Source organism: Megascapheus bottae, chromosome 19, assembly GCF_031878675.1.
Source record: "Megascapheus bottae isolate mThoBot1 chromosome 19, mThoBot2.hap1, whole genome shotgun sequence".
In the NCBI taxonomy this organism is placed as follows: Eukaryota; Metazoa; Chordata; class Mammalia; order Rodentia; family Geomyidae; genus Megascapheus; species Megascapheus bottae.
This window is the reverse complement of record NC_143527.1, coordinates 6,643,614-6,787,792: the sequence shown is the minus strand read 5'-3', so window position 1 is coordinate 6,787,792 and position 144,179 is coordinate 6,643,614. Positions and strand designations below refer to the sequence as shown.

General features: G+C 35.4%; 1 protein-coding gene and 1 pseudogene across 1 annotated transcript; one reads left to right on the top strand and one right to left on the bottom strand.

The window, feature by feature from the left end:
* Positions 1-31,762: 31,762 nt before the first annotated feature.
* Cdh19 (cadherin 19) lies at positions 31,763-80,945 on the bottom strand. Its single transcript, XM_090353552.1, has 12 exons — positions 80,856-80,945; positions 64,517-64,807; positions 60,883-61,177; positions 55,520-55,639; positions 54,566-54,730; positions 51,641-51,825; positions 50,618-50,871; positions 47,783-47,904; positions 44,680-44,801; positions 38,046-38,163; positions 35,844-36,095; positions 31,763-32,353 (listed from the first exon to the last, which is right to left on the bottom strand). Exons 2-12 carry the CDS (start codon positions 64,703-64,705, stop codon positions 31,830-31,832), a joined length of 2,346 nt encoding a protein of 781 aa, XP_090209678.1. The 5' UTR covers positions 64,706-64,807; positions 80,856-80,945; the 3' UTR covers positions 31,763-31,829.
* Positions 80,946-96,346: 15,401 nt separating this feature from the next.
* Positions 96,347-122,083, top strand: LOC150049583 (cyclin-D1-binding protein 1 pseudogene; annotated as a pseudogene).
* Positions 122,084-144,179: the final 22,096 nt, after the last annotated feature.

Sequence of the window (144,179 nt, the reverse complement as noted above, 5' to 3'; positions counted from 1 at the left end):
GCTGTAGGAGCTGTGTATTTTTCTGAGTCCGTGTCAGTACAGGAGCCTGGGTCTCTCCTGGAGGCCTGGATGTGAGCTGACAGGGAAGGGACATGAAACTACAGCTTCACCATGTCAACCTGCATGCAAACCAATCCCAGCACTATACTAGTTCTACACAGAGAAACTACATTCCCAGGCAAAGTATTCTAAAATGTTTACCTTTTTTACCATGAAAATCTCTCTCTCTCTCTCTCTCTCTCTCTCTCTCTCTCTCTCTCTCTCTCTCTCTCTCTCTCTCTCTCTCTCTCTCTCTCTCTCTCTCTCTCTCTCTCTCTCTCTCTCTCTCTCTCTCTCTCTCTCTCTCTCTCTCTCTCTCTCTCTCTCTCTCTCTCTCTCTCTCTCTCTCTCTCTCTCTCTCTCTCTCTCTCTCTCTCTCTCTCTCTCTCTCTCTCTCTCTCTCTCTCTCTCTCTCTCTCTCTCTCTCTCTCTCTCTGTTTAGGCTGTAATTTGTGGACATGCCACCTAGAGGAAGGGATAAAGAAAAACCAGTATAGCTATACTCGTGCATTTTCCAATTTTGGAAAATCACCAAGTATAAAGCAACAGGATTAGTAAGTTCACTGAAGATTCAATAAGTTTTAAAATGTTTTTTTTTTTCATTTTGTCACCTAGCAATCAGTTGCTCTCGGCAGCAAACAATATGAAAAATCACAGTATGCCTCAAAAATGCATGTAAGCATAATTGAATTGACATATTACTTAAGTTTGTGGTACTTTTGGAAGGATGCCAAAAACTTGGTTTATAAAGTTTAAGGAATCAAGAATAAATAATGTGATAAAATAAGCGGGGGAAGGGTGGGAGGGAAATGGGGACCATGTCATGAGAAAGGGTATCAATGTTTATGAAGTTGTAACCCTTCTATTAATCACAATAAAAATTATTTATAAAAAAAAGAAAGTTACAAATCCAAATTGCAACATTCACTAGGTTGGAGTTGGGGGGTGAGAGAGTGAAAGTGATTGAGAGGTGGGGAAGAGAGAAAGAGACCAAGATACAGAGATACACAATTTTCTGTATTCTGTATTGTTCTTAAAATACCACAGAGTTTAGCCTAGTGGTAGAGTGCTTGCCTAGCTTGCAAAAAGACCCAGGTTCTATTCATTGGTGCTACATACTTAGAAAAAAGCCAGAAATGGTACAGTGGCTCAAGTGGTGGACCTATAGCCTTGAGAAAGTCCAAGGACAGTGCTCAGGCCCTGAGGTCAAGTCCAGGACTGGCAAAAAAAAAATAACAAGAGCTGACCACAAATGTGAATAACTATCGATAACATTGCATATGTTCTGGAGAATATTTACTCCAGCAAGTTTTGAAGCTATAAAAAACAATGAACAATATGTATGTCAAAATTTCAAATGGTAATTTAAAAGTCACAGTGTTCTCAAGGTGAGTTGTAAATAGTAAGGAGAGGAAGAACTATGATATTGTACCTTTCAGATAAGGAAATGCTATATCTATATACACATATCACCACATAATATTGAGGAAAAAAATAGATATGCAGTTAAAAGTAAGCAATTAATTTTACAATCATTTAAGTATATTATAGACATTAAAAACACTAAATAAATAGCACAACTTTTGTTTTTGGGTATCATAATTACACATAGAAAACAGTAATTCAAAACAAATCATACAGTATGTTGACATTACATTCAGTTATCTATTCTTTAAAGAGAGGAAAATGTAAAAATAGAAGTACTCATTTATTGACATTGGTGTGTATGAAAATATTTAAAATATCATTTGATTTTATTATTTTAATTTTTATTGTTATTTTCATATTGATGTACCAAGGGATTACAGGTTCATAAGTCATGTAAAAGGTGAATTATTATTTTGATATGCATTCTTATGACTATCAGACAAGTAATTATTTTGTTGTTATATGAAAGAAAGATTGATATAAATGTTTATGACTGATTCAAACACCCTGCAATTGAAACTTTTCATTGGATATATGCAGAAGTTAACTTTGTTTCACATTTTCAAATTAATTTTTAATATTCAGAATTAACCGAAAAATAAAATTCTGAGTGACGATACCAGTTCCTTTGGATAGAGGAAAACATTCACAACTACCACCAACAAAAAAAGTGTTGTCTATCTAACCTTGGGATATAAAACAATAAATGCATAAGTGCTCTCTTTATATGAAAGTTATAGACCGCATTAAAACATATCTTGCAGCATTATCAGTATTTGAAATCACATGATCAAAGTAAGTTATCAATAGCAGAACAGGTAACAGTCTGGTTTTAGTGTTTTATTAACTACTCCTCATCATCTTTATCTGCAATGTACAGTTCTTTTACCATGATTCAGGTCAACATGTGTTGATTTCTTGTGTTTATCTAGGTGTTTTCTTTCACAGGAAACACAGCCTAGCAAGCTACCCAGAATTGAACTTGACAGCAACTAGTCCATCAGAAAATGCTTCTCTTCTTTGCCTGCGTACTTTCTGTATTTGTATTTCTCTTCAGCTATATTCAGCCTTATTGAGAAGAGAGCCTTAACTGTGAGTGACTCTGCTGTATTAGCTGAGCTATTTCTGTTGAAGTGAAATCTGGTTCCATCCTTTATGAGCTGCCATTGTGTGCTCTCTTAGATGAAATAACATTAGGGGACCATGACACTGTCAAGATATAGGAAAACAGAAATCTCATTTGTGTATTTTGTTTTTCCTGGCTCTCTGGAAGACTTTTTGATATTTTCTGGACAGCAATCTATTTGTCTCAGGGCCAGGATAAAACTGTTTGGTCTGATAAATGGCCACTCTCAAAAGCAGAATGGAGCGTAGATTGCTACCCACTTTGACTAATGATTCTGTCTTTATGAAAGCTGAAGAACCTTCTCGTTTATTTTTATTGTTTGTTTATAACTGGCTCAGAAGAGTTCAAGCAGGAGAAAAAAGTGTGCCTCATGAGAAACAGCAAAATCAAAAACAGATCATGCCTCAATGTAATAAACTTTGAGGATCTTTGATCAGATGAAGTTATGTGAGACCCAGGTCTCACATGGAAGCTGCCAGAGCGATGGAAGTGAAAACTGTGTGGTTTATATCCGCTGTGCATGCATACCTGATTGACTTTAATGTATGCATTAGGCAGATTATTTTATGAATGGACTGATAACAAAATAGAACAGTGATAATAGTATTGTGTAAAAAAAAACCTATCTGAATGTAGACTTGTGATTTTCTTAACATCTTTGTACTTGTACAAAGAGGTCTCAGTCTAACATATCGACTTATGCCCTAACCTCTCTCCTCCCCTCCGGTTACCAAGTTCCATTTTCATGTACGTTCATTGAATATTGTGACTGCATTTGCCCTAACTTCTCTCTCTATTCATCTGCCCCCACTACCTTAGACCTCTGCCCTTGACAAAATCAAATTTCAGCTTCCTAGTATTCATTTTGTGAAACTGAGTTCACATTTTGTGAAACTGAGTGAATCGAATGCGAACCTCCCAGGATATCGCATACTACAGAAAGTGTGTGTATATGTATATGAATATAATCATCTATATGCTTTTTATGTGTTTATAATTTAGATATAACTGCATCACAGATATGAGAGAAAACCTGCACTTTCTGTCTTCAAGAGTCTGACTTACTTAACATGATTTTGTATTCTTTCTCTCCAAATGTTGTCTCATTCTTTGTGATGGATGGATGCATGCAGGACAGAACAGTCAAAAAGTGTGGGACTCTGAACTTGACTTCTGCAGCTACGCACGTACCTTCTGCTTCCTGCCAAACTTGGGCTTTATTTTCAGGCACACATGAGGATATCCATGTGAAAACCTTGTGCAAATAAAGTAGCAAATTTCTTTCTCCACTATTGCTGCATGACTACATTTCCTTGTGTTTCCTAAATTACATCGGTCACAAACATCGTTAAAGGAGTGTAAGTTCTATCTCAAGCAGAAATGCCATCAAAACAGCCAAATGAGGCAGGATCAAACAACGACCAACACGTTTATGGCATATGAAATCAACCAGAATTCCTAACAAGTTGACATTTTCTACTCACTGAACAGGAACTGGTAAAAGACTCTTTGGCACAGAGGATCTGCACTCAAGTTCAAACACCAAACCGAAGTCTAACAGCCTGGTTGGTCTCAGATGCATCAAAATTGAACTGTAGTCTTAATCTAACCTTTTGAAATTGCATTCCCTAGACCATCTTTATATGGGGGAGGCATAAATTTGGATCTTCAAGAGAAAATATTATCTTTCTGGGATTAACGTCACAAATTAAGTTAATGTAACTCAATGTAAATTTCATCTTTTGAAGGTATGTACCTTGATGAATAACACTAAACTTTGCCTATACATAATACATTCCAGGTATAAAAATTATACAAAATCTTGCCAATTTATAAAGAGCTTTTCAGCTTTCCATTTGTTTACTGTGTGGGATGCAATCAAAGAGGTGTATTTGAGAAGCTAGTGTGAATAATTGCCTAGTACTTTTCTTACAATTAGCAAAATAACTTTATTGGTCTGAAGGAGAAGATGTAGTATGGTAGAAAATGAAGAGACATAAATATACAATTAATGTCAGGAAGAACAGGAACAAAATTCTGGGGAAAAATATAAAGGAAAAGGAGTTGCACCATTTTGTCTTGCTTTATCATAACTTAAAATGTGTTATTGTGTATATAAATAAGCATAGAACTATGACTATCACAGGCAAACCTAAGCTCTGTTTATTTCAGTGGGATGAAGGCACCTATTTTGAGAAGAAAGTTACAACTTCAGGAGGATGCTTTCTTATGCAGAGTATCAGAAAGGACGTAAACACACTGACACACAGAGATAATTACACAAACATATGTACATCAACCTCAGTTCAGAAGAACTGCAGAACTTCAATTCAAAACAATAAAATATATGGAAAAATGGTACAGAAATAAAAATAAGTCTTTGTATTTCAACTTCCGTTTCATACTCTTGGAACTAAATGGATAACAAAATATCTGTCCATAATTTTCCTGTCTTGGAACTGCATTTGGTAGGCTAAATCTAACTTAAATGTGATCTAGATGGATGGTATATAACTTATTCAATTTTACATTGTTGTAAAAGGTTAAAGGAACTTACATTGAATGAAAATACTAAATATTAATTTTTCAAGATTATTCAGAATGGGATACATTCTTGATTCAATGTATTGTGTTATTTTCTAAAGAAAACTATGATAACTGGCATATTGCTTTAAGAAAAAAAAGATGTAAAAGTCCATCACTACGGGCTATTTCCATAGATTAGTAAAATGGGTAATGTCTTTCTTACTCAGTAACAATTCTGTATTTATATAAATTGAAATGCTGAGTGTGGTGATTCAGTCCTCTGGATGCTAAGGAGGAAAGCTGTGAATTCAAGGTCAGCATGGATTATATAGAAAAATGCTACCATAAATAAAACATTAAAAAACAAAACTAAGTGTCTATAAGTTTATTGTTTCATTCACGCTCAGTCTTTTTTTTTTTGAATGACTTCAAAAGTCTTTAACATGAGAACAAACCACAAACACACTGAATATGTTATCTTTTGGAACCCATGAAACTATTCTTTCCACCATAGAGTAAAGTGAAATAAGCAAGAAAGATGTAAAGATAAGAATAGCCAGGTGCCAATGATTCTTCCTTGCAACTTTTGGTATTCATAAAGCTGTGATCTAGAGGAGCAAATTTGGAAGCCCTACTGGGCAAAAGTTCTGTGAACTTCCATCTCTCCAATAACCAACAAAACGCTGGGCTGGAAATATGGCTAAAATACAGCAAATTCAGCAGAGTGCAAGTGCAGAATTCTGAGTGAAAACCATTTTATTAGAAAAAAAAGATATAGGAGAAATAATTTTTCAATATGTAAAGACAAAGAAAGAATGAAAGAGAGAGAGAGAGGAAGGAAGGAAGGAAAGAAGGAAGGAAGGAAGGAAGGAAGGAAGGAAGGAAGGAAGGAAGGAAGGAAGGAAGGAAAGAAGGAATACTGAGAAGTATGTATTTGCAATTTTTCCATTAGGCTCTTGGTTTTTGCCTTGGATGGCTAGACAGTGCATGAAACCTCATTCAACTAGCATTGATTGAGATGGTCTAAGTAATCTTTTGCCCAGACTGGCCTAGAAACTTGGTCCTCCACTTCTCAGTCTCATGGGTTATTTGTATTACAGACTGTTGCTACATTTAAAATTTTATGTGCAGCAGTTACTAGTGACTAGTCATTCACAGAGTATCAGAGTGAGAAGTCAGAGTCCTCACTCTCTATTAGTGAAACAGCGGGAGAAAAGGGTGATTTGATTTCATTATAGAGAGAAAAAGTTCAATAGGAGAGAAAGGTACAGGATAGGATAGTAATGGAATACAAATATATTAAAGGCCCTTATGTTACAAAAATGTTGTCTTTTAGTAAATCATGTGATATTGACTTATTGATGTGAAATAAAAATTGACATTAAGGCACTGACTTACCTTGATACTGAAAAAAATTAAAATTACACGTTGTTGGTTCTATGTGGTTTTATACTCAGCATTAAAAGAGAATTACTGAAATGGTTGTTTACAGTTAAAGATTTCCAAAATTTTTAGTGCCTTGGCAAATAATTTTGAAGGAAAAGGACAATTGTAAGTTGGCAGTGTTTATATCCTGAATTATTTAACACTTTTTATTAGAAATCCTTAACTCACACAACCAGAATTTGTCACAAACAGTGGAAAGGGATTTGTGCCTATTTAGAGGATATTTCCAAAGTATGGCTCAAGTAAAGCTTTGTACAAAACATATAGCAAATACATTTTAAAGTTACTTTGTTGTCCTTTTTTTCAGTTGAATTTTCAACAAATCTAATTACTTTAGGGAGTATTCTACCAAATTTCCTTGAAAAGAAGGAAAAATGGCAGTAAGATATGAAAATGAATTGATGTCTTCTTTTCTTCTAATTTTTTTCCGGTGTTGACTGTCATTTCCTGCATTCCTACTCAGTTTCACCTCAAAAGTAATTTTAGTATTTTCACGTGGAGTCACAAATCTTTATAATATTTAAATGATTATTAACATGAATGTGTTCTTTTATTTTGTCTCCTCTATTATTCCTTATTTTTCAAATATCATCTTGTATTTTAATCATACACATATTTGGTTTCGGTATGACATATTTGTACATACATTTGATGTATTCTGATTATATTTTCTCCATTTCACTCTAATCCTTTTTAAATTCCCCAAATCTGATCTTTCTTTTTTTAAAAAAAATTTATTGTCGAAGTAATGCATAGAGGGGTCAGAGTTACGTTCCTCAGGTCGCGGGTGCATTACTTCTCACACACTGATACCCCTTCTCATGTTTTTGTGCCAGTTCCCTCCCTCCACCCCTCCCAAGATCTCCTTTTTGTGAAAAATACTCTGTCACTGGATAAATTTAAAATGCTTAGTCCTTATAAACAGAAAAAATGGAAGTTACTATAACAATATATGGTTTTCGTGGTCAAATTACAATCACCAGGTACTAGGAGATTTCCATATCTACCAAATGGCTTGATATATTTGAATCACTAAAGGATGGCAGCTTTCATTACTAGTTTCGTTTTAACTCTAAAAATGCTAAGGAAGAGAGAAGCGTGAACTTGCTCAAGGAATCATGGATGAAAATTGTTGAACTGGTTGTGCATTCAGGAGTCAGGATCCATACTGTGCCCAGTTCCTGTCATAATAAAGTGCTTTATAGGCAGGAAGCATGATGCGTGCTCACTTTGCATTTTGTGGAGTACACTTTATGAAATTAAAGCTGTCATTTGCATGCATAAAAGGTTTGTATGGGAGAAATGCATAAAGATCAACACCTTGCTTTAAGTAAAGCAAATTCTTACATTTACTTGTTCAGATGAAAAGATAATGATTAAAATAATAATTAATAATAATACAAAAATGTGCATTGATTTTAGTTTTATGGGCCATAATTAAAATTCTGGTTTAACTAACTGTATGTAACTCATATTGTGCACAGGTTAAGGGTTTCCTAACTCAAACCATTAACTATTTTTGATATTTTTATTATAATTAATAAAAGAGTTACATGATATTTGCCAGATAGAAGATGCATTAATTCACATACATTAATAGCCTTTCACATGTCTTGGTCCCCATTACCCTCCCCCACAACCCCCCATCTTGTTTTCCCCGCTTCCCTATTCAATTTCAAATAACCAAATCCAATTATATCCGATATATCAGATAACAAAATGAGATACTGTAACAATATGAGATAACCAAGGGACAGCAAAAGAGCTGAGAGATAACATAGTACCTTAAGGACAGCAGTCATTCATTATATGGCTTTTGTTTCTATATCCTAGAGGTCCTTTTAATTAGCTTCATACTATATGGCCTTATGTAACAAGGTTTTGCTGTATTGCAAATCTCTACTAGGAGAGCCCAAGGTTTCTACTGATTATGACAAATGAGGGAAACCATTGAGCCTAAGTTCCTTTGAGTCAGGCTTACTTCACTTAATATGATATTTTCTAAGTCTTTCCATTTCCTAACAAATGGGGCGATGTTGTTCTTTCTGACAGCAGCATAGAATTCCATTGTGTATAAATACCACATCTTGTTGATCCACTCATCAACTGAGGGACATCTAGGTTGGTTCCATATCTTTGCTATGGTGAATAGTGCTGCAATGAACATTGTTGTGCTAGTGGATTTCATCCAGAAACAAGGACATAGTAAACCGTTAACTTTTATGTGCTTGTGAAGGAGGGGGCAGAAGTGAAATAACTGAGATTTGAACTCAAGACCTCATACCTAGGGATTCTCCTCCTTGAGCCAATTTTAGCTCACTGTGAGCCATATTCATATCCTTTCAGTCATGTCCAATGATGACAGTGACACTGTCCCAGCAAGATGTGAATTTACTATATTGAAGAAGATAAAAATTTAAACCACAGCTTCATTGATATTTCTACTCCCTAATATGTTTTCAGTAAATATCTATAGCACTTATACACTTGACTCATGCAAAACACAAAGATGTGGGCTGTTTATGTGACCCATACTGAACCCAGCATCTCCTCTTGTCATCAGTTTCATTGGCACATTGACATTTATGTCCAACTGTTTGGAAATGCTTCTTCTTGAATATCACTGATGCTACTTCTCCTCACCCCTCTGACTGTCACCTGTGCGTGCTGTTTTCTCTGTCCAAAGTTCATTTGTAAATGTAGAATTTGATTTCTAACTTCCTGTCCTTATTACTGTTATTCATCCATTGTCTAGTCACTGTCTCCCAGTATTTGACATATTTCTTCTCTAATCAAACTTCATATTCCTTTGGGGATCAAAAGTATTCATTTTCTACTATAAGTATAAGCTTGAAATGTGCCACCATAAGTAACTTCCTTCCTGGCAAAAGGTTAGCTATTTGGGGTTTCTAAATACTTTCAAAGTGAAGTATTGTCATTTTTTTCTCTGAGAGATGGCAAAATAATAATTCTCTCTGTGTCTCTTCATATAGGACGTTTGTGTCACAGCTGGAGCAATCATTCTAAAAAATAAATATAATAATGTAAATTCCTCCTACCATACTGCAACTTTGAAATCACAGTGAATGAAGTTGTGATTGAATGAAATTCTCTTCCAGCTGAAAGAAAATTCATAGTCCAATAGAAGAAAAGCAGAAAATAAAAAGAAATTTTAAGATTGTAATAAGATATAATAACAGTTTATATGTATACACATATTGTGCATTATATATTACGCACTAGACCTTATGTTACACTTTATGTTTTATGTGTATATAAGTATAGATGCATGTATATATGTGTACATAAACACATATATAAATGTGTATGGGTATTATATTTACATGCATGGAGAGACAGAGACAGAACTGATTTATTCAACTAGGGATTAGAAAGCCCAGAATTTGAAGTCTAGGGAATTGCTTGAAATTCAGGTAAGAAATATTGTTGTATTCTTGAGCCCAAATTCCTTCTTTTACAAATAAACTGTTTGTTCTTATAACCTTCAAATAATTGGTTGAGCACCACTCACAGTACCGATGTAAATAGCTTTATTACATGACTATGCTTTAAAAATTAATAACATCTAAAATATATAATAGGTACCTTCAGGATTTTATATGACAAGAAATAAAATAAAAATGGTGTCAAATACCATCCAGCATAGCTAGAAATAGGAAAATAAAAAATTAAAGGGTAGAAATAATATAAATATATTAATTTTTATATTTTTACATTAGAAATATTTATTTTCTCTACCAGTTACTCAAAAGTCGCTGGAGTAATAATATCTGACTTTAAACAGATACAATAAAATCAATGTTATGTGTAAAGGAGGAAAACTATGATGAAATCCTGATGAAATAAAACATGGTTAGGATGGAAGCTGTCCATACATTAGCTAACTCAGCTTATTTTTGTACCTTGCATAAAGTTCCAGAGAGTTTATAATACACTTAATTATTTCTGTCCATAGTAATTAAGTGGTGGGATTGGAAGGGAGGACCTATGATGGGACAAAACAAGTTTCATACTGTCCAGAAGAAATAAACAGAAACAATTAAGCAGGGCTGGACAGTAGCAAGCCTGAGGCACATCTGGAGGACAAAATGCTCAGAGTTGCAGATTTGATTGAGTTGTAGTCAGCTCTGTGTTGCTTGCTTCAGATAATTGTCTTCACCAAACGTATAAACTTAAGGAAATCAAAGAAATGTCTACCAGTAGAGAAAACTTTTAGGATGGATTGCTCTAGCAGTGGGTCACAGAGTTGTAAGACAAAATTGAAAGATGCATAGACTAATTTAAACTTTCCAGTAGCTCTATTTCATCATAAAAATTAGGTGAAAATGACTGTGAAGAGTACTTTCTTAAAACATTATATCTAGCATATTATCAATTTAACTTGAAACAAACACGAAGCAATTGGTATGATACTATACTTTGATTATAGTCTCAATAAGCTTCTAAATTATAAGTATATTGCATTTTATAAAACATTTACGTATTTTAAGGAACTGCCATACTGCTTTCCATAGTAGTTGAACGAATTTGCACTCCCACCAACAGTGTAGTAATGATCCCTCCTGGCCACATCCCCTCCAGCATCTGTTGTTAGATTTCTTGATTCTGGCCATTCTAACTGGAGTGAGGTGGAATCTTAGAATTGTTTTAATTTGCATTTCTTTTATGACAAGAGATGTTGAGCATTTCTTCATGTATCTATAGGCCATTATTATTTCTTCTTCAGAGAAGACTCTTTTTAAATCTTTGGCCCATCTTTTAATGGGATGCTTGTTTCTTTGGAGATTAGCTTGTGAATGATTCAATTTTTTGAGCTGTTGATATATTTTAGATATGAGGCCTTTGTCTGTTGTATGGTTAGTGAAGATCTTCTCCCACTCTGTAGGCTTTCTATTTAATTTGCTAGCTATGTCCTTTGCCATACAGAAGCTCTGCAGTTTAATGCAGTCCCACTTATCCAGACTTTCTCTGATTTGTTGTGTTTCTTGGTCCTTATTAAGAAAGTTTCGACCTGTGCCAAGGAGACCTAGTGTGTCTCCTATTCCTTCTTGTAAAGTTTTCAGTGTATCTGCTTTTACCTCAAGATCTTTGATCCATTTGGAGTTAATCCTGGTGCAGTGTGACAAAGAAGGATCCAACTTTATTTGTCTGCAGGTACTTAACCAGTTCTGCCAGCACCACTTGTTGAAGGGGCTGTCTTTCGTCCATTCGAAGTTTTTGGCTTCCTTATCAAAGATTAGGTGGCCATAGGTCTGTGGGTTAATATCTGGGTCCTCAGTTCTATTCCATTGGTCTTCAGGCCTGTTCTTGTGCCAGTACCAAGCTGTTTTGATCACTGTAGCTCTGTAATAGAGTCTAAAGTTTGGTAGAGCTATCCTACGACCCAGCAATTCCACTACTTTGCATTTACCCAATTGTCCAGAAACAAGGACATACTAAATCCACTAGCACCATGATGTTAACTGCAGCACTATTACCATAGCAAAGATATGGAACCAACCCAGATGTCCCTCAGTTGATGAGTGGATCAACAAGATGTGGTATTTATACACAATGGAATTTTAAGCTGCTGTGAGAAAGAATGACATTGCCCCATTTGTAAGGAAATGGAAAGACTTAGAAAAAATTATATTAGGTGAAGTAAGCCTGACTCAAAGAAACATCGGCTCAATAGTTTCCCTCATTTGTCATAATCAGTAGAAACCTTGGCCTCTTCGAGCAGAGATTTACAGTAGAACAAAACCTAGATACATAAGGCCATATAGTATGATGTTAAAAGAAAGGACCTACAGGATATAGAAACAAAAGCCATATAATGAGTGATTGTTGTCCTTAATGTACTATGTTATCTCTCATTTCTTTTGCTGTCCCTTGCTTATGTCATATTGTTAGAGTATTTCACCTTGTTATCTGATATATTTTATATTTGCTTATTTGGTTATTTGGGATAGCATAGGGAAGGGGGGAAATCAAGATGGGGGTTAGGAGGAGAAAATAGGGATGAAGACATAAGAAAGGGTATCATTGTGAAATAATGCACTTCTATCTGGTGATTATAATGTAACCCTTCTATTAATTACAATGAAAATATATGGAAAAAAACTTTACATATTTTGTACGTAAGCATCTTAGTAAATATTTATCTTTGTCATCCAGACTATCTTTGTTTCAAATGCTTAATTAAATCATTCTGGAAGCTGTCATATTGAACAGACCAAGTTTGTTTTTTTTCCCAAAATATTTGAATTAATAAATGAAACTAATTAAGATGAACATCATAGTCTGTGAATGGAACAAGAATGTATAAGACCATTTTTATTTCAATTTTGAAGTTACATTGGGAAATGGACAAATTTGTTCTAATTGTTAGAATAAAGTTTTGAGGGGAACTGGGTCACTAGATGCAGAACTAAAATGCAGTTCTGGAAAAGATAGCTTCTTTTCACAATTTTGCAAGACATCCATGCATGACCAGCCATTACAACCATTTGTTCATTTACAAATAATTGCTAGTGACAAGACTATGAAAAGAGTTGATCATAGTTTAAAGAGTGAAAGTTTTGCGCAACTTAGAGTATACTCGTGAACAAGAAAATTTATAGTTAAAATATGATTTTAAATAAGCATCATTATATACAAATACTAACATATATCATAAAACATATAAATGGGCTGGGCGATGGTAGCTCACACCTGTAATCCTACCTGTTCAGCAGGGTGAGATCTGAAGATCACAGTTCAAAGGGAGCCTGGGCATGAAAATCCATGAGACTCTTATCTTCAATAAACCCAAATAAATCAGAAGTGGCTCTGTGATTCAACTGGTAATGCGATAACTTTGAGCTGAAAAGCTCAAGGACAATGCCCAGGACTGGCAAAATTTTAAATTATAAAAGCTTGAAAAGGGAATTAAGGGAGAACTGAGGAAGTGGAAAAACTTCCAATGTTCCTGGATTGGGAAGCTTGACATCCCGAAAATGGAAATCCTTCCAAGGGCTATCTGCACATTCAATACATCAATATCCCAATTCCATTCCTTAGTAAAATAGAGGAAACAATCCAAAAATTCATATGGAATAAAAAGTAGTCAAATAGCAAAAACAATCTTTAGCAGAAAGAACAGAGCTGGAGGAATATCAATACCAACCTTCAGACTATTACTATAGTAATAAAAACAGTTCAGTACTAGCACAAGAACAGGTCTGAGGACCAAGGGAACAGAACTGAGGACCGAGAAATGAACTCACAGGCTTATGGCCAACTAATCTTTGATAAGAGGGCCAAAATCACTACCTGGAAGAAAGACAGCCTCTTCAACGAATGGTGCAGGGAGAACTGGCTAAACACCTGTAGAAAACTAAAGTTGGATCCTTGTCTGTCACCCTGCACCAGAATCAACTCCAAATGGGTCAAAGACCTTGAGGTAAAACACATACCCTGAAAATTTTACAGAAACAAATAGGAGAAATACTTAGGCTCCTTGCAGAGGTCAAAACTTTCTTAATAAAGACCCAGAAACACAACAAATCAAAGAAGTTTTGGATGAATGTATTAAACTGAAGAGTTTCTGTATGCCAAAGGACAGAGTAGGTGGATTTGTCATAGAGCAGTAACAAGTGCAGAAAATAATACGATAAACCACTGCTTAATTACCCAGCATATTCTACTCTTCTTGAAGCAGAAAGCATTGCTAGGAAGTTTCTTCTGTTTTGATTTGGCTTGGCTATGGAAAGCTTTGAAGGGCAATGAAGCAAGTGGAGTTGGAAGGCAGGGGAGGAGCCTTCAGTCCTCTCCCTCCAGGCGCTCAAGCAGAAGCCCGATTTCCAGTGTGGAATCTGCACACTTACCCTGCTGTTTCTCAGAAAATTTCTGCATCCATTGGCATAGGAAGCTGACATTGTCCTGGTATTTTTGAAAAGTAATGATTTTCCTTATTCGAACACTGAATTTGAAAGCTAGCAATGGTCTCTAGACATAAAGTTTTCTGGTACATTAAAGAATATTCAAGATCTTTTGTTTTTAGTTCTCAAATTTCTGATTTCTTACTTTATTCATTGTTTATTCTTCCTCTTGACGTATGTGTTCATGTGTGGTTTAAATTTTAATGTCACTGGGTTTTGAACTCAGGGCGTTATGCTATGAAAGTCTTCTTCCAATTAAACCAAGCTTCCAGCTCTGAATTTTTAAAAAGCTTATCAGCATAATGCATTATTTTTCTAAGTGTTTAAATTTTCTCTTCATTAATTAAGCCAAAATGATGTGTTTTCCTTGGCAAATTTTAAAGAGTTAAGTTTGAGGTGTGATGAATTCAGATCAAATCAGAAATAATACCATTAATAAAACAATTATGCCGAACTGAAGATAAAAATGTAACCAATTGGTGTTCATATATACTGTGAAGTGCCACTAAGGGATCCTGCAAATGAAGTGATTCGTATTTAATCACTTTTCTAAATTTACATTTTTATGAATTTAGAAGTTTCTAGAAAAAATTCATATGGATGGAGGCGATCCTTTAAAATTATTACAAAAATGATATTTTCCCTAATAATTCTAATACTTGGTAGACTAATTCACACTTGACTGTGTTTCAAAATAAAATCGCCCATAAGGTACAGTAGTTACAGCCTGATAAATTGATTTCTTGAATGAGTTTCCATAATTCTTTAGTAAAGCATTAAAACCAGTTCACTGTTAAATTATATAAGAAGAAAATGATCTACAGGCTTTGTGTTAAAGAAATGACAGGGTTGTCCACTACTTACAGAAGATCTGAGAAGCACTGTATATGATAATCACGCCACAGAAAATGCCCATTCAAAGAAATAGCTGCATTGGGAGGAATTATGGATGAAATGTGGAGTTATGTGCTAAAAATCCAGGTTACTTCAAAGTCAGATACTCTTAACTGAGCTGAGTGAAAGCAGAGCCATTTGATGGGTGAGACATAAAGAACATTGCCTTTAAGACATATAAAGTCCAGAAAATAGGAATGTAAGTGCCATGTTCATCAATTGGTCATTCGGTTGAATGGTCTACCAATCCACTGAATTCTGAATGATTAAACATTGCTATACTTTCTCAGAACAAGAGCTGGAAAACTGGCCAATAAGTCAGGTACCTCATTTTGTATTTAAAGTTTTACTGTGAACTATCAATGCCTATTATCTTTTGTATTGCCCATGGATATTTCATGCTTCAGAAGCAGAATTGAGTAACTTCAATACAGATCCACATGGGCCGCAAATTGGAAATACTTACTGTGTACCTCAAAGATTTCTTTTTTATGGCCACTGACCTGCAACTCATCAGAGCCACAGATATTTTTAGTCAGAAAACAGTAATGAAAATCAGATCAAAGAATACACTCTTTCTCATAAGAATTGTGGACATTTTATGCTTGGGTCTTTTATTGCTTTTGGTTCTATGTTAAAAGATTATTTTACACAACTTTATCCAGTGGCAGGGTTATCAGTACTGTTGTTCTGACCAAATATCTGAGAGAAACAACTCAAGGATGAATTCTTGTCTCGGAGAGTTCATTGTTGCGGCACTTGCTCCAAGGCAAAGCATAATGGATCGAGAAGTACATGATGCTGGTGTTTCTAAATGTGACAATAGGGAGGAAGCAGAAGGCAAGGCAGAGGCTGGGGACCCCATGTAACTTTCAAAGGCATTATTCCTGTGATGTACCTCTTCCTGTTAAGTCTGCCTTTGAAAATTTCCCCAGATCTCCCACAAGAGCACTGCAGGTGGGTATCAAGCCTTCATACCAAACTGTTGGTTTTATTTTATGTTGTTGGTTTAAATTTGTTGTGATTTTATATTTTGTTTTTGCAGAGTTGGGAATTGAACCCAGTCTTGTGCATGCTCAACAACGTCATGTTCATTGAACTTCCATCCATAACTTCAGATATGATTTAAATATATTGGAAAATACATTTGTTTACAATCATGAACACAGTGATGGCTCAGTGTAGGATGTAATTCCAGTATTGAGGATGATTACATAGCTCCAGCTTAAATATATGATAAGAAGAAAGAAAAAATGATTTCCCATAGGAAAAATATTCTGTAGAAATTTCATTTTTAATTAACTCAATATAGTCTACCTTATACTAATATGTGGATACATGATGTTGTAAAATAGATTAAATTTTACATGACATAAAGTATATATCCATCAAGTTTATTTTAATAAAGTTTTCTATATCCTGAACTTGAATCAGCACTTAAAAATTAATAAATATAACCCACCATGTTGAGTTAAAGATGGGAAAGCCCATCATACCAATTGGTCAAAGAGGTATTTGGCAAAAATAAACTCCCTTTCAAGCCAAAGACCCTTAACATACTAAGAATATCGATACAATGCATGAACAAAAATAAAAAACAAAAACAATCAAACTTTAGAAACATTGTGCATATGATACAAACTGGATACTCTGTTGTACAAACTCATGCAGCCGAGTGCTTTAGTCCTCTCTTACTGAATAGCTTACTGGAATGCTCATTTGTTTTATAGTTTATAAACAATCAAGATAGATACAAGTTAGGAAGGAAAAGCACAGTTATTTGTTGATGGAAGAATTGCCTATGGGAAAACTAATAAGAAAAATCATCAGATCTAGTAAAATTTTCAGTACAAAATATGTTCAAATATTTGTTGTAATGCTTAAGATTGATGTAATTGAAACAACGATGTCTGTTAATATAGGTTTGGAAATAGAGTTTGGGGGATAAGAAGGAAAAAGTAGCAGGGCCTGATGAAGGTATATTGTTATACATGTAGGAATATCAAAACAAATCTGATTGATGCTAACTAACATCTATGATAATCAAATTAGCAAGGATTCTTCAGAGATCAATAAAATAGAATTGGAATTCTAATATTAAATCTCACTGCAAATATTATACCATTTAGAAAAGTATTCGTCCATATTTAAAGAAAATAAGGCGAAATTAATCATTTACTTAAGTATATAAGATTTCTAGAAGAGGCCGGGAGTTTGGCCTAGTGGTAGAGTGCTTGCCTAGAATGCACGAAACCCGGGTTCAATTCCTCGGTACCACATACTTAGAAAAAAGCCAGAAATGGTGCTGAGGCTCAAGTGGTAGAGCTCTAGCCTTGAGAAAATCCAAGGACAGTGCACAGGCCCTGAGCTCAAGCCCAGGACTGGCCAAAAAAAAAAAAAAAAGATTTCTGGAAGAAAATGTCAGAAATACAAATATATAAAGTGAGTTTTAAATGTGACACCAAAGTACAAGACCCATGAAAGCACTTAATGAATTACATTTCAGATTATATTTATATATATATATATGTGTGTGTGTGTGTGTGTGTTTCTATACGTGTATATACATATATACACATCCAGAGGAATTTATCAAGATGCACAGTATTCATAACCTGACATATGGAATTGTAGCCTCTTTATATAATCAGATAATAGTCATTTAAAAAATCTGCTGCTCAAAAGTTGCTGTTAATAGAATGAACAGAAAAGGTGCAAAATGCCACAGCACAAAATATCTGATAATCATATTTGATAAAGAATTTACCATCCAAGGAAAGACCGAAATAGAACTTAAAACTCAGAAATATAGCAAACCATGGAATAAAACATCAAGACTGATATCCTCACCAAAGTTACAACATATAAAAATGTTCACCACTGCTCATTACTGAGCAGCGCACATTGAAATAAGGAGTCGCTCATTAACAAATAAGATCAAGAGCACAGCCCACTCACAGCTGCGGGATTTGAGATGGGGCACTCACTTGGGAAAAGGATTCTGTATCTTCTTCTCTCATCATATCGTAGAGTCATTATGCATGCTTCTGGGAACTATCCATCATCGCATTTTAAAATGTACATCCGTGAAAAACTTGTGTGGAATGTTCGTTTCAGTGTTACTCACATTCACTAAAATTATAAGATACACTCCAACTCATAATTTTAAACTATGGCACAGCCATGGAATGAAATAACAAAATCAATAAATTGTCAAGTCATGAGAAAATATAAAGGCACTTTACATGCAAATTTATGGGGGAAAAGTCAATTTAATAAGTTTATTGTCAGATGAAAAATCTATGAAATTCTAGAAAAGAGGAAACTATGAAGAAAGTAAAATTAGCAATGGCTGCTAGGATTTTAGTGGAGAATCAGAGTGAAGTAGGTCAAACATGAGAAAAATGTAAGGAAATGGACATATTTTTGCCCACGACTGTATCATTGAGGCTACTTAATCCTGGATGGCTAACATCCTCACAACGTTCACAGTATGAACTTTTGTAAAGAGAAATAAAAAAGATATTGAAGCCATTAGGAAATAATAGAATGGAATGCAGAATGTCGAAAACCAAATGACCGGTTTTAGAGATGTATGAAATTATTGAGGGAGCAAATAACCCCCTAGGTAACTGTTAAATGTATATTTGTGAACATGATGAGAGATATTGTGAACCCCAAAATCTAGGTGTACATTTTTTATCCAAAATGGCTCCTTGTAGTGATCCTAATATTCCATCAGATGCATTCTGGAACTGAATAATGAAGTAAATGGAGACAGATACTAGAAACCAGTAATCTCACAGTGGGACTAGAGTTCAGAGAAAAACAAGTGTACCAGGATAGAATGGTCCCTGCATTTCAATAGGAAACAACATTGTGTACCTCTGTGTTTAATGCACAGAGATTATTCACAGAAATCTAAATAGACATATGCATGGAGTCATGGATAAACACATACACACTGTTTTTTCTCTCTCTGTTATCTATGCAAATATTCCTACTGCTCAAATATTAGTTTCTATTATGCATCAGTAATCCATTCCAATGCTTTGGAAAAATAGCAAATTCCTTGTGTGGGGCAATAACTAAGCAACATGAACCTGGAGTATCTTGCAGTGTGAGAAATAAGAAATTAAACACACACAGACACTCATAGATATATTTATATACAGAGAGAGACAGAGAGGGAATGAGAAGGGTCAGAGAGAGAGAGAGAGAGTTTAGTTTTATGACAATGGAACACAAGCTAGAAAAATTTGAACACACTAAAATATTATTGGTTTTAACTAAAAAATTCATGACTTTATACTGGTTTTACAAGTGTTTAATAAACAAGTGAGGGAAACGTAGTTCCCCTTCTAAAAGAATTCTAAAAATATTTCCTGGTATTATATTGTCAAGGAAGGGGAGAATAATTTTCCTCACTTTAGTTCCTTACTTCTGAAGGCTGACACATAGAAAGGAAAATAAAAAGAAGAAAAAGAAAGAATGATTTTTACAGTGGATGGCACTAACTAAAGCTCTCTCAGCCAGGAAATGGAAGTAGCACTAAGTAATGTTGCTTGTATAGACATCTCATCCAGTGTGAAGAAAATGGCATTTTTCTCAGTCCAATCCCTGCAGGACTTTTCCCTCATCCCAATCATTAGAAAATGATCAAATGGGCCGGGAGTTTGGCCTAGAGGTTAAAGTGCTTGCCTAGCATGCATGAAGACCAGGGTTCAATTCCTCGGTACCACATACATAGAAAAAAGCCGGAAGTGGTGGTGCTGAGGCTCAAGTGGTAGAGCTCTAGCCTTGAGAAACTCCAAGCTCAATGCTCAGGCCCTGAGCTCAAGCCCAGGACTGGTGGAAAAAAAAAAGAAAGAAAATGATCAAATGTCAGCCCAGGAATAGTCTACAAAATGCCTTGACAGGTACCCTTGAGAACTGACAAGGTTATCAAAAGTAATAAAATTCTGTGAAACCAACCACAAAAATGATCCTAGGGGAAACTTGAAACCTAAAATTAAAACAAAAACAAAGTAGGAAAACTTTAAGCAATCTTGAATAAAGTGTAGATTTGTGACAAATAATAATGTATCACCATTGATTCATTACTCATCAGACATAAGCTACTCTAATATAAAATATAAACACTAGGGACATCAGTTTGTCATAATAACAACTATGCACTCTCCATGATTTTTTTTTCTGTAAAGCTAAAATTACTCTTGAAGACACACTGACATTGGGCAGGCATTAAGAATTTGAGAAACATATTTTGTTTGGAGTTGTTTTATGAATCAAATAACTCCTGTGTTAACTGAAAATATTGGCCCCCCGAAAGCTACTCAGTGTGGGGTCCCTTTCCTGCAGTAATGAGGCTACCGACCAAACTGAAATACTATAAACCTGCAAATGGCAGGCTGACTGAGTGTGCTCAGTCCTCCATCCATAGAACTGAACCGAAGGAGTGGGAGGAAAACAACAAAACAAAACAAAAAACAGCATGCATGTAAGATCACCACAAAGGCCTCTCCTCAGAGGTCTCAACCTAGTGCAGAGCTTATCTTCTCGTATAGGCCTTCCTCATCTACACTTCTACTCTACCCTCGCAGACTGTGATTGGCCAGCATAATGATTCTTCTTTCATTTTCCAAATACTTTTATATTTATCTTTGTGAACCTCCCTTAGTTGTCTTACTTTGTTACATACACATGTCCTGCTTAGAAGATTGTCTTTTAGTAAGAGACATTGTGCTATTTTCATTAGTGTTCCTATGAATTATGCAAGCGCTTGTTACATAACGAGTAATTTTTGAACACTTCTTGGTTAGCTAGACATGTATTGGTTAAATATTTATACCAGATTTATGTGAATTGATGATTTTCATTATTTATGATGTAACTTTAATTTACTGGGGAACACATGGGTGGCACCTACAGCCACACACATTACAACACATATAGTGTTGGGAAAATGCCATGGAAATGTGTGTGTGTGTGTGTGTGTGTGTGTGTGTGTCTGTAACTCACAACTTTGTCCTAAAATATGGAACATAATAGGAATTACATTAACAACATTTTTAAAATGTTGGCATTCAAGTCAAATTAGAGATGCAAACAATTACTTACCAAAATGATTCCAAAGTGAATTCTTACTTATTTCAATTTTTGGTAGTTAAGTGGCACACTGAATATTATTCTATAAAGAATTTTAATGTCTGTTTAACTGTATGAGCATTAACTTCTAAAGTGTTTCATTCTGTATTGTCTCAAAGAACAAATATATATATATGTATATATTATCCTTTATTTTCATTATCATATAAAACGATGTTTATTGGCATGAACTTCAGTTAAATTTCTAATACCACCTTCATACATGGATATGTATTTGATGTCATTTACCCTATGTCTCCCTGTCCTGCCACTCTTCTCTACTTCCCCTTTCCCGTAATTAAATCACATCATATCTGTCCATGTCTATCTGTATCTATCTCTCTCTTTACATATCTATAAAATGAGCAACACATGCAGTATTTGACTTTATAAATATCCTCAATTCATTGAAGGCTCTACATGACAAATCCATAACCAACATCAAACTAAGCAAGAAAAAAAAACTAAATTAATTTGTGCTAAGGTCAGGGATGAATACAGGTGGCCATTTTGTCAAACTTGTTTAAGATAGTAGTAGAATCCTAGCAATATATAAGAGCAATATGGTAAGAGAAAGAAAGAACTAGATTCAGAGTTAACATATCCCTTTTTAAAAATGATACCATCCTGTACTTAAAAGACTCTAAAGATTCCACACCAGAAAAATGTCTACATCTGATAAATAATTTGGCAATGTAGCAGCCTACAAAATAAATATCAGTAGATTTGTATACATTGACAATAAATAATCTGAGAAAGAAGTAAGGAAAGTAACTACATCCATAATAATCTCAAACAAGTTAACTAGTTACAAATATAACCATAGAAATGAAAAAGTATCTACAATGATGCTTTCCTAGATTCTTACATTACCAGTGCAACACAGAGTAGGCAGGTTATTTTGAAATCCATTATTGTAATTCTGATTTTCTCCAGTGGGATTTAATGTCTTCAGGAGAAGGCTAAATGTATATACATTTACAAGGATATGTATGCATGTTGGACCATTTTTATATGAATTAAGGAACTGCTTGGTAAAAAAAGCATATGGAGTTCCTTTACAAAGGAAATGCTGTTGAGACTCAGGATTCTCGTGGGAACTATGGCCAGGCCTAGCAGAGTTAATACGTCTAGGCATTCTCCCTTTCAGGAAAGTGATTGGGGGGTCATAATGGAATAGGGTGATTAAATTAATGTTCTCTGCTATATGAAACATCAGTGACTGTGGTTAGGAAAGGGAAATGTGGGTCCAGAATCTACTACAGGGAGTCATATAAATGCCACAAAAAGTAGCAGGAAGTTTTTACAACTGTGTAATATATGGCAAAACAAGAGCAGGCGCAGAACAGACGAATCTGCCCCCAGGATGCTGTTAACAGTTCAAATCCCAAAATTTCTCCAGCTTTGTGCAATCTAGTTTTTCCTATAAGCGAGTATCCATTTAAGCAGGAGGGAATGATTTACAAGGGCAGAATCCTTCTGCAATCTGGAACATTAGCTAATTTATGAGGATTCACTCACAGATGCCTGAGCTATTCTTCTCTGTGCCAGTTATGTCTACATATTTAATTAATTAATTCATTCATTCATGATTATTAATGTTAAAAACAAAAAGAAAGCCACTGGAAATGGTCAGAAATTTGGTATGCTAGTATAGTATAGAGTTTACTCTGGGCTGGAACTACTGTAATTGCATATTCAACAATATTCTCTTTCTCTAAGGTGGCAATGGTAACATTTGTCTTGGCATAAAGTGCAGGTGCCATTGTCTTCCATCTAAGCAAAAGTGGATAGAAAGCACCACTTGCTGGGACACATGTGACAAGAGAATTTTCTATTTTTTTGTGTTTTGCCAAATCCTGACTTAACTCTAGTTCAGTAATTGGAAGAAGAAAAAAAAGCACATTCTAATTTCTTAGGTAGACTCAAATAAATGATTCAATAAAACATATCCCCATGTTGTAAATTTCTCTTTAAATATATCACCAAGAACAGGTTTTAGATTGCTTTACACCATGCACAAGAAAAAGAAATAGAGATCGGTGATTCAACCTTATGTACAGCCAGGAAAATATGTGTACGGAAGCAGCCATTTGTTTATTTGCTTTCACTTTTGCTCATTTTGGGTTTATTATTGCTGAAGTTTGCATGGCAGGTTTATTTTGTTACTTTATTATATTGCAGTAGCTGCACTAATGGTACAATTTGCCGACGCAGCCTGAGTATCATGTGTCTTGTTCACTGCCATGCCTTTGACTCTCACCTAGGTGAGAGAGATTGGAAACGTAAAATTGTAAGTAAAAACAAATCCACTCATATTGCTTTAAGCTGTCTACATTAAAAATCTATATAGTAGTTGAATACCTATTTTTGAAGGTGGAAATAAAATCAGTCATGATAAAGACAACCTCAATGTGTCTCCCAATCATCTATTAGATTTCCACTTTTGTTAGTTTTCAGTAACTCCGTCCCTGCTGGATAAAACACAAGGTCCTATTCTCCTTACCTTGTGGATGGTTTTGTCCCCACTCCCTCAATCCTAACCATTGGATACATGACAGCCTGGACTAGGAGGAAACTATTACTACAATAATCCCATTGAAAGCACGTGTATATGAGTGAGAGCATGAGTACATCTCTTACCAGGTCTGGAAATTAGTCAGAACATGTTTAGTCACGAAAACAATTGGCTATTAGACAGACTTGCACACAGGAACCAATGGTATACATAGATAGGATCTGCAGATTTGTTGGCCTAGCTTGCAAGCTAGGAAATCAGGAAATTTAAAGTGGGGAGTCAGTGAGTCTCTAGGTTCTATGACGTGGGGACAGGCAGTGAAATAAGTTCCCAGGGTCTGAAGCCCTGGGAACCAGGATTACCAAGAGCTCAAGACAGAGAAAGATGAATTGTATCCTAGCTGAAGAAGAGAAAAGAAAGAATTTGGCCTTCACCACCTTGTTGCTATGCCTGGCCCTCAGAGAGCTGGATTGATGAAGGTGATGAAGGTGGATTGCCTTTGACAAGACATGGGCCCATGGCTGGTAGAGCACACACCACAGACATTCAAAACCAGATGTCATTTCCCTATCTGGGCATTCCCTGACCCAGTTAGTTTGTCACATCAATCCAGCAGCACCATCTGCTTTGTGGCTCCCTTGTTTAATGTGGACGAATTCAAGAATTTTCACAACTCCCCAAGGGGAGATGGGAAGACCATGGGGCCATCTTTACTCCAGTTATGTTTTTTTTATTAGACAAGCCCATTGCCAGGGACCATTTGGCTGGAATACCCTCCAGTTCTCCAGGAAAATTCAGGGCTAGGCCAACTCCCTTTACTCAATATTTTTGTGCACATAATTTTTCACAAAAGGCAATGGAGAATTGGCATGAATTTTTATACTTTTTCCTGAGTTTCTTTTATTTTTTTCTTTAGCACATAAAGCATTTAAATTTTGCAGCTGAAACTTTCTTGATTAGCTTGAGGGCAAAACGTTCCTTTTCTGGTCATTGTGTTTTAAAAAAAACATTAATCTGATAATCATGAAACTATCAAACTGTGAAACAGGAAATATTGTTTTAACAGTGTGCTGCAATGATAAATTACTATGAATAAATTAGTAAAGTTAAGCACTAAATAAATATAGCAAAATTTAATTGCTGATACTTTAAAACATTTTCAAATAATTATGTGAAATCCTCTCAATGTAAACTTACTATTTCAAATACAGCTATGTGGAAATTTTCAGGAGAGATGAAAATAGATAATTAGCCTTACATGGAAAGCTTCTGAACTAACAGAGGTCATGTGAGATAAGACTGAAAAAAGTGAGGGGTGTCGTTTAGGCTGGACAATTCCCTGGAATGCATTTGAGTCTGTCTATCTCAGATATGAGAAAGAAATAACGAAAACATACTTTTAGAGAAACATATGTCAATATCCCCTGAAATAAAGACAAAAAAAAAGGAAAAAGTCAAGGAAGTAGATTTAATTTTTGTTTTCACAGAGATGATAAGAATAACCTCTTTTGTAATTTAATTTTTGTATTTTTCTTTAAGATCCACTATTAGCTCTCACTTTAAATTTTCTACAATTGATGTTTAATATAGAAATGGTGATTACTTTCTCCAGTAGTTAAAAATGAGTGAAACAGGCTGTACTTTATGAGTGACTAACTTTTTAAATGTTTATATCCAGGAAGCATTGCTACAAAAAATTTATTACTACTATTTAGTTCAATAAAGCAGTTTCTTTCAACAAATTCCACAAAAAAAATACTTTCCAACAGAATACTCTGCACTCCATGTATAACTTGAACAGTGATTACTTTTCCTCTGATAATAACAGAAAAATAACCTGGGAGGATCAAAGTTTGAGGAAAATAAGTAATAACAATCTAATTATTCTCTCAAATCAATTCAGTATTGTGTATCTTCTTATTTTTATTCTAATACTTGATTACCTAGGTAAGTCCTTATGTAAAAGCAATAATGTAATATTTATTGCAGCAATAATTGTAGGTGAAATGTCAGATATTTGCTAAATTATATCTATAGATGTATAACTATTTCATAATAGTTATGACTAGGTGTTCCTAACGTCTCCACTGTACTTATGAATGTATCAAAGGAAATGATTTGAAATGACTTTCCGAAAGTTATGCAGTAAAATCTACTAGTAACTGAAAAATAATTTAAATAAATTTCATAGTTTATGTATGCTCTTTAGTATACAGATTAAGTAACATTAAGGAAATGTTTAACATTATTGCACATGAATATTGTATGCATAGGGTTTTTAAGTAATAAGACATTCCATTAATCTGTACCATCACATACTCTTACAAATGTTGCTTTTTTCAAGCCCACTTTACTGACCTATAAGTCAAATCACTGAGCATTATGGAAAACAGAGTATATCATACTTTGAATTGAGAAAATTATAAACATAAGTTAATGTGTGCAAACTATTCTAATATGCTTTAGAAAATTTAAGAACATTTTACCAAAAATGCACAAATGACGGTTGTTTTTATTTTATGTAAGGATTATTTGGTAACCTGGAAATTTAAATTATTATTAAAACTCTATAGAATATAAATGAATTTGTAGTAGTTATCCAGTTTATTATTTACTTCCAATTTGAATAAATACTTCTGAAAATGTTGGTTTCTTAACATTTCAATCTTATTTTTATTAATTTTTAAATTGTATTTTATTGTCAGGTATTGTATAGCAGGGTTACAGTCATATTTGTCAGATAGTAGATACATTACTTTTTGAACATTTATACACCTTCTTATGTTTTTCTCCCACTGACCCCCAACCCTTTCCCAATCATCTTGATTTTCCCCTTCCCTTTCCTATTTCAAATAAACAAATGAACATATATCAATATACCAGGCACCAAAGTCAGATACAGTTTGGACCAATATGAGACAATTTTCATCTATTTTAGTTATTTTCAAATAGTGAAACAAGTATCTTCTCCTATTTCCCCCCTGAATGTATTCACTGTCTTATGAATATAACTGTAACCGCTCTATACATCACTCCAAAATAAAATAAAATTTAAAAAATTCCTAGATGTCAGGAAGCTGAGACCTGAGGATTTCAATTCCAAATCAGAAAAAAAGTTTTCATTTTTAGCAAAGGTATCCATCAGCCTGGGCTCTGGTGGATCGTGCCTGTAATCTTAGCTATTCACTGAGCTGAGATCTGAAAATCTAAAATCTAGACAAGCAAGGACAGGAAAGCCTATGAGACTCAGATCTCCAAGCCACCACCAAAAATGCCAGATGTGATCCTATGACTCAAGTGGTACAGGGTGTCTGAAGTTCAGGCTCGAGGACTAGCAAAAGAAAAAAAGGAGGCCGGGAGTTTGGCCTAGTGGTTAAAGTGCTTGCCTAGCATGCATGAAGACCCTGGTTCGATTCCTCGGTACCACATACATAGAAAAAAGCCAGAAGTGGTGCTGAGGCTCAAGTGGTAGAGCTCTAGCCTTGAGAAAGTCCAAGGACAGTGCTCAGGCCCTGCGCTCAAGCCCAGGACTGGCAAAAAAAAAAAAAAAAAAAGGAAAGAGGAAGGAGGTAGGGAGGTAGGAGAGACAGAGGAAGGAAGGAAGGAAGGAAGGAAGGAAGGAAGGAAGGAAGGAAGGAAGGAAGGAAGGAAGGAAGGAAGGAAGGAAGGAAAAAAGGAAAGAGGGAGGGAGGGAGGGAAGGAGGGAGGGAGGGAAGGGAAGGAAATGAAGAAAGAAGGAAAGAGAGAGAGAAAGAGAGAAACAGAGACAGAGACACCTAGAGACCTTACCTTCCACTCCTGCTAGAGTACATCTACAAGTCTACATGCACTGACTTGGTGGCTTCTGGGGTGGGCTTTGTGGTGGGAAGGCAGAGAGGAAGGAGAACAGGGAGCCTCCTGTACACACCCTGCATCCACTGAAATTCCTAGGAATTCAGTGATGATTGTGCCTTTGTGGGCTTTCAGGCCTCAGGGCAAGTTCATGGGATGGGATTGTCAGAAACCCTGGTGGGGCTTGCAGCCTCTACTGCTCTTGACCTGTGGGATATATTCTTGGGATATCTGGTGTGATCTTCCTCTCAGCTTCTTCCCTCTGCAAAGTGTCTATAGCTGCCATCTGCTAGGAAGTGGAATGACATAGCTTAGGCTGGTCCAAGGCCAGGGATCGTATGTGATCAGCTAGGCCTGCCTCTTCCCTGTCACTCCGGATGGAATCACCCCACAGTCCTCAGAGCCCTCTACATTTAAAACTAGCAAAAATTCTCACAAACCACAGGGTGACACCTATGGCCAAGATATTAGAGTCTCTCACTTCCCAAGGAAGCACAATTCTGAAAGGTGAAGAGCTATGCTGACATTTTTTTTTAATTTCATGAAGGGCCACATAATATTTTCCTCACTTAATTTACCTAGATCTCTTCCCTTCCATGCTTGCTATTTAATGCTGATGTATAGAATAAGCAGGAAGCTCACAGTTGTTGCTTGCAGTTTTTGATCAGCATCATACACCATGCACTGTATTAGTTATTAAATTGTCCTTTTCAGTGTGAAAAGTGTGATTCATTATTTTTTCACATTTCTCATATTTCATATAAACTTATTTGTCTGAGATTTCCACTGTGATCTTTCACCTTTTGTTTTGACTGAGTGACATAAGGGTTTCCTACGTATCAGGTATATTAGCCGTGAGGCCAGATAAGCTAACATGTCAAATTCATGTAATTCCTAGATGCATTCAGAAAAACAATTCTTACCAAATAACTACCCTGTATTAATTTTTTAATTACATTAATTCCATATTGGCATTTCTTGTTAATTTTTTATTATTTTTTTCATATATTTTTATTGTAATTAATAGAAGGGTTACATGATATCTGCCACATAGATGGTACATTAATTCCCATACATTGATACCCTTTCACATGTCTTGATCCCCATTTCCCTCCCCCCCACCCCCACCCCTCATCTTGTTTTCCCCCGTTCCCTATCCAATTTCAAATAACCAAATACAAATATATCTGATATATCAGGTAACAAAGTGAGATACTGTAACCATATGAGATAACCAAGGGACAGCAAAAGAGATGAGACTATAGACACATGAAGAAATGCTCAACATCTCTGGTCATAAAAGAAATGCAAATCAAAACAACTCTAAGATTTCACCTCACTCCAGTTAGAATGGCCAGGATCAAAAAACCTAACAACAACAGATGCTGGAGGGGATGTGGCCAGGAGGGATCACTGCTACACTGTTGGTGGGAGTGCAAACTCCTTCAACCACTATGGAAGGCAGTATGGCAGTGCCTCAAAAGACTAAACATAGAGCTCCCCTATGACCCAGCAATTCCACTACTTGGCATTTACTCAATCATCCAGAAACAAGGACATACTAAATCCACCAGCACAACAATGCTCATTGCAGCACTATTTACCATAGCAAAGATATGGAACCAACCTAGATGTCCCTCAGTTGATGAGTGGATCGGCAAGATGTGGTATTGTACACAATGGAATTCTATGCTGCTGTCAGAAAGAACGACATCGCCCCATTTGTTAGGAAATGGAAAGTCTTAGAAAAAAATCTTATTAAGTGAAGGAAGCCAGACTCAAAGGAACTTAGGCTCAATGGTTTCCCTCATTTGTCACAATCAGTAGAAACCTTGGGCTCTCCTAGCAGAGATTTGCAATAGAGCAAAAACTTGATACGAAAGGCCATATAGTAGGACGCTAAATGAAAGGATCTCTAGGATATAGAAACATAAGCCATATAATGAATGATTGTTGTTCTTAAGGCATTTCATGTTAATATACAATGAAAATCAAAAGGGACTCTCTACTAGTCCAAATTAAATAGATTTAGAGGCGTTATTATATTCAAATAAGCAATATTTATTTTTTACAAAAATGATTTTAGACAGATACAATGGAACATAATTAACCATCTCTTGCCACAGTAGATTTACATTACAAGAAAATTATAACAAGGAATACATGTACTAGTTTTACTGCATTGAATATACTGTATTAATTATAGAATCCCAAGGGGCTAAGAGAAGCAGTCAAATCAAGGGCAGGAGTGAGATGAGTGGCAGGAATAGTCTTGGTTAAAAAGGAAGTTCCAGATCATCATAGGTGAAAATAAGTGAGAAACAAAAAGTAGAAGGTTTAGAGAGGAGCATATTTCAGAATAGCGACATGGAGTTGTCAGAGGAAATTAACAGAGATGGAAGGAGGAAGAAAAGATGGCAGAAAGGAGAGGAGAGGAAAACACATGGTGTGTGAGTCAGGTTAATAGTTAAACTACACTTCAAAATTTCTTGAGGACATGGAAAACCCTCTGAGCAAGGTAAGAAAGGGTTTCCTGCACTAGAAATGTATGATGAGCTGCTATAATCATGGAGTGCTACTATTTCCTGAGACTTACATTTGTCATATACAACTTATTCTATTTATTTTGCATACCTTATTGATTACTATTCGTTCAATAGTACAAAATAGTAATCCTTGATGTCATTGAATTAATTAGCAAATGTATTTGTTTATTCATCTTGTTTAGTTTAATGCTGGGAGATCAAATTCACTCTTATGTGCATGCTGAACAAATGTTACAGGTACAGCCCTAACACCTGGACTTCATGTTACAGATTACAATGTGAGGTTCTTGATAAATGGCATCCATGCTTTATTTTATCTGTGAATTATAAAAATTTGACTGTGATGAGATGAAATAAAAGTAAGACGATTGTTAAAGCTTTTACCTCCAAACAGCCTTGCATTGACTTCTTTTATTATGTAATTAGAAAAGTAATTATTGTTCCTAATCTAATACTCAATTATAAAGACACCAAAAGTCACTCATATTCTAAGCTATTAGAAGGGAGAAAGAAGTTTGAGATTCCTACCATGTTATATTGGTTATGCATATGAAGTCTGTGTACTTGAGCACAATATTTAAGATAAATTGTAGTTCAAATTTAAACCCAGACTCCTGTCGCTCATCGTTAAGAGTAGAAGTAGAAATGACCATAACCTTTTCACACATCAAAGCTGGACTGTTCTGGCGGAAAAAAATGTGGACACGAGTTTTATGATTTTTATGTTGATATGAAGAGTACATTTGGAGCTTCCTATGAAAATACAGAAAAAGATCTAAGCACACTTTCCTTTCCTTTCTTGTATAAAATAGTAATGTGCAAATATAATACACGTTTGTAATATATAGTTCTGGCTTATTCAGATATATTTGATATTCACACAAATGTGAGATTAGTTTTGAAGAGTGGCCGCGGGAACGATTTTTTAAATGTGCAGTCGAACAATTCCTCGAATCGCCATCAGAAACCTGCTTGTGTACGCACAGTGAAATAGCTTTAAACACTGTGTGGCATTTCCCCCCACCACTCCAGGCTGGGAAGGCTCTTCTTGGTGCAGAATCAATGGGGAATCTACTACTGGTACACAAGGGCTCTTATGTTTGCAAAGGTTAGAGCCTCGGGTCATTTAACACCCAGATGGCCCTAAATCAGTGCCTGTCTCACACGATCCATGCGCGTGTTAGGAGAATGTGCTCAGGAGGGCAATCACGGGGGAGGCTTCCAGGGGGATAAGGGGGTCGGGGGCCCCTACGCCTCTCCAGGGGTAAGAACGGGGGTCGGGGCCCCTGCACCTCTCCTGGAGTAAGGACTGGGGTCGGGGACCCTGTGCTCTCCTGGGATGAACACGGGGGCGGGGGGTCCGGGAAGGGCGCCATCTTCTCTTGGAAATGTGGGTGCTGGCAGCTTCAGCTGTCTGGGCGCACGGTGGAGCCAAACATGACCGCCAACCTCTTGAACCGAGGCCCGGCCTCTTGGAGGAACTCGAAGTCCTCGTCCGGCTCGTGGAGGGCCGAGCCCAGGGAGCTGAGCGAGCCAGCCGGCGAGCCCGTGCCCTCGAAGGCGAAGGTCTGCAGGGCGTCGAAGGGCGGCGCGCAGGGGTCGGCGTCGGCTTCCCGCAGCTTCTCCTGGATGAACTTGCGGAGGACGGCGCTGTCCGGGCCACCCTGGAGCCCAGGGCCCGCACCTTCGGGGATCCGCAAGGAGCGCGGGCGGAGGCCCCAGCTCTGCGCCCTGGGCGCATGGCCCGCCTTCCTCGCCCGCCCCGTGCGGCCACCGCCGCTCAGCTGGGCCAGGTCGAAAGCCTGGGTGTCCTCCTCTCCGCCGCCCTCGTCGTCGTACTTGAAGATGTTCTCCCGGAACTCCTCGTCCTTCTCGGCAAACAGGCTCTGCTTTCTCCGCCGGCGGAGGGCCAGCAGCAGAAGGCCCACCCCTGTGGAGGAGAGCACGGGCGTGAGGATGGAGAGAAGATTCTCAGAGCTCCCCGCCCCGCCCCAGGCTGGTCCTCCACCCCGGGGTGACTCCCGGCCCAGGGTGGAAGCACTTAGACCCTTCCCCAAACAATGGAGGCTTTAGAAACTCCACAAAGGCACAGGGACTCTGCTAACCAGTCACCTTGAAATTCAAGAGCTGATGAGTTTCTTGTTTTCTCAGACGTTGAAAGAGAACCATTTGATTACATTTGGCAATCATAGTACCCAATGATCTGGATGAAAATAATGTCAGAAAGAAATGCACTACTAGCCCCCCATGGAAGCAGAAATCTTATACATATTTTCTAGGTTCGCACATATTGTCTGCAAAAGAAACAGGGAATGTTCACACACACACACACACACACACACACACAAACTTAACATGGATAACATGGATTTATTGATTGGATTCTTATGAAACCCATGCATTGTCGTGTCCTATTAAAGGTGTGAAAAATAGACCATCGAGAGCTTAAATCACAGCATCAAGAAGACTCTGCAGGGGGAAGTGAAAGCTCATAGTCAACATCAGAAAATTAATCCAGAGTCAGTGTTCTCTCAGGAATGTCAAGGTGTCGGATATTTGAATCGTCATACTGATTTGCGTAGAATCAATATTTATTGCCTAAGACAATTTTTAAAACAGGTAGACACGGAACAATTTCAGCACATTTTTAATTAAAATAATTGTGTGTGTGTGCGTGTGTGTTTGACTGTTTGGTGCATAGGACATAGCCCAATCTGTATTTCACCTTTTTGATCTTAGGAAGTTATTGAGTATTTTAAAATAAGATTTGAAACAGATGTGAAGTAGAATTAAAGTTTTTAAAAATGAACCATTGTGGATGTTTCATAAAACTATAAAAGACTCAAGCAATCTCAAGTAGATAAAGTAAGGAATCATTAGAACCGGAAGCGTAGAAAAGGACTCATAAAAGAGCCTTGTGAACACTTTCAAGCAAGGCATTGGATGCACTAGGGAAACTTGGCTAAAATCTAATACTTACAAAACTCTGAGGAGAAGTTAGAATAAAGAACAGATAAGTAGTAGTTAAAGAAACTGAATCAATATGAAGACAGCAACAGCAAATATCAGTGGTGGACGTAGATGAAGACTTCTTCAATTGCAGGTGAACAATGGTGTGCACAGAGGAAGAGGGGGTGTTGATCAGTGAGTTAGAAAGGAGGAACATATACTGGATTCTTTCTGCACACACATCAAGGTGACTGAGCACAATGAATTCTCTAGGGCAAAGTAGCTCCAATACCAAGAAGTGATCAACAACTGAAAGAATAAATTCTAATCATTCCAATTTCATCATCCCACAATGCACACAAGTATGTTTTACCCCCAAAGTCTGACTCCCTTATCTGTCAATTACAAATACAATAGATGCTAAATATAAATGATGAAACATGTAAAAATATCCTACAATAAATATATTCAAGCTGTGATCTTTATATAAAGTAAGATTATCATGTACAAATTCAGGTACTATACTTCATAAGATTGAATTAGGAAGAGAGCTATTAAATAACTATCCAACTTACAGTAGAGTATTTATAAAATCAGATAACACTACTATTGGTTGGTCCATACTTCTGCCTTATTTCTTTTCTTTTTTTCAGAGCAAGATTAATCTCAAGACTCTGAATTTAGGAGCCAAGGCCTTTCCATTGAGCTAAATCCCCAACACCTAGTCCATACTTCTTACACAACAAATATCTCTCATGGTTTTCAAATATGAAGCTGTTTTTGCATTTAGTTTAATTCTATTCCTAAAAGTAATTTTTCAATTGTCTCATGGTGACCAACATCATTTTACTGGCTTTTGTCTTTCCTACTTAAAGATATATCCCTCAATTAAGTTTTATGATTAAATATGAATAAATATAATTTCAAAAATTGATTCTGGGTTCAAAAATTGTTGCTGTTGGGTGGATAGAAGTGAAGGTATGGCTCAGTATCTTTAACAAATACTAGGACAGTGGAGGCCATTCAAGTTCCGAATGGCCTGTCAACTGGAGAGGTCAGCTTAAAATTTCAGAACAGTAGCTGACAAAGTGGCTGTCAACACTTAAACAGCATCAGATTTAAATGCAGAATGACAAGTGCACAAAATACAGTACATAAAGTATGTGTCTTGGTGTTAATAAACCATGTGTATTTTTCAAAAATTAAGATATTTCATAGTTCAATTGCCTCATCTGTAAAATGAGTATAACCTATGCTCCTGAAACAAGAACAATAAGTGAGGACAAAGATAGAGAAAGTTTACCGAGATTTCTTTTCTTTTTCAGGGCATTAATTGAAGAAGATTATGTTTTATGTTCTTCATGTCTAACATTTACACTATTATTTTTATGAAGTAAAATATCAAATTGACATGTTATGCAACATTATGTTTGGATATATATATAGATATATATATATTCCTTGTGGAATGAATATTCAAGTTACCCAATAGATCTACTGCTTTCATTAACCATAAATTAAATTCACCTGTAAATAAATGCCTATATTCCCATGCTCAATACAGCATGGCTCAAAATACCCAAGTTATGAAGTAAATCTAAGCATCTATTACTGCATAAAATTATATGTAAATCTGGTAGGTATATATAGTGGAATATTATTCATCCTTTAAAACTGAAAAGAATCCTACATCTCTGAAAATATAGATTATACTAGAAACCAGTCTGAATACTAGAGACTAATCTGTTAAGTAATGTGAGAGAGGAAAGAAAGAAAAATGCTCTACACTTCACTTTTATATCCAAAATTACCTTATTAAAGGGGAGAAAGGGGGTTCAAAAGTGTGGAGGTGGAGAGATCATAAGGTAAACCTTATGCTACTTCATAAGATTATTGTGGGAAGTAAACTGCAAACTACCTACAAAGACCTTATTATCCTATCTTTGGTACAGGAAACAATCCACAAAACCTCTTATGTCTTATATGAATTCCCATTGTCATGTATTTATCACAATGAATTAGGTACCAGAATTCATGAGCATTCTTTCTCGCTGATTTTCAGTTTTGAAAGAATCATAGCCAGGTGGCTCGCAGCTGTAATCTTAGGTACTCACAAGGCTGAGATCTGAGGATGAAGTTTCAAAGCCAGCCAGGGCATAAAAGGACCTGAGACTCTAATCTCCAATTAACCACTAGAAAACTGGAAGTGGTGCTGTCGCTCCAGGGGCTTGGGCAGTAGCCTTGAGCTGAAGAGCTCAGGGACAGCACCCAAGCCCAAAGTTCAAGTCCCATGACCCACAAAAAAAAAAAAAGAATTAGTTATCCATTCAATATGTTTTGCTGCTCCATTTGTTTAAAAATCATAGCACATTCAGGAGAACAAACATCTTTAGGCACACAGATTGTTGCTATACTGGGATTATCTCCTTTACACGTTCATCATCTTGGTCCACACACTTGGCATTACTTACCAAACATTACCACAGTGCAGAGCAAAATAGCAGTGATGACTTCTGCCCTGAATCCCAGTGAAAACAGAAGACCCTTCTCAGCGCAGTCCTGGGCACGTCCAGTAGCAGGGCAGTCACAGAGGGTGACCGTCAGGGTGTTTGTGCTCGTAAGTGGAGGAATCCCGTTGTCTGCAATGAGGACTGGCAAGTAGAAGACAGGGTCTTCTCGAAGGCTGAATCCAGATCTATCCGTTAAAACCACAGCTGTGTTATCTAAAACAAAAATCCGTGTGCATAATTTTTTTCAGCAATATAACATATTTTTTGTATTCTATGTCGTACAGAATATCATAGAGAGAAATGACCTTCGAAGGTGAAACAAAATATTTCTTTCTAAAATAAAACTAACCTACCCGCCCCGCCCCCAGTCATAACTGCATGACATGGTAAAAAATCTAACTGGGTGCTTAGATGGATTATTTGAATCAGTTCTAAAATGCCTTTGGTACATATAGAAATTTTGTTTGTAGAACACATGAAACAAATTTGCTAATAAACATGGCTAATGCAAGGGATACTAATTCTGAACTTAAGCTTGCTTTAAGTTTTATCTGGATAAATAACATTCAGCAGTGCTTTTTTCATGAAAAATATATTAATTCCACATCACTGGAAAAGTAAAAGATTTTCAGGTATATTATCACAAGATCTCAAATACTGTTCTCTAATTTTAAAGGTGCGATTTAAATAGTAGAAATGACGCTACCAGAAAATACCAGTATACTTTACATTATCCAGTCATTTTCTTCTTTATTATTATTTATTCATATTCTATTTAAAATGTGGAGACTTTTTATAGCTCTGTCTTCTCTTTCAGTCATATAGAGAGGCTATAAAAATATTGATGAACATGACCATAATGCAATTTAAGTGGAACGGCTCATCCATAAATCACAAAAATAATCCCAATGATCATTTTCTGTATAACTTCTTGTGACTCAGATTTGAATTGTTTTCTGATTTTGTTTGTCGGCTTAAGCATCTTTACTTTCCATCCCAGTATGTTTTGAAGCTATCAGACAAATCTTAGAAGACAGGAACATTGCTAGGATCCTCAAGGTTTTGAAATGCAGAAGGCATACTTATAACTTTCTGAAAGCCATCTTTTGAAGTTATGATGCTGTTGAAGTCCATAAAACTTCAAGTAAGTGTAACCATTAGGTAGATTTAAGAGAAATGAAAAACAATTCAATTTGGACATCTGTTTTATTAAATTATTCTTACCCCAATTCTAATCCAAACCTTTTATTTTTGTTGTTTGTTTGTGTTTTCCCCTTGGTTGTGAGGCTTGAAGTCTGGGCCTGCGATGCCACCACACCTGGCTCATATCTACATTCCTCTATGCCTTATGATAACTATTTTGTCCCAGAAACTTAGTCAAAATATATAGACTACAAGCACAAATATATGTCTTTAAACTTGATTTTCAGTTTTTTTTATCATGTGTACAGGTATGACCTCCACAGGGGTGTTTAGAATTCTAGGATATGGAAGTAAAAGTTTATTTTCATGATCGTTGTTCTTGATGTATTATGTGAAATTATTTCTCTTCTCCCCCACTTATGGTTTAACAAATGTTACCTGGCATATCGTGTATACTTTTGTTCATTTATTTGAAATAGGGAAGGGAAGGGGAAAAACAAGATGATTGGGAGGGAATGTGGGAAGGGAAAGCATGGGAAAAACATGAGAAGGGGTATCAATGTTAAACAAGTAATGTACGCACTACATACCAGTACTTCTAATCCCTCTATATGTTGCCCTGACAACAAAATACAATTAAAAATATAAAAACTAAATGAAGAGACATATGTGACAATACACTCTCACAAATGATCTCAAGATCATCAGGAGTTACGTGACAGACATTTGAGCAATTCATGGAATATTGACTAGAAATAAAATAAAATAAAAATCCATATTATATCCAAAAATATTTTTCTGAAACAAATCGGAATAGCTTTTCATAATTAACCCAACATCTTCTAGCTCAAAGCAATTTAGGAATGGAACAATATGACATACATTTTCCATTGCCCAGTCATTCTTTTCATGTAGTCATCAAGACTGTTATTGCAAAAGGAACACACATGCCGCAAATTATTCTTGAAATCAAACTCAAATTTATGAAGAAAAGATACGGTCAAGAGTGAATGTCATTACCTCGATTATCTACAAGTGTGAAACTTGAGTTGTTTGTGTCTTCTGTGGATAGGTTAAAGTAAAAATGGTGATCTTCTAGAGAATCATCTCTATCCACTGCACTGAGTATCTGAATTATCTAAAAAAAAAAAGTATAGACGGGTTTTTAATAAATTCACATGGTCACTGTTATTTATTGCTTTTGCTTTGATTAACATATGTATATGTTACTTTAATTAATTAATTTATTTATTTATTTTGGCAATCTGGGGCTTGAACTCTCCTCCTGGGCATTGTCTTTGAGCTCTTCAGTTCAAGGTTGGCGCTCTAACACTTGAGCCACAGCACCGCTTTCTGATTAAAATATTTGATTAAAATTTAACAAAAAGCATTGATGATATTGTGGAGAATAATGCCAAACTAATAGAAACATTACACTGTTTTCTAAGACCAGGACCTGTATGCTTATGACTATAGTCCTAGATGCTCAGGAGGCTGAGATCTGAAGGTCGAGGTTCCAACCAGCTCACGCAGGAGAGACTGTGAAACTCTTATCTCCAATTAATTGCCAAAAAACCAGAAATGGGGCTGTGGCTCAAGTGGTAGAACCCTAACCTTGAACTGAAGAGCTCAGGGACAGTGCCCAGGCCCAGAGTTCAAGCCCTACAATTGACATACATACATATATATATGCATATGTATTAGAATAATAATATATATGACTATTCTGTCAACAGAGGGTTATGATGTTACATGTCCATGGGCTCTTGTGCATGAATCAGAAATAAAAGCTTGCTCTGACCCTACTGTGCTTCATTTTTCTTATTCATCTGAATTTCAGTAATTTTGATTTGCTGTTCTTAGAGAGAAAATTTGTGCCAGTTATTGGCTTTCTAAAGTATTTCCTAAAGTAAGTAGTTTTTTTAATTGATTTTTTTCAGAAATAATGTATTAAAAGCTTTAGCAGGCAATGTGTATGACTTCATTTGACTCATAAAAATTATAGGAAAAGTCTTGCACATCAAGTTTGTTTCATTAGGTGTTTTAGATCACAAAAAATGAAAAGGAGTAAATTAAATGCATACGTGAATGAATCAGTTTTCAATTAGTTATTTTATTTTAAGGATTGAGTGTGTCAGTCAAGTCATTCATTCCTGTCAGAAAAAGAAGATACACTTGTCAAGATCACATTGAAAGAGTGTAACTCATTCTGGAAATTAAGTAAAATTGATTGTGGAAATTAGTGTTTTGAGTTTGGGAAACTTAAAGTGCCTTTAGCAATGGGGTACAGTAAAAGTCTCCTTAGCTTCAAGATGACAGATCCAATTTGATAACAGTTACAATTCAAAAAACATACATCCCTCCATCTGCATGAGCAATATGATGAAACTTGCTCAATCTGTATGGTATTTCTGTGCATTGTGCATACTCTTCCTCATAGTACATTTAGAAGTAAGTCATCATCATTCTGTTAGCTAAATAATGTGGGAGACATGTAGTTTACTTTCACTTCTGCTTAAAATAGGAAATGTCGATGGAATGTCCTATCAGTGTAAAACTTTTAGTTTAAATTACCGTGTGATTTTATGAAAACTAAAAGGGGGAGAGCTTAGAAGACTGCTATCCTGAATCCTAGCTTTGCCAGTTTACAAATTCTTTAATCTGAAAAGCTGGAGATAAGAACACTTTACTTTTAGGATTCATTTTTAGGATTATATCACTGAGCTCATCAGAGAGCTTCATGTATAAGGAATTCACATGTATGCTGAGATTTCTATGAAAACATCCTTCTGTTAAGATTTGCATAGAATAAGACCACATATTGGGTCTATATTTTCTGATGTAACATAGGCAAGAAATCATAAACAAAGCATGTACTAAGGAAATGTATTCATGATAATGGATTAATACAAAGAGGATTGGAAAAGAGTTGCATACAAAGCTTAAGTCCTAATTCCATCTCTAGCATCACCAAAGAAAGGAAAATAAAACCCATGAAAAATCACAGTTGTGCAGTGTAGCTCAACTCTCATTGTTTTTAATAGTAGTTTATATAGCAGTACAGCATTACTGCAGCAGTTTTTCTGTCCATAGCTTAGATGGCATCTTTCATCATTTTATTTTCCTTTGTGGTATATAAAGGTACTTTGTGCACTTTAGCAAGCCTTATTTTAACATCTCCCCCAAAAGATTGTATACCATTAGTGCAGTTGTATTTTATAGTTTTGAAAAATTGAATTTTCAGTTTTTTTAATCTGAACTGTTTCAGCAGCTTATAATATTTTAATAAATGTATCAATATAATATTAATATGTAGATATGTACATATATGTATAGTAGGTAAAATATAAAATACTAGCACGTAGATATATCTAAATAATATTACTGACTATATTTTAAATTCTTTTTTCCTATGTAATTTATTGCTTGTTTTGCTTTCATTCATCCCAGATTGTTGTGTTTTGTAACTTAGTATTTTGCAACAATGATACATTTGCAGAAAATTTCAAAAAGTGTATATTGATTCTCCTAAGCACTTCATTTAGCTAACCTGAGACTGAATCTCATGTGACTACTGCACACAATCAATGCCAGACTCAGCCAATAAAACAACAACAAAACAATATCCCAGTAACTTAATCATGTTTACTCTCAAAATTTTAACTTGTTATAAATAATGGACACACAGAGGCACCGGCGGGAATGAGCCTATCCATACAATATAGATTGTCTTTGTTTTTCCTATTCACTGGAAAGTCTACAAGACACTTTAAGTACTTTCACATCTCTTTAGAAGAGAGAAACTCCTTGGAAGTAAATTATAAGGTGTGGCTTGATTCTTAACAGCTAGGATTGTCAAGTAAATTACATTTAGTGAAGTTCTCTTGCCCTCATTTCCTCACATAACTTTATCCAGATGGAATCTTTAGAAGGGGGAATGGAAGAACAGAGTGCCATTGTTGCTTTTCACTCAAGGGATTTCTGTTTGTTCAGATTATTGCATAACTTGAAAACAATGATGAGTGGGAAACATCTCTTGGTCCTGCAATCATCGTTTTGCAATTTTTGTTTACTGTTGTTTTGCATGTCATATTCCCACAGTGTCTATACTTGAATTAAACTTACAGACATCTACTTCGTGATTTTCAGAATACTAATCTATCCCTGCAACACTCCGAAATTAACATTAGAAAACAGATGTTAATTATTATTTTCTCTAAAAACAAGTTGATCTTAAGAAATGTAGGCTACAGCAACAAAACAAGAGAGAAACAAAAAAAATTAGTGAGTAAAAGGAACAAAGCAATCTCATACCCTACTAAAAAGGGATAAAGAAAGTTAAAGAAAGCAAAACAATGACATATGTAAAGATTTATTTCAGCTCTCACTGGAAAGCTGTGAATATGCTTTGAAGCATATTTGATAATTCAACAAGAAGAACCAAATAGAAAAACTTTTATACTTTCGTCAACATGGTGGGGAATGAGAATAATATTTGTTTGGAAATTAAAAATTTTACCTTTATATTTTCCTAATAGTATAGCACAGTTAAGCAAATATCAATACCTCAAAATATATCTACCATTATATTATACCAACTAGTTTTTGCTGCCCATACTTATTGGCAAACTAGTTTATATTGATTATTTCTTGAAGAAAATACTCCTGCCAGGCTCGGTGGCTCACTTCTTTAGTCCTAGCTACTCAGGAGGCTGAGATCTGAGGATCAAGTTTCAAAACAAGCCTGGGTACAAAAGGACCTGAGACTCTTATCTCCAATTAATCTCTAGAAGTGGTGATTGGCCCAAGGGTAGGGTGCGAGCCTTGAGCTGAAGAGCTCAGGGACAGCGCCTAGGTCTAGTTCAAGCCCCATGACCCACACACACAAAAAAATAGAATATGCACTACAGGGAGTGGCACTGGGGTTCAAGAAGTAGAGCATTAGCCTTGAGTTGAAGAGTTCAGGGACAGAGCCCAAGCCCAGAGTTCAACAAGAAAACTCTCATCTGCAGTGAAACATAATTCTAAGACCTATGTCTGTTGAAATGTCTGTAAACCCTAAGATAGATGTAAGAATAATTTCACTCACTGTGGTTATTCTTTTTATTTTTTTAAAATCTTATATTTTATTCTCAACTAAACTGAAAATTACATTAGTAAAATTTAAAAGACATGGCTCATCAACATTTTTCACAATAAACTTCTAAGAAATTTCACCTAGTCATGTTATCTTAACCATTTGTAAATTCAAGTTGTAAAATCTGGATATTTTTGATTTGATATGAACATGAAATGGAATAAATAAATGTTACTTTTCTATGATGATTTATTCATTGTTATAGAATCTAATTACCTCAAATTGTGTTACTTCAAGACTCATTAATTTTGTTGCTCTATTAAGTTAGAAGCCAATTTGAAAAGCTACTATCATTTCTTTTTTATGACGCTTTTTTGGATAAATGACATTCAAAAACACCATTTGATTTGGTTAATATTCCTAAATTAAATAAAGTCTATCATTCTAAATTATATTTTATATACATTTTACATACTTAAAAAATCTACATACATAAAGAATCTGTCAAATATGCTTTATATAATACACTAAAAGCACATTAAAAATTTCTATCTCCTGTGATTACTAAAAATAAGTATTCTAATATCCAGTAATCTATTTCTAATTGCATATGAAAATATATATTCTGAGCAATGAATCATTAAGTGACTTTGTCTTTCAGAGAGCATCATAGACTTTATTCATGTGAAGCTAGATGCTAAAACATTTAATTCTTGAAGTATACTTGAAGAAAATCTTCCAATTTGAAAATAAAATCCACCTAATTCAACAAGGAACAATCCAAAGAACATGTGACACAAATAGTGACAATCTAGGAAACACCATGTCTTGATTCTTAAATGTGATTATTGAGATGAATCCACTTATGTACAAAGGAGACATATATAGATCACATCTTATAAACTGTTGAATGATTTATCTCATAAATAAATGTGATAGTGTGGGAGATTGTTGTTGATTTTCCCTTTAATTATCCAGAGAAACATCATAGGTAGCCATGTATTATTCTTGTAACTATACAGAGGAATTTATTGTAAAAGGGGCTGAATGTGCGAGATTCTAAGTTTGACCAGAATATATCAAATAAAGGAAATGAAGATCAGAAAGTTGTGGGTTCTTTGGCATTTAGAAATGTGAATAAAATTTTGTCTGCATATGTGGAGATTAAATCTGGTTTTCCTTCTTACTTTTTGAATGATGCCTGACAAGAATTATAACTTCACCCACATTTTTCCACATCATCTTTTGTGTCAGACTTTTAGCAGAACACAAAGTAATCTTAATCCCATTAAACTCCAAATAGGTCTTCCTTCCTCAGTAATGTTTAACCTCATGGCATAGAACCTAAGAATAATGATTTAACATAACCACAAGTTGAAGAACTCTGTGACAGACTGGAAGAAGGAAGTAAAAAACAAAGAGAGGCATACAATACAGTCTTGATGATATAATGGCAGAGAATGTCTCAAATCTAGACATAGTCATGGCTCTCTAAAGGCAGGAATCGTGGAGAATCCTAGGTAGAGGAACAGAAAAGAATCTCTTCTCTGTCATAGGGTAGTGAAAAATACCAGGACTAATAAACAAAGGAAGGACATTCAAAGATGTGTGAAAATGGAAAATAAATAAGAATTACTCAAGATATTTAAATCAGCAGATACACCAAAGCCAGGGAAGCATGAAATTATCTCTTTTAAGACCAAAGAGCAAAACAGCGCCAACCAAGATTGCCGTACAGGTAGTTTTCCTTTGAAGAAAACTGGAGACCTTCAAGACAACTGCAAATTTAAATAGTACCTGCAAGCTAAGACAGCTATAGCAAATATTAAAGTGATCCTTTAGAAAATAGTCTCAGCCATAAAGCTCAGGAAAGACTAAATTTACTACAGGAATGGATAAGTACGTGAGTTAGGAAAGTCAAACTCGGTCAACTCAATGATCGAACAAACGCTTAAATGAAACTGGGAAGGAAAAGAACAAAGAGTACTTGGATCAGAAAGATAATAAAACTAATACAATCACAGAAGTCAGCTCATACTTCTCAGTAACCATACTAGAGAGTAATGGTGCCTACCCTTGAGTCAAAAAGACATTTACTGGATAAATGGATTCTGAATAAAATACTAACGGCTGTTGTCTGCAAGAAACACATCTTACTAGCAAAAAAACACACGAAGGTAACATGATTGATAAACCGTTTTCAAAATAATGAGAAGTCGAATGTTGATGGCAACATTATATCACTAGGTACATATAAACCAAAATTTAGAAGAGATGAAAAGATCCCTACATATTAATAAACTGAAAGTCTATCACCTAACAAGCAGCACCACTGAAAACGTGTGTGTGTGTGTGCATGTGTGTGTGTGTGTGTGTGAAAACACAGAAATAGGCATAACTTCAATGCCTAACATGTGAATTATAAAACATATTTTTGTAAATAATTTGTGCAATATAAATATGATTGCATGACACACGTGAAGCATATACAATCACTTTTATATGGTGTATATTATGAATTCATAATTTATGACACATAACATATTGCTTAGACTTTGGTAACTTTTGATTTCTTACCTCACCAGAGCCTGCATTTTCACACATGTAAGTCTCATAGTATTGAGAAAATTCAGGAGCATGATCATTAATATTAACAACTTGTATATATACAGGAATTGAAGAAATCTGCTGTTCATTTTCTGCAAAACAAATTTACAGAATGAATAAAATACTTAATACTCTAGTACATTTCCTTAGAGGCTATTGGACATATTTTGAGTGTAAATTTCAGAGACTTCATGCCTACCTTATATAAAACAGAAACCACATTTACCTCAAAGTTTAGTCTGAGCTTAAAAAAACATCGTTAGTAGGATTATAAAAAAGCACAGAGATGTAGATAGAAGATAACCAATGAAATAAACTAAGAATAATTTCTAAAAACTCACCATAATTCCCCAGTCATCTTAGAAAGTAGAAGTTTTAGAAATGATTATGTGAAATCTCATTGAGGAGATTGGTTATTTTTGCTAGTGAATTTCAGACAGTCATAGTTTTCAGTTTTTGTCATTGTTGTTTGGTTATTTTCTCTAGCATGTTCACTACTGTAACAAAAAGTCTCTAGTTGAAGTCTCTATGGAATTTTTTCAATATATCAATGCAGTTCTGCTGTCTGAATGGTTCATGGACTCAATTGTGGAGAATATTTAGTGTCAATTATTTTCCCCTTCCCAAACTGGATTCTACTGATCGGATGTAAACTGTGAACATAATTTCTGGAGACCACAGGTTGTTTCTGGTATGGTGTGGTAGAGATTAAATGATTGACTATCTCTCTTGAAGAGTGTTATTATGTAAGGATCATATAGCTGAAAGTAAGCCCACAAAATTGTTTTATTCATCATTTCTGTTGATCATATAAATTGCAACTTAATAATCTTTTTAAAATAAAAAGCTACCATGTAATTAGTGGAACAGGTTATAACCTGTAATTATAATTACACTACCTGCCTACCCTTAGTGACATAGTGACATTTCTTTGACTATTTTCCATTTTCACTCAAAAAACTACAATGTTTTGGACCTAACTATAAAACTATATATTTAAAAACATATATTTTAATAATTATAATAAGTAATAATTCATATTATTGTGTTGTCTAGTTTAAGAAAGAAAATGCTAGACTTTACAAAATCTTCCAATATATAAGCATAGCGATTTCTATAAATTCAATAAACTTTGATGTTTTCAATAGCTAAAATTTCAATAGCTGATATTCATACCTTACAGAGAAACATTTTTCCAAAGATTGCCGTTCATCACTTAAACTAATATGAATTCTTTCTGAAGTAGTTTTGTAAACACAGACATTATAAGCTACTTGTTTTCAGAATTACTCAATGAATGAAGGCTGCCTGTGAAAGTAAACATCTTTATGTTTTCTTATCCTATTAGACTTGGCATTTCTTCTTTTACAAGAGGCCTTTGCTCCACTGTTATAAATTTTTTCACTCTTTACTGTTTAGCCAGAAAAAAATGGCATCCAGAACCAAGTCCTGATATGTTTCCCCAGACCTATTCATTATACTGCAAAGGCACACTGGCCAAAAAAGTGGGGGACAGCACAGATAGATGGAAACCATGAACAAATAAGATTGCTGGAATTCCATGGAAAATGAGTTACAAAAGCATGTTTCAGAAAATTACATGTTTAGTTGGAATGCTTCCTGGTTACATATTAAATCCCAGGAGAAAAATAATAGGAATCATGGACATCTTTTATTTTATCTCTATTAATTTTATTATAATTTATATGGGTGATTGGATAACTGATTCGTAATTTTAAATGTGATATCAGAATTATAAATTGGCTTGTTTTTAATAATTTTTTTTGCATCAAAATAAAAATACATATCTATTTTAGTCTTTAAATATAAACAGTCTTTAAAATTCAACTTCTAAAACATTAATTTGAATATGAATTACCATTATTTTGAAATGTACAACTAATTAACATGTCACTCCTATGCTTAAAATTATATGCCATAATTATTTCAAAATAATATGGCTTGCTTTAAATGTTAAAATTTAGAAGCATCACTCGGCACAGTGGTTCATGCCTGTAATCCTAGCTACTCAGGAGGCTAAGATTTGAGGATCACAGTTCAAAGCCACCTCGGGCATTAAAGAATGTGAGACTCATCTCTAGGAAGCTGGAAGTGGTGCCATGGCTCCAGGAGTAGGGACTGTAGCCTTGAGCTCAAGAGCCAAAAGACAGACCAAAATAATAAATATATAAAAACATCAATTTGATCATGATTGAATTAAGAATTTCATTTCTGATTTTATTATTTAACCATTATTTTCAAAGAAGTAGTAAAGAAACATATGAAATCATTTCAGGACTTGTCTTCGTTGAAAATGAGAAGCAATTCCCTTTAACTAAGTACTGGAAGTTGTGCCTATATATAATATTTTGGGGGATTTGTAACAGATAAAGTTCACAAGTTTTCCCTACCTTTTTACTTTAATTAATTTATTTAATTTAGTGCTAGCTCTGGGACTTGAATTCAGGGCCTGGTAACTATAATTCAGCATTTTTGCTGAAGGCTAGTTTTGTACCAGCTGAATCACAACTCCATGTCCAGCTTTTTTGAGTGTGATTCATAGGGGGTTAAGAGTTTTATGGACTTCCCAGCCTGGATTGGCTTTGAACTGTCATCCTTATATATCAGCCTTCTGAGTAGCTAGGACAACAAGTGTGTCTGGCCCTAGTTGCCTTTTAAATGACCTTCACCAGGTTTTTAAAGAACTCATTGAAAATGAATTCTAAATGTTTTTAATATTCATATTCAGCTTTATCTCTTTATATGACAATATAGTCCTGAAAATTACTTATATAAATATCTACATAATAAATAGGGTTTAAAATTCCAAGTCATTTTTGCATTAGGCTTTGTATTTTCCAATATTTAGTTTTTCTTTGAGTGTTCTAATCATGCATCAGAAAGAATGATATTGTACCATTGGTAAGCAAATGGAAAGACTTGGGAAAATTTGCATTAAGGAAAGTAAGGCAGAGCCAAAAATGTATAAGCGGCATGGTTTCCCTCAGAAGTCAGAAGATGGCTACTAATCTACAAGCAAACACACTGTTCATTTTCCTTCATGTTTACTTACCTGTTTCCATGGCTGTGACACTCACATTGTACCAAGCCACGTCCTCTCTGTCAAGAGGCTCAGTGGTGATGATGGTGCCACCATCATCTATAAAGAATATTTCACTGTTGTCAATTGAATATCTGTCCCCAAAGGAAAGAATTCTCTGTTATCCATTTCTCAAAGTAGCAATATTAAGAAGCCATATTACACAATTTTACAACAGAGTTAATGGGATACTAGTTGAGAGAGATGCTTTCATATGCTTAAGATCCAACTCAATAGAGATAATTTTTAAAAAACGGTTCTAAATTTTAAAGAGTTTGCCATTTTCATGTCCATAGGAAACACTAAATAGGCAAACTACTTGGTTAAAAATGTCAAGGATCACATGTAAAGAGAATTATGAATGTTATGATAAAAAATAAATATTGGTAAGCCTGTTTTACTACTTTTAATCAGAGAATCCTATTATCTCCTTCACTGCCTCTGAATTTTCTCCTAGACCTCGTGACTGCTAGCTAGTCAATTCCGCCATATTTTCTTGATTGTTGATACACAGATAATGTTTATTTTTGATTCTCTCTACCAGGCAAACTTGATAATAGATGATAAAAATGAATTCTCTCGACAAAATGGGTTGACCTTTAATTCTTTCAAGAGCTATATAATATTTTAGAAACTAAAATTATTTCAGATTTACTCTATTTTACTTTGGAAGTCTACATATTGATTACATATGTAATTCAGCATGTCTGGAAGGAACTCAAGTAATAAAACTTCCTCATGCAACTAGTCAGAAAAATGATCTCCAATCTACAATGAAAGAAGCCTTTGAAGTACTCAGCAAGTCTCATCTTGCAAAAATATTAATAATAAAAACTGAAGAAGAGTAGTATCTAGGGTTTAGTGACTACCTTTCATTTGCACACATATTCCTGAAAACTTTCATGAGACTTCAATGAGATTTGCCCTAATTATGTGGCAAAGATGAGAATATTATCATCTCAAATTGACAGGCTTCAAAATTATTATACTAATTTGCAGCTTGATGTTCAAGAGAATATTAAACTAAAAATTAAGGACACTCAAGTCTTAGAGGAGTTCAATTTTAAATAGATTCTGTTTCAAGCATTAAGTAGGATTTTATTGAAATATCCACTACCAGCTGTATTTTCCACTAAATAGATTGGCTGGAAAATAAAGATTTATAGTTGTTCTAAGAATAAATCTCTTTTTAATAATTCTATGACCTGAGATATAGCTCAGGTTTCACGCTAACAATCCCTTCCCTTTTCTTGGTCTGGCATGGGATTGCCAGTGCCATCTGGCTACCATGTCTCATCAGTCTCATCATCATTTCTCAGTATCTTCACCTTTCATGTCTGTAATACAACTGAAAGGATTTGGAGCATCATGCTATAAAATGTTTCTTTTGTACAAGAAAGTTATGTGCTACTGGCAAGAATATTCTGCGTCAACCGAATTATAGGCAAAATTTTGGAGAAATGTGAAAAAAATCTTGTATACAATATCTAGGTCACACACACACACACAAACACGTAAGATATATACCACAAACACGTATACATGTGCAGATATATACAATACACACGTATATGCATTTACAGATGTATATGCACATACAATACACGTATATATGTATACATGTGTGTAAATGCATATATTATACTTATCACATATATGCATACATCATATATATGATATGTATAAACAGGAACTACACTCCCCACATTGAAAGGCATTTTCTGATAAAAGATTGCAGTGGAAAATAGAGCCAGAAAATATAATTCAGCCGCATTTGAGTGTGTTGTCATATAGCTATAATCCAGCCAATTGGGATTCAGAGTTTGGAGAATTACAATTTAAAGACTGTTTATCTGGAGTTAGTGACAGTATGTCTCAAACAAACAAACTAACAACAAACAAGCAAACAAAAGAGGTAGCACTCTGTTTAGAGTGGGGTGGCATGTTTCTGTTGTCTAAGGCCCTGGGTTCCCCAGTAATTAATTCATGCCTACATAATAACATAAAACAACATAAAAAATGTTCTTGTGTGTGCAAGCCTAAAGTTCAAAGAGCAAAGGAGAAAGAAGTCTATTTTTTTTTGCCAGTCCTGAGCTTGGGCTCAGAGCCTGAGCACTGTCCTTGGGTTTTCTCAAGGCCAGAGCTCTACCACTTGAGCCACCACTTATGGCTTTTTCTCTATGTTTGTGGTACCAAAGAATCGAACCCGGATCTTTGTGTATGCTAGGCAAGCACTCTGCCACTAGGCCACACTCCTGGCCTCCAGAAGCCGACTTCTTAACTAATAGGAGACATAATGGGAATTTTTTGGATTGTGTGTTATGAAAAGCAAGTAAAAAAAATTGGTAAAAGAGAATACATTAATGGAATACGTAAATAATTTGCTTGTAGGCCAAATCAGACAACTGACACAATGAGAAAGAAAAGGTAAAATGATAAAAAAAAATAGTTTTAATAGAAAATATTTGATGTGACACACAAATACCATTCAAATCTAGTAGAATTCTATGATCTTACCCCTCTTTACTCCCAGAAATCTTCCTCAAGTTTTTCAGAATTATTTTGGTTATAAAGCATTTATGTGCATCAAAGATCTACCAACTTTGTTTCAGAAAGAACAAATGGGAGGGTTGTTGTTTTTTAATCATTTGCTTTTTCTTCCTCATTGTGTTTCTCTCCCGACCGTTTTGATCAAGAGTCCACTTCGCTGAAGTCCAGTCGGGATGCCTGCCACTGCAGTGTCACCGACGGGAGGAGTTGGTTTCACACTCCAGGCTTAGCTGTGGGAGCCCCGCGCGTGGGTTCTACCTGATAGGAGATTTCCTGTGATCTGGGTCTGTGGCTGACACTTCTCCAACCAAGGCTCCACCCGGGTTTTCCTCCAGGATCTGGAAGACGTAATGCGGGACCCGGAAGACGGGTGGCTCGTCCTCATCCTCCACTTGGATGGCCAGGAAGGTGGTGGAGGCGTCCGCGTGGAGGGGGAGCAGGTGCGCCTCCACGCCGGGGTTCCCCACCCGGACGCGGACTCCATAGTGGCTCTGCTGCTCAAAGTCCAGCTGCTGCAAGACAGGCATGGCAGTCAGGATACAGGGCTGAGGAATCAGAACTCATGAGGGACCGGGCTTGTCTCTCAGCAAGAAAATATATACATAGTTTTAAGTACTTGGTGTAATTAAAGAAGCTTTCTGAAAACAAGCTCCTTATCTCTGACCTAATTTCTCCCCAAGCAAAAAAAAAATTCAATCACACATTATATGGCTCTGGTTTTTATATCCTGGAGGTCCTTTCATTTAGCCTCATCCTATGTGGCCTTATGGATCTAGGTTTTGCTCTATTGTAAATCTCTGCTAGAAGAGCCCAAGGTTTCTACTGATTATGACAAATGAGGGAAACCATTGAGCCTATGTTCCTATGAATCTTAATGTTGAGTCTTAATACTATGTTATTTCTCATCTCTTTTGTTGTCCCTTGGTTATTCTCATATTGTCACAGTATCTTACCTTGTTATGTGGTATATTATATATACGTTTATTTGGTTATTTGAAATAGGGAAGGGAAGGGGGGAACACAAGATGATGGGAGGGGATAAGGGAGGGAAATGGGGACAAAGACATGAGAAAGGGTATCAGTGCTTGTGAAGTAATGCACCTTCTATATGGTGAATATAATGCAACCCTTTTATTAATTGCAATAAAAATATGTTAAAAACATAAGTCTAAAATTACTTATTAAAGTAAAATACTAACGAACTTCACAAAATAACACCAGGCTACTTATGATTAGATTTCGTATTGTTCTGCCAAGCGAATGACTTTGAATTAAGCTTACCCTTTTCAATATCACTATTCCCTCCTGGGTCTCGTCATTGGTGATGATGTCGAATGTCTGTGAATTATCATTCTCAATGCGGTAATGCATTTCTGCGTTCTCTCCTATGTCATCATCATAGGCAAGAATTTTTCCGATGGAAGTCCCAGTGGGTGCAGATTCAGAGACAGAGAGTCGGTACAAACCTTCAAACACAATTTTTTTTTCATGCTCAAGATAAACAGTTCCAAATTATAATATGATTTATACCTGAACTGCAAGAAGATTGATTCTATTCTTCTAGTCACTTATTTTGAACATAATGCCCTTTTTTTCTCTTACAAAGCATGTGCATGGTTTTGTGCTTCTGCATATTTGCATACAAATGAGTGTGTACTTTCTACTTTTACTCTGAAATCTAAACATTTCCCTCACATGCTTTCTGAATCTCTACCATCCTTTCTTCAACATGTCTTACCAATCTTATCAATAAGCCATGTAACCCCAAACTTTTGTTTATAAGCTAACCTATTGGACAAATTTGGTGTATTTTTTGCTTCTCAGACAATGATTCTTAATTAAATTTGATAAAAAAGATCAATAGATCAATACCTGATGTTAAAAACAAACCCATCTTTACAATAAAGTAAGAACTTTTGAGGACTGATATATATATATATGTATATATGTATATATATATATGGAAGGAAAACTAAACTACCTGACTAAACTAACTGAGTCCTAGTTACAAAAGTTTCATTTTGTGATGAGAGGTTATACACATTAGCTAAGTTTAAAATATAAAAGTAGAAAAACTAAAACTTTTAAAGTGAGGAGAGATAATGGTGGCAAATGCATTAACTAGTGAAAAAATAGAGATTATTGAACTTTTCCTTCTTTTTCCCCTGAAGGAATAGGTTAAACTTAATAAATGTCTATGCTATTATAAAAGTATTGCTTATATTGTTTTCTGAAGTGTAGAAAGTAATCACAAACATCTATATTACAAAGTATGAGACTTTCTAAGAGTTTAAAAAGTTTACAACAAAATATTTACAGAAGTGTTGGTTGGCTTTCAAAGCCACAGCAAGTTACCTCACAAAATGTATTTTAAGACTTTTGCAATATTTTTAAACAAGGGAGAAATATTGCTCATACCTTACTGCTTAATTTTCTTCCACTGTTGGAAAATAATGATCCCTTATTTAATTATGGAAATTAAAAATTACCAATTAATCTGGATAAAACAGTGACTTAATTAGAAACATGACAAAATACTCCACTGAACCATTATAAGTTTGTGTTAAATCACTGTCTTTCAATCGTAAATAAAAATAATTCTACATTCTTCTTGGTCTGTATAGTTTCCACACATTGATACAGATCTTCAAAAATACCTGTAATCCTAGCCACTCTGGAGGCTGAGATCTGAGGATCACAGTTCAAAGTTAGACCAGGCACTAAAGATGATGAGATTCTTATCTCCAATTAACCATAGGAAATGGGAAGTGGGGCTGTCGCTCAAGGAATAGGGTGGCAGCCTTGAGCTGAAGAGCTCAGGGACAGTGCCCACTCCCAGAGTTCAAGCCCACAAGACCCACCAAAAAAAATTAACACCTATCCTTTACCAAGCCCTGATACACTGGATGTGGGGGCCCAACAGTGAGCACTGTGAACAGCATGCCCCCAGAGAATCTTCTTGGAAATGTAGCAGACAAACCAGATTGGTGTAAGTATGAAGACAATACTGTGATAATATTTGGATAGAATTTGTTCAAGGAAGCCCTGATTCTAGGATAAGATCGGAAGTAAAGTAGTGAGCAAAGTTTCACAAAAACAAAAACTTGTGTATACTGGGAAGAGAGAAGATTAGCTTGGGTGGATTTTCCAGAAAGACAGGGCAGAATAGATGTAGATTAATTCCTAGATAGAACTGGGGGCTGGGGGAAGGGAGGGGACCGTAATCCTGGATAGTTTTGAAACACAGGATCAGTTAGCTTGCACTCAGGGTTTTGATCATTACTGTAAGGCTGGAAGGCATGGAATGAAAAGATCTGACAGGTATTTTTTAACAATATCACCAAATTTGAGATGAAATACAGAAAATGTTGTGTTATAGGGTGCAAGCATAGAAACTTGATTAGAGATTTTTGTCAATAACAAAATACAAGGAGACATGAAGAGGACAGTTAGAGGCAATATGGTAGAAACAAAGTTGAGACAAAGCAAAGCATCCAGGCCTGTGTAAAGAGCACAGACCCAACAAGCACTTAGGCAGATTGAGATTTTGGTATTAAAAAAAGAACTAAAGAAAAAAAAAGCTGCCCAAGTTATTGTTACAAAATTATTTTTTCCAGGTTCATCACATGATATGTGTGTATGGATGTATGTGCGAATGAAGCTTCTTTTATCTATAAGAATGGAAGAAAATTATTATCTTCGATCCTCATTTGTGGTATGCAGAATGATCCCACAAAGGCATCCCCACCATTATCCACCAAATGGCAAAGCTATATTTTCCTTGAGAGGAGGAAATAAAACTGCTGATGGAATGCAAACTCAGTCTACTCATTCGGAAATGAACCGACTTTGACCAAGAGTGAAAGAACAGGAAAATGGAATCTCCCCTATGCAATACAGAAGGAATACATCCCTGAAGGAAATCTCGGAGGAACAATAACAGATATGTTAATATAACAGAAGCTAGGATAACTGGCAATCCATTGTTACAGGAATAGTAGTAGCATGTCTTTTTTTTTCTTCATTTCAAATTGACTTTTCACGCTAATGAAAAAGCTACTCCTTATAATTACCACTTATCCTATTGTATTTATCATAATTCTTGTGGCAAAGCACTGCTTTTTTAATGTCATCATTGACAAATGTGAGTATAATCAAGCAACTTATATTCCCACTGCAACTAGACTTCAGATTGCTTGTACTTACTTTCTTTAAATATTGGTTTATTGTCATTAATATCTGAAAGTTTAATTAGTACACTTGTTGTCGCAGACAGGGATCCAGGCAGACCAAGCATGTCTTTGGCTTGAATAATCACCACGTATTCATCTTGTAGTTCTCTATCCATTGTGGAAGATATCCTTATGACTCCTTTAAATATGCAACAAAATTCCAATCATTATTTCCTCAATGACCACATTGTCAAAACACACACAGAAAATTTCAGTACTTTGGCACTTCTGATACTATTTAGCAATCAATATAAATTGTATGCTTTTATTTCTAAAGAGTATGTGCTTCTTAAAAAACATATATGCTTAGTCTACATTTTGAACACAAAAATATTTCAGAATATTTTTCAAATTAATCACATAACTATGCATGAATATATGCTACACATACACATACTATATAGTATAAAATATATATATATACTATATATACACATATATAATCTAAATATTTCAGGACATACTCAACTTCAACTGGTCAGTGCAAATTGTTGAAGCCATCGCTAAAGAGAATCAAAGTATAAAATGAATAAAAATTGGAAAATACTGAACTTTCTACAAGAAAGTTCATACATAGTCATAATTCAGTCTTATAATTTAATCCATTATGTTGCAGATATATCTATCTCCCTGTGGGTTTTTTTTTCTTCTCATATGATAGTTGAGGTCAAGTGTTTTTGTATGCATACAGTTCTTTCATATGCATACAGGTCTTTCAGATAACACCTTTCATCAATTTCTTGTGTCTTTTCTCCATACTTTTAAATTGACTTGTAGAAAACCCAATTGCCTCATTTTAGAAAAGCAGTTTAAAGACCACCAGTAATTAAATATTTAGTAATTAAATATTTAGCAATAACTGTGCACGTATTTATTTACTTATTGAAATGCCACCTGTTGAATTCCATCATGCTTTATTCAAAGATACCTGTGGTTGGCTCAATGGAAAAGTAGGCCTGGCCCTGAAGCAGGCTGTACAGGAGGCGGGCGTTATTGCCAGTGTCAGGATCATCTGCATCACTTGCAGTCACTCGGATGACGAATGATCCTGGGTAGCAAACACACATTGGCAGGAAATTAAATTCAATTAAATTAAAACCCTGATTTATCCAAAAAGGATTCCAGCTCACAAAGCACTCTTTATTTGACCTAATGACCTATCACCATCTTCTAAATTGCCTCTATTTATGAAATATGAACATGTGTATACTAACATTAATTTACTATATTACTCGTGAGGGACATTTACACAAGTGGAAATTTAAATTATTAATGATAGCTTTCTAGTAAGCTCATGAATCTTTAAAGCTATCAGTTATAGTGTTTTGGTTAAGTCATTTTCATAGTCACAGAACATATGAAAACCTCATTAAAGAGTCGCCAGATGTAATCTTGTGTCATCAAATACTCTAGTGGAAGCCAGCACTTTCTTTGTAAATTACTATTATAATTTGATTTTTCCTTTTTATGATACAGATGGAAAGATTACAATGTAACAGATGAATGATGAATTAGCTGCTGCTTTGCAGAAGGCTGAATGCTGCTCATTCACATCTTAAATTCAACAATGGAAACAAAACTTTGCCAAATGAGGCTTTCAAAGAATATTTTTTTTCACTGTGAGCATGGGAAGCATATCCACCTACACATATCCACATAAAAGTATGACGGGTTTTTAGGTGTCTATTAATTTAGATACCAGGCAGGCTAGAGGAAAGTCACCTGCAACACAGACATTGTGTAATTAAAGCCTACATTTAGCACTGACCACTAAAATGTATCATTGCATGTTCCAGTTTATTGTCTGAATGACACCATTCTAACAAAAGGTTCAAGATGGCTCATTTACTTTAGAATGTAATATTTTTTCAGTTTTAAATTCAGTGGTGTGAAGGTTAACAAGATTCCCTGCGCAGTGAGATGTAAATCACCTAACTAGGTTGCTACTTAAACTTGCAGAGTTGTTCATCCTAAATAAAGTTCGTTGAGATGTTGATTATTCAAATTTAAAGCACAATATTTAAAATGATTTTCTACACACTCCAAATCTGTGATTGGGACAAGTACGAAATATGTAAAAGTTGTTTAGAGGATTCGGTGATCGTATTACTATTTAAAATAGGTACATAAGTTCCTCTAATTAGCTTCACAATGAGACTGAGTTTTATAAACATTAAGGCTGTTGTTTAGGTGGGAATTACTGAATTGATCCATGGTTACTGCATTTATATTTGAAATACAATTACCATACAATCTAGAATCTCCAACTAAAATTCAGGACTCTGACATTTTCAGACTCGACACCTTAATTCTGGAAACTATTTTCTCAATTATTTTTGTTTTTCCAACCAAAACCCACTGAATACTAGGTCATTGTTGTTATCATTTTGTTTTATCATTTACACTGCTCCTTTTTAAAATATGAGATGGTAGAATTTATGTTAAACTAACCACATGTGTGAAAACAATGCATTCAGAAAAATGTAAGAACAATGTACTCACTCTTCTTCACCTTCTAAAGTATATGAACATTAGAAACCAATTTTATGATACATTGCTAACCCAATGTATTTTGATCAGTATTTCCCCTTTCATCTTTCTCATCTCTGAGTGGTTAAGGTAATTGTCTACTAATTTTTAACATGACGAATTTCAAGGAAAACCTTTTCAATCTCTTGAGAAATAAATGAAGTTATTTAAATAAGTATTCACTTAATAACGTTGATCATTCTAGTATAATATGATGTATTTATATTAAGTTGATGGTAAATATTATTAAGCTAAATTTTCTCTTTGTAAAGCAGTGAATTTGGCAATCTAGAAAAATTCTCTAATAATTATATAATTCAGTATAGTCAACTTCATTTTTATACGAATCTAAAATGCCTTTTTAAATTAATGGGAAATTATTTCCTCTTAAAAATATTTTTAAAAAAATCTGAAATTGATGATGAGTAAAATGGTTCATATAAATAAAAGAAATACTAGACAATTGCTAGTGTTGAAATGAGGTGTGTTTTCTACTATGAAAAAAATTATGCACGGTATTCATCAGGTAAAACACCAGTAAGTGGGGTAAGAAGTTAGTAGTGAACTTTCCTCCTTACAAAAACCTAAAATGAGGCCAGGAGTGTGACCTAGTGGTAGAGTGCTTGCCTAGCATGCACGAAGCCTTGAGTTTGATTCCTTGGCATCACATACCCAGAAAAAAAATCAAAAGTGGTGCTGTAGTTCAAGAGATAGAGCTCTAGCCCTGGGAAAGCCCAAGGACCAGGTCCAGGCTTAGAATTCAAGCCCCAGGACTGACAAAACATGTAGAAAAATCTAAACCAAATTTTAATAGGTTCTACATTTTATTTTACATACATAATAAATGATGTCATCACTAATTATGATTCACAACAGGTTAATTATAAATATTTATTTAATTATGCTGTTTCAGACAGAGATTTGACCTAATTTGTTAAAGTACCAAGGATATCTCTGAGCTGTAGAAAATACATTTCCCTGTGTAGATTTTAAGTTTACATGACGATAAGTGTTCAGTGCTTATATCAAATCCTTCTCTGCACAACTGTGTCTTTTTACTGATATAACCAACCAAAGAAGGTTGATTAAATCATTGGATAATATACTAACTTATTTTAAATATCTTCTTTGTTATTCTAGCAGTAAAAGACGTAATATATGTGGGTAATTTTGTATAGGAAAAATAAGAGGGAAAATTATTATCAAGAAAGTGAGAGTTACCTAGTTGGTATTATATTGTTTAGGCACTGCAAAAGTCCATAAAAAGGCTGTAGATTTTAATTGAAAATACTTTTAATGTATAGAGTGGTTACAATTATATTCGCCAGATAGAAGCTGCATTATGTCTCAAATATTGCTACCCCTTCTCATGTTTTTGTTCCCATTTCTCTCCCATCCCCCTTCCCCCTCCCCTCATTTTCCCCTTCTATTTCAAATAAACATATATATATATACATATAATATACCAGGTAACAAAGTCAGATACTATAACAATATGAGATTAACCAAAGGGCAGCACAAGAGAAGAGAGAAAAAGATAGTACATTAAAAACAGCAATTACTCATAATTAAGCTCTTGCTTCCATGTCCTGGAGGTCATTAAAATATTGAGAATGATGAGTCAGTACTTAGCAATGCACCTGCAGTCCTTCGGGGCAAGAATAACTGTCCACACAGTAAAACCATTCTATGATTCACATCGGTAGTGACGTTTTCCCCAACTACCATATCTCTTCTGCAGTGATTGCGTCCTTGTGGGCATCACGGAGCTCCCTCATTTGATCGAGCTCTTCCCAGGACCACTGTGTCTCCCGCTCTAATGCCACATATAGTTTTGCATAAAGGAGAGAAAATAACTTTGCTACCCAGAGTGGCAAGTGGGAGCATCCTATTTTATCCCCACTCCCCTTGAGAGCTCACCTTTGGAAGCAAATGCATTTCAGACATAAAGGCCATCAGCGATCCTTACACTATATTCAAACCCATGTATGAATAATACAGAAGTGTATACATGGACCAAAATATATCCTGGAAACTCATAAATAATAACAAATAGTGGAGCAAAAGTAATCAAATGAAGACACTCCAAAATGAAGCTGGCTGATGAGTGCCACTTTCTTTGCAATTTCTCTCATAAAATGTGCCCTGTTTCCCTAAGCAATTAATCACCATCATAAGCCACTTATGTTTATCAGCTGTATTCCATATCTTATCAGTAATTATCACAATTTACAGCTACTTCTCATTTGTTCATTTAATTTAATACTAAATGCTGGAATGCATATGCCATTGGTATTTTACAACTCCATTCTCATATGAAAAATATTTGGTACATATTATGACTAAAGTATGCTAGTTGGAACAAGGCAATGGATGAAGAGAGTAGAAATGAAAATAGAGGAACATAAGAACATGCAGAAGAAGCGGGGAGGAATTAGGAATTAGAGTAGGAGATCCGCAGGAAGAGGAAGGGCATTGGACTATTTCCTGACACAGCTAATGGATATGTTTTAAAGATTCTCATAATTAATGATAATTTGTTTCAATGCAGATTGCATACTTTGTAGTCTAGATAAAGACTGAACAATGTACAGTGGCACCTTGAAATTCTACCTGGAATTTTGAAGGCTAAAAAAAAAAAGGCAAATACATCAATACGAAATGTGAGAATCATTGGATAACAAATCAAGTATCTAAGTAATGCAGTCTTAGAGCATGCTAGCATAATTTAAGATGATATTGGTGCATAATATAGTTGTCTAGATTATGTATTCTGGAAATAAAGTGTCCTATCTGTTAAATTATCAGTTGTTATTTTTTTTACCAACTGGGAGGACTTTTGCATAACCATAACTCTCTACTACAAAAGCATGTCTGTTTTTCAAGATAGTAAATTCATATATCCTGCCAAATTACTCATATATATATATATGTAGTATAAATGATCAATGAAAACAGAATGAGAGTTGAAAAGAAACTTGAGAATTTTGTGTTCCATACCTTCCTTCCTTTTTCTCTTTCTTTTTCCTTTCCTCCTTCCTTCCTTCCTGCCTTCCTTCCTTCCTTCCTTCCTGCCTTCCTGCCTTCCTTCCTTCCTTCCTTCCTTCCTTCCTTCCTTCCTTCCTTCCTTCCTTCCTTCCTCCCTTCCTCCCTTTCTCTTTCTCTCTCCCTTCTTTCTTCCATCCTTCTCCCCTCTCTCTCCCTCTTCTTCCTTCTTTCTTGTGAAGGTAATGAATCTTGAACCCACAGCCTTTTGCTCCTGCTCACAATTTTCACTCACACCTGTTTCTCAATTACTTAAGCCACACTCCAGTCCAAATATTTTCTCCTTAACTGAAGATAGAATCGTCAGAACTCTTCCTCCCTGAGGCAGCTTCTAAACGTGATCCTTCTATTTCAGCTTCATGAGTAGAAAAGATTACAAGCGTGAGGCCCTGGGCCCATCTATTCTGTTGTTTTGATGCGCACAATAGATCTGATTATTATAGAATCCATTTCCCCAGTTTTTCATGTGGGGTTTGTAGAATTTTATCAGTGGTTAAAAAAAATCCAGATCTATGCTTTGATTTGTTTTCGAGTCTGAGAAAAAATTTAATAGCATTTAATTAATGTAATTTTACTACATCATCCACTTTTGCAAATACTTTGCTTAAATAGATTTGTAAGTGATTGCACAGACCTTAACCTGTATACAAATCGGCTCAAAATTTCAAAGATGTTGTCAAAGCTAATATATCTGTGATGTAAATGAACATGCAATACCTTCTGGAGACATCTCGGGTACAAGGGCCTCATAAGGTTCATCTAGGAATTTTGGTTCATTGTCATTGATATCCGACACTCTGATGACAAACTCAGACTCGGGTTCCACAGCCTTTCCAGTGGCGGTGTCTATTACCTGCGCTCTCAGCGTGTAGAGGGACCGTTCCTCCCTATCAAGCTTCTGCTTGGCATATATGTCACCTGTTCTTTCATCAATGATAAAAATGCTTCCTGCTCCAGCCCCCGAAAGCTTGTACTGGAAAGAGTTGTTGCCATTGTCTAAGTCAGACCTTAGCTGCAAATGCAAAGAGAGATGATTAGTTTCCAGGTTCCTTGCAAAAGCAAACAAACTGTTAATGATTTGGTTTTCCTGAGCCTTCATCATTCCCCATATTCATAAGCTCAGAAATGTCTGTCCAAGAGGAGTACAGGGAGTTAAATTCCAATAGGAAGAAACATGTAGGTTTTATCATTTTGAACAGGTAATTCTAATGAAGTTATATAGCAATAGAAAAACAATCATTCCTTAATGATACATCATTGTAATGATGTGCAGTATATTTCATTGTGGTGTTTCTTAGATACTGCAATCACATTTTCCAATACTTGTATTAGTTTGGGTCTTTGAAAAGAAAAGGTAGGAGAGAAAGCTATTCATATACTTAAACAGTGGGGTTCTGTATCTTGTCTAAAATTACATAGGAAACAAATATACATAGGAAAAAAATCAAGGAACATGATGTACAAATCATTATCTCAATAAACACAGGTATTATTACACACCTAAAATGAACAAATTGCCTTAAATAAATTGCTAAATAATCATAATATTAGATGATATGGCATATTGTTTAGAAAAAGAAAGACTGAAAAAATTATAACTTTCAAAACATCACATATTTCTGTATCAATTTATGCCTTGATCATAAGTCTATCTAATTCTGAATCAAATCTTGCTTATGAGAAACACTAAGGTTTAAACATTGATTTTTATCTAGAAAAGATATCCTCTTTATTTTCAGTGGATTCTATTTAATTCTCAATTTTATAGGCTTGTTTTATTCATTATTCATAGACTTCAGGAATTATCAGTTCAATTTATATAGATGTAAGTACATTTTCCATATGTAAGTTTTCACACTAAGCATTGTGGTTTCTATGCATCATTATGCTTATTTGAGTTAGTGTCTGATTTTTTTCATTCCTGTTTCATTAATATGCCCTTCAAATTCAGAGCTGCTCTGAAAATACCAAGTTAATTGTGATGCACAGTCCCAAACAACTTCCTAACATTTCTGATAGAACAAATTGTGTTATTATTCAAAAATAAATAAGTTTCTCTGTGATTGTGGGAGAAGTCTTGAAAATACCTGAACCAAATAAGATATCCTTTCAGTAAAATATTAAATATCAATGGCATATTATGAAACTCAGAAAAATAATGTTTGCATTTAATTTCACATTATAACTTTTTTAATTTAAATTTTTTTATAAAGGTGATGCACAAAACTGTTATTGTTACATAAGTCAGGTAATGAGTACGTCTTTTTGAACAGTGTCAACTCATCCCTCATTTTCTCCCACTTTTCTCTCTTCTGACTTCTATCCCCCCATGATGTAAAGTTCATTTCTAACATAATATCTAGTGAGTATCGCTGCTGAATAACTTCAGTTTGATAAGACTTAATTATGTAGTACATGAAGGAATTTTATAAGTAGGTAGGATTCTAAGAATTTTATTAAATTAAATATGCATTCAAGTCAGTAAAAAAGTGATCAATGAATGATTCACAGTTTCAAGTGATATCATATTTATGACATTTGAGAAGGTATTCAATAGTAGAATGAAATGTTCAACTTAGTAATAATAATTTGGAATAAACTCACTATAAATATATTTTAATACAATTTCAAAAGACCAATGAGCTGGATATTTTTAGTAAATGTTAAATATGTGAGAACAGAAAAACAAAATGATTACTTGTACTTTTTCTTCAGACTTCTTAAAGTTTAACAACTTTTGATTTCCTTCCCTTTGGTATGCATTTTGAAATTTGCCACTCTTGTACTCAAAACATGTTTTCACAGTTCAGCAGTTATCCATAGTCCAATGTCAATGTGATATTTATTTTCTTGTATTTACCAGTTATATTTGTATTTTTACAAATAGTCTATAAAATAGTTTTCTGGGTTACATCAGCAGCATTTTATCCTGTCTAATTAATTACAGGCATGTAAGCATCTTTTTATGCTTGTTTTCAAGCAGTTATTTAAATATCATGCTAGCCACATGAGCTAGTTTATAGGAAAAACATCTCTTGAAATCTTTCCCTCAATATTTTTATATAATAATAGAGTAGGTATTCATTTATGCCATTATGCATTTGATTTAACACCAGGCAAGACATAAAATGAAAGGAGTGATGTTATTTATAGGATGCAATTGTATATACCCACACATACAGAAATATTTTAAATTCTGTTTGCCTAAGATTCTAAGATAATCTCAGGCAAATGGGCTTGTGCATTTAGTGGCTGGGAGAAGAGGTGAATGGTCACCTCAACAGACACTTTCCAGAACTAATAGGAAAACAACAGTACTCTCCCATTGCTCTACTCTTCAGGCCCAATTAACTTACAACACAAGCTAAACCCATATCTGTACAGCAGTCTAGTCAAAAGCTCCACAGTGAGGTACCTGGTGTTTCAATTATCTGTTTTCGCAAATAACAATAAACCCTAAACCAGAAATAGAAGATGTTCTCTTGTATTAAGAAAAATAGAATTAGACACTGAAATTATTTTTTTCTTGTACTTCAACTTCACTAATCTACAGATATATATTGAAAGAACTCCTGGATATGGAAACAAGCAAACTCTCTTTATTTAAATTTTATTTTCTTGATGATTTTGCCTTCTTTTCCTTATGTATAGTGTATTCAAGTGGGGAGGATGGAAGCAGGGTACAGAACTCAAGGGAAGAAGTGTGACAAAATGCAGCAGTAGAGCTCATTGGACACCAAAGGGAGTGAACTATACAACTCATGAATGAAGATGGGAAGGAAGGACAGGGACAGAACCGGGGACCCATGACAATGTATGGAAGGAAATGGACTCATTACCTGACTCATGAAATTGTAATCCCTCTATAGATGACCTTTATAATAACAATGTTCTAATTGTCTTTTTAAAAGAGAGAAAAGTACTTAAAACAGGACACAACAAACCCTACGTTAAAAAAAAAGTGGGTAGCTTTCTGAAACATCAGCTGTAGAAGAACAGAGTATTAATCTGATGAGGGTAAACCATACGCTAGTTAGTGTAGCACAAAATAAAACTAGGCTAAATGCATTGGTGAATTATATTGACTGTAGTTTCTATGGCCCTTCACCCTAATAACATGATCAATATATAAACGATGGCAAGAAAGCCTCCATTTCCATACAGGAATCTAACATGAACACTGAAAATTTTAAGGTTTGAAAAGTTGTTTTCAAAATCCAAAATAATTAATTCTGTGTTGGAGGTTGATTATTTTACTCGTGAGTATCGAATTGATCAAACACCAAAGTTCGGCAGCAAATAGATTTGGGTGACAGTACAATAACTTATACCCCTTGGGGAAGATAAATACCTGTCCAACGTGAAGTGTCATGTTCATTTCTTCCTGTACAAAAAATTGACTCCACACCCAGCCACGCTTTACTCTCAAGTAAGATCCCATTTCCTCCACCTTCTGAGTCCTGGGGCTCTCCCAGGCTGTGAGACAAGTCCACAGGAGAGGAAAGCCCAACAGGAGAGTCAGCCCTGCATAGCTCTTCATTCTCTAGTCTCTGGGTGTCAGCTGGCACTCTGTCCAGGAGAGGGGATGTCACACCGATGAACCTATATTCCTTTAGACTCCTGTGTGCAATCTTTGATATTCCTAAAGCACAGAAAACAAAAGAAAAATGAGTTACAAAAAAGAACACTTTCTCACATAATTGCTAAAGACAAGTTGCAATTTTGGTAACAGCGATAAATGGAATAAAATATACATTTAATTTATGTTCCAATTCAGCTAGTAGATTACATTTTGTAGCTCAATAATAATTTCATGGGAATTAGTACAAATAACTACTCAGATACCATTTGCTTTAAACCACAATCATACATTTTTCTGAGGTTTTCAAAGTTATTTAATGTCCTGGATTTATAGCTGATATTGAAGGAGTTTTTTTTAATTATCAATTAATGTGCTTACTCTCGCTTGCCAATTCCTTGAAAACTCAAATCAACTGATTAAAATAGTCAACAGAACAAGAACAAAAACTCATTATTTCTCCTCTTTAAAGCAATAGAAATAAGCATACAATAGCAATTTCTTAATTTCTGCTATTTTATGTAGGCAATTAGACAAAAAGAATCAGCTTAAAGCATCAGAAATTTAGTAATCCCCTTGATTGGAGCTATAAAATACACTGGATTGTGTGCCCATGCAAGATTTTCATTCTTGCATAATTCGTGAAGCTACAGAAGTGCCTCTTTTCTTAACCAACGAGTAGAGATGTCTTAGATAAAAAATACAAAGCAATAGTGCCAGGTCAAAAGCTTATCATATGTTAGGTTGGACTATAAAGTATCCATCCATTCATAAGTGTTTACATTGTGAAAATAAAAATCTCATCCTACTGACATTAAGATTGAGAAGCTCTTATTGTACCAAGGAATGGAAATGGGTACTTGAATAGGTAGGAAGTGGGATCAAGTGGAGGGTCATAAATAAATGAAGAGCAGAAGAGGGAGAATGCAGTCAAAAATTCAATGTATCCCCTACACAATGATGAAAAGTGAGGAAAGGAGTGAGTTTGGAAGGATGGGAGAGACTAATGAAAGAGGTTGACACTGGTCAGGATGCATTGTGTTCATAAATTGCTTTATTGAATAGCAATGACTCTTTATGCAAGTGCTTGAAGATAATAAAATATTTTATGAAAAGAAAAGAGAGAGGGAATGGAAAAGATTGAGAACCACCCCTTCCCTCAGCTTCATCTAAACAATTGTCTGCATCACCACTGGTAATCCACCTCCTCTACATGTGTAACTATGTAAGTAAATTTCTACCATGTCTGCTTTGATCTTCCATAATACCAGACTTGGTTTCTTTCTTTGTCTCAACAATGAAAAACAAGTTGTTGAAACCTAAAAGAATGTTTAATATAATATTAATCATCAGGAAGACATTAGCAGCCCAGAAGTTTTTCTACAACATCTTGTTTTAAATATTCTGCACAAGACTTTGAATAATTCCTAGGAGGATTTTGAGGTCTTTCACCCTTGTTAGTAAGGGTTGTTAAAAACACTCATTAAAAAAGAACACAGAGATTCCAGGTGGCCTCTTTAGTTTCTTCAAGCCAGGGTATTTTTTTGCTAATGGTTTCTTTAAGGAAGGTCAGTGAAGAAATTCAGCTTGAGGCTATAATTCAGGAAGATATTCAGACTTTGGTTGAATATTTGAAATTCATAGACTGTCAAATGTTTAGATAATACTAAAATGCACACTTTCATAGCTGGTAAATAATTGCCCTTGCTACATGTACAATTTTCTGTAAAATTACAAAAAACAGACACACAAGTATCAACCAGAGAATGAAAGGAAATATGTGATAGTTTAGTGACTAATTTTATTTCTGCTGACTTCTGTAATGAATGAACTATGTGTATATTTGATGGTTTAAAGGCAAGGTTTTGCTGCATATTCCATGCTTAGAACTAACTCAATGGAAATTGCCAGACAATCTCAGGACAATAAAATGACATTTTCTATGTTTAATAAATGAGCAAAATATTGAATATTCCAAGCACAGAAATTAAAAAAGCAAAAACAAAATCTGTTTAAAACAGACTTCTACAGAAGTACAAACATTTGTGAATAGAAATGCATTGTGTATGCTTCAAGCACTATTCATTGCCCATTAAAAAATCTAATAAAATTAAAAATACTTAAAGCAAAAGCAAGGGATGGAAACATTTTAAAAAGTAAACTTCATTAATAAGCTTCATTAAGCTTCAAAAGTAAGCTTCATTAACCTTCAGTAAGTCATGACCTCAAACAACCTAATGTATATGGGTGTGTGTATATATATATATATTTCACATATTTTAGAAGTGGAAAAAATTAGAAAACCACAAAGCTGAACATTTCCCAAAATTCCAGCATAATATAACATATATGAAAAATAAGATCAAGGGACATCAAGTCCAAATTATTGAAAATGTATCAAAGAAGAAATCTTAAATATGCATATGGAACTGAGACACTTGAGAGAAAGTAAGACATCAAGGTGCTTATCCCACATAGTAAAAACTACAAGTCCTTGTAGCTTTACTTTTTTGAAGAGCAAAAGTAAGAGAATATGACAATGGTGCTTAATGCTAATTAGAATAACTTGTAAAATGATTATTTGAGAAAAAGAGCTGACTTGTCAAGCATGGAAAAGCTAGCCTAAAGGAAGCTTGTAATGTAGGAATTCCTTCGGTTGTAATACACCTACAAATATAGCTGAGCCCCCCACATTGTTACTTTGCCCCAGAGTATAACACAATATTCATGATTCAAGTTGATCACAAAGATACAGAAATAGATAAACTTTATACAAGACGAGGTACAGAGACCAAAAATAGGGGTCAATGAGAATAAGGTACCGATAAATTAAAAATGAACCACAAACTGTATAAGAAGCCTCTTGCTTCCATTTCTAGAATTTCATTTCAATAAGTACCATTTTATGAGATCATATGTACAAAGCTGTTAAAGCCTTGTGATCCTCTCCTAAGAACAGCCTCCATTGTATTTACTGTGTGAGTTTTTACAGTCCTGTCTAATTAATCATGTCCAAGTGTACACTTTTTTTTTTACTATCTATCGGGTTTCTTATTTGCATTTAAAATATACATTGTGCTTGTGTTCCATGCAAATGTTGGATTCAAGACCCTACTCTAGCTAAGAACTTAATTAAATTTTATTACAGAAAGCATCATGACAGTAGGAAATGAAATTAGTTTAAAAGTCAAAGCTCAAAAATATTCATCAAAATTTTCTCACATGAAAGTATTTCAAGCACTAGTCCTCATTGACTACTAGGGGTTTATATATGTATATATATATGTAAACATTTTCCATAATATATACAGATAATGTATGCATAATATGATAAAGTCCATATTCGAAATATTTCATAAATGAAAATATAAAGTCAGATACCATCATTATACAAGTTTAGCATGTATTAAAATCAGACCTGAGTGCCCTCCAGTTTTAAGCGTCAAATATATACATATTTGTAGAAGCAAAATGAACAAAGGAATGGAATTATTTATATCTAACTAGAGCCATGATGGCTTTGTTTACTGTTTTATATTTTTAAAACTAATTCTATTATGGCCAAGTTTTAAGGGAAGGAAAAGCTTCAAATAAAGATCCATGTTGAGGGAGGGTTCGTGGCAGCTGTCAGCCATGCTGGAGGAGACACACTCCCGGTGAAACCAGGCAACTAGAGAAAAATGCTCACAGCTAGTCCTGTGTGAAATGGTCTCACTGTAACTTGCAGTGGTGTATCAGCCCCACGTTTGCTATTCTGAGTATATTTTTCCAGTCAAGTGAAATTCAGTCATTAAAATTTGTGTTTTTTTTTAATATAGGCATCACATATGTTAATTCTCTCAGTATAGTTAGATTCATTGCAATGTTGCTATTATGTATGTGCACTGTTGTTTGATTAAATTGTAATGTATTGTACATTCAAAATCATGTAATGTATCTGAAATGAAAAATTGGTATAAGAGTGGCTAATATAGTTAATGTGTTAAGAATTATGCAATAGTTATCACATGCAGCATCAATTAATCTATGTGCAAAACAAAACACATGAATTTAGTATGAAGGATATTTTCTTTCATTTCAAAAATTATACCATACTATGAAGGACTGAACAGCTTTGAGTGACTTTTCCCATACCAAGTTCTTAGTTAGAAGTAAAAATAAGACTAAAATCTCATTCCTTGCTTTACTAAATAAAGAAAAAAAATGCATAAATTTCTACCACTGTATCATCTGCCATTAATGTTGCACCATGTTATTTACATTGGATAAAGATCTATCAAGGGCTTCTTTTATTTTAACTTATGAGCCACTCTTTTAAAGCAGATGTAGTAAAATGTTATCTTCTTTCAGGGCCTCTTTCCTCCCAGTTCTGAAGACTTGGTGAAGTGAAAAGGAAAAATCAGTCAGAATGGCATATTCAGTTACTGCAGGGGGGGGAGATGAAAGTTGAAGCTGAGAAAGGTGGATGGATAAATATAGAAACTTAATCCTATTTGTGATCTCTTAAAAATCAAGAAAATCTCAGCAGCCTCACGGGTGACATAGTACACAAAGGCATGGCAGTGGCTTTCACAGACACACAGGAGTAAATCCAGATAGAAATGTGTGTGCATATTTCTTTTAAGTGAGAAAGATGTAATATTTCTGGGCCAGAGTCTGAAATTCAACTTTTCTCTAATGCACTCACTTGAGGGTTCAGGGAAGTGAATTACCCTTCTGTCCTGTTTTTGAACTCTTTTGCACTATGTTTTATGTATTAACTGTCACAGAAGAGCCCTGTTCAATAGTTGCCCTAAGACTGAAGCTAATTCCATTGTTAGAGATGTGACCTCTTTGACATTGCACAGACTTCGGGTTGACTATTTCTGCCTTGCCATCTGATGTCCAGGACAAGTGTCTTCATTGCTGGGCTGGATATCTAAGCTGGATTCTTGAGCAGTGGGGAAGAATGCGAACTAAAAGGCACCGTGTTTGGAGCATAGAATATTCCCAACAAAGACCATGAATGTAAAAAAATACATAAAATAAAATGATTGATTACAGTTTAGAAATTGCAGGCTAGAAATCCTTAACTCCTTAAATCCCCTAAACTCACTTTTCCATCTCTTCGATAGTCTTTTAAAATGCATTTTTCTCAGTCCCCTGGACTGAGGGCAAAAAAGAAAAAAATAGACTTACAGTTGAAAACAAATCAATTAAATAAAATTTGCATTAACAGTATATAATTTAGCCACTAAATTTGGTGATGTAAAGTCATCTTGTTAGATGAAGGGATGGAAATAAACATTCAACCTTCTTCTACTTTAAGGGGAAAAAAATATTAACTGCACATGGTAGCTCCCACCTGTAAATCTAGCTACTCAGGAGGCTGAGTTCTGAGGATCACAGTTCAAAGTCAGCCTGGACACTAAAGTCTATGAGACTCTTATCTCCAATTATCCATTAGAAAAACAGCTTTAGGGGTAGGGCGGTAGCCTTGCACTGAAGACCTCAGCACAACACCTAGGCCCAGAGTTAAAACCCCATGACTGACCAAAAAAAAAAATCACCTTTGATAGTAGGGACTACAAATAGATAAAATTCATTGACATGACTATCAATGCATACATGCACTATTAGTACATATCTGTATGATAATTTATATGAAATAGTATGTGTTTTCATGTTTTCTCTCTACATCTGTAGGATTGTTCTCTGTCAGTCTGGAATTCAAAACCTTCTGAAGGCAGTTCAGGGGAGTTGAGATTGCCTCTGTGGTTTACAGAGGACTGAACAGTGAAGTTTCCTCTCCACCTTATTAATTGGGTACAAAGCTCCAGGTCTGACACCTCAAGTCATCTCATGTAAAAGTTAAAAATATTAGGGCCCAGAGTTTGGCTTAGTGGTTACGCTTAGCATGCACCAAGGCCTGGGGTCCATTTCTTGGTACCACATACATAGAAAAAAGCTGGAAGTGGTGCTTAGGCTCAAGGGATAGACCGCTAGCCTTGAGAAAAGTCCAAGGATAGTGCTCCGGCCCTGAGTTTAAGCCCCACAAAAAGCAAAAATAAGTTGAGAATATTAATGTGCTTCCAGAAATCTGTGGACTTAATCAGAGGATTTGATTCACTTTGATTTAGCTTGTCATGAAATATATATATATATGCATTATGTTTATTTTAACAAATTGTATAAAGATGAGTGATAGGTGAATGTCGAGGCCTCAGGCCTCAGGGTTTCTATAGCTTAAATATGAAATATTCATCCAAGTTTGAAGACAATATATGCATGTATGCATCTTCACCAATCACTTCAGCAGATTTAGCTTAATGCATGTGCAGGCCATTTTTATTTTTCTCAGCATGAACAAGTGACTATTACTGAAAATGTCTTCATATTTGGACCAGGACGTATACAACTCTGAAGCAATCCGAAGCAATCCTACAATGACTCGGAACCATCTCAGTTCCAATGGAGCCTAATCATGACTTTGGGAATGAAAAAAAAATTATAATTTATATACTTCCACAATTTCAAATTGAACCTAATTAGAAATTGTCTTTCCATAACCTCTTCCTGGTTTCATAATGATAATTATTCCATCTGTGAAAACTTATAAAAATATATAATGGAATTTTGAAGGCTGTTGTAAAGCTGAAATACTGATTGCCATTAAGTCTGAAATCTCTTGGAGTAAAGCAGATGGCAATTAATGTAATGCCCCATCTTTAGAAAACCATTGTGAAGGCTTGGCCAAAATGATATATGCCAAATCTGTATTTTGCAATACTTAAGAAGTTCCCAAGCTTTAATAATTTAAAAAATCTCGTAAAATAGTATTGTTACAGTATTTTACCTTGTTATCTGTTATATTGTATATATGCTTATTTGGTTACTTGAAACAGGATAGGGAATGGGGGAAAAACAAGATAAGGGATGGGGGTGGGAGGAGGGAAATGGGGACCAAGAAAGGGTATCAATGTATGTGAAGTAATGCACCTTCTCTCTGGTGAATATGATATAACCCTTCTATTAATCACAATAAAAATATATGGAAAAAAGTTTGCAGAGCAAAACTTATCATATTAATGAACAAGTGTTTTAAAAACCCATATTTTTTCATATATTTTTATTGTAATTAGTAGAAGGATTACATTATAGTCTCCAGATAGAAGGTACATTACTTCACAAACATTGATACCCTTTCTCATGTCTTGGTCCCCATTTCCCTCCCCCACCCCACCCCTCATCTTGTTTCCACCCCCTCCCTATCTGATTTCAAATAACCAAATACACATATATATAATATAGCAGATAACAAGGTGAAATACTGTAACAATATGAGATAACCAAGGGAGAGCAAAAGAAATGAGAGTTAACATAGTACAACAATCACTCATTATATTCTGCCAACTTCTTAAAATAGGATTGGAATGTTTGAGGGAAGCAAGGGAAGCAATCATGCCAAAGACAGGAGTAAACAACATTCAGTGGGGATGAGAGATGCTGCTATTTGCATAAGAATGCAGTTACAGACTCTTGCCCTTTTTCTCTTGAGTGATTTTCTATAGAGAAAAGAACAGAAAAGAAAAAAAAGAGATTCTAATTGCAATCTCTCTAAATCTCAGAAACAACACCAACTACCCTTCCAGCAAGGTGGATGACTGAGCAGAGTCTGCAGGCTATCCCTCACAGTCTACATATTTTAGGATTACCACAACACTTGCTTCAAAAAGGTTCTCCATATTGGTGTGAATGTATTTAAATTCCTATCTGTGAACTTAAGTAGAGTAACAGAGAGAACACAAAAAGTGTTAAAGAGGGGCCAGGAGTATGGCCTGCTGTTAGAGTGATAGAATGTCTGGCAAGCATAAATCCTAGGGTTGCAATCCTTGTACCACATACACAGTAAAAGCTGGAAGCTAGCCTTGAGAAAGCCCAAGGACAGTGCACAGGCCCTGAGTTCTAGCATCAGAATTGGCAACAACAATAAAAACTTAGGAAATTGAAAAAAATAAAATCAAACTGTTCAAATATTTTGTGTAATATATCTTCAGGAATCAATATTACTTCTTGTATTATATTTCATTTCCACATCTACTTTCAAATTTAATATGTTACATCATTTTGTTTCAGTTGTTGTACTGCAATTTTAATTTTCAATAAAGTAATTTTTATTTTCTCACCAATACTTTATGAAAGAATATGTAGCTTCAAGACATTAAAAATACTGTTCTCTTTCACTATGGATTATGCTGAATCCAAAGCTATCTATCTATTGTATTGAATTATTGGGAGCAATGTAGACGAATGTAAGTCAAATGAAAACATAAAGTGAAATCATAAGGAATATTAACTTAATATAAAGAATAGTGAATTAATTTCATAATAAATAGGTGTTAAGACTTTCCACCTGGATGTATTGGCTCACACCAATGAGCCCAGCTACATGGGAGGATGAGACTGTAGTTCTAGGCCACACCCACAGCCCAGACAATGTAAGCAGGACCTCCAACCAGGAGATGAATGTAAAAGCCAAGACCTGAGGACATCTCCAGTGAAAAAGCACTGGAAAACAAAACAAAATTTTAATTTGTTAAGAGAAGATGCTTCATATGCATTTATGATTCCTCACTAAAGGAAAACTGTAAAGGTTTTTTCCATATATTTTTATTGTAATTAAAAGAAGGGTTACATTATATTCACCAGATAGAAGGCGCATTACCATTACTTCACATACTTTGATACACTTTCTCATGTCTTGGTCCCCACTTCCCTTCCCCAGCCTCCAACCCTCATCTTCTTTCCCCCCTTCCCTGTCTGATTTCAAATAAACAAAAACGCATATGTAAAATATATCACATAACCAGGTGAAATACTGTAACAATATGAGATAACTAAGGCACAGCAAAAGAGATGAGAGGTAACATAGCACATTAAGGACAACCATCACTCATTATATGGCTTTTGTTTCTATATCCTGGATGTCTTTTCATTTAGGATCATTCTATATGACCTTATGTATCTACGTTTTTTTCTATTGTAAATTTCGGCTAGGAGAGCCCAAGGTTTCTACTGATTATGACAAATGAGGGAAACCATTGAGCCTATGTTCTTTGAGTCTGGCTTCCTCATTTTATATAATTTTTTCTAAGTCTTTCCATTTCCTAACAAATGGGGCAATGTCATTCTTTCTGACAGCAGCATAGAATTCCATTGTGTACAAATACCACATCTTGTTGATCCACTCATCAACTGAGGGACATCTGGGTTGGTTCCATATTTTTGCTATGGTAAATAGTGCTGCAATGAATAGTGGATTTAGTATGCCCTTGTTTATGGACGATTGGGTAAATGCCAGGTACTGGAATTGCAGGTCATAGGGGAGCTCTATGTTTAGTCTTTGAGGAACTGCCATACTGCTTTCCATAGTGGTTGAATGAGTTTGCACTCCCACCAACAGTGTAGTAGTGATCCCTCCTGGCCACATCCCCTCCAGCATCTGTTGTTATTGGATTTCTTGATCATGGCCATTCTAACTGGAGTGAGGTAGAATCTTAGGGTTGTTTTGATTTGCATTTCTTTTATGACCAGAGATGGCATTTCTTCATGTGTCCATAGGCCATTCTTATTTTTTCCTCAGAGAAGATTCTCTTTAAGTCTTTGGCCCATCTTTTAATGGGATGGTTGTTCTTTGGAGATTAGTTTTGGAGTGATTCAATTTTTTGAACTGTTGATACATTTTAGATATGAGGCCCTTGTCCATTTTAGGGTTAGTGAAGACCTTCTCCCACTCTGTAGGCTCTCTAGTTAATTTGCTAGCTATGTCCTTTGTCATACAGAAGCTCTGCATTTAATGCATCCCACTCTTCCAGACTTTCTCTGAGCAATAAGGCAAGAAGCAAGCATAAAGGGGATCCAAAAAGGAAAAGAGGAAGTGACACTTTCACTCTTTGCAGATGACATGATTCTGGATTTAAAGAAACCAAGAGACTCCACTCCCTAAGTGCTTGAGCTGATTAAAAACTTTGGCAAAGTAGCAGGGTCTAAAATTAACCCTCAAAAATCAACTGCCTTCCTCTATGCCTGCAATGAGAGGAATGAGGCAACAATCAGTAAAGCAACTCCTTTTGCAATACCCTCAAAGAAAATAAAGTAACTAGGAATTAACTTAGCTAAGAATGTGAAGGACATTTTTTATGAAATCTCTAAAGCCCTGAAAAAGGAAATTAAAGCAGAACTGAGGAAATGGAAAAACCTCCCTTGCTTCTGGATTGGAAGAATTAACATCATGAAAATAACAATCTTGCTAAGTGCGCTATCTACCAATCCAACGCAATACCCATCAATATTCCAATGTCATTCTTTAAAGAAACAGAAGAGGCAATCCAAAATTTCAGATGGAATAATAAAAGACCCTGTATCGCAAAAACAATTCTTAGCAGAAAGATCAGCGCAAGAGGAATTTCAATACCAAACTTTAGACTCTATTACAGAGCTAAGGTGATCCAAACATCTTGGTACTGGCACAAGAACAGGCCTGAAGACAAATGGAGTAGAACTGAGGACGCAGATATTAACCCACAGACCTATGGCCACCTAATCTTTGATAAGGGAGCCAAAAAATAGAATGGAAGAAAGACAGCCTCTTCAACAAGTTGTGCTGGCAGAACTGGTTAAAGATCTGCAGACAACTAAAGTTAAATCCTTCTTTGTCACCCTGCACCAGGATTAACCCCAAATGGATCAAAGACCTCAAGGTAACAGCCCATACACTGAAAACTTTACAAGAAGAAATAAGAGATACACTAGATCTCCTTGGCACAGGTCAAAACTTTCTTAATAAGGACAAAGAACTACAACAAACCTTTTATAGGCATTTTGCAGAGACTTCATCTCTCTAAAGTAAGGCTTATTACTTATTTTCAATTTTATTGTTAGGGTGATTACAGAGGGGTTGCAGCTACTTTCACATTGTAGTGAGCTCATTACTACTTGAACATTGTATCCCCTTCCCATGTTTTTCTTCCACATACCCTCTCCCCAACCCCCCCAAGTTATTAAGTTTATTTCCAACATATTGTCATGAGTATTTCTGCTACATTGCTTCACCATTTGTGCACTGTCTAATATTCTTGCTTTTCCCTTCCCTTCACTAATTTGAATAAACAAACATATGGAAAATATACCAGGTACCCAAACCAGATACAATGGCAACAGGGAATTAAACTATAAGGGGGAAAAGAAGAACAAAGAAGAAAAGATCTAACTTCACATAGTACATTAAAAATAACAACCAGAAAGATGTAAAGCTCTTGTTTCTGTATCCCCAAGTGTGTTTTGCTTAGCACTATCCTATATGGTCATATGCACATAGCTATTGACCTATTGTGATCCTCTGCTAGGAGAATTCTAGATGTGTTCTACAAGCATCCTTTGCGGAAACAGAAAGAATAAATTCCAAAGTCATATGAAAGCTCAAGGACCTCCACATAAACCAATCTTCAACAAAAACAGCAGTGCTGGAAGTATGGTTATAATCCCTGACTCAAAAACTACTAGAGAGCTACAGGATCAGAAATGGCATGGCACAGACACAAAATCAGACAGGTAGATTAATAGAATAGACTAGAAGACTTGGCAATAAAACCCATAGCTACGTGAATATGATTCTCAATTCCGGTTCCACAAACCAAAGTTGGGAAAAGCATAATGACAGTGGTGTTGAGAAAGCTAGATTTCCAAAACTAGAAAAAAGAGGCTAGATCTCATTTCTCTTGTCACACAAAATTCACCTCAAAATAGATAAACAAAGTTACTGTGGTACATGAAACCTTGTAAGTACAAGATAAAAGCTTACGTGAACATGTTACATAAACATAGGCAAAGACTTTTGGAACAGGATTCCAAAAGCAAAGAAAACAAAAGAAAGAACTGATCGCTGGAATTTTATCTATTGCAAAAATTCTTTACAGTAAAGAAACAATGATGAAAAGGACAGTCTCGGAAGAAGAGAAAATATGCAAGCTATTCCAATCAATGTTCAGAGTATGATATAATCTCAACAGCTAAAATCAAATCCATAGTCAATAGTATTATAATAAATTATAAATATTCAAATGAAAATACAAATAAATAATTCAAGTCAATTCCACATTGAAATTTCACCTCAAATAAGTCAATATGTCTATCACCAATACATCAACAATAAATCCTGGCTGGGCTAAGGTGGAAAAGGAACTCTTACAAAGTTAATGGGTGGGTAACTGAGCCCAGCCTTTATGGAAATATGCACAAAATTTCCTCAGAAAAATGAAACATGATATCATATGACCAACCACACCTCGATCTCTTATTGGCATATGGTCCCCAAAAATTGGTGGGTGGAGATACAGTGATGCTAGCAGGTCCATCATATCATGGCGCTATTCATTTCATGATCACCAAATTATGGGATCTCCCTGAGTGTTCCCCAGTGAAGGATATGTCAAAAGTGGCACATATACTAACAGACTATGATTCAGACATGCAAAATCACATGGACAGGGTGGAAGTGGATCACATCATGTCAAATGAAATGAGCTATATTCAGGACGACAGATATCTTTTAGGCTTACTTGTGGAACTCAGGGGGTAGGAATAAGAGGAGATCAAAGTAAAAGATATATTATTGGAAATTAGAAAGAGAAAAATAGAAGAGAGGCAAGAGTGATAGTAGAAGGGAATGAAAGCTTGAAAATCAGCCAGTTACATATGTTAAGATATTACAGTGAAACACAGTAGTAGGTGCAATCAATATGCATTAATAAAATTGCCACACATTCTCATAAAAGTCATGGGATGAGTTCAGTGCTGTTTTATTAACGTTTCTCTAAAATCTTACTAGACCAAAATGTTCACATGTATGCACATGAACACATACCTATTCAATATAACTTTAAATACATATAATTGAGTAACTTTATCAATTATACATTGCATAAAATAATATGAACTGTTATTAAAATTTCAATCCCTAAAATTGTCCAATGTCTATATAACTGCATTTGGAATTACCTACCAATAAACCAATATACAGACTTATGTAAGTGTATATGCATATACATAAACAGATTCTTGTTTACTATTAGTGAATTTGAAGTCAAATACTGATATGCCAGTACATTTGTCGCATGGTACAGGCACTGGTTAATGAGAGAACAGAAATGCGAGAGAACAACGCTATATGCAGTTACAAAGAGAATATTACTTTTGAAACATACATTCTTATTTGACTAAAAAAATGCCATTGTTCTCTAGTTCTTTTCTATCAGTCTCCATGGAGAAAGGATTACACTGTATCACCCCATCAAGACTGGTTTCAAATACTGTCAATAATTTGCTTATAAACAAGTATCGTCACTGAATTCAATATTCCCACAAATGTATCTCTGTCCATTTCCCTTTATCTTTCATGATGATCTATTTATGGTTTATGTTGACCTGTATATTCTATAATATTTTTAATCAAAGAAGGTCATTGACTTTCATTAAAGATTTTTTTTTGCCAGTCCTGGGCTTGAACTCAGGGCCTGAGCACTGTCCTTGGACTTTCTCAAGGCCAGAGCTCTACCACTTGAGCCTCAGCACCATTTCTGGCTTTTTTCTATTTATGTGTTACCGAGGAATCAAATATGGGTCTTTGTATGTGCTAGGCAAGCACTCTACCCCTAGGCCAAACTCCCGGCCCTGCAACTAAAGATTTTTAAGAATAAAACAAATAGCAAATAGCAATCATTAGAAAAGTTAGATATAATCTTATATTAAGGTACAAAATAGTGATATTTTCCTCTTCTATAATTTATGCATAGTTTGTGCGTTTCCTACAGAAATGGCACATCTAAATTTCTCACACAGAGAAAAATAGCTAGCTTCTTGCAAGGCACATCTGATGCGTTCAGATGATTCCCAATTTACTGTATCTTGCAAATGTACAAATTCTTTTTTTTTTTTTCCAGTCCTGGGCTTGGGCTCAGGGCTTGAGCACTGTCCCTGGATTTTCTCAAGGCTAGGGCTCTACCATTTTAGCCACAGCACCACTTCTGGCTTTTTGCTACGTATGTGGTACAGAGGAATTGAACCCGGGTCTTTGTGCATGCTAGGCAAGCACTCTACCACTAGGCCAAATGTACAAATTCTATCAGTAACGTCTTAGAATGAAAGTACAGAGAGGGTATGTATTGCTGACCCTCTGTATGGCAAATTTATTTGCCATATCAAAGTTGAGTTTCTGAAAATGGAAAGTTTTATTTCACTCTTAACACTTACTGTGATGGCTCTGACTGATCCCACTGGGTGATTCATATGAGAAATTCTGATTTTTTTTAAAAAAATTCATGCTTCACTAATTCCAGAGCACTCTGTCAAGTGAGAACCACGTCACCCTGGTAGATTCTATCAGACTTTTCAAGAGGGCATAAAACTTTTGAAGAAGAAATTAATCTGCTGCAATTTGTGCATGACAGCTCTTAGTGCCACCAACTGAGGTCCCTGGGGGAGGTGGAGGAAGCTGTGGGCACACTCTAAAGGTGTGTTCTGTTTCACTTCTTATTGAGAGTCAAATAGCCTTCTGGCCAATTTGGCAAAGTAATACTTTAACCAGATTTGTATTTGTCAAATCTGGAAACTATTTTCTCATAGCAGAAACTTTTTTGTTTGTAATTAGTTTGAGTTACACAGGGGTGGGATGAGAATTTATTGTTATATTTCCATCCATGTTACTCCTGTATTCAAATCAATTATTCCCCTCCCTTACACACATCCCTTTAAGAAATGATGGCCCCAAAGATTTCTACCAGAGATGCTTATTGGGCAAAGAGTGGAGATTACACTTCTCTCTATTTGGGTCTCTATTATATCAGAGTGAAATATACATGTGGGAAGACAAAAATATGTTAAGTTCATAGATAGATAGCAATAATATGCAGTGTTATGTAAGCCTTACTTTATGTTGTAGATACATCCTATATACATACTTATACAATCTTATTGAATCATAAATTGTTTAATCTAACTTCAATTTTCCTTGAGGATATACAAACTTAAAAGGAATAAATTCCTAGAGCTAAAAAATTTTATGAAATGAATACAGTTTCTGTCCTCTATGACTACTTTTATGGCTGAGCATTTCATGGAATTTTTATTTCCTACCTTAATGGTCTCAGAATTTGCAGCAAACTTTGTTTGAAATATGGTTTTAAAATAATAAATCATTTAATTAAATAAATCAAATGAAGATTGAAACAACGTTGCATACATATCAGATTTTGGATTTTTCTTAACTTACTGTTTTGACTCATTTATATTTGATGAATTTTCTTTTTTGTTGTATATAATTTATATACATGTACCTATGTATCTATTTTCATTTATTTTAATTATTTAACATGCTAAGAATTTTTTATGAAAATAGGAAGCTTGATGGTCAAAAACCATATTATAAGAAGAGTAAGATATTTTCAGGCCAATATAAAATAGATTATTTTAAATGCTTAGTGTTAAGTATGTTGAAAATCCTATTAGGAATAATATTTATTATGAAATTAATATTGCTTCTCTAAGTAATTTTAATCACAGTTCAAAATAACACAGTTTCATAGGGCTTGAGAAGACGGAAGTGTACACGTGATAAAAAGTAAAAAAAAAAATCCTGCGGCAAGAAAACAGTATAACCACGATCCATTAATCCCACAAACATAAGTTCTAAATGTCTTTAATATTATCATAAAACATATTTTTCCTTCATTGTTATTTGGTGACAGACTTGTTCTCACAAACACTTTTCTCAGAGGAATCTCAATTCAGTTTCCAGTTGTGCTTTATTTTTACTGTTGCGGTATTGTATAGAAGGGTTACAGTTACGTTCACCAGGTAGTAGGTACATTACTTCCCAGACATAGATATCCCTTCTCATGTTTTTGTCTCCGTTTCCCTCTCACCCCTCCCAATCATCTGCAGTTTATTTTTTTAAAGAATGATTTTCTTATAAAGTACAACTTAACCATCTTTTCTCAACTTCTTCGTGGTCCTATCTCATTACCATGAAATTTCTTCACATAATGCAAAGCAGGAGCAGTTATCACAGTCTTCTTACCTTGCTTAGCTGCTAGCTCCCGGCTTCTGAAGAAACTGAACTTCCAACTTTGGTGAGAGTCACAAGAAAGAGGAGGGAAGACAGTTCTTCAGTGAGCTTCAGGGAATTCTGAACAAGCTCTGGCCACATTTCTCTGAGTGCAGACATTGTGCTTTGAGTACAACACGGTCAGTTTGTCACTGCTTACTGAATGCTATTTTCGCTTCTCTGAGTAGAGTACAGAACACTGAGCCTTTGTGCAAAAATATCATAAGGGCACTCTGAGGTTCACTCATAGTCTAGGATTTAAATGCGGTCAGTTAAGCCAGTACTATGAGCTAATTACCTCTTTTTTTTTCTTTTGTCCTTTCTTTCCCCCTAAACAACAAGCAAAAATAAAAGTACTTATTAGCTTGAGGAAAATTATTAGCAAGGAAGAAAGTTATGTAAGAAAATTTTGCCACGGAAAGAGCATAGTCCCACAAATTACCAGTTTAATCAAGCATAGAAGTCTGTAAAGGGAGAAATTATCTTTATGTCTAAGCTTTAAACTTGTTTTTAATTCAGTTATTTATATGCAAGATCAAATAAAATGAGTGAGCAGTGATAAATTATACTAACCTATATTTTCATAATTTATAAAATATACAACTATATTTACTTTATTCATAGTCATATATGCATTTAGTTATAAAATATTTACTTTTTCTTATAAAAGATACAATATTTTACTGTTTCCTTGAAGCTGTCTTTAGGGAAATGTTTTTGAATCAAATCAGAGATAGGTTAAAATATAATAAATACTTTAAACCATAATGAATTCATTTAAATCATTATTTTAAACCTCAAATATGCAATTATTGTAAGGATAAAGTATGTAATTTCAACAATATAAATGGGACTATATGTAAGCCATTTTTATTATATTCAGGGGAAAATAATGGAAAAGAGATTAGATTTCAGTTAATAGTTCTGGGAGACATTATTTAATGACTGACTTATTTCATATTTAAGTGAATAGCAAATAAATTTTATTAGTTTCTATTTTCCTAAAATTATCAGATACCACTGTATCAAGAAGCATAACTAATATTCTCTGTCCACTGACATCTTTCATAAACACTCATGATATATAATTTTGACCTATTCATTCATTTCCTATTTATTTTCTTTGGAATATTATTATACTTTTCACAAGTGACCCATGTGTATTTTATTACTCCATGTAATTTAAATGAGCAATATAATGCATCTCTACCTCTCCCCGGTCTTCAGCCAGTTTCTCTGATTATGGATAGGTAAGTAAAACAAATTGTGTGTGTGTGTGTGTGTGTGTGTGTGTGTGTGTGTGTGTGTGTGTGTGTGTGTGCTGTGTATAGTATCCAATATAAACCTTACCTTAAGAGTGTCCTCTTTTCCTACTAAAGGTTTCACCAAATCCCATGGCCGTTTAAATATTACCTGCATTAAAGGAAGGGCTACTGTTTCAGCCCCTGATACTGGTGAGGCCTCTCCTGCATGCAAGTCTAGCTGTGCACACGCACTAAACAGCCTCCTTCTGTGTGGCCGGTATTCATACCTCCCCAGTGTCAACACTTGTTGTGACACTTGTTGTTGCCCCATCCCTGCTCAAATGGGGTCATTATTATTGCTAATCAATTTTAAACACTTGAAGGAAGGGCTAAGGGAATTTTTTTGGAGGGGGGTCAGTCCTGGAGTCTTGAACTCAGGGCCTGGGTGTGGAGATTTTTGCTCAAAGCTAGTGCTCTACCACTTTGAGGCACAACTTCATTGCTGGTTTTTAGGTGGTTGGTTAGAGAAGTTCAGGCCAAGGCGGGCTTCAAACTGCAATCTTCAAATCTCCACCTCTTGAGAAACTAGGATTATGTGAATGAGTCACCAGAGCCTGGCCATGAAACTATTTTAAACAGACCCTTTCATAACATGCTTTGGCTCATGAATTTACTCAGCAAGATCCTTAAATTAACCTGACTTTTCATGTTAGCAAAATAACTTTGCTGTGTGTCTCAGTGAATCACCCTGGTTTCAGAAACCAAGGAATAAGTCCAGCATTTCAAAAGCCCCATCCTTACCACTGAGACATAGCCACGCTTGACGACATACACGCTTGACTGCTCACCACAACTCTGTTGTTTTCTCTCAAGTGCTTCCCCTCTCAGGTAATAGGATAGAATCCTGTATACTTTAATACATAAATGGTCAATGTTCTTAGTCATTCCTTCAAGGGAAATACAAAGCTCAAAAATGATGAATACTAATGTTCTCAAAGTTTGAAAGGTAAATAAAACAAACCTAATTTTATGAGTAAGGCTAACGATGTTTATTCACATTGAAATTGCAAATCAACCCTTTTGCTCTGTAGATGGATTAAAACATTGGAACATACATTTAAATTATTAGTCACTCAGCATCAGGCTTTGTCTGTATTTACATAGACACAAAAAAATACCACTGATGCAACAATTCATCACCACCAGAAAAAAAATGCAATCAGAAATTAAAACTTGTGATTATCTAAATAGACATTCCCCTAATTAGCCCACATAGCTGTAAAACTTGGTAACACATCCACGTAGAATTGTTGAGAATAGCCTTAAAGTCTAATGGAATAGTTCATTTACTTATTATCTCAAATACTTGCTTTTTTGCACTTCTCAACTTGGCACATGCCTTGGTTACACATTTTTCTGACCTAATCAAGTTTTCAAGTACATTTCTTTTATTTTTGCCCCTCAATTGTAATTTGGGTTGTTTTTTGCAATCTTCTCTTGAGCATTTGTTAAGAAAACAAAAATAAACCAAGAAAAAACTATGATAAACTTTAACCACCCAGGGGCCAAATGCTTAGGACTGGATCCCCACAGACTGAAGAGAAAGGTCTGAGTTTAAGGCCAGCGCAGACAGGAATGTCCTTAAGAGACTTTATCTCCAATTAACCACCCAGATGTGGAGCTAGCACTAAAGTGGAAAAGTGCTAGCCTTGAGCAAAAAACCTCAGAGACAGCATCCAGGTCCTGATTTCAAGCCACAGATACACCTAAACACAGGATATGATAACTTTATTGTTACCAATTTGTGAACACAGAGGTGTTAGCACATACAAAATCAGTTTCAGGGTAGCTATTTGTTTTACTGTTTATATAAATAGTAACTTAATGAGTTTACGTGGTAAGAAGTTTATCCTTGAATTTCAGTATTCACTGCTGTATGATTCCTACTTGTTCTCCAATGAGGTATAAGCATGGTGAACCAAACAACTGAAAAGTGAACATAACAGGCTTTATTTACTTACTGCTTGGGATCATGCAATAAATCCACCAGGGCTCATTATTTAACCTATGTTATGAAAAGATATAGTGACAGGGCTAGGCTTCTTTCCTCAAAACTCAGAAAATCAGGTATAGGAATCTTAGCTTCTTTAAATTCTCCTGTCAAATTAAGAACAAAATCTGTATTTACAGTAGACTACACAGATACACACACACACACATACAGAGCCTACGTAAATATACAACTGAACATTCTGATTATTTGTGCAGATTAGGACATGTAATGGTTAATGGACAATTCTTGGAGAATGGATTCAGGAGAATAGAGAGACATCAGGATAGTGTTGAAAAAATTGTTTTGAAAAGTTGGGATTGGGTTGGGGCTCCAGTGCAGCCAAGGGGTTGCAGTTTAAAACTAAATACTGCTTAAGAGATGGAGGAGGAATTCATTCAGCAGGAAGAAGAATGTCAGATTTCTATGATTGTCTAGACCATTAGTAAATTCTAAAGAGCAATTTTACTTAGGATCAGAACTAAGAGGTATTTTTTCCTCTTTACATTTTAAAATCTAAATAAACAAACCGTTGAGAGTTGATGGGGGGAGGAAAATGAGGGAAAAAATGAGAGAAAAATGAGAAAGGTTGACAGTATTCTAGAATTAATGTTCTCACTACCTAAAACCTCTATACATCTAAAACCTCTATGCATTTTTCTGACAGTAAAGTTAAATTTTTAAATGGATAGTTTAAAAATATTTTTATGTAAAAATACCATTAGCAGTCGTTTGTGATTTTTGTTAAGTGGAAAAATCTCTTCGAAAACCACTTTATAAGGTGATCAAATGGATTGTATTTTACTGAAAATACTATGTTTAAACATATGTTTCAACAGACTAAAATAAAAGAGAGCCAAGCACTGTATTGCTTCACTAGAGGAAGTCATCAAAATTAGTAATTATTCCTACTGATGTTTGACCAAAGAAAAGCACAAGTAGTATTTTCCTTCCTTCCCTCCCTCCCTCCCTCCCTCCTTTCCTCCCTCCCTCCCTTCCTTCCTTCCTCCGTTCTCTCTCCCTCTCTTTCTTCCTTCCTTCTTTTCTTTCCTTTCTTCTTTCTTTCTGTCGTTTGAACTCAGGACTACATACTTGCTAGGCATATATGCTTGTCCCTGAGCCAGGTCTTAACCATAATTATCACTGGTTACTTTTAAAATAGGGTCTGGCTTCTTGCTTGGTGATGTACCTGAGCTGCCTGTGTTTAGTCTTTTCGAATGTGCCAAGGTAACTGGCACCTACCATCACTTCTAAATCTTCTTTGAAAAGGAATCACTTGAACTTTTGTAAATGGAATGGCCTCACACTACAAAGCCTTCCAATCTTAACCTAACAAGTAGCTATGATTTCAAATATCAGCACCTGATATTTGAAATACCTGAACAGGGAATGTAGCATCACTGTAAGAGGGGGACAGTGTATGAACTGAAACATGATAGATTCAAGGGGAAATTCAAATATTGAAATTCCTTAGAAAGTCAAAGCCAAAATTCAACAAAATAAAACACTGGAGTCTAATGTATATTTTAAAAAGTTAGGAGTGAAGGAAGGGAGAGGTAAGGAGGGTTGCTGATGTTAAGATATTTATTCATAAGCCCCTTTGATATATGGCAACATTTGCATATAACTAGTTAAAGATTGAAAGTAAGAAAGAAAGAAAGAAACAAAGAAAGAAACAAAGAAAGAAAGAAAGAAATGGTGGATGAAGAAAGAGAGAGATAGAAAGAGAGAGAGGAGGGAGGAAGAAAGAAGGGAGGGAAGGAGGAAAGGAGGGAGAAGCCCACATTGCATAGAAGCACACCCTGTCCTTAGGAGAGTGAGAGCTATGACACCAATTGTATTTAAGGGCTTCTCATAGAGGAATAGACATAGTTTGCGTGGGAAATTTCTGAGGCAAAAATAGATTCTCATCACTGCACAGAAAATTCTGGTAAGTAAATAGCAACTTTCATAGAAATTGGGGAAATGTACAAATGTCATCTGTGAACGGGCAGAGCGACTAGTTCGATGTTTTAGATATCAGGATTGTGAGCTAGTCTAAATAAGAAAATAAATTAAAATATTATAATTCATCAGTGCCCTGAAGAACCATCAATTTGTTTTTCAAATCTAATGATTAAGGAACATAAATGTAATGAGGAACTACAGACAAGTCTGGCTAATAGAGTTCAGGCTCACCTTGGCAGGCAGAAGTAGAGAGTCAAGAACCAGGCAAATTCCAGCCCTTCCTTTAAACCCTGCCTTTTAATCAAGATGCTCATATGTACTACTTCACGTGAACTGTAAAGCAACTGCAACTAGGTATGTTAGCATAAACCAACTGGAATTGTTGTGAGTGATATAAGATACTCTACATCTTTATCATAGGAATTTGAAGTACATGATTTCTGAAACATAAAGGACATTCATATATAATCTTAGAAACCTTATGACAGTAAGAGAAAAAATTTAATGAGTTAGCTGCAACGGATTCTGTGTAGCATAATTATTATTTTATGTTGGCTGTAACCAGAGGTAATTTCAAACCAAGTGAAAAATGGAGAGAGGTGATGCATATATAAAGAGATAAAATAGCCTAAAGGGTAGCTTGTTGGTTCTGGTATATGTCCTTTGTTTGTGCTTTCAGTAATTTATTTTTTTGACTATCACTAACTACTACTATTAGAACTATTGAAATTTGTTACCTGAAATCCCATCTTTTCTACATTGGACCTTCTTAAAGTAAGCATTTTTTAAAGCCCTCAAATAGTTCCTTCTTTGTCTTATTAAATCATAACATGTTCATAAAATTAAAATATCTATATATAAATACACAATTTTGATACATTTATTTCTATATAAATTTTATTTTTATTTTTTACTAGTCCTGGGGCTTAAACTCAGGGCCTGAGCACTATCCTTGGGCTTTCATGTTGCTAGCACTCTACCACAGCACCACTTCTGCCTTTTTCTGTGTGGTGATACAATGGAATCAATCCTGGGTCTTCATGAATGCTAGGCAAGTGCCACTAGACCAAATTCCCAGGCCATGCATTTTCTTTATAAGGTGTTTCTATATATGTTTATGTGTATTCTACCTCTATCTTTAATAGAGAATATAGAGATACATAGATATATAGTTAGATTTTTTTCTGTATGCAGATATATTCTGTCTATATTTGTAGCTGTCATGTTAGGGTTTAAAGGTTGCTACTCACTAGGATAGGATTTAGTACAATCAGAATTCAAATTCAAATATGAAGCTCATCTCTATAATTGCATTCTACTAACATGGAAGTTTGTTTAGAATAGTATTAAGTAGTGAGAAGTAAAAGGTAGATGGATAAAGAGCATGCATTTTTAGTTCAAATCATTTTCTTTGTCAATTATGCAATAGAAGATCTATCTCCAATTTACAGAATAACAACAAAATACTTAGAAGTGACCATTAATTCCTTCTGCACTTGGAACTGAAAGTAACTGAAGCTCTGCTAGACGTCTGGTTCATTCTCCTCAAAGCTGTGTTCAGGCTTTCGTTTCTGTCCAGGCATGGTGCACTGAATGACTGGTGCATCAAGATTGTTCCATATACATCTACTCTTCCAAATTATAATCCCCAATTCACATTTGATGCATCACAGCATGAATATAGGAGTCTAATACCTTCCTCTAAAAAGTATCACCTGCAACCATTAAGTGTTAATGTGGTTCAAACAGAAAACAAAATAACTGGGAGGACTCTGAAGAAATTGTCGCAATTTCCCCTTAAAAGCTACCATTGTTCTGTTGGTCTATTATTATTATTATTATTATTATTATTATTATTATTATTATTATTTGGGGGATAGTAAGGAGTAATACCAATGTTTTAATTCAGGGCTATTAAATCAGGTGTTGTACCTTGGTAGAAAAGCACCCTAACTCTTAAAGGACACTTTCTGCTGTAGTTATTAATGTGTTGCTATTTTCACCTGGGCTACTCTCTTGTTAACATTTTTATCTGGCCTGGCGTCAAGCCATGGATTTTCTATCTCTATGTACAGAGTAGGTCAAAATATAGGTATCTTTATAATTTTTATTAGGTAATATTAATTATAAGGGTCATATTTCTTTGTTCCATTTCCACTTGTATGCACTGTACTTGATTCAATGATCACACTCCCTGCATTCCCTTTACTATTTTTCTCATATATTTTTTATTGTAATTAATAGAAGGGTTACATGATATTTGCCAGATAGGACGTGCATTAATTCACATACATTGATACCCTTTCTTTCTTTCTCCTTGATTTTAAGGCACCAGAAATTTTCTTTCTTAAGAAAGTACGCATTCACTCTAGCTTACATTTTGGAATAGATTTCCCTCTCATTTAATACAGACTTGTTTGTACTTAACAATACAAAATCTAGTTCTTTCCCATCTGATAGCTATCTGGCTTAAGACAACTACACATGTTGCTAGCACTGGATCGCCTTGTCCCTGCCTTATATGAGAGGATTTCCCTAGAAGACATAACATATAAAATTAAATAAATAAGTAAATAACAAAACGAACCAAAATTTGCTTGTGTACAACTTTTCTGTATAACATTAGCAAGCACTGATAATTATGATTCCCTCTGCCCCAAACAAGCGTTCTCTGAAAAAATATTGCTCACTTGATAATGTGTATGTTCAAACTCATGTTGATTTCCACAATAGATGCAGCACATAGGGAGGTACTGTGATTATTTTACCTCAAGGTAGACCTTTAACTTTTTGTATTACTGATGCAACACACCTTTGGAAAAGCTAGAACAAAGTCAAATAAAAATGAACATTTCATTTAAATCATACAGAAAACATAAATATTTGTTTCATATTAGAAATTAAAACTATTTTGGTGAGATAACTACTTTCCAGGTCCTTCTTCATTGAGATTATGACAAAATATTGGTATATAAAACCAATAATCTAGTATTATTAAATATTATTATTGTTATCACTGTACTAGATCAATACCCAGGGGCAACTTCCTGTTGTTCTCATAGTAAAACCATCACCTGTGTCTTCCTTTTTTATTTTTTATTGTAATGGATAGAGAGGTTACAGTTATGTTCACCAAGAGATGGAGCATTACTTCACACACATTGATACCCCTTCTCCTGTTTTTGTTTTAACTTCACTGTAATTTCCTCTTAAAGACTCTTCCAAAATACATGCTCATCTTCTGGTACTGAGGGGTTGGGCTTGAATGTGTAAATTCTTGGAAGTAATTCTATACTAAATGCTTAATATTTCTGGCCTTGGACAGCTAGGATGCTGGTGCTAATATAAACCTATTATTTTATCATGATATAGGTCTACATTATTTTATTTATAGAAATTGAAAATGAGTGTTTCTCAGGTTCGCATAAGTCACAATTATAAATACTAAGAAAAAAATAACAAAGGGAACAACAACAAGAAAAGCAACAGAATGCTTGCCTAATGTGTGAGAATCATTTTGGCTCTTGAGGTCAAAAAATTGAAGCTAAGAAAAATGAAAGAAATCACAGTTTTGAATTAATTTATTTTTCAAATGCCTAATTAGAAATTTATGTAATGAACTATTTCTTCATACATAAAAGATTTGAGTCCTGAGTTTTGAAGGATAAATCTATACCTAATCACTTTTGTTTACAGAGAAACATTATAATCAAGTATTTTGATTATAAAAGTAGGGGATATATTTACTTATTAAAACTATTTGAAATTATTTCAGAGTGACTGAAGCAGAGATTTTAAGTATATATTTTCCTCTTGGTAATAAAACTTTTCCCACTAAAAGGTCATAGGATGATATTTTAGCAGGGTTAAGGAACTGAGAATAATAATTACCTGCATCACTTAAATCCACCCAAAAGTAACAATTTAAAACACAATATTAACACACCAACTTTTGTAGGAAAAAAAAAAGAAATCATGAAGCAGAATCAGAGGAAAATGTATTGCCTGAGCAAGAAATCAGTCAGAATTTAGTGTGAATCTTTTATACTTTTTTGAAGTTCAAATGTATAAAAAGGAGAAGACTAACACAGCCTGCACAATTCAATCCATTAAAAGTAAACAAGTGAAAGGAAACAGACAAGCCATTCTGACTTCCAAGTGAAAGAAGAAAGGTTCCCAGAGGACTCACCAAGGTTTCTGTCCATGACGAGGCAGGCATTCAAACTTTCAGGTCAATTAATTTGGAGGATGCTGGCAGGAATTTTCATTGGTTCATTCTGTTGTGAGGGTTGAACTAGACCATTCCAAAAGCCGGATGCTGTTCCCTAAAATCACTCCAAATGGAACTAACCATTGAAAATTACTAAAATTAAAGATTCCATTCCATAAACTAGACAATCAATATAAATTGAACCTATGCAATCAACACTTAGTATGCTAACTTGTGATACCCATAGTTCTTTTCAGGCTGATTTATTCTTCTTTCCCTAATAGATCTGTCTCTGAAAGGGTGTCCTTGATTTATTTCAAAATTAGAACTATTTTCCTTGTGAGTGTAATGATGTTATATGTATTTAATTTTTCATTGTTCAAGGGAAATCCAAACTTACCTAAATATCTAAGTATCAACTCAAATTTCCCCTTATTAAATGCACATAGTGCATGCATTTCACATGGGAAAAATAATCTGGAGAGGCTATCATTATCAATAATCCAGGGCCTCAACTCCTTCAGCACTTACTAATTTTATTATTTATACTCAGAATTCTATAATCAAGATCATAATTTTGACAGTCAATTTTAGCATTCACACATGATTATTATGAATATTTATCCTTCATATAAAGGACTTTCCCTCTAATTACAGAGGTTATTAGATTCATAATCATATGATTAACAAATAATTATTTACTTATTTAATTCATTTATTTCACTTAGAGAGGTTATGATGCAAATTATCAGTATTGAAGGTGTTAAACTCCACAAGATTTCATACGGAAATTATTTTGTAGAGAAATAATACCCCTGTGATTCCCAAGCCCAGGATTTTTCCTCTTCTTTCCAGCAAGGGGTTCATGGGACAATTTCTGTAAATCCACCCTTTGGTTAAAGCATGCACTGAAGTTAATTCCTTGAATATCCTTACAACCTGGATATCTTTGCTCAATATAAGGATCCTGGCAAATCAAGAATGAGCACAAACCTGTGGGTGGATCATAGATCCCAGGCACTGAGTGAATGAGACTCCTTGCATAGCAGCTAAGTGGGAAGATTTTTCCAGCTCTCACAATGACCGCAGTAAAAGGAATGCACTCATTACCTGTAATCCTAGCCTCTCTGTACATCATCTTTACAAGAAACTGGAATTAATGAAAAAGAATTGCTATCACTTACTTGTAATATTTAGAGATTCAGACCTTGTGACTTTAAATCTTGTCAATTGCTGATATTATCTATTTTTCTATTATTTGATTGTTTGTTTATATTTGCCCAGAGCTGCAGCTCGAACTATTATTCAGCTTCTTATTTATTTTTCTTTTTTTCTGTATAGACTGGGACTTTTCCACTTGAACTATATCTCCACCTCTTCTTCTTCCCAATAACTAGAGATATGAGCCTTGCTAATATATCCTCCAGAATTGACTTCCAACCATGATCCTCATATATCAGCCTCCTGCTTCCTAGGTCTGAGATACTCCTGTGCTGCTTTATCGTTCATGAGTCATATGCTCTTAGCCAATAATAAATCTAGTGCACCATATTCCTCTCTACCTCAAACAGAATATTTCCTGCATGCTTTCAGCAAGCAGGTCTCCTGTATTTTCTCTCTGTGATTACTACTGATTACTTTCATCCCAATCTCTAGCTGGTCAACAGACAAAACATTCCTTTTTATCTTTCTAGTAACACAGAAATGGCATAATAAAGGCTGTTTTTTCCCATTGCTCCTACTTTATTTTGGTTTTGAAACTATGAAGAAATGGGCCTTTTCTTAAAGATTGCTTGAAGAGTGAACCGAAAGTCAGGAGAGTTGATTAAATTAAGTACATGAAAATGTTTATATTTTCCTTGAGAACTCTGAAGTACGTGTGTCTTCCTAAACAGTCAATTCTGAGCTTCTTCTACTTCTAAGGAAACTTTTCAATCTATACTTTTACTGACATTGAAGTCATATACTTATTGTAATTTTGTTTGCTAGTAAGGATTGTCAAAACCACTGTCTCTTGAATCAATGGTCCTTTGTCAACTTAACCTGCACTCCAGATTAAAATGACTGATATTTCATTGAGATATACTGTTTCCCCATATGTGAATGAATATCTATGTTTATTGCACATAATTTTTGCTCTTGACTTTTGTAGCTGATCAAGAAACATTTTACTTAGTTGGATGACATGGATAATAATTTCCTGCATATTCAGTGAAACATCAAAAATATGAAAGATTACAAGATGTATACATGAAATTCTGTATAATAAGCTATGATACCACTTTTATATGTTTAATAGTGGAGCAATGAGTACCAACACAACACAGTGAATATTCAAATATCTTAGGCATAATTTTAAGATTCCAAGCTAATATTACCTGTAAAGTAACTCTTCAAGCTTATCAAGACAGTTGACCTTTGGGAAACCATATCAAATATTTGAGAATTACAATACATTTTTCACTCATGTAGACATAGGTTGAAAGTGAGTTGATGAAAAATAAATGGAATATGAGACAGTCCCATACACATAACAATATACCATAGTAAGTCTCAGCTTGACACACATATTAAATATTATGAAAACATAAAAAGTCATTTGAAGTTTTTAAAGTTAAATATCTGGTCAACAGAAGCATTACTCTGCATATGGATTTCCAGAACAAAATCACTAAATTTAAAATACTAGTAAGTCTCTTGGTATACTAAAATTCAACTTCATGCTCAGAACTGCCTGACTCATCTGAAGTAAATTTTCTATTACCTCTGTAGCATAAATAATAAACCTATGCTTAGGAAAAGACTTGCTTGTAAAGATTGATTTAGGTCCAAATGCTTGTTTCCCCTTTCCCACCCTCTATTTCAGTACATTTCTTAGAAAAATATCAAGGAGGACATTTTGAAGAAAATCTGTGGCAAAAATATTTCTCACCTAAATCAATGAATAGTAGTTGCTCCCTTTACCAATAAAATTGATATGTACAAAGCCAGCTGCAGTTTTTTTGTTGTTGTTCTGTGCTCTCTTGGTATGTATGTTATTTTTTTTACAAGAAAACAATTGTTTCACTGATTGCTGCTCACTGGGAAACAGTCTTAAATGCAAAATAGGCTAAGTAATTTCTGTCCCTAAGAACAAAATTATCATTGAGGAAAGCACATACAAAATGTATTACTGTGATATTTTTGTAAAATTCTATGGGTATAAGTAAGGGGCTTATTTGCAGGAATTTACAAATACATTCTGCTTTTCCTGTTTTTTATAGTGAATTTTCCATTGCCTATGACTATTTCTTCCATAATATTGACTGCAAACTATAGGTCCTCTGTTGACATTTTTTCTGTATGCAATTATAATTACAGAAGAATAATCTGGATAAAAAGTTATGCTCAACCTTAGAACAATCACCAAATTAGTATGAAATTGTAGTTGTAGGTCAACATGCTTTTACCACATTAAGTGAATAATTATTGTACATGTATCTGTAAGAACAGACTAAATTAGGCTGCATCTTAGACATAATCAAAGGCTTTCATTTTTTAGAAAACAAACATTATTTTTTCTTCCCACAAAGTTACTGGGACTCTGCTTTATGCAAACTCTGCAACTCAATTTAGCAGTGCAGACACTGTCATTAAGTGAATTGGTGTTTGCCAGACAGATTCAGGAAAACAAAGACTGCGCTGATCCTCCATTTCCACCTACGTGCATGATAATGTCACAATCTCTCACATTTTGAGGGCTTCAGCAAAACAGGACAACAAAATCATATCCGACTAATCATATCAGACAATCCTAATAAATAGCCTAAGCTACTCGAATTTGAATCCTGTTCTTAATCAATTAAGGCTGGTCTGAAAGAGAAGAGGAAACATTTTTGAAAGAGAAAAAATTAAGATGCATTAGAAATAATTAAAATTCCACTGACTGGTAGCAATAGCTCACTGATCACCTATAATGAATAGTAGTGTTTGCTGCTTTTCAGACTTCTGCAAAAGAGTCTACATAGGGAACCATTGGTTGTATATAAACTGATGTTGAAAAATTCACCTGGGGAAGCAAATGATGCTGGATTTTTTTCTTTTGTCTTGGATCTTTTCCAACCAGGATGTATATATTTCTCTAATAGAGATTTATTTTAATTACTTGCTTCTTTACCTAAGCTATTTTTAAAGTTTTTCAGCGATGAGTTTATTAACATGGAGCTTACCATATTTCTTTGGTGTTAAAAGGCCAAGATAATTTTCCTTTCAGAAAGCTAAGACTATAAATGAAGGGAAAATAAATGCATTCATTGTATTGTTAATTTCAGGTAAGGAGTAGTTACTGCAGTTATTTAGTATACATCAACTAATGAGAAGCTAAGTCTTAATTTTCCTGAGACAAGTTTCTCAGATTTGACAAGACAGACACTTGAAGCATCCACTTGCTATGAGCCTCCGGCTGTTCAGATACACTGATGAGTATTTGTGGTCAGAGATGTATCGTTGTACTGTTTAATCCAATATTGGATAAACAGAAGTTCTTTATGTTCAATGGGTATTATATACACCCTATTTAGTGAGGCTGTTACATTCTCAATTTAAATAGAGGTGAAAGAGTTGATTTTATAAACGCAATATAAAACTTACAGATCATTCCAAGTAAAACACAGATCACTTTCCTGTATTTTTTAGAATGGATGAGTTACATAGGAAAATAATTAAAACTGTTCTTTACACTTACAAAAAAGATGTTTAAAGAGATGGTTTTAGTATAAATAGTTTCCATATGGGAGATTATATATACTTATGCATATATGTGTATATATACATATATTTTTCTTTTTCCAGACTTGGGGCTTGAACTCAGACTTTGGACACTGTCCCTGAGCCTCTTTGTGTTCAAGCCTAGCACTCTACCAGTTGAGCAATAATGCCTCTTCTGGCTTTTTCTGAGAAGCTTATTGGGAGATAAGAGTCTCACAAACTTTTTTTACCTGGGCTGCCTTTGAGCTGTGATCCTCAGATCTCAGCCTCCTGAGTAGCTAGGATTACAGGCATGAGTCACTGGCACCCAACTGAAAATGTTATATATGAGTATAATCAGGAAAGAAAAAGCCTGATAGTTTTAAACGTATAAAAAAAGTATGTGGAATTAAATTCAAGATGCCTCAAAACCTCTCTTACTTACATATGAATTGTATAATAACTAACTTTTGGAATATAAATATGTATAATACTCATATAGATTTATATTTCCTTTACTAAAGAATTAACCTCTGAAGTTTGGATGTATTTATAATGCAAAGTATTATGGTTTTGTACACTGAAGACTGGCATTTCTAAATCCAGATTGTTCACAGTGATAGTACATTCTTTGAAGTTAAAGTAACATGCCCTTCATTTCCCTGAAGGAAGTAAAACACAACACATAACCCATGAAATAACCATTTCCAGGCAAGAAATATCAGGCCATATGAAACCGTGAACCTTGGTTGAGAGGGAAACAGGAGGCAAGCCTAGTGAGGGTTCTTCACGTGGTCAGCTCAGGAGGAGGAAATACGTGAACTTAAACTATGAGGTCTCCATATAGTGATCACTCATGGCAAATAGAGGGCACCTAAGGGCCTCATAGGTATTGTGTGTTCACGGGCAGAGGGCAAGCTTGTAATCCATGGCAAACTGACTAGAGGACCCACAGTGACACTGCTCACTATTGCAATTAAATGTTTGTCTGGCATCCTCCATTATTGAGATTAATAGCCTAAATGACAAGTGGGCTTCTTCACTTTCTTGCAAAAGTAAAATGTGCAGAGACATTTTAATATATTGCATACACTTCATTGGCTACTGCACGTTGTTGCTTCTCCTACTGTTTTTTTTTAATTTTTAAAATTTAATGGAACGGCATTTTGTAAATGACAATTACCCACTAGGAACAAGCTAATTATACTGCTATAGTCAGAATATTTCCACTGTAAGTGAACGCGCACTTTTCCTCTGCATTCTTCCCTATCACAGCAGCTCAGTGGCGATGGCTGCCTCTCACCAGTGTGGAATGGCTGGCTCCAAGGTGACCTTCCTACAGCCACACCATGTGTTCAGGAACTATGATACGCTCTGGGGAATTAATGACACATCATCGCCATTACCCAGCAAGCACATTGCTACTGTAATTTGTACAAACCATAAACTGGGTGTGGGATGCATGCTGAAATTAAATTGACATTGGATGAAAGTGAACACTGCGACCCCTTTACATATCTGCATGTGCCTGCCTTTCTTCATTTTAATAAGTCATTCCAAAGGAGCATTTTTTGACGGATAGGTATTTGGTATTTATGGGCCATCCGAAATAGACAAAAGTTATGAAAAACTTTCTTAAAATGCTCTTGCCAGCATTTTCAGAACTTCTGTGCACTGATGCACGCGGGAAACTTTTCAGGTTGATGGAAACCTAACTGACAGACTGTCAACACATCCTGTATTGTTTGTGAACTTCGTTGGAATCAGGTAAACAGAAATGAGTGTTTCCTCTTTCGTTTCATGAATCCTAGTAATTTGGGGAAAACAGATATCGATGTACCCCTATCCATTATTTTTTCTTCTTGATAAAACAAAATTGAATTTTTCTAATAATTCAATTAAAATATAAAGACAATGGTGATTCAAGTTCAGCAGAAGGCTGGCTGTGATTGAGAACTGGCAATCTATCTGTGCTCACACACAATCACATCAGATACGAGGTAAGTCCATACATAAGAGCAAATGTGATGGATGGGTAACCTTTAAGAATGGAGATCATCAAGAGGATTTGAATCCACTGAGGTGAGTCCAGCATCCTGATACATTTTCTATTTTCGCTCTAGGCATTTCTGAGTCTTTGTGTGAAGGAAGTCAAGTCATGCTTGCAAAAGGCTTTGGAGCACAGATCTCAGATGTTAAACACTGTGATATAAACCAGCAGTTCATTGATTCTGAAATAAGCAGGAATTGAGAAGAGAGAGTCACAGAATGGATCTTGGTCTCTGGAATTCTTGAAGTGTTATTGATTCTTATGATGTGAAAGAAAGAGCAGTTGGCAGAATAGTAGAATCCAAAATAATATTATATGAAAGGCTAACAAGTATTTAAGAGATTGTGTCACAAATCCAGAGTTAACTTAAATATTCCTCTTATCAGAAATGAACTAGTGGCTAAAGGTTTAACTTAGTGATAGACCAGATGCCTAGTATGTATGATGGCTACAGTTTAATCACCTGAACCATCTCCCATCCACACACATACTGCATAATTAAAGTAATTATGATTAATAATTAAATATAAGAATTAAGGGGAATATTATTGATAAGTATAATAAGAATTATTCTATTTTTGTGCCATTTCTGGGGCTTGAACTTAAGGCCTGTGTGTTTTATGTGAAATCTTGTGCTACAGGCTAACACTCTAATACTTGAGCCAGAGTTTCACTTCTGGATTTTTATAGGTAAGGGAAAATAAGGGTCTTATAGTCTTTCCTGTCTGGTTGGGCTTTGAAATATGATCCTCAGATCCAACCTTCTGAGTAGCTAGGATAACATAGACTTGAACCATTAGCACCTAGCCATTGAAATAATTTTGTCATAGTTAACAAACAAAAATCCCAAAACAAAGCACCCACAAAGCAACAACAATAAAACAAAACAAAATAAAACTGAACTAAGTAAACATCCACCAGGAAAGCCATGCTTGAGAATGCAGTATATTTTGTGGGTTACAGATATGATGGCTCTGCAGTGTACAGAATGATGCATTTTATACTGATTTACATAAAACATTGAATTTCCATATGGGCATATATGCTGGTCAATTTTTTTCCAGTCTTGAACTTTACTGTTGTGCAGAAATTATCTTTTGCATGATTTAAAGCACACTGAGAGTGTGTGTTTCAGAAACGCAAGATCTGTGAACATAAGTTTTAAAATAACGACATAGGTTTAGTGTTCATTTGTAACATCTTTTTTTCTATTTTTTTTGCCAGTCCTGGGCTTGAGCTCAGGGCCTGAGCATTGTCCTTGGGTTTTCTCAAGGCTAGAGCTCTACCACTTGAGCCTCAGCACTACTTTTGGCTTTTTTCTATGTATGTGGTAGCAAGGAATCAAACACGGGTCTCCGTGAATGCTAGGCAAGCACTCTACCACTAGGCCAAACTCCTGGCCCCCATTTATAACATCTTTTATAGATGAATAAAAGCATAGAGACTATCATGTCTCTGTTAGAACCATAGTAGAACATTTTTCACACTAAAAATTTATACTGTATTAATAAATTTCCTTTATTTTCTCTTGGTGCTGTGAGCTCATTTCATGAAAAATTTTGCATGAGTTCCTAGGATATCTTCTCAATGCAACCTGGTGTTGCAGAAGTCTTCTTGAAATGATCTAGTGTCACAGACATTTTAGACATTTTTCATCTGTCACTAAAAATCACTAAAGATATAGGTGTTTCATGTACAACATCTGTGCAGTGCAGTCAAGACTCCTTTTGACACACGCAATCTCATCTAACGAGTCTCCCATGGATTTGCTAGAAGAATCTGCCTTTGGGTTTATTTCAGAGCTATCTAGAATACTTTGGTGCTTGAGGGACTCTGTCAGGAGCCAGGTATCTCCCTGTTCTATTCACAGTTATCATCTTGGATATTTTGTTAATATTCCTCTCTCTTCAAAACCAATTTTCCATGCTCCCATCCAAGCTCTGATCCAAGTCCCTGGAATGTACCAGGACTGAGCCATATTTCCTTAAAAAAATCTTTAAGTTATATTGTTCACAGTCATGAATTTTATTGAAGAAGCTATGTTTCTAAACTACCTTCCTTTGTTTTCTTTTTATGTGAGAGACCAAGTATATTAATGATAATTGCTGCATCACCTATAAACATCAAATCTGGACTGACAAACTGTGTACAACTATTGACAGAGCTTCCAATCAAGGCATCACTAGTGCAGAAGACTCAACTTGATTAGTGACTGACAGCATCCCTCACATTTGACTATGCCTTGCTTCATACCGGGAATCCAGGAGAGCAATGCAGTTAGTTTCTTTCAGCCAGCCACAGAGGTTCTACCTTTCAGTCAGCTCACACTCTACGTCTCCTCTACCTTTGAGATTCAGAGTGATGTTGGCTGACTCACGTTAGAAAAAGCCTGAACAATAGCCTGTGCTTTAGTTGTGTTTTTCTGTTTTTCCACTGCCACCATCATTTACACCTCGCTAAATTAGTGATTTGAAAATTTGCTAATTACAGCTTAGGGGAGGGAGCAATGAAAATGAATGGAAAGCCATGGGTGATTCATCTCCAGGCTTAGGTCACAATACTAAGAGCTCACACTCTAAGTTTGTAGTGTATGCTGCCAGAGTCAGAGACTTATCAATGTGACAAGATTTACTGACATTTTAGAAGTAAGGCAGGCATCACCTCCTCCTCCTCCTCCTCCTCCTCCTCCTCCTCCTCCTCCTCCTCTTCCTCCTCCTCCTCCTCCAATTCCTCTTCTTCTCTTCTTCTTCTCCTTCTTCTCCTTCTTCTTCTTCTCCTCCTTCTTCTTCTTGTTCTTCTTGTTCTTCCTCTTCTTCTTCTTCTTCTTCTTCTTCTTCTTCTTCTTCTTCTTATTCTTATTCTTATTCTTTTTCCATTATTCTCAGTTTTCACAATTTTTTTAAAAATATGTCATCTTCATTCATTCAACTAGATTGCTGAATAAAAATAAACAAGAATATTCATACCATGGAGGCAGTTATTTCTAGAAAATTAATTTTAAAATAGCATACTATTGCATTGTATTTATGTGCTAACCATTTTCATAGCAAACTGTATTCCAGTCTGTTTACCATAGTTAAATAATGCAATTACAGAATGTAATAATAGGAACGAGGGGAGGAAAACAGATAAGGTTTTTGATGAGACTTGAAATGGCAGCTTCAGTAATCCAGGCAGATAGACAAAGCCTATTCCTGAGGTCAATCACTCCTTCAGAGAACTGAATAAGATGACTTCGTGTGAAGTAATGCCACAGAAATGAACAGGCCCCATGTGTTTTTGGAAATGTCAATTTTTATTATGCAATTTTGTTATGAACTGAAGAGAGAAAGTAAATTCTTATCTATGAGAATATAGCATCACATGAATTTAGATTTTTTTCTTCCTTTTCATCTTCTTTTTTTAAATTATTTTTTTCAAATTCATAGATGTTTAGGAGTTTATTCTCTGTATATACTCATTACAACTCAGTACAACAGTTAGTGTAGGAAAGGCTTACTTCACAGGAAGTTTCATCTTATTTTCTTTACATTGCTTGCTTGCCACACAAAAATTAAAATAAGGAATAATGATTAGTCCTGTGGTGAGCAGACAGCTCAATCCTAAACTCATACTTCTAAAAGCAAAATGTCTAGGTGTTTTTGTCTGAAGCAGTCAAAGTGCATTTAGAAAGGCCAAGTAGAGTCATCTCAGTAGAAGACAAGACTGGAAGAGCCCAGAAAGCCTTTCATTCTAGGGAAGCAAGAGGAAGGATCAAGGACATGTTTGATAATTTTCTCTGGGTCATTTTTACTTTAACGTTCAATACACATTAACTTGAGAGAATAGTTTTATTTTGCCTAATAAATATAATATATGTTATTTTTGTTAACAAATTCAAGAATAGTTATTCATGTGTTCAGTTATATCATCATGAATATCACAAAAAGACAGCAATACTTTCTAAGTAGTCACTGAAATTAGTTTTATATTGGGGGTGAAAAATTTAAGAAAATGTACATTTGGTAAACTACAAACTTATGTAGGAAAATGTAAATCATACAATAAAACTCAAATATAGTATAAAAATGGCTGTAATTTTCTTTTTAAATATATTTTCTTGTAATTAATAGAAGGGTTACATTACATTTACCAGATGGAAGGTGCATTATTTCACATACATTGATACCATTTCTCATGTCTTGGTTCCCATTTCCCTTCCCACACTCCTGCCCCTCATCTTATTTTACTCCCTTCCCTATCTGACTCCAAATAACCAAATAAGCATATATACAATATGTCAGATAACCAGGTGAAATACGGTTACAATATGAGATAACCAAGAGAAAGCAAAACAAATGAGAGAAAACACATTACATTAAGGATAACAATCACTCACTATATGGCTTTTGTTTCTATATCCTGGAGGTCATTTCATTTAGTAATACTATATGGCCTTATGTATCTATATTTTATTCTATTGTAAATATCTGCTAGGAGAGCCCAAGGTTTCTACTGATTATGACAAGTGAGGGAAAGCATTGAGCCTATGTTCCTTTTAGTCTGGCTTACTTCACTTAATATGATTTTTTTCTATGTCTTTCCATTTCCTTACAAATGGGTTGATGCCATTCTGACAGCAGCATAGAATTCCATTGAGTATAAATACCACATCTTGTTGATCCACTCATCATCTGAGGGACATCTAGGTTGGTTCCATATCTTTGCTATGGTAAATAGTGCTGCAATGATCATCGTTGTGCTAGTGGATTTAGTATATCCTTGTTTCTGGACAATTGGGTAAATGCCTAGTAGTGGAATTGCTGGGTCATAGGGGAGCTCTCTGTTTAGTCTTTTGAGGAACTGCCATACTGCTTTCCATAGTGGTTGAACGAGTTTGCATTCCCCCCAACAGTGTAGTAGTGATCCCACCTGGCCACATCCCCTCCAGCATCTGTTGTTATTAGTTCTCTTGATCATGGCCATTCTAACTGGAGTGAGATGGAATCTTAGAATTGATTTGATTTGCATTTCTTTTATGGCCAGAGATGGCATTTCTTCATGTGTCCATAGGCCATTCTTATTTCTTCTTCAGAGAAGACTGTCTTTAAATTTTGGTCCATGTTTTAATGGGATGGTTGATTCTTTGGCGATTAGTTTAGGAGTGATTCAATTTTTTGAGCTTTAGATATATTTTACATAAGAGGCCTTTGTCTGTTGTATGGTTAGTGAAGATCTTTTCCCACTCTGTATGTTTTCTAGGTAATTTGCTAGCGATGTCCTTTGCTATACAGAAGCAGTTTAATGTAATCCCACTTATCCAGACTTTCTCTGATTTGTTGTGTTTCTTGGCTCTTATTAAGAAAGTTTCGACCTGTGCCAAGGAGACCAAGAGTATCTCCTATTCCTTCTTGTAAAGTTTTCAGTGTACCTGCTTTTACCTTGAGGTCTTTGATCCATTTGGTCACTTCCTGGTGCAGGGTGACAAAAAGGATCCAACTTTAGTTTTCTGCCGGTACTTAAACAGTTCTGCCAGGACCACTTGTTGAAGAGGTTTTCTTTCTTCCATTCCATTTTTTTTGCTCCCTTATCAAACATTAGGTGGCCATAGGTCTGTGGGTTAATATCTGGGTCCTCAATTAAATTCCATTGGTCTTCAGGCCTGTTCTTGTGCCAGAACCAAGCTGTTTTGATCACTATAGCTCTGTCATAGAGTCTAAAGTTTAGTACTGAAATTCCTCCTGCACTGTTCTTTCTACTAAGACTTTTTTTTTTGCTATAAGGGGTCTTTATTTGTTCCATATGAAATATGGATTGCCTCTTCTGTTTCTTTAAAGAATGACATTGGGATATTGATGGGTATTGTGTTGAATTTGTAGATAGCCCTTAGCAAGATTGTCATTTTCATGATGTTAATTCTTCCAATCCAGGAGCATGGGAGGATTTCCATTTCCTCAGTTCTGTTTTAATTTCCTTTTTGAGGGTTTTAAAGATTTCATAAAAAAATGTCCTTTACATTCTTAGCTAAGTTAATTCCTAGTTACTTTTTTCCTTTGAGGATAATGCAAAAGGAGTTGCTTTACTGATTGTTGCCTCATTCCTCTCATTGCAGGCATAGAGGAAGGCAGTTGATTTTTGAGGGTTAATTTTAGACCCTGCTACTTTGCCAAAGTTTTTAATCAGCTCAAGCACTTAGGGAGTGGAGTCTCTTGGTTTCCTTAAATACAGGATCATGTCATCTGTAAAGAGGGAAAGTTTCACTTTCTGTTTCCCTATTTGGATAAATTTTATGCTTGCTTCTTGCCTTAATGCATTGGCTAGGAATTCTAATACTATGTTAAAGTGGAGTGAAGAGAGTGGGCATCCTTGTCTCATTCTTGATTTTAGAGGGAATGGCTTTAGCTTTTCACCATTAAGTATAATGCTAGCTGTGGGTTTGTCATACACAACCTTTATTATACTGAGGTATGTTCCATGGATTCCTAGTTTCTCCAGACCTTTTAGCATAAAGGGGTGTTGGATCTTGTCAAATGCCTTTTCTGCATCTATTTAGCCAATCATGTGATTCTTGTCCTTGCTTTTGTTTATGTGTTGTATTATATTACTTGATTTGCATATGTTGAACCATCTTTTCATTCCTGTGATGAATCTTGATTGATCATAGAGTATATTTTTGATGAGTTGCTGAATATGATTGGCCAGTATTTTGTTGAGAAGTTTCACATTAATATTCATCAAAGAAATGATGATTCATTGATGAATCTCTGTCTGGTTTGGGGATGAGATTTATAGTGACTTCGTAGTATGAATTTGGCAAAGAGCCTTCATTTTTTAATTTCATTGAAGATATTGAGGAGTATTGATGTGAGTTCTGCTTTGAAGACCTTAAAGAATTCAGCTGTGAATCCATCTCACCCTGGCCTGGGCTTTTCTTGGATGGAAGTTCTCTTTTTGCCATTTCTATTTCAGTGTTTGAAATAGGTTTGTTTAGTTGGATTAGGCCTTCTTGGTTCAGTGTGGATATGTTAATATTGGCAAGAAATTAATCCATTTATTCTTGATTCTCAAATTTTTTCTCACAATGTTTTGAAAAGTATTACCTCAGGATGATCTGGATCTTGGTAATTTCTCTTGAGATATTACCTTTCTCATCTGTGATTTTATTTGGTTGTGCTCCCTTCTGTTTTTTGGTAAGATTTGCTAAGGGCATGTCAATTTTGTTAATTTTTTAAAGATCCAACTCCTTGTTTTGTTGATTATAGATTTTTTAACTCCAATTCATTTAATTCTGCTTTGATTTTAATAATTTGCTTCCTTCTACTGGGACTGTGGTTGGTTTGTTGCTCTTTTTCCAAGAGCTTAAGGTGAGACCTTAAATTGTTGGTTTGCGATTTATCCAATATGTTAATGTAAGCACTCAGAGCTATAAATTTTCTTCTGAGTATTGCCTTTGCTGTGTCCCAAAGGAGTTGGTATTTTGTGTGCTCCTTTTTGTAAAATTTCATAAACTGTTAAATTTCTGTTCTGGTCACCTCAATGACCCATTGGTGATTCAACAATGTGTTGTTCAAGCTCCATGAGTTACAGGGTTTTCATTGGTGGAGTTGGGTGTTCAGTTCTAATTTGATGTCCTTGTGTTCTGAGAGAATGCAGAGAATAATTTCAGTGTTTCTAAATCTGCCCAAGTTTGTTTTATGGCCTAAAATGTGGTCTATTTTGGAAAATGTACTATGTGCTGCTGAACAAAATGTGTATTGTGTTGTTGCTGGGTGGAATAATCTGCAGATGTCTGTTAGATATAGTTGGTCTATACAGTTGTTCAATTCTAAGGTTTCTCTGTTGAGTTTTGCCTTGTTGATCTGTCCATAGGTGAGAGTGGTGTGTTAAAGTCACCAACAATCACTGTGTTTCGATCTATGTATGGTTTCAGTGAATGTAAAGTTTGATTGATGAAGTTTGGTGCTCCAGGATTAGGTGTGTAGATATTTAGGATGGTTATGTCCTCCTGGAGAAAAGATCCCTTAATTAGTGTGTAATAACCTTCTTTGTCTATTCTCACTAATTTTTGTTTGAAGTCTATTTTATCTGATATGAGGATGGCAACTGCAACCTGTTTATGGGGGCCATCATATTGATAAACTTTACTCCAACCTCTCACTTTCAAAAAATGTTTATTTTGGGGGGCAAAATGTGTTTCTTGATAACAGCAGAATGATGGATCTTGCTTTTTGATCCAGCTAGAGAGTCTATGCTGTTGAATTGGAGAGTTATATCCATTGATATTGCAAATAAGGATTGAAAAATATTTACTCTTTTCTGCTATTTTTAAAATCTTTCATTAGGGCCTGTGGCTTGACAGTTCTTGCAGTACTTAGCTGGTATGATTTTTAGGTGCCATTTCTTTGTCAGTATCATGTTTGTGTTGGTTTTCAATGTGTAGAACATCTTTGAGAATTTTTTGTAATGCTGGTTTGGTTGCTACTTACTGTTGCAACTTTTCCTTGGAATGGAAAGTTTTTATTGTTTCCTCAGTAATGAATGAGAGCTTAGCTGGGTACAGTATTCGTGGTTAGTAGTTATTTGTCTTAAGGGAATGACATATATCCTTCCAATCTCTTGCGTGGTCTCTGCTGAGAAATCTGTGGTTATTCTGATTGGTTTTCCTTTGTAAGTGATTGTTCTCTTTGCCCTGGCTGCTTTTAGAATCCTTACTTCGGTCTCTATTGATCTTGTACAGATTATGATGTGGTGATTGGATGCCTTTTCTGGTCAGGTTTGTTTAGGGTTCTAAAAGCTTCTTGTATCTGGATGGGCCTACCCTTCTAGATATTTGGGAAGTTCTCTGTGATGATTCCCTGAAATATATTTCCAATACCATTGACCTCTTTCTCTAGGCCTTCTTTAATACCAGTTAGCCTTCAATTAGGTTTCTTAATTGTATATTGGATCTCCGGAAGCATTCTCTCATATTTCCTAAATTTTTTTTGACTCATTTTATGTTCTTTTCTATAACAATGAGGTTATGTTCAATCCCGGGGATTCTTTCTTCTGCATTGTCTAACCTACTATCAATACCTTCTACTTTCTTCTTCATCTTCCTCCTTCCAGTTGCTCATTTTTGATGCCTTGCATCTCTTGTTTTAGATTCTGTGTGGACTTCTTTAACTCCTTAATTTCCATTTGAGTGTTTAGCTCAGCGGCTTAAGTCATTGGACATTTGTTTGTGGATTCTATGAATTCATCCATATTTCTTTGTAAATCCTTTATCATTGCCTTCTTTATAGCTTTCTCTCATTCACATATCACCTTCTTTATGGTTTCATCTCATTTAGATATGGCTTCCTCATGTATCTCTGTATGTTTTCAAACTTTTCATTAATCATGTTTATCAATTGCATTTGTATAGCATTTAGAGGACTCTCCTCTAGTTTTGCCATTGACTGCTCCATTGCCAGTTCATATTGGGTAGGAGATGCTATTCCTTCATTTGCCATTTTCCTTGAGTTTCTTGTTCTGTCCGTTTGAAAACGGGAGCAATGCTACACAAGATCACAATTTTTAAGATATAACCAACCTAGAACTCTTTAGTTGACCAGACCATAGATGATCACAGTTTTAGATTATTATTATCATTCTCTCTCTCTTTTTTGTGTACTTACAGACAAATCTAACACCACCACCATTTTATGACCAAAAAAAACCCAAACCTTAATCCAATTTCTATTGTATTTATGTTCCTCTGAACCTACAGTATAACTGAACACCTAGATATACAGTATTGATCAACAACCATCAACTGTAGATCAGAAAAATAGTATGAAAGACAAGCGGGGAGGTAAGAAAAGAGTAAAAGAAAAATGTTGGAGTGTAGGATTAACATAGTAATGAAGATAAGGGATGGCATAGGGATAACTGACCTAAGGTGAAAGAAAGGTAAAATAGTTGAGTACCAAATTCAGAAAAAATAAGAAAGAGTAATAAGAAGAATATATAGAGAAAGAGGTAGGTATATATAGGAGAGTTCAATGATGAAAATTTTAAAAAGTAAAAATAAACAACAACAAAAAGGTGGGGGTAGATCCCGCACAGCTGTGAGTTCTTAGACAAGAAATACTAAGGTTAAGAACCAACAGATTAAAAATCAGGTGACTGTATCAATATAGTTATCATTTGTATCCAGTTTATACCCAATGCTCTCACTATGATTCTAGGACCAACCACAATGACAGAAGGAAAGCAGGGGGGGTAAAAAGGAAAGAGTCATAACATCAAAAAAAAAAAGGTGGAGGTAAAATGGCAAAAAAAATAAGATAAGAATATATAAAAATGCAAATGGAATATGCAAATGATAGAAAAAAGGGAAAAAATGAAAGAAAGGGAAAAAAAGGGTATTCTTCAGTTCCCCCCCCCCAGCAGGAAGGGGATGGGATAGGAAACGTGTCTCCACTAAATTCCGGACCCAAACCCTTCAAAAAGTCTTTTCCTCCTGCAATTTGGCTTTGTGGTTTTTTTGATTGGTAGAAACCTTGGGCTCTACTAGCAGAGATCTGCAATAGAGCAAAACCTTGATACATAAGGCCATATAGTCTGAAGCTAATTGAAAGGACCTCCAGGATATTGAAACAAAAGCCATATAACGAATGATTGTTGTCCTTAATGTACTATGTTATCTCTCATCTCCTTTGCTGTCCCTTGGGTATCTCATATTGTTACAGTTATCTGATATATTTGTTATCTGATATATTGGATTTATTTGTATTTGGTTATTTGAAATTGGATAGGGAAGGGGGGAAAACCAAGATGGGGGGGTGGGAGGAGGGTAATGGGGACCAAGACATGTGAAAGGATATCAATGTATGTGAATTAATGCACCCTCTATCTGGCAAATATCATGTAACCCTTTTATTAATTACAATAAAAAATATATTAAAAATGGTGGAGTCACCAACAACTTTGTTTACCATGACTGCTCCCCTCCCCCCCACCCCCCATCCCCCCACCCAGGGGGAGGAACTTCTGCTAGTGCTAGGGATGGACATCCGGCCTTGCTGTCTCCAGGAAATCCTTTGCCCTTTTGAGTGATGTGGCTGCCATCACAACTTCTCAGTGGAAACTTCTCCACTCACAAATTGCTGGACTTTCTGGTTCCGTGAAGCTGGCAGGTCTGTGCCATGGCCCGGTGACAGCTCTGGGCTCACACAGGCTCTTTCTGGCTCTGTGTGGAGCTGGCAGTTCTGTGCTGTGGAGAAGCTCTGTCTGCTCAGGTTCAGGGGGAGGCTTTGTGTCCGCGGGGGCTCTGAGTGGCTGGCGCCGCTCCCTGCTGTCTTCTTACACTGGTTTTCTGCCTTTCTCCTCTCTGACTGAGATCTCTGTGGTGATAAAGCTTGCTTAGGATGGATCTTTGGGTATGAAATTTCCCCTACGATGCTAGCTAGAACTGGCGTCTTGGCGAGAGCTCGGAAAGACTCACACTGAACTGTCCCCATCCTCCACTAATCCTTCTTCTTTTTTTAAACAATCTACTCTGTGCACTGGAACATTTGCTTCCATTCTAAGAAAGGGGACTAGTGAATACTTAGCTGCGTATTACATGGGGATGAGTTATGAGGGAGTGCCCGAGGGCAAAATATACATCTAAGTTGTTAAAAAATAATTATATTTCCACATTTTGGGGAAGACAATGTTTCTGACTGTGATTGTAGTCTATATTTAAAGAAAACATTTACCTGAGACAAGAAAGTAGGAAGCCATGCTGATAAAGTGCTCTCCCTGGTGAATAAAGACTGTGTGATTCCTGTATCTTGTCTCCATTGTCATGACTTCTGAGTGAGGACAGGCATGCTTAGATTTTTCTCAAATTTAAGGGATGAGGTATTTAGGACAGAAAACAGTTGTGGGATTTTAAGGAAATATATACCTAAATCAGTATTCATGCTGATAAGTCTTATTTCAAAGAACAGTATACAAAAAGACTTCTTAAACTATATGAAGAATTCTTCAAACTCAAGTATAGCAAAGAGAAATATCTGAATGTAAAATGATCCAAAATACACAGAAAACTCTTCAAACTCAAGTATAAGAGAGGGGGTCAAAAGGATCCAAAGGCCTAAACAGACACTTCACAAATGAAACCATAGTTGAAGATGAGCATATAAAGTGATGCCTTAATGACACTTGACTGGGGGAAAGTCAAATGAAGGCCACAATCTGGGAATAGCATTCTATGAAAATGGCTAAACTCTAAAACGAGGACAACAAACAACCAAAGCTTCTGAGAGCACGGAACTGAGATTTCTAATGCTCTGGTAAATGTAAGATGATCGAGTCACCACTCGAGGAAAATTAGCCATTTCATACAGAACTAAACATATTTTACCACTTCATCTAGCTATTGCACTACCCAAAAATGTGCACAGTTGTGTGTGTGTGTGTGTGTGTGTGTGTGTGTGTGTGTGTTTCACTGGGGATTGTACCTTCAGTAATGCCCATACTTGCAAGCTCATTTACACTGAGCTATGTCACTGGCACAAGAACTTTATATGTATCAAGATGATTACAGACTCACTCATTTTGTAGCTGAAATTCACAGTCCTGTCACCTTTACTTCTGGATGTCTGGAATTGCAGAAATGACCGTGTCTGCATAGTCAGGTAACATGCACGTTGCATTTATCAGGCTTCATGACACCTAGCTGCATAAGAAACTTTATTGCAGCTTTCATCATAATCATCCATACTTTGACATAGCCAACAAATCCTTCAACTTGTTGTACTTCATGAACATGCTTTGAAATATTTGGTTTTTACAGAAGATCAAACAAGAACTAGAGCTTTAGAATAGAAGTTCAGCATCGCTACCTTGTTACCAGCCCAGCTTTTGCCTGGCACTCATTACCAGACATGGGAAAGTAAAGTTTATATGTATTGTACATGTTCAGACAGTAGAATATTAACTAAAGATGTAAATAAAACCTGAGACCAAGAATGACTTGGAATAATATTGAAGTCATATAACTAATTAAAAGAAGGCAGTCTGAAAACAGATATGTCTGATTTAAACTATATCATATTCTAGAAAAAGGCAAACTATAAAGACTAAACACACAACAGGATAGCTAAGTGATCATCTCGATGGTGGGCTGAGCAGAGCACAATGCTTTTTAGGGCAGTGGAATTGCCAGGTTTTATATTTAGAGAATGTTTACTGATTTATGGAAACTGTGGACACTGCGTATGAATGATATGTCAAATAAGGTTCATCAGTTTTAACAAATTTAATAAAAGGAGGGCGAGCCTGTTTATAGATATAATATTTATGGAAGATTCAATTTCTTTCTAATCACTTTCTCTGTGAACCTGAGCTTCTTTACCTAAAGTCTGACTTAAAAAAGAACACAAGACAATAACCAAACACAAAAAGCCTAATGACTGTTGATTAATCTAATTAGGAGGAAATATATAGTTCCACTCTTGTTTCTACTGAGCAGCCCCCTAAAAAAGCAATACAATTTCTATTGGCTTTAAATTCTATTCTTCTCAATAATGGTAAACAGTTACTACATGATAACAATTTAAAAATAATTCTAGGTATTCATCTTACTTTTGAATATCGTTATATGCTATGTGGATAAACAATTCACACCTTCCTATTTTTTAGAAGAAAGCGAATGCATATTTTCCACAGTAAAGGTAGCCATCTATCTCCTTCAACTACACATTAGCAAAAGAAAATGAATTTGTGTGTTCCAAGGATATTATTTGCAAAAGAACAACCTCATTTTATACGAAGAAACCATATTCATCTGGATTTTTTTGAAATGGAAACTTTGTTACAAATACAAAAAGCCCAGCCAAGAGCCTTCTGATCCTGCTAAAAGGAAATCTGTTCATGATGAGGTTTAAATGATCAGACCTGAAAATCCTCAACTAGTTGACTGACTTCATCATCAGTTTGTTCTCTTATCAACAGTTGCAGACATTTGAATAAATTCACTTTGATTTAATCTGTGGAGACATCTGCAGATTTAAACATGTTCTAGCAAGACAAATGGAGTGACAAAATGCAATAAATGAGCTATGCATTCTACAAGTAAATATATTTGATGCCAAGAGTTAGTGACAAAAAGAAGCATAAAAGAAGAGAAATCCAACACTGCAGACCTATTCACTTTGACAAAAAAAAGAGGTGCAAAAGACTCGGTTTGGAGAATGCCATTTTGAAGACGTTGCAATCACTGGGAAACAGATGATGCTAAGACTATGTGTGCTACAGACTCATCTCTTCTCTCCTTTCTTCTTTCTGACCCCTGCCACTGGGACACAGTGGAAGATGCTGCCCTTTTTGAGAGAGCCAAGTAGCCCTGTCTCTTCTGATGTGATGATTTACACGGGAAAGCACCTGCCAGGCCACTTGGTATAGCATATTGTGAGGACCTGACTTTCACCAAAACAATTACAATAAGTACATAAACACATAAACACATAAATAAATAAATTAAATAAATAAATAAATAAATAAATGAATGAATGAATAAATAAATAAATAAGACAGAGTACTGGAATTCAATAGAAGGTCAGAATGGCAATGTCTATGCCTGGCCCAGCTTCAGTTTGTGCTTTTGACATCTGGCGCCCATTACCAGAACAAATTATAGCAATTCCAAACAGTGGCCATGGAAGAGAACCGCCTGTACAGACAACAGGACACCCGCATGCCACAGGAACTGAGTCTCACAGCAAAGCACTCTTAGAAACTTTTCTGTCCCTGTTTCTGCAGACTTACTGCCTAGCCTCCACAAAACCAGAATTAAAGAAGAGGCGTAGGAGGGCTGTTGATTACTCTACTGTGTTTTACTTCCATTTCACAATGGCTGTGTGAAATCGAACTACCAGAATCCAAATATTAACAATACGGTTGGGGCTTCACTTTATTCCATTTACCAAAACAGAAGAAAATCAGTTTCATTGGAGGAAATTTGACTCGTGCTTTCTGAATGTTACAAAGCAATTTGGTAGCATACGAAGAAAATTCATCACTTAATAATTCTTCTGCCTATTTAATTGCACCCTTTATTGTCATACATAATGGTAACTTTCCCAAAATACCCGTTTGGATTTTTCACGCCTTCAAATCTCATTAGAAGTTGTTGAACTCTTTTTAATATTTGTGTTTCTTCTTCGCAAGTTTTGTTCAGTATCCATAAAAATTATATTTATGCAAGAAAAATCTAAGTCTTTTATGTAATTTTACAAAGGAGTGGAGCAAACTACATTGTTCTTCTGGAATAGAAAAGTTAAATTTCCGGGTAATTTACTTGGTAATTGTGGCTGTGTTTTTGTCTGAAATTTTTTGATATTATGCATGCAAAACACAAACCTGAGGCACATAACGGTGCTTCATAAGTAAATGCACCACATATTAAGGGACTTCATTTAAAATAAAATACACTGCTTTTAGCTCCTGAGTGTACATTTGATTTCTATGTTTATTATGTATTAAACCATATGAATAGGTTTTTCTCTAAAGGTGTGCAGAAATAATATTCATTCTTGACTTTATATGCACATATATAACACTATACAATCATTACTGTGCAAATGCATACCAACATGTATATGAACATAGCATAAATGTGTGTTTTTCTCTTTTTAATAAGATCCTATTGCCAGGCACTGGTGTCTTATGCCTGTCATCCTAGCTACTCAGGATGCTGAGATCTGAGCACAATGGTTGAAAGACAGAAAAGTCCCCTGTCTCTCATTAGCCATTCAAAAGCTGGAAGTGGAGCTGTGGATCAAATTGCTAGAGTACTACCCCTGATTAAAAGAGCTCAGTGGCTAGCCCCTGAGTATAGGCCCCACAATTGCCAGAATATAATACTAATCTTCCAGTATTAAATTCTATATGTCTCCTATTTATTATGCTTCCATTAAATCCTATAGTCTTCTATTTATTTATGCTTGTTCATATAAAGAACTCAAACTGGAGTTTTAGCATAAATTTACTATTGTTACACAGCTAGCTGTGTTGTTGTGACATGCATTCAAGTGTGCATAGGAGGTATACATGTATGAATAAGTATGTGTGCTCCATGTAAAAACAACGAAAATTCTCCAAACGATTGCATAGCAAGCTATCATCTCAGACTGTATATTCAGACTTGTTTATCTAGTGCCAACTTCGGGTCTACAAAGTGAATATTTACACAATGGTTTGCAATTTACAAGGAGAATATGTGCCTGTAATTTAGTGTAAGCCTATCAAAGAGTAATAAAAGTTTGGGTGAATGTTGAATGCTTCACATAGGGCATTGGAAATTTTTTAAGTGACGGGGATGGAAAATTTGATGATCATACAGGGAGAGTTCAACATTGTTTGAATGTCCTAGGAACACTGGCTGCTTTAAGTATACTGAGTCTCTAGGGCAACTGTCACAGGGGCGCAGAGATGTGTGCCGTGACTGAAGGCTCATGCTTCTGTCTGCTGTTCACTTCTTTTGCCCAGAGACTTTTTCTAACATACAGTTTTAAGGGAATCTTTTTTCTCTTTCCCTTACAATTTCTATCAATTTAATGCTTGCTAAATTGAAAGCAGAACTTTTTAATTGACTAAGTACAGTTTTGTGGGAAAAACAATTGTATCTTTCTGGTCATGCTTTAGGATAATTCTAAGTTTAAATTCTCAGCAATTTAATTCATTACTGTTATATTTAGGACTACAAAGACCAGATTGGCATTCTTGTTATTTTGAGCAACTCCATCCGCCCAAATACTGAAAAGGAAAAGTCCACCTTCTAACCTTCGAAGCATGTTTCTACATTTATATTGTAAAACATTCTCTCAAGAGATAAAACTAAACAAGTCTCATCAATAGCAGGCAGAAATCTTCTTTAGTAATGGCTTAGAAAGCAAGCAATTGAAAGGAATCTTCCTCTTCATTACATGGGAACTTTATCTTTGTTGAGATTTTAATTCTTTCAAAATCAAAAAGCCTCTATGGCATTTCTAAACCTTTGTAGTCTTAGTTACTTTTTGTTGTTGTTTTCTAAATAGCTCCACCTTGTAATTTCTCTTTAACTGATATGAGATTATTGAAAAATGAAGATGCTTGCTATAGGTATTTCTTTGTTTTTTCTTTGTTAATGTTGCTATGCAAAATTCAGATAAAAATGAGAATGTGTTATTCTTGGGGATACAGATATTTCTGATCTATTGCTTTGTAATTTCTTGTATTTATCTTAATTTTACCAAATAGAACACTTTTCAGGGAAGTGATATCCCATTTTATGTTTTGTTGTTTTATCATTTTATGAGGATATATATTTGATAATCTGTTAAATAGTTTGTTACTTATTTTGCAATAAACTGGAGAGTTTTACTACATTTAAGGATTCTTTAATCTTTAAATGCTTCAACTATTTATATTTAATAAGCTTTTTTCTTCCCTTTTAAGTTAAGTTTTATCTTACCATTTTTTAATTGTGATAATTCTTTCATATAACAATATTTTTCAGGGCTACTTTGTTCAAATCATCCATCTGCCTTTTCCTCTACTCATAACAGATGGTTTTAGTTATTGTTTTGTTACATTTAGCACTTTACAATGCTGATAAACATATGTATATATATCAGCATAAACACAGAAAAAAATAGCTACAAAAAAGTAGCTATCTATGAAAGGCAAAAATATGACTCAATTGTTGAGTTATATATATTGCTTGAGAGAATTAGTCTAAAATGATGTATTGATCTCTATTTTTCAAACATGATTAAATCAAATCATTCCCCTTTATCTTTTTATGTACATCATAATGTGGAAATGCACACAGCACTGGATAATACTATTTTTAAGCAACAACATTTTTACCTCTTAGTTCACTCATTACTTTATCATATTGGTTGTTCAGTTCATTAAATATTCCTGAAAAACAACTTCTTGGCACAGAAATGACAACAACTATCTATTTTATGATACTTTAAATGTTAAAAACAATCCAAATGCATGAGTATAAAGTAAAATATTGTTGAAGGAAGAAAAATGTTCTAAAATTAGATTACAGCAATGTCTGTGAAACCCTGTAAAATTACTAAGGAAACTTTACAATACACATTGTAAACAAGGGAGCTATACACTGATACCTGGTATGAGAAAAAGTTTTCTAGTCACTTTAAATCTATAACCAAAGCTCTTACTTTAAAAGAAAATTAAAAAGTTAAAAAGTATGTTGCTGACAAAAATATGATGGCTTAAATTTAATATTTCTATATTACTGTATTTTTAGAACACTGGGGAAAGAACCCAGGTTCTAACAATTAAGCACTTGGCCATATTCCTACAAGCATAAAGTCAATGTGTCTAGAGTCAGAAATTTTAATGTTTAAAAATAAGAATGCAGTGAATAAATTTAATTGCAGCTCCTGTATAGTGTAATTTTATACTCTTAATTGTCTAGAAAGACTGACAAAAAAAAGTCAGCAAGTAAAATTCAGCAAGTAATAGGTTGAAATGAATACAGGTACTATCCAGAAGTTTGATCATATTCTGGAGACTTGGTATAATGTATATAACATAATGGGGCTATTCATCCAATAGTGTAATATTTTTCATTTGATAGATTATTTTATCTCAAATATATGAGAAGGTTCAATAAAAGATGGGTAAAGCAAATCTACAAATCATGGCTCTTCCAAAGACGAAAATCTTGATTTAAAATATGTATATTTTGTAAGTATGCATGAATGTGTATTTACATGACCTGCAAGACCTTGAGTAATATTAATTAATACAAATCTGGAATACTGAGGCTTAGTGCTATTTCTGTTTCTCTATTAGCTAAATCAGGTCTAGGCTTTAGAATTAATTTAAGCTCAAGTTCCTGCAAACTGTATATGGAAATTTGCTCTCCTTCATGTATCACAGATTGTCGGGAGCAAGAGTGGAAACAAACTGTACTTTGATTTGCATCAGATAAAGATGCCCAGGTGAAAAGCAAAGGCCTCCAGAGGTAAGTAGAAGTCGGCCGACCCCCTGTATGTCTGTGTTTTGTTTTATTTTTTTATTCCATTTTATTTTATTTTATTTTTTTAAAAAAAAAAAAAAAAGAGTGCACTGTGGGCCTAAAATAGAGGCCTGGGTGGTCAAGGGACGCCTTGACCCCCCTTCCCCTTCTGAGTTTCTTGTCAATATCAAGGCATACCAGAGAGTCCCACCTGCAAGACATGTCTAAATCTAAAATTAGCTTTTAAGTGTATCTGATTGAGTCCAATTTTCTTGTTATATGTCAATGTCTGATTATTTAAAAGTCTCCGCTTCTCTGTCTTGTTCATGTTACATATTTTTCTTTGTCCAGTTTTTGTCTTTAAAATTGGTACCATTTCTAAGTGTGGGTCCTTATGGTTTTTCTGTGCGTACTCAAGCACACATCCTTGTTATTTATTTGAACATTTCTGGGCCTAGCATGGCCGCTCCCCCATGTCTGCAGTTGTAACAAGCCCTGGAAAAATAAATTCCAGCTAAGCTGCCTTGCAAAAAGTTTTGTTTCGAACCTGGTTCTCACCTGTAAGAGTAAAATTGGCAAAACTCTCTTGACACAAACTTCCGGAAATTGAACGGCCGATATTAATTTTGCGCGCTTTATGATCTTTGAGTATGAATGTGTGTGAATGAGTGAGTGAACATGTTCAAGGTTAAATTGTCAGCATGCTGGAAAAAAAAAAAAAAAAAAAGGATAAATTTATACTTAAACACAAAGACAATTGGGTAAATCTAAGCTTAAAACTTCAAGAAAAATATTAGGTTTGGATGTTTTACAATGTCTCAAAGAATTATTGTGTTGTCTTAAAGAAAAACTGGTAAATATTTTTCTAGATCCTGAAATCTGCATTTTATTGCAGGGCATACAGCTGTTTACATTGTAAACATTGTATCCTGTTCAGCTCAGAGGTGTTAGGGAATTTGGGATTTATTACTTTAAGTTAAAGTTTGGAAACATGTATTAGAGATTTAAATGTAAAATTGTTCATTAACGTCAGAAACTTTGCCTGTCCTTTCTTGCAAACTGACACTAGAAATCTGATGGTAAAATGTGGATAATGTGATTAGTATTTTAAAGGAATGTTAAAAAGGAAGAAAACTAAGTCCAGACTTGGACTTTTGGTGCACTGATGTCTATAGTTCTTGCATTAGGGAAAAACTGTTATTTGAGTTTAAACTGTCGTTGGAGTTTTAGACAGTAATCTAAACTGCATAAGAGCCCCTTTTTTCTAAAAGGCAAGAGGAGTGCCTTGGGCCCTAGGGGGCCTGAGGGCAGGAGCTCTTTGTGCCCTTAAAGGTTTTTCAATTGCAAATAAAGGCTAAGGTGTTAATTGTTTAAGCCAGTATCAGTAAAAGTTATTAAGAACATTGGAAATGGGTTTCTAAACAATATTTGAAAGTGAAGTTGTCTTATATGTTTAAAGAAAGAGAGAAAAGGAAAATCAGGACTACCAAAGTAATTGCTTAATTGCTATTTCAGCTTGCTCTTGTAACTTCCAGCTAGCCCATTGGAGAAGAACAGCAATCCTTATTCAGATGTAACTTTGGCCTTTTCCAGGTTCTAGGTAAGCTCATGCTTAGAGACTATTTCTGTGTCTACCACCTTGTTGCTCTATTGGAGATACATGGCCGTTCGTAGGACTCACTGATCTGAAAACTGCAGTTTTGAGCCAACCCCGGGCAAAGCAAAGTCCCTGTGAGATTGTGGTGTCTAATCTGGCAGCAGAGTGCTATTAAGGCAGAGTTGCTTTGGAGCTTGAAGCCGCAGAGTGCTAGCTCTGAGCTGAACAGCTGGGGGACAGCACTCAAGCACCAAGCTCAGGACTCACAGTGGCAGGGTGCTAGCCTTGAGCTGGAGAGCTGAGGGACAGTGCCCAAGCCCTGAGTTCAAGTCCAGCAACTAAGCAAGTGAATTGCCAATGGGACATTTATCCCTGTGTGGGGAAACTCTACTGGGACACGACGCAGAAAGCCTCTGCTTGGATGGCAGAGATGGTGTCAGATCTTAGTCACTTGTGCTTGGCCGATCAAATTAATCAGAGCCGGGAGGTCATAGAATAGTTTGTAAGCATGCCTTACTAATGCCCGTGCCTTTCATAACTGGGCAGGAACTTGTCAATCTTCTGTGATAGTGGATAGTTTAAAGCCCTAATTGAGCAAAATTTTTATTTATTTATTTATCTATTTATTTTTGACACCAGCCACAAATTCAGGAAAAGTTTGTGGATCTGAGACTTGTGTCTCTATTAATCTGTTTAGATCTGACAACTGAAGCATTGTTAAGGTTGCAGAAATTTAGTTCCCCAGACAATCAAGAAAAGGCTTTTGCAAATGGGTGCTATGTAACTACACTATTGTAGCCAAAGATGGTTTGTGCAGTTGTTAAATGTCAAATATGATCTCTAGTTTGGAGTAAATTATTATTCCTGATATCTAATCCTTGCAATCCCTAATAAACAGGCTAGGCTTTTTAAGGTCCCTGGTCAAGCACAGAGACAACGCCCCTGAGTCAGCTTGAAGAAGTCACAGAAGCCGAATCTCCGCCCATCTATCCCCTTTAGATGAAGGGACCAGTCATTTTTGGAAAGTGAGACAGGATAATGAGATATTAGAGATAGTGAAAAGAATAGAGATTGCACTTGTGTTTCTTTTAAAATAAAGGCGGGGGATATGTCGGGAGCAAGAGTGGAAACAAACTGTACTTTGATTTGCATCAGATAATTGCTTGATTGTCTCATTGTTTTTTGGCCTTCTCCTGTTCAATTGATCTGAGATTTACCATATGAATGTAACCCTCAACAGCTCCCTGATTAACGATCTGGATGTAACACCTGGGAGGGCCCTGGTCTCCGGAGGGGATAAAAACTTTGTGTTAAGAATAAACGAGGCGCAGTTTTTGCTTGGGCTGCAGACCTCCTGGACCCGATGTGTTTGTCTCTCTTCTAATTTTTCCAGTCCCTGCCCCTTATTTCAGGAACCCCAATTTGCTGCCGGGAGGCCCCGGCAACAGATAAAGATGTGTATTTTTATTTTACATAAAATGAGATTTAAAAATAGATCTGTTTCAAAATAAAATACAAATATACTGATATTCCCTAATAACCTATATGAATAGGCTTTGATAGTTCAATTTCACTTCCAGTAGAACCATTCTGTGATAAGACATGCCACACTAACTGCTCATGAGCTTTTGGAAGATTCTCCCAATTCTGGTAGAGCTCTTACTACTTTACTTCACAATATAAAAGAACTATTCCAAATAAATTAAATTTAATCACATTGATGTTAGTTTATACTGTGTTACTGTTTTGAAAGTAGGTAAAAGGATACCTACTTTCCAGATCCATTGGTAGATTTTATAGAAGTTAAAAAAATTAAAGGTAAGAGTCACAACAATTAATATTTATGTGTAAAAGTGCAAAGGTGCATGTGGCATCCTGAAAAACAGACAGGATTTCCTCATAAATGCTTTCTTGTCACAGAGCTAGAGGACGGAAGCAGACAAGGTTCAGTGGAATATCTATCTACACAGGAACTACGACTGTCACAGTTAGATGAGCAAAACTTATAGTTTTGATAGGTATTCGTTTTTCTTTATTATTGGGGTAATAATAATACATACAGGGGTTACAGTTACATTTGCCAGGTAGTAGATGCATTACTTCTCACACATTGATACCCCTTCTCATGATTTTTTTCCCCATTTCCCATCCCCTGCTCCTCTCAATCATCTTGTTTTCCTCCTTCCTTCCTTTTCTCATGGAAAAATCAGTACTCCTCACTTAACAAAATAAATGTTTATGCAATGCATAAAACAATAGATGGCTGGATTTCTCATTTGTTGTCATCCCTGACTTGAAAAGGGGAAATGGAACTGTGACATCTTGGAATGGGGTAGAAAGGGAAAAGATTCGTTAGGACTGATGAAGAAACAATGCATTTCATAACCAAACAGCAATTGCTTCCGAAAGTGTTAAAACACCACTGGGAGAAATGACCCCAATGTCTTTTGTGTGTGTGTTTCCTCTTGATATCTTATTGTTGCTAATGAGCTAACGAGCTAAATATAAGGTTACAGGCAAGTGCTAAATTTGAGGTTTACTTTGCAGATTAAAAAGGGTGGATGTCTTTTATGAGCACGTTTTTATGAAGGCTGATTAACTGCTACGCAAAATATTATAATCCCATGTTTATGATCATTTAAAATAATTAAAATACTGTGATTGTCTAAAACAACCCCACATGCTACAAAACAAATAATTGTAGAAAAAGTAACATCATAGTCTGAAAATCTGTGAATTAAATGCCATTGTGTTAGTAGGATCTCCTATACCACAGGTACCTCTTGCCTGTTTAGTGAACAACAAAAATCTCACCATGTTCTTCCTGGAGCATATTCCTTCATAAACCATTTCTGCTTCATTAAGAAGCTCTGTTGGCATGGCTTCTCTCACATCTCCCAAAGCAGTAGGGAACAGCAAATTCCAAGATTATATTACATCTTTCAGTCACAAAGCAGTTTCAAATGAGACCCAAATCAGACCAGTAACTGTCTCAGGCAGCATGTACAATACACACCATTCTGCTTGGAACCCCCAAATGTTAATGTTGTAAGCTTCAATCTCTATCATTCCACATGGTGGAGAGTTCCAAAATCTTGAGATGTGGATCAAAAGGAGCCAATGTCTTTGATTCAATGAATGGATAATGTCTACCAATTCAGGCCAACACTATGTACAAAACAGAACTGGAATGGGAAATGGGGATTTCTCAAAGCCCACAAAGTTATCCAACACCACGAATACTAACCACATAGCAACCGCAACTATTGGGGCCAGCCATTTGAACTTCTCCAAGAAGGTGGGGAGCAGTATAAAAAAATTATTGATACCCTGGACCCTAGGTGCTTTCACCCATAAACCTAGCTATTCAAGAGGCTGAGATCTAAGAACTGTGAGCAGGTCCATGCTGCCATCTTTGCAGTGTACTCTTCTCCTCCTAAGGATCAGGGGCCACCCTGAGAAAGCTGGTTCGCAACTCTATTCTGGACATCATTGATGGCACAGCTCAGCTTGTGGAAGTGCTTCTTACCACTCCAGCTCAGAGTCCTGAGAAGAATGACCTTATTTCCTTCAGCAGTGTCTGCCTTGCATGCGAGCAGGTGCCTCAGATAACAACAGAACAAAAGCTGCAGCCCTTCTAATGCTGAACAAGAGTGTAGATTTTGTGAAGGATGCACATGAAGAAATGGAGCAGGCTCTGGAGGAATGTGATCCTTACCGTGGCCTCTTGAATGATTCTGAGGAGGACAACTCTGGCAATCACAAGAATGAGGATGATGCATTGGGGATTCCAGTCAATCAGGACTCACACTGGTCAGAGAAGGACCAAGAAGCTCAGAGTTCCATACCTTGCACTGCAGATAGCATCAGAAGCATGCTTAAAGAAAATCCAGCTCGGCCGGGAGTTTGGCCTAGTGGTTAAAGTGCTTGCCTAGCATGCATGAAGACCCAGGTTCGATTCCTTGGTACCACATACATAGAAAAAAGCCGGAAGTGGTGCTGAGGCTCAAGTGGTAGAGCTCTAGCCTTGAGAAAGTCCAAGGACAGTGCTCAGGCCCTGAGCTCAAGCTCAAAAAAGAAAAAAGAAAAGAAAATCCAGCTCTTAGTGGCAGAGAATGGGAAAGACCAGGCGGCCCAGTGGATGACATTGTGGATATTTGTGATGAGATCAGCCCCAGTGTGGATGATCTGGCCCTGAGTATACATCCACCTGAGTGCCAACTGACTGTGTGACTCAAATCCGCAAAACTCGTGTCTGTTTTAAAGAAGGCACTTGAAATTACAAAAGGGAGTCATGTGGCCTCTCAGCCAGAAGATAATTGGATCTTTTTTCTCATTAATGCCATTGATCATTGTATGAACAGAGGTTAAATAACTCTCTCAGAGTGCAATTGAATTATGAGTTTCAGGCTCATTCATATTCTTTCCTTTCCCTCTTTTGCAAAAGAGGCACCCGGGCCTCCATATCTGCTTTTAAGTGGAGCTAGAATAATTGCTGGATGGAAAGGTAGTCCTTATATATATTTAATAAAAGTCTATTATCATAGATTGTTGACTATGCAGATTGGCAATTATTTATAAAACCACGAGTATAATATATTTTGTGCTAAATACGAAAGATAATGACATAAGTTTGTGTTTCTGAATTTTCTCTCAGATTCTTAGGGAAGCTGCTTTATTCTTAATTTGCAGTAACCTACATTGTTTCATTGCTTATGGTATTGATGATAAAATGCCAAAGATGATTCTCCTTTTACAGTTTCTTTGAGAAGTGTGGTCTATTGAAACTAGAACCTCTCTTTCTTCCTTTCTTCCTTTCTTTTGGAGTAGTAATAGGATTTGAACTTAGGGCCTTGCACAAAACCCGCTTTTAGTACTTACATATCATTCTTACCCCCTTAGTCTTTCTGATTATTAGCCCAGCTTATTTCATGCTTCTGATATAAATTGGTATTGTGCTTATTTGTTAAAAAAATAACAAAGCAAGAAAGTAGAATATCAAAAACATTTTTGGAGCCCTGCAAGTGATCTGAAGATACAAATAGAAATGTTGATGATGATAGAACAGGAGGAGAAGGAAAATGAAAATGATGGTGGTGATTATTCACGCATACCTCCTTATACTTTGGGTACATCATGAAATCTTCAAAACAACCATATTATCTTTGGTTTTGAATATAACACTAATTTTGAATGCAACACTAATTTCTATATATTTTATTTACCCCAAGACTCATCCACAGTTTGAGAATGTGTTTGGATAAGAATAGGGTGAAAGAACGTTTTAACAGCATCAGTCTGTCATAAATTAAATGTGCCAGGTTGAAGAACAAGTAAAAGTAGTAGGTAGGATTGAGCCATGTTTTTCTAGAACATTGGCTCTACCTGTGTTGATGGTGTCTATCACCTGTTATCTACATGCTAAATGACCTAGACAGCTTTATTTAGAAAGGGTTCTATCATATACAAGCAGTTTAGAAAGTATTATTTATCTTCCACCCATTGCATTTGGTTTTAATAAGCAACTAGAAGCATATCTGCTGTGTATCCAATTGCACTGTTTTTAATTTGATTGTGGAAATTTTTAGTGAATGTTGTATTATTTTACAAAGATGGCTCTGTGGTGTGCAGGAAGAATGTCCTCAAGATGCTCTGATGTGCTTGCTTATTCTGTGGTACTGTGAGCTCCTGTCAACACAGGCTCTTCAAAATTACATTGTCAGTAGCACAGAATCAGTTTTGTCTTGCTGGAAAACTTATTTATGCTTTAGTTTCACAAACAATAATTAAATGGTACAATATATAGATGGGTGACAAATAATAAGATCTAGTGATGTCACTGTTTTGCTGTTCAGTCATGTATATTTTAAAGAATTGTTCTGATGGGGGCCAGAAGTTTGGCCTAGAGGTAGAGTGCTTTCCTAGCATGAGAAAAGCCCTAGGTTCGATTCCTCACTACCACATACACAGAAAAAGCATGGGAAAGACAGGTGTAAAGCAAGAGGTGAATTTCTTGCTTACAAGTAAACTGATTCATTCTATTCATCCTATGAAAATGGTGATTACATTACAGTTATAAATTACATATGATTGCAATGACTCATAAACATTCTAAGGGAAATAGTGAGTTTCTGTTAGTTACATGACATATAGTATTGCAATTGGGTGGTAGTTGAGTTTCGCACATCCACTTAGTTTTTAGAATGTCTTATTGAAAATAGCTGAGGAGGGCATGGCCTAACTTTCCAGTAATTTATTTGCAGAAATAAACATTGAAGCTTATCTCACATGATGGCTTACAATTAATTATACATTTGCATAAAATTACATTACATAAAATTGGACTTTATGCAATAGATTAATTATATATGAATTATTTTCCAATTATTTTATTAAACTTTGATAAAGTTTTGTAATTTAAATTTTAGCCATTTTGAGGAAATACATAAGTAATTTCTTGAGTGATAGTAGGATTAAAAACAAGTGAAGCATAAAGCTCTAAGTTGCTTTAACTTGGTAGCAAGCAGAGGGATGAGATTCTCACAAGCATGTACAATGAAGTGTTAAGTAATTGAAAAACATTATAAAAATATTAAAGTGAAGAAATAAATCTATTTTCAATATAAAAGAACTATAGCTAATATATATTTCATAATCATTGTATAATTTGGATGTTTTTTGGAATTTTCAGGAATAATCTTTTATTCCTTTCATTTGTCAGCACAACTTCACAGTTGAAGAAAGCATTTTGACAAAAGGAAAATGGTCAGTACAGATGGATTGGACTTACAGTTGTCTGTGGTCACATAATTACATGGACATAGAATATGACATTGTTACAGAAAAATAGAATACAGACATAGTCTTTTCTCTGTCATCTGTATGTGAATTTTTATATACATATATATATATATGTGTGTAAATTTGTAAATTTTCAGTTTCACTTAGATCAGGTACTGAAAGTAAGAGCTATTCAAAATTTCAGTTATATATTTTGATATTACTGCTTTTTTCCATTAATTACTTCCATGTGAGTCTTGAGGAAATGAATAGTGCTTTGTCAGGGACAGGATTATACAATGAAGAGAATGAGAATGCTACAGAACCCCACATCCATGTAAGTCTGTAAGTCAAGGACAGTGGAACAGGCAGAAAGATCCACCTTCTCAGGAAAGCCTGACTAGAATGCAGCCTCCAAGCACCATGGGGAGAGCAAATGCGATGCATCTCAGAGTTACAGAGGCTACCCACAGCGCTACATTGGAAGTTACACTTCGATAGCTTTGAATAACGAGTAGAAGTTTTCCACAGAATTAGCCTGTTTGTAACAAGACTGTAAAATAAGTGTCCTCAATCAAAGCTCAAACAAATCTTGTATTTTATAAGACATATGCTAAACCAGCATGTCAGAAAACATTTGCACATTCTTCATTTTTCTTCAGAAGTTAGTCACTTTACTATGAGGCAAAGGTAAACTAAAAGGCAAAGGAAAATCCTCCCCAGGTTCAAAACAAAGAAATCATCAAGTTGTATACTATTTTTAATAGGAAATGTAGAAAAAAATAAGAAGCTCTGATAATGATTCTGATCAGAGCTTATCGTAATGAAATTCTCACATAAAAACAATTAAGAAGAACTAAGAAAGGGAACAGGCCCTGAAGCAAGTATAAAAACCTGAGAAATACAGCATGAAAACCTAACAGAAAATACAAAAAAACAAAGTGTATAAACTTGGCAAAAGAGGTAAGTAGATTGCAATTTAAAGTTACCTTAAATATGTATGAGATAGCAAGGAGTAATGTGGAATAACATTGGAGACAAGCATGAAATATCATGTTAAAATGCATAATTGTGTGCAATGATATGTTCAATTGTAATAGAAAATGAATCAAAATAGTATTAGGAGAAATAACAGAATTTATATTACAAAGCAAATAGAAGAATGAACACCAGTTAACTTAAATGATGTTTCATTCTGTCTTGGTTAAAAAAAAAATCAATGTAAATAGCATCTAACTGTTCTCCGCATTGTCTTGAAATGAAGGCTGGAGCCAGGGAGTGTTTATGGGTCTGAAAATGACTTTTGCAAAAGAAATTGCATTGGTACAATTTGAAAAACAAAGTATTTTTCTATTTGTTGCTTTGTCCTTCCCACAAAGACATCTTTCTTTTTTTAAATTCCTTCTAAGGGCAAGTATATCAGAAAAAGGTCTTTGTTGATTAAGCATTAAAAAGCTTTAGCTTCTTAGTCATCTTCTGTGATCATAATTCCCATGGCATGAAGTTTTCTGTTGTAATTTTCCAAATTACTTCCCCCACATAATAATATAGTTGATAATAATGCTAGAATTGTTCCTGATTAGCTAATTGTCTTTGCAAACCCATCAGAACTATTCTATTGTTTTCTCATAAACCTTTCCCGACTGTGTCACGATCATCTTCTAGCACTCATGGCAGACTGTCCGGGGAATTCTTGCCAACTGAATTTCCCTGTCACCTCCTAAAAGACACAGGGGAATGACTTTTTCCTTCCAGCCAGGCGTGAACAGCCACCCACTCTCAGTGGAAGCAGCTGTGGGAGAAGGATTGGTGGTTCTTTCATTGTTGTGCCGGTTCTCCAGACCCCACAAAAGACCACCAAGGGCTGCAGTCGATGCTAAAGCAGAAGAATCGTTTATTGCAAGCTCAAGCTGGGTCCTCTGAGCACTCATTGTCAGGTGACACTAAGAGGCCCTGAGCTCCATTTTACAACAGCTTTTATAATGCCCGGAAAACAAGTGTAGGAGAGTTCCAACTTAACATACACATACCTGGTTGACATTTAGGTTTTGATCGTAGCAGCATGGTTGGCGCATTCTGATGGGCTCACAATTCCCATTTGAAAATCAAACTGCATTTCAAAAACAATCTGTGAAACTTCCTTCTTGGTGGGTTAGTCAAGGGGGTTAGTCAAGGAGTGGATGCCTTCATGTGACTTATCTAGGAAGGCTCTGGCCATCTGGATGGTAACATGGCTGTGTGCTTCTAAGATGGGGTCATTTTTGCTCTGTATCACCCCTTTTCCCTTCCCAGATTACAAGGGAGCAAAGCTGCTCAATGAAGAGATGAAGCAGCATCGATGGATGAAGAGATGGGGAAATTATTTTATTTTTAATCTCTGTCAAAATGTCTAAAATCATAAGGAATCAGGTACTTCATTCTTTGTGGAAATAGATTCACAATTACTCCTGGTAACTGAGTCTTCATTTTCCCTAAAATGTCAGTAAAATAGAAAAGTTATTATACCTTGTTTGATCAATCAATAACAGGTAATTTGATTCACCTTTTTAAATTACTTATAGCAGTTCTAAAAATGTTCACAAGGTGCCATACAATTATTGATAAAGGTCTGTGACTTATTCTCTGAAATTTTCTCATGCATAAAAGTGTTTAATGAAACTTTAACATGGGTGGTATGGCCATATTTTATTTGTTTATTTGAAATTGGAAAAGGAAGAGGGACACAAGATGATTGGGAGGGGATGGGGGAGGAAAACGGGGATTATCATGAGAAGGGGTATCAATGTGCTAGAAGCAATGCAGCTACTCCTGAGGAATGTAAGTGTAATCCCTCTAGACATTATCCTGACAATAAAAATAGAAATGAATATGGAATAATAAATATGATAGATATCAACAAACTTTCACATCGTTATTGGGAATATATATTTGTAAATATAAAAAGAGGGTGTTCAAGTATGATTTCTGAGTGATATCTAGTAAGAATATACAAATTCAAGGTTGTGGAATGCACTGTCAGTTCTTATTTCCTCTCTGTCTGATAGACGATACTTGAATGGAGTTTTGCCATGCCCCAGGCCTTGCTGGCTCACATCTGTAGTGCCAGCGACTCATGGACTTTTATTACCCACATGGAGTGGAAGCTTGATTCTCAGCTGTCAGCATCGTAGTTGCTACAGCTGTGAGCCATAGCTCGGATGGTAGGACTTTCTTTTTATAATTAATATTCAGATCCTAGTGGAGATAAGTAAGCCTGACTTCTTTTGTTCTTTTGGAATATGTTTCAGGACACCTTCACCCTATTCAAGGTGAAGGAAGTGTTTTCTTCACGAAATCATGTGTAAAGTGAACATCCAATGTACTTTTATGTGCCATGAGCTGTACAATTTAATGCTAACAAGTGCGTTGGTTTGTTTTGGTCAGAGCTGGTCCTTTGGTAGGCACAACCTACATAAAAAAACATTATTTATGAAGAAGTCTGTTTGAATTTCAACATGAGGAAGCAAACCTGGTCTTCAACTTTAGGCTCATCCTTGTTATTTATTGTTGGTGTTTCAGGTGCATTTTCATTGGAAGGTCCAATCGTGCAGAATAAAAAAAGTTTACTCTTTAAACAAATGTGCATTAAAACCATTTGAGAGATGTATGTCTGCCTTTGAAATGGTAACCATCAGTAGTTCTGGAAGAGTGGGAATGACACAGGGACTGGAGGGGATATGCAGACAGGATACAGACAGTGAACTTGGACTGTGTGATTATCTTTTGTAATGCCTGCATTTCTACACCACAGAACACAATGGACTACACAGAACGGCTATCACGTATTCCACAACGTAACACAACAAAAATTGGCTCGTTGCCCCATGAAAGGGTAAATTTAGTTTCCTTGTCTAATGAGCTATAGTGTGACCTCTTCTTACCCCAGGTTCCATTGTGTATTTATGACCACAGGTTTTTATCCAATACCATTTTCTTCAACAGATTTAATTATTAATAATTTCATATTTCTTGCACTGTGGCGGTGATTATATCATCATTGAATTTCTACCTTTTTCCATCAAAACAGATGACACAATGACTTAGAGAATACCTTATAAATTTAATAAATTCACTACAATTACTCAACTTACTTTCCCGAGTGAATGGCATTTGCAATGACACTAAATACTGATGAGAGAGAAGAAAGTTTACAGAAGCTGCCAACACCCAGTGTGTGCTGAGGTTTCCCTGTGGATGAAGGTAGGTTTACTCCACTGGTGGTCAATACCAGAGCGTGGTCCTGGGAATTTTACAAGCTGAACACAACATCCACCGGAAAAGAAGACCATGCCATGAGCCAAGTTAATTGTTAACTACTGGGGAGTCAATAGCAGAATAGCTTTTGTTGTGATCCGTCTCCCTTGCAAGATAGGAAAACACAGATGGGCCCAAGGCAGGCGTCTCTAAGCAAAACCCAAGGACCTGATTAAAAAGAAATTTCTTTCCAGGATCTGTTACTGCCCTTTCAAGAGGCACATTTTTTTTTCATAAAATTGATAGATCTGCTCCAGAGCTTTTCTCCCAGAAGTTCAGCATAAGCACAAATATTTGGAAATCTTGTTCAGAAATAGTGTTCTTGTGAAATATATCAAAATGGATTAAAGGTTGTTGGAATGAGGGGAGAGTATACAAATGGAGGGTCTAGCGCTCATGAGGAAGGTAGTTGATGAATATGCTCAAAACATTTAGCGTTAAGAAAATAGAACCGTGAAAGGTAACATTGACCAAGGTACATTGTGCTTATAAACTGGCTTGAGATGCTGGCTTAAAACTGTTTTATGCAACTCCTTAAATGTAACTTAAGAAAGCAAAAGAAAAATACAAAGCACGTTCTAATAGAAAGAACAATAAGATTGTTTTAAGAACTGGAGGGTAGGAAAGAGTAATGTTATCTGGGGTGAATTTAATTGAGATATATTTATATTTATTAGATACATGTGTGGGAAAATGTTACAAAGAATCACCCCTTGTATACTGTGTGTACAAAAAATTCATTACATGTTTAAATATTTAAAAAAAATCCATGGATCTCTGTGAAACACTATTGGGGAGAGATTCTGTTAAGTGTCATGTTGGTATCCCCACAAAGAAACTATATTTCTGGTCCCGATTGAATTTTAATAGTAGGAATTGGATACAGAAAACCTGAAAGCACTCTTGCAAAATGTGGGGGAGTAATGGGGTGTTATGAGACAGGGGTTCATGCCTTTGGTCATCTCCTAATAAACCTCTTGCTGAGGCTGTGATGAAACACCTGTGTTTTCTCATACTCAATTTAGATTTCTTATATCAAGTGTTTCTCACACCTATTTTCTTGGGAAATTTGAATACTCTATCTCAGAACACAACTAATGGGCACAGCGTTGATGTTGACATTCTTTCAAGTATACCAGTATTGCAAAATCAAACAGTTTTATGATACATGCCCTGTGCAAAATGTATCCAATCTGGATAGACAAAAGACATTTGCTGTGCTCAAGAAATGAAAGTACAGAAAATACACATGAAACATAAACCATGTGTTCAGTTCAATTGTCTTGAACAAATTGATAAACTTTTAAATGTTTCTAGATTTATGAATTTCTTCCTTATTTCATCCCACGTCTATAATTTTCTATTTATTTACTTATTAATATATTGACAATCATAATGCTTGAACTCATAACCTACACACTGTCCCTGGGCTTTTCTGAGTCCATTACTCTATTATATTGAGCCATAGTGACACTTCTGGTTTTCTGATGGTTAAGTGTTTCAGCGACTTTCTTGCCCAGGCTGATCCTCTGATTTCTGTCTCCTGAATAGCTAGAATTATAAGCATGAACCACCAGCACCCAGAAAGTCTGTAACATTTGTGGAATATCTCCTGCTAGAAAACTATGTAGAAGAAGTTATCTTTTTCAAAATTATGTCTCTCATCTGTTTAATCCATATATGTTGGCTATGTAGAATCTGGAATAGTTTCAGGTTAAAATGCAGTTTTTAACAATGAAACTTATCACTTCATCATATGAAAACAAAAATCCTAACATTTTCACTTGTAGGATCTTAAAAGACTTCTGGTTCAACCTCTATTTGCCCGTTGAATATGGCAGCTGTTGGACACTTAACTTTTTGCTTCATAGTTGGCCTAAGAGTTAGAAACAAAAAAATGGTTTATAACTTCTGAGTAAATTTTCATCGAGTAAAGGGACTGATATGAATAACCTATTAAAATTATCCCAGCTTGTAATTTTCTATATTTAACTTGCATTTTTATATTGCCATGTGCTTCCATTTCTAACATTAAGGTTGGAGCCTGCTCTCATCTTCCTTAGAAATAAGGCTGTGACTTTCAGAGCAACAAGAATGAGTAGCAATGACAGAATCCAAAACCATGACCCTCAGATGCTGCAAATTTATTCCTCAGAATAGCAGTGAGGAAACATCTCACAACAAGCCAATGGGTTGATTCTTCTTGCTTTTCCCCTCTCCCCATCAGACCCCATAACATTTTTACTATTCCCTTCTTCTTGTACTGCCATGGAGTTATTAACATAACATAATATTTGGCAAGTATATCCAACATATATGTTTCTACACCAGTAGAAAGTGTAGAGCCATGAAACATGCCTAACAGCCGTGAATTGATTTCATACACAGCTTGATTTCTTTCTATTCTTTGAAGAATTTTTGTTTTCCATCTTGCAATAAACACTTCCCTTATGCTGAGATGTTCCTTAGAAAATGATTCATGTTCCAAGTCTGTGACCACAGAATATAAAGGCAAATTTGTCTCAAAATACCACTCTTGTGATCTAAACCCCTTCTGTCCCTAAATCAGCAACTTGAGAACATTAGCACTATTCATGTCCACTTAATAAAAATTCAGATTCTCAAAGGCTGCCTTGTGGTCTGCATGCCAAGGGATATTACCTTTTCTAAACTCATATGCCAAGATCATGATGTCCTATTCGAATGCTATGGTGCCAAATTCTAGTGAAAAATTGAAGGGCACTTTTCTTGTCCATTTGGATACTACTAATCAACTTTATTTAGTTAAATAAGAATGAATATTTTGTAGAATCAAAACTCACACATGCCAATTTAAGATCATTTTTAACCTCATATGAATTCATAAACACTTGTTAAGTAAGATTCTGATTTGTCTTGTAAGTTATGCATTTGCTATTAGGCAGTGGCAGGAACCCACTTCCTATTATCATGAATTATTCAACCAAACAGGATGTTTGTTAATGATATTTGTAACATTATGTGTTTTCCAGTTGCCACATAAGAATACTAATAACCAATAACTGAATTCCAAACTCAATAAGCAATGAGAGAAGAGCCTTATGACCTTGAACATTCAACTTTAACACGAACACTAAGTTTCTTAAACTAAAGAAAAAAAGAAGAAACAAGAAATCTTAAGTTAATTTAAAACCTAAAGGTATAGTAAAGATAGAAGAGATAGGCTCATTTAATAAGAAATAGAAAAGTATTCAAGGTGATTTTTCAGATCTTTTCCTCCACAGTTTGCTAAAATTAGAGGAGTGAGACTCTAGCATCAAGCTAATATGCACTCTCAATTTTCTCAATGTAGGCTATTGACAAAAGATAATATTTCACTTTGATTATGATGCGTTGTATTTGCAAACCGTTTTGTAAAATTGCACTTTCTTTGTTTAACTATTTAAAAATAATAGAACTGAGTAAATTAGTTAAGGAAAGACAATAAATACGAATACTTGGTTTTAAAATTTATGTTATTTGTCTTGTATACATGTTTCATTGTATCCATTATTTTACTGAGTCAGATTTATTTTATAATTATCAGAGCTATAGAAAAATAGGCTTGAATTTTGAAGAAAAATCTTGAACAGAGAATCGGTCACATTTTTCTGACCACACTTCATTCCAAAGGTGTGCAACCTATGAGGCCATGTTAACACTGCTAAATGGACATTTAAATAGTATATGGAAGTCTGTAGTGCTAACATACTGAGACAAACTCGAGTTTTAATAACATTGCACAGGTTTTAGAACCCATATTTTAAAAACATTTTTAAGCAGGTGCATTTTATATGTTTGGAAGTTAGAAAAATAGACTGGCTTATTAAAAAATCCATTTTCTTTTCTTATGACATATACTTTGTAAGACCTGTACACTTCTTTCTTAATTGCTTCTGATTCTATTTATTTTAGATTTTGTTATTTTGATCCACTTACTGAACACTTACTGACCATTTTATTTCATTTATTCTCTGAATCAATAAAACAGTTGTTTCTTAAGTGATTCAATTAATGCATGTAGATGTACACACTAAGTTCCATTCATCTCTTATAAATTGGCTCACCAGTCAGTTATAGTTTTATTTGGTTTTGAAAAAATCATTCTTTAAATAAAGTAAGATACATAGCATTACAAAATTTGATCAGTTAATGGTAGATACATATATTTGAATGAAATTTATAATTAATAACAGCTATTCTGCATACATTAAAATTCTGAAGATATTATTTCGTGGCCTCTTCCATTTGTACATAAGTGTTGTGTATTATCTCATATATAAAATATACAACATTTTTTAAAAAACTACTTTACAAGCTTGAGAACACTAAAGTCTTTAACATTGAAAGCCACATTTCAACATTACACAGTTTTATTTTGATACAAAAGGCTCTGTTAAAGTTTATAAAATCTGAGAAAGCAAACAATACGAAATTTATTTTGTCTTATGAAAATGTCATTACTTATAAATGTCATGATGAACTTGCTTCTAGTTTTATGTAATTTAACATGTCAAATATCATAGACATCATGATGTCAAAGAATGAGTCACCTTTTAGATGTCTCTCAAACCTTTCTTTTACAAAAATGCTCAGGTAGAGCTGGGATCAAGTTATTTATTTTGCCAGAGACCATGTTATGAATATTGATACGTTTTTAACAGAAGAATGTATTTCATCTAAAATGTCACATCCTCTCCTCCCAGCTTCTCTAGAGAATATGGATATTGTAAAATCACATTCAGTATTCAATATCATTGACTCAATCCATTGTTTAATCATACTTTCACAAAGTAAAAGTTTTACAGTTAATATTAGCATCTTCAGACAGACATTTCAAAAATATATTTTAATTTTGGAGAGTAATATGAACAGAATTATGTCCACTCTAAAATTCATATTGAGATCTTACTTTCAATGTATGTTGTTCGAACATTGCCTTGGAAAGACAAGTAAGTTTAGAGGTGACTAGAAAAATGGAGCCGTGTATGGGTTTGTGCTATTACATGAAGAAGAAAATATAACAGACTGCTCTGTTCACCATGGGAGGAAATCACCTTTGAGATCACCTGAAAATTGGGAAGGGGGACCATACAGAAAACAAATCTACTGGCACGCTGATCTCAGATTTTTACATTCCAGAAATGAGAATACTCAGTAAATATGCATTGATTGTCTTTCCATTATGCTAAGCGAAACATAGACTTTATTTATTAAAAACCACACGTTTCTTGATTTGGCTTTAAAAAGGTGTTTTTGTTGTTTGGGGTGAGATTATTTTGTCCATGTCCTTTCCTTCCTTCCTTTCTTCCTATCTTTTTTCCTCTTTCCCTCCCTCCCTCTCTCTCTCCCTTTCCCCTTTTCCTTTCACCTTCCCTCTTTTTTCCTCTCTTTTTATTCTCTCTCTGTGTCTTTCCTCTCTCTTTCTGTATTTGGTACTAGAGACTGAATCCAGGTCTATCTCACATGTTGATGATGTGCAACGAGGGAAAAAAAAGCCAGAATTTGACCTGTAACTACGTTTCCATGTGTTTCATATGTCAGATTGGATACGTTTGAGATAGGAGCAGTGATTTCAGGAATAAAGCAGGGAACGGGGCGCTCTCCTGATCTCAAGTCTCCTTTGTTTTAAAGAAATGGGAACGGGGGGGGGGTCTTGCTCGCCTTTTAGAGACCGTGGGACTGTCCCCTGGAATCAGGGTGGAGGACCACAGCGAGGTTTAAGGTTTATTAGCCTTGCGAGATATCAGGAGAACGGGTACACAGGTGGCCCTTCCCCTCCTGAGAACTTGGAATCCTAGGCATGTTCTTTCCATCAACAAGAACAGCACCCACCAAGAAGGATCAGCTGGCTCTTGAAGACAGCATGGAGACACAGCGCCAAGCTGCTGGGACGCACGGGTATGGTTTGTAGAGGCAGCACATTGGTCTTCAGGGGTGGGGGGGGGAGTCCCCTCTGCTCTGTACTGTGGAGGGACCTTGGCAAATAGAGACCAGATGAGAAAAAAAATATTCCCAAAGTAGGCCATAGAAATGATCTGGCCCTACCAATTGGGTCATGGAGGCGGGGGGTCATGGCCTCTCTGTCATCACTCTTCCATCCACGATTTCCTGCTGGAAACACAGCCTTCAATCCCACATTATCTATAAACCCGACCTCGGGCTTGAGCTCAGCTCACTAGTCTGCCTTTGGGGTATTCTGTGAAGAGCAGAGGATGGCTTTTCTCACAGCGCCCAAGGAAGGGCTTTGGAGTCACTTTCCATTACAAAAATAAATGTTTGGATTTTACAAAACCTCAACTGCAATGTTCCTTAGAAGCCACAAGTGAGTAAGCAGGAGATGGGCAGGCAGGCATTCATGGCGTCCCCTCGGCTGTCAGTCTGCGGATTCGCAGGGACTGGGATGGGCATGGGTCTGCGTGTCCCCGGGGGTCTTTGAGGAGCAGGGCAACAGCTGACTGTAACTGTAACATCATTTCGTTCACAGTTCAATCCCTTCATCTGACTGTGTTGATGGAGATCGAATACTACCCTACCGAAACGTTTCCCTCAGTCCTAATTGCAACTAGGGTGGTTTCCCATGCTCTAAAATAAGCCCTTAAGGGATCCTAGGGTCAAACCACAATGAATGAATGAATGAATGAATGAATGAATGAATGAGTGACTTTTTAAAAATCCCCAGAATGGAGCATTCCGAGTAACATTGCCCAGGTTCTCACTTGTGGGTTTGTTAACTGATTGCTGCTGATTCAGAGCTTATGATATCAATAGAAGGTTTGGAGTAAAGAATAACTCAGGTACAAGTTTACATCCTACGAGAAAGAACATTAGAATTGCTTATTGCTTAGAATTGTCATAGGGAAATCTAGAAGGGGTAAGTAGATCATAATTAGAGAACAGACAGATTGTGTATGGAAGCAGTGACTGCACTTCACATTACCAGCCAATCAAGATGGAAGAAATATTTTTTACAAACACATCTTCAATTTCTTATTATCATAGACTAAAGTCTTACAGATACTCATCATAATATAAAGATCTCAGCAGTTATTGTATTAGCTTCTTTATAGCTATCACATCTTCCTACAGTCAACTTTCTTCACATTAATATAACTGCTTGAATCGCAAAAATATATCCAATTTTCATTCTCCTTTCTTCTTGTCCTTCGAAAGGAGGCACTGTTCATGAGTATATATGAATGGTTTCAGGCAAGTCAATGATAAAGAATATCTTATATGGTTTTCTCTGATATCTGAGTTAGAGTGTTTAATGATCTAATATACTTTTCTTACAAAATCAAAGTAAACATATCATAAGTATCAACAGAATAAATACAGGCTTAAAAATTTTAGTATCAAATAGACTGAAGTTCAGGGAAATGGCATCCAGATTATAAAATACATTTGAAACAATTTCATTTATTTTATCTAAGTATGTCTATATTTTCCCTATTTTGTAGATGGAAGATCTGTGATACAGCAAAATCAAATGACTTTTTCTAGTCAATGTGCTTACAAACACACCTGTATTTGAGGCTAATGTGACTCCTAACTCACTGTGTATCCTTTTGTGCAGATTATTACTCACATGTTTGTATCCTATATATTATAACAGATTTGATGTTGAGGTAGGTTATGGTTTTTTATTAACAACTATATTGTGTGTGTGTATAATTAGTGTATGCAAAGCTAGTAAATAGTATTGCATTTATGCAAGTTAATAAAATAGTACTGTATTTATTTTCCCTTCATTTCAGTGATGATATTCATTGCAAGGATTGGTAAAGATGGAGAAGGAAGTAGAGAAAAAGCCAGAGGGGAGACAGAGACAGAGGAAGTGGGGGACAGAGAGAAACAGAAAGGCAATAATTGACACCATGCCCCCAAAATGTTCTTTTGCCTTTTGAGCTGATTTTCCTGTCAAAGAGATGAACAAATTCTGCAATTCATGTTTACAGGTGGTATCACTTTACTCCATTATGGTACCCAGTCTTGGCGAAATGTGAGCTGAAGAAAGAAAAATGCCTACAGAATTGTAACTGATTTTAAGGAAGAAAATCTTGATGCAGAGCAAGATTCTCAGATGATAATAAAGACCAACCTGAAACAACAACATCAACAACAGATTTTCCTGCATAGACATTGTAAATGTCAACACAAAAAAAATCAGAATGCTGTCAATGATTAAGAATTTAGTTCTAATGTTCTTCCTTTTTGTACACCAAAACACTCCCTTAAGAATTCAGGCTGAGTCTATAAATGAAAAGGGCAATCACCTATGGAATGCACAAAAACTGAAGCAAATTATTTTCTAAAATAGCTCCAAGCAGCTCAGGTAGTTTAAGGTTGCTTCGGGCATTCTTAAATTCCTAACTGACAAGTGTTCAGAATGTAGTTGTAATCACTTTTCTCATCAAAAAAAATTAATAATTGCAAAAGCAAAATCTACTTCTCACATTGGCACATTTTAAAAATGGGAATGAAATATGCAGTACTTCCAGTTTGCATTTATCTTTGAATAAAATAGCTAAATAGTGCTGACCGGTGAGAGATAACACAACAGTTTCTGTCAGACAGTTTTGTGTTGACAAGGCATGATCTCTTTAATGGCAGTGCCTGGAAAAAGAATTGCAGCAGTTATACTTGAGTCAAAATTATCACCATTCTGAGGAGATTTCTCTGGGATTATATGTTTACTCATGAAAAATTAACTCGAGCAAGGGCATTACTGGAATTAATTTGTTGCTAAAACAAGAACATGTATCAATAAGTCTAATATATTCCATTTCATCATGATATTATTGAAAATAATCAACTGTACTTTCTATATGTGTTTATATTCAAGAACTTAAGTGTGGAGCTTGAATGACTTGTGAACAGAGACAGACACTTTGCTCTCTGTAGGTCACCAAACTGTGAAAGCTCTATGCCTCCAATAGAAGAAAAAAATGATATGTGGTACCCCAAAGAGAAACTTTGACATTTATCATGAAAATGCTGAACAAATTAGATCATTTCCTTATTTTTCATTATTTTGGGGATCATTTTAAACCAGAATCTGCTGTCAGAGTCTTCTGAAGTCTGTGTCTCTCAAAGCATGTACATAAGTTCTTCCTCTTTCTGTGAATCAGGAATGGTATACTGGAGAATGGTTGGGGAGTCCAGGGGAGAGAGGTAGATGAATGAAGAGGAGAAGGGACAGGGTATCATGCCTTCTGGAGTGCAGTGTTTTCTCTTATTTTTTAAGTAAGAGAAGGGCAGGTTGGAATGTGATTGACAATGTAGAAAGGAGTGACACTAATCTAAATGTTCTGCATTCATAAACTGTTTTGTGAAATGTCAACGGTTTTGCACAACTACTCAAAGGAAATTAGTAAAAATCTAAAGGAGAGGTAATATTTTGTCTTGAAGCAAGTTTTGTAAATACTAGTATGTCTAAAAATTTGTGCTTACCTGTGTGATTCTTTTTATTTGGGGGGGGGACTGTCCTGTGCACTTTTTAACCTAGACTCTATAGATAATAGTATGACAATCTCCTAAAATCCTGACAATCCAAAATGTTCATATATAGGGTTTAATGCCCCTGTGGGAGAGATAAATCAGATTATTTTCCTAGACTTTTTGTATTTTGTGTTTGCGTCCATCTGACAAAAAAATTTACAAGTATATTTACTTTTTTGCTACTCAAATGTCATGAATTCCTTTTAGTTTTCCAAACCACATGGTAATTAAAAATTAACCAAACACCTATTCGTATCATTTCTTAAGTAGTCTCTTTAAAATATATCCACAGTTAACATATTTTCATTGTATTGTTCATTTTATTATTTCTCATAAGTAGAGATGTATATTTTGTCATCTTAGGTCTTTAATTTTGCATATTATTCAATGATTTCGGGCTTATCAAAAAATTCAAAACAGTGATCATTGAATGAGTTAATAAAAAAGCATATGTGTGACTGATAGAGTTACCACCTCAAGATTCCAGGATTTTAGCTGCTAAATAACAAATTTTCTGAGGTCTAAAATGTCAATCAAAAGAAGCCTGAGTTTTACTCATGAGGTTTAAAATAGATAAAAAGTAGGGAGGTTCTTTCAGCAACTTCCTTTACTAATCCTTTATGTTACATTTTTTACATTTCTGTTGCTTAAAATGTGTAATTCAGTAGCAATAACTGCCAAATAGTTTCTAGAATAAATGGAGATGATTTGCATTGTTGCTTCTTTTACACAGTTCTAGCCTTACCTAAATCATAAATGCTGTATAATTCACACTTTGTTCTTTTTTCTTGTTTAACTAGAGGAAACATAGTAGAGGATCTTGGTTTTTACCTCATTCTTGGTTCATTTGCACAGTCATCTGGCTGATGGTTATTTCAAAGTTTTAAAATCAGACTCAAAGGTTGTAGATATACATTCGGATCACTGCAGTAGGAGTTTGGGTTTAACATCATACAAAACACACTGCATGAGTTTTTGTGTGTTTGACCTCACCAAAAGAGAAGAAGGGGCGTGATAGAGGGGATGAATATGGTCAGAAAACCTTACATGAATATATGAATTATCATAATGAACACTCGGGTACAACTAACACGCGTAGTGAAATAAATTAATATGAAGAAATATGAAGATGTCACATCCTGGAAGTTAATTTCTGTGCTCCATGGTTCCTACAGCCTGGTATCTTCATGCCCTGTGGAGACAAAAATGGAGCAGAAGCAAAGGGCAGAGGTAGTTCCCATTAAGACCTAATCAGTGGCTATAATTCGGAGGGTGCAATATAGACCTTGATCCTGCTGACCCTTCACAGTGTAAGAGAAGTAAGGGGCAAAGAAAAATCAAGCTATAAGGAGGCAGACACTCTCAATATAGAGAAGAGAAATAATGGATGGTCAACAGATATTAGAAAATGATGCGCCCGGGCAGAGAGCATCCATGCGTGGTATCCAAATCCATTATTCATTCATTTAACAAAATAGCACTATCATCACTTAGGCTGTGAGAGTGTTTAGAAGGGCCTGACAAGTTAAAGCCAGAGTTGAATACTAGAAGGCCTAAGTAAAACTTGTTTGTCTTTACTTAGGGCTGATAAATTGTGCTGAACCTTCAAGGAGGGTTTAGCTACTGGGACCTACTGCAACACTGCCACCTTCAGGCCAGATCGGGCAATCCCAGCACCGGACAGAAACAAACATGGGTAAAAATTCCTGTGGACAGAATGAAGAGACAGTTCCAAAGTATAGATACACAAAACTACATAAAAGAGATGCATTACCTGACAGAATTATGGAGGCAAAACCATACGCACCATTGACATGACTCAAGAATGTTATGAAACTATTGATTTTTGTCCAAATAAAAGTCTACCTTAACCTGATTATTGATAAATACAGGTTGTCTGAGGATTTAAAACTGTTTATAGAGTCCTATAAATTGCCTGTAGAATTTTTTAAAAAGTTGAAATTTGAGGAAGAAAATAACTATATGAAATCAGGTATTACCATGTAAACAGCTGCATGTCATGGAAGGGGACAGAAATTTAGTATTAAGTCAAGATATAGATACCAAAAAATATTATTGTGGTGTTCATTTCCTGAAAGAACTCAGGTGGATATGAATGAATATCTACATTTCTCTGATCCATTAGTGGAATCCTCTATAAAGTTCTCTTTCCAGACCTGTGGGGTTATTTTTACATTATTATTGTTGGTATTGTTTATAATCATTATCTCTAAACATTTCTACCTCCCTGATCAAGTGAAGGCAAGAAGCACACTGCTTTGATGAGCTCACAGCCCCCTCCATGGCTGACTCTGCCACTCCTGACACGTGCATAATTCCACCAGAAGCCTGTGGCAGATTTTCCTGATTAAAGATGGCAGAATCAGGGCTGTACATACATTTCCATGCAAATGTGCTTGAGAAACTAGCAAACAATACATTATGTAAACATATTTAGAATGAACAAACACACTCAGCTAAAATTTTCAAACATCTGTTCAGTCTAAGGGCCGTACCTCATAGTTGCATCTGGAACTGCTCTTAAACCTAGCTTAATTGTTGCCTTCCACATTACTAGAGCAAAGTGGCCATTAGAATCCAAGACCCACAATGTTCTTGATGCCAAGAAAGCCACTGTTACCCATAAAATACAACTGCTCTCCTGACTTGGTTTCGTTCTGTGCTCTCTGGTAGAAGAAAGGACACACGGCAGGGGCAATGACAAAGGGAGAGAGGGGATTTCTATGCATATTCCTACTCAGTTCTCATGTTATCAAGAAAAGAATTGAGAGTTGAATTATTTGCATAACTGGGCTTCCAGCCATATAAAAATGCAGAGCTTCTAACCACAAGATGCATATTATACGCATTTAATGGCATAAAACTGCCACTGCTTATGGTTTATACACTCTAGAGTTCACACAGTAGCACAATGCCAGCTTTTTTATTTGTTTTGTTTTGTTTTCTATTTTTATTTAAAATGTACTACCAGAATCTTTTTCAATTTTGGCCTGAAGTAACACGAATATATATTTCTTTTGCTGTACAATATACCAGGGTTAACCTCGAAACAGTTTCTGAGCAGGAACTACATTTTCTTCCAAATAGGATAATGAGACTGAACTCTTCCAAAAAAGAAATTGTGAAGCAGACAAGGCATGATTTTGGGAGAAAAGAACAGTTTTAGAAGATCTTACTAAGACATATTGTTGAGTTGATAATCTCTTTTCCTTTACTTATGTGTAAAGTAAATTATATTTTCATATATCTTGGAAATGTGAATATTCCTTCCAAATTTTATGTACTTTTCAAGACTTGATAAATAAATAATATAGAGAAACCTAAATTTTATAAAAATAATTACCAGCATTCATGCTAGGATAAATCAGAGACATTCATTTTTGCACTTAAGACATAATACCTTGAACTTAACCCTGTCATATCGTTAGACATCATTCAGTACCGTAATCAGTGTCCATATGGAGACAGATATTGCTCATTCTGCATTTTTAATTAATATGCTTATTTGTGTGTGTGTACTGGTCTTAGCATTTGAACGCATGGCCTGGGTGTTGTCCTCAAGCATTTTTGCTCAAGGCCAGCCCACTGCCACTAGAGCCACAGCTCCATTTTTTAATTTTTTTTTTTTTGCATCTGTGACAGTTGGAGATAAGAGTCTCGGGGATTTTCCTACTTGTGCTGGTTTTGAATTGTGATCCTCAGATCTCAGCTTCCTGAGTAGCTAGAATTAGAGAGGTGAGCCATTAGCACATGACACCAGTAAACTTTTGAAATGACTTATATGCACACATCTCCGTGTTTCACTAGAAGATAATAAAATTATTTTGACTGGGTACAAACTACTGTAGTAGCTATCATTAAAATGAAAAGCCTTGACTTTTGAACTCATTATCAAATAAAAGCACCTCCCCTGATCATCATTAGCCAGGATATAATAAAGACACCTGTCCATTGGCCCACTATTCACAATAAGCTATGGAAAGAACCCAGATGCCCCACAACGGATGAATGGGTCCAAAAAATGGTATCTAGATGCAGTGGGATTTTACACGGTCATTAAAAAGAATAAAATCATGTCATTTTCAGGGAAATGAACAAAACTAGAACAAACCATGATAAATGAGGTAAGCCACATTCAGAGAGACAAATGGAACATGCTCTGTCTGATATACAGAAATTAGATCTAACATACCTGGGATGTGACAAATTATACTTGATTCTAGATTCTCATGCTGATTAAGATGATACTCTTAGGAGAGAAACAAAGGTGCAATGGGTGTGTATTGAAACAAACTTCCAGATACAGACACAAGAGAGCTCTGTTTTTTATTTTTGTTCTTTGGTAATTTCACCTTCTTTGCTTATGAATGGTGTATTTCCACGTATATCTTCATGTGGATGAGGAATAGTACAAAACTTAAGGGGAAAGGGTAAAAAGCTCAGCGGGGAGCTCACTGGAAACTGATGAATGTGATTACACAACTCCTGAGTAGAGTGGGAGGGAGGGCCTGGGAGACAGTAAGGGAACAAAGACACTGTAAGAAAGAAATGCCCTCATTATCTGACTCATTTCCCCTCTGCACACCACCTTTGTAATGATAAAGTAAGTCACACCTTTTAAAAAGACAGCAAAGTTTCACAAAATAGATGAGCATTAAGACTGTAGAAATTGTATTAGAAACCAGGGGGAAAGAATATGATACAATTTCATCCTTTGTCACACCTAACATACAGAATATACTTAGTGACTTCCTAGAGATAGCCAAGAATTTTCCTGGGCAAAATGTTAAAAAAAAAAAAAGTGGCAAATAGTTATCTTAGGCACATGTTAGGTGTGGTTAGAGAGAAAATGGCCCAATTTTTTTTTTTTAAAGAAAAGAAAATGGCCTAGTTCTTAGAAAAATTTTAGACTACATTTAAAGGAGCCACCACTTTCTGGGATCAAGGTAATGTCTCTCTCTAGTCTCTTCTCTAACATGCTTTTCTCAAGGAAAATGTGGCTTGAAGGCAAAAATCAAGTCCAGAGCACTACCATTAAAAGCATTGATTGAAGTTTAAGATCTCAGGGGAAGAGCTTGAAGATTCTTTTTTGAGATTTAAAAAGATTGAAGGGCAGATGTAGTTGGGCTTCTGAGAACAAAAGTACAGGATGATTAGTTCCCATTTAAATAGACAACAAAGGTTTCTGAGTAGCTCACAAGTCATGTTCCCATAGCAAAATGACTCTCAGCACGAAGTTTAAATGAGTGCAAAATTGAAATGTAACATGAGTGTGACTTGTGTCTCATGTTACTAAAGACAACTCAATCCTCAGGATCTCACAACATTTTCAATAAGTTATTCCACTTTCAATTTTAAAAAAAGGGATGGCAAATATTTTAACCCTGGAAGCTGAATATTTCAAGCAAGCTTACATGGCTAGTCAGCTTGAATCTCGTATCTGACTGTGGAATTAAAACTGAAAGCCAACAAATGATATTTCCCAGTCACAGAAGCTGAGAACTCTTCAAGTAAATGGCAGTGCATTGAAACTTGATTTCAATATTGCTCTATACCACTGATGAGAATAACACTTCAGCTTTTCCCTCCCTGTTAAAATTATTATTCCTATTACCGATGCTTTCTGTCTACTTGGTCACTGGATCTTGAGGAGGAAGATTACATGCATCTGTTCTTGTTCAAGAGAAACTCTGTTCCTGAACTGAAGTGAAGACAGAGAAGGAATATTATACATTCCTTAAAAGGATAAAGGTGCCATTCTTGAATTGTGCTGAGACTACATTGAATTTGTGACTTTGGAGAAAGAGTATATGCTATATCATCATCATTTTCTTTCTCTTTTTAAATTTGTATGTGGGGCATACAACTTGAGTCATGCCTCAGAC

Bases quoted from the DNA above. Each gene is read 5' to 3' on its own strand.
- Cdh19 (XM_090353552.1), bottom strand. From the start codon at position 64,705: ATGAAGAGCTATGCAGGGCTGACTCTCCTGTTGGGCTTTCCTCTCCTG. The intron at 55,640-60,882 runs GTATTGCATGTT...TTTGCTACCCAG, and splicing joins ACCCGAGATGTCTCCAGAAG to GATCATTCGTCATCCGAGTG. The intron at 50,872-51,640 runs GTAAGCTTAATT...CCTGTCTTGCAG, and splicing joins GAATAGTGATATTGAAAAGG to CAGCTGGACTTTGAGCAGCA.